At 57.8% G+C, this 100,964-nt stretch overlaps 2 protein-coding genes and 1 long non-coding RNA gene across 8 annotated transcripts; 1 reads left to right on the forward strand and 2 right to left on the reverse strand.

Moving 5' to 3' along the window:
• The first annotated feature begins 9,362 nt into the window (after positions 1-9,362).
• SLC29A4 (solute carrier family 29 member 4) lies at positions 9,363-18,642 on the forward strand. The gene is made up of 11 exons (XM_067306219.1): positions 9,363-9,410; positions 12,256-12,428; positions 13,604-13,741; positions 14,089-14,202; positions 14,286-14,414; positions 15,021-15,095; positions 15,478-15,743; positions 15,881-16,016; positions 16,358-16,545; positions 16,902-17,142; positions 17,276-18,642. Exons 2-11 carry the CDS (start codon positions 12,266-12,268, stop codon positions 17,416-17,418), a joined length of 1,593 nt encoding a protein of 530 aa, XP_067162320.1. The 5' UTR covers positions 9,363-9,410; positions 12,256-12,265; the 3' UTR covers positions 17,419-18,642.
• Positions 18,643-20,009: 1,367 nt separating this feature from the next.
• TNRC18 (trinucleotide repeat containing 18) lies at positions 20,010-81,117 on the reverse strand. Of its 6 annotated transcripts, none has more exons than XM_067306576.1 (29): positions 81,039-81,117; positions 79,647-80,029; positions 62,655-62,780; positions 60,288-62,087; positions 55,518-55,620; positions 54,865-55,070; positions 54,506-54,652; positions 53,462-53,646; positions 52,396-52,819; positions 50,929-51,876; positions 50,104-50,276; positions 49,020-49,156; positions 48,451-48,579; positions 46,359-46,533; positions 44,923-45,286; positions 41,560-41,850; positions 34,066-34,305; positions 31,105-31,547; positions 30,115-30,279; positions 29,119-29,260; positions 28,567-28,684; positions 28,220-28,295; positions 27,740-27,848; positions 26,625-26,741; positions 26,183-26,347; positions 24,334-25,628; positions 23,625-23,861; positions 23,079-23,153; positions 20,010-22,913 (listed from the first exon to the last, which is right to left on the reverse strand). In XM_067306576.1, the coding sequence occupies exons 2-29, from the start codon at positions 79,849-79,851 to the stop codon at positions 22,707-22,709; spliced, it is 8,802 nt and encodes a 2,933-aa protein (XP_067162677.1). In that variant the 5' UTR covers positions 79,852-80,029; positions 81,039-81,117; the 3' UTR covers positions 20,010-22,706. The 6 variants fall into 6 exon arrangements, with proteins under 6 accessions (XP_067162677.1, XP_067162676.1, XP_067162673.1 ...); XM_067306575.1 differs by having other exon boundaries at positions 30,115-30,276; positions 50,104-50,279; XM_067306572.1 differs by having other exon boundaries at positions 50,104-50,279.
• Positions 81,118-82,447: 1,330 nt separating this feature from the next.
• LOC136993515 (uncharacterized) lies at positions 82,448-83,730 on the reverse strand. The gene is made up of 2 exons (XR_010885850.1): positions 83,583-83,730; positions 82,448-82,915 (listed from the first exon to the last, which is right to left on the reverse strand). It is a non-coding gene; the product is annotated as an uncharacterized lncRNA (long non-coding RNA).
• Positions 83,731-100,964: the final 17,234 nt, after the last annotated feature.

Raw genomic sequence — 100,964 nt, forward strand, 5'->3', positions numbered from 1 at the left:
CAATAAATACTGGTCAAGAGCTTTCAGGTGAGTGTTGACTGTATTTAGGGTCCTTCGGCATGCACATGCAGTTCATCATTAGGTCTATCGTTCTCTGCCATTTTTCCCCTGTCTCCACCCATTCACAAGCTAAAGATCAAGAAGGGGGTAACTTTAAAGCAGTAGCTCCCATACTGGAGCTAGTCCCAGCTGTCATCAGCCACCGAGACTCGCAGACCCCTCTGCCCCTCAGGATACATCAGAGGCCTCCAAGGTAGTTCGTTGACAACAGTTAGCCTGCAGCTCTCCTCCTGGACTTGTGTGGTTTTGGTGTCTCGGTGGTGTTGTCAGTGAAGCATTTCCTCCTTCAGGCCGGTGGAGCAGGCTCGGAGAGCTTGGGGCTGGTGTGGTGCAGTGAGAAACGAGGCGGCGGTGTGCCAGCTCGCTGCCTGCGAGGTCTTTTGTGCCGAGATGCAGCTGGGAGATGGTTGCAAATTCGTAGCTGTGTTGCAGGCACCTGTTGTAAGCTACGGTCTGGGCAGGTTCCTTAAGGTACGTGATCTCTAGAGACTGGGTTCTCGCTCACCTGTTCTATCACTGCCTGTTTCTTCTCTGATTCCGAATCATGGCAAAGCACCAGAAAATGTGAATCTCTTGGCCAGAATATTCTCCAGTGAGCCCCCAAAAAATCCTAAATAATGGGTCCAAACGATGAGACAGGCAGCTGCCGTTCCACTGAAATAGGCAGCCTCGCGGCTGCCTGTGCTGTTTCTCAGTCTGGCCCCATTAAGCCTGAATTCCCAGGGAAGGGACTGAGAAATCTCATCTCCAATTATTTATCCGATTACAAGGGTAGGCATGCTCGCGTCTGCTTTCCTTGCCGGCGCGCTTTGTGTGCTGGCGCTGAGCGGGCTTTCGAGTCCAGCTGTGTCGTTCTGTTCCACTGAGCCACCAGGCACTGATGCTCTCGGCTACTTTTCCTTGCTTGCGACCCCGGACTCAAGTCCGAGATGAAATTATTCACGCAAGACCACAGCTCAGATGTAAACAGTCTGACTTCATGGACTGGTCTGCCAGAGACAAGCCCACTGCTGGGAAAAAAGGAGCGAAAGAGTAGAGGTCCCTGGTAAATAGAGGGCAGGGAAGAGCCGACCCCCTCGCTGTTAGTGGAGCATCACTTTTTGGAGAGCAAGAACCAAGAAGCTGGGGAGGTGCAGGGCAGTGGCAGGTGGAGGCAAGCGCTGTCGCTGCTCCGATGTCGCTGGTGTTTCACGCGTTCCTGGGCCTTTCCGCTTCGCTTGCTCCTTGCTGGATGCTGGTCTGTCTCGGAGCGCGCACCGACGGCGGCGTTTCTCCTTCGCGTCCTGCGTCTCGCCAGCCGCCGCCGGCCCCATGCAGCAGGGCTCGGCAGAGGCGGGCAGTGCTCCGGCTGGGTTTTGGGACGTGGCTCTGCCAGGCGCTTGGCAGAGGCTTCTTCAGCTGATTAACAGCGTGATATGAGCTAATGAGGGTTTTCTGCTCAGCCTGTCTGAGTTTAGGAGATCTCTTTTGCCTGCTGTTCCAGCACCTTATTACAGTGTGGTTTTGTTTTTAACCAGGGAGTTTTTATTAATGCAAAGTTGCACAGTGAGATTATAATAAGGGATTTGGAGATCTCTAAGTCCACAGACGATTACTGCAGCCGCAAAACGGGCTGGAGGACTTTGCCAGTATTTTGACGTTCTCAATACTGTTTCCCGGGGACAAGAAGGGCGGGGGGGAGCTCCAGCCTTGCGCTTGCCCGTCTCCGGGAAAGGCCTCGCTGACGGGCGAGCCGGCACCAGGCTGGGGCCACGGTGGGAAGCACATCGAGGGGAACGGATCCACCCTGGCCCGCGATGGGGGCAGAGATCCCACGTGCGCCCGCCAGCGAGGAGCGGGCAAGACGTGCGCAGTCCTGCTTCCCGATGCACCGTCCGGTCCCCTGGGCAGCTCCCGAAAAGGGTCGATAACTGATTTAGGCTGGCTAGAAGCGATGTCCCGGCAGGAGTGTGTGCGGTTTGCCGGCGAAGGTGCCGTTGCAGGGACCGGAGAGGGCTTCGCGGAGCCGAGCTCCTGCAGCCGTGCAGCCGCTAGATGGAGGTGCAAGGCTCCCTGGGCGCGGAGGCATCCCTGCTCCTCCGCCCGAGCATCCCGGCCTTGCCCTCGGCGCGTCCGCCCGCCCGGTTGTGCAGCGAACGGCTGCAGCGCATGTAGTGCGTGCTCGGGGCACCTCCGCACCGGGGCACGGTGAGGCGGAGCAGGACAAGATTGGGGGAAAAAATCCATTTTTGGTTCAGCTGAAGGAGGAGAGGGCCATCGCCCAGCCATGTCCGTCCGGCTGTGCAGGGATGCCGCCGGGTGCCGGAGCAGGAGCCCAGCTCCGGGGAGCCGCGGTGGGGTGCACCGTCTGAAATGAGTTTTTTGAGAAGTCTGCTTGCAAACGACCCCCAGGCTGCAGGGAAAGGCGGCCGCCCCGGGCACCGCTCGCCCGCTCCGCCAGTCCCTGAGCGGCTCCTGGCTGCTCCCTGCCGCTGCGGGACGCCCAAGCGCGAGGGGGTTTGGGACCCCGGAGCCGCTGCAGCCGTGCGCCAGGCCGGGCTTTGCAAAACCAGTGCTGCAGCGGGGGAAAAGTCAATAATCGTCTTGATTAAAAAACCTGCCTCCCTTATCGTTCCCGGCTTCCTCGCTCGCTGCAGCGTGAGCCCTCAGCCGGGCCCTGGCAATCAAATCGCGCCTGATAAAAAGCCTCTGGCAGCCTCGAGCGACCCGGGAGCCGGGCGCTGCCGGCGGCGTTGGCTCAGCTGCCGGCTTCGCTCCCGCCGCGCTGCTCCCGCCGTCCCCCCGCTCTTATTTATATCGGCGTGTGCATTAGCAGATGCACCACGGGATGTTCAATTACCTGCCGCGTGCGGTGGCAACGCAAGCCTTCTCAGGAGCCATCAAGGGTGGCTCTTTTTATGTTTTCTTTTTCTTTTTTAACATGCTTTTAAAAGGGACGCGCAGCCCGGGGATGGGCAAAGCGGTGGCACTGAGTAAAGCAAACCAAAGCAAAAAAAAAAAGGTGGCATAAAGAGAGGGATCAATAAATAAATAAGCCTGTTTATGAAATGAAACGGCCACGTAGAAAAATGATCTCTGGGAAGAAAGCGGCTCCCCGGGGCTATTTTTAGCTCTCCTGTTTCTTTTTTTTTCCCCCCCCTCCCTCGAACACCGAAGCAGCCTGCCCGTCCTGGTGCGCGTCAGCCTTGCTTTTGTCACGCGCCTCTTGAGAGCCAGGTGATGCTTTTTCTTATTTTTATTTTTTCCTTATTTATTTATAGCAAAGAGCCAGGGTGAAGAGGCCGGTGTCTGCCCTGGCTGGGAGAGAGCTCCGAGAGCTTCGCCCCAGAGCCGGGTCCGCTCCCATGTCGGCACGCCGTGAGCAGCCATCCGTGCGTGCTCCCATCTTTGCACCTATATGGAATAAATATGTAATTCTCTTATTATTCAATTAGGAATTTAATGCACAATCAGGTGATCGCTATAAGAGGATTTCCTCTAAGACGGGATTTGAATAACCGGGCTACGAGTAATATATTCCCTTAACGGGTTTATGCCTTTATCAGATTTTTTTTCCCCTAAGCGCTTTAGTGCATTTACTTCCCTATTGTCACCGCTTTTCTCCCTGCTCTTCCTCCCTCCCCGAGCTTATGCAAATCCCCCGTAAGGCGTTTAACGCGCCGCGTGTGCCGATTGCTCTCGGAGGTAGGCGGCTGCCGCTGTCTCCCGGCAGGCCGCTGCCGCCGCTGTTTGTCTGCCGCAAGGGCAGCCGGGTCCGCTCGCGCCCCCGCCGCTCGCCCTGCCTGCGGCAGCTCCCGTCTCGTTTTCCTGGGGGGGGGTTGAGCTGCCTTTGCTCAGCGGGTAGCTGGGACCCCCCCGAAGCCCTGGCTCTGGGGGATGCGATTGCCCTGCTCGCCTCAGTGGAGCGTTCACTCTGAAACCTACAGACACCCACTTGGAAATGTGAACAGGGGCAGGGGTGACGAGGGGGACGGAGCACGACAAGACTGGCAGTAATATAGTAATAACCAGAGGGGCTGTATTTCTTGTTAAACCTAAAATGGTGCTGCAAGGATGCCCCAGGGGGCAAAAGGCTCAACAGCGGTGTGTCCCAGCTGCCCTCCGGGACCGGGCTGAGGAGAGCTGACTGCTGCCAGTAATAATTACCCCTACGAGGGCTGGATTTCACCCAGATCCCAAAGGGAGCAGAGGATTTCCCGAGCCACCTCCGTTTCCCATCGCCAGCACCGCGCAGGCCCCCGGGAGCGCTGCAGCGTTGCTCGCAGCTGCTGGTGAGGTTTTTCGTGACCCCGATGGGGGGGGGGGGAACGTTCCCGGGGAGGTGTCACCGCTCTCTGCCTTCAGAGAAAATCTCTTTCTCACAACCTGGGTCTTTAAATAGCCCGGATCAGTGGGCGAGAGCTCCAGCTCGGCCCCCCCAGGCCCTTCCCTCCGCTGCGCCGCTGCTGATTGCCTCCTTTTTTTTTTTTTTTCCCATCTTGCGGCTGTGCCTGTGCGCAGCAATTATGCAAAGCTGCAATCAAGGAGCTGAATTAGCTGCTCGTCTTGGATTAATTAGGGATGGATGCAAATCTGTTCCAATGAGGAGGGGGAGAAAAAAAGGCCCCGGGTATCCTCTGTGGCTTTCTCCAGCTCTGCCGGGCTGGCTTAGCTGGTGCGGGGCGGGAGGGATGCCAGGAGCAATCCTTCGCCGGAGAGAGTCTCCAAATCACGGCGTCTGCGTGAAAAAAGTTTGTCGTCGTCCTTGGTGAGCAGCCGGGACCCCAAAGGTGATAAACTTGTCTCTAACTCAGCCCGCTCTTCCTCGGCAGGGAGGGGTTAAATCCGGGGCTCGGAGCGACCCCTTCGTTGGTCCAAGCCCTTTTGCAAGGCCCAGGGAAGAGCAGGGTTAATCCCGCCGCCTCCAGGGCCTAACTCCCCGCAGGAGACATCCCCGTACTCGGTGCGGAGGGGACAGGGCTTGGGGCAGAAGCCCCAAATACCTCTGGGACTGGCAAAAAGAGCCGGGCCCTTGCCAGGTGCGGGCGGGAGATGCTCCGGGCCCCGTTTTCACCACGCGCTGTCGTTTGGCCGCGGGCTGCCGGTGGGAGAGTCCCCGGCAGGGCGTCCAGAGCCCCTTCGGTGCCCGAGGACTGGGGTGTGCGGGGTGTCCCCACCGAGGGGGGGGGGGGGGGGACCGGGGCCGGCTTCGCCCTCGCGCGCGTGGAGCCGCGCATCTGGCGGGTTTTCCTGGCTTTTAAAGTGGGTCGAGCAGAAATCCAAGGAGCGTTCAAGCTCACAAGCCACGAGTGATCTGCATCGAAGCTAAATTATTCAGGTCCAGGTAAAAAATTTAAGAGCCCAGCAAAACTCAGAGGGAGAGACCGGATTAGGGGATCCCTGAATGAACCCCGTCCTCGCCCCCCCCCCCCAAAAAAAACCCCTCGCAGCTGCTAAAGGCACCTCGGGCGTGCTCAGCCCTCCGCCCCGCCGCCGCTCGCGGGAACCTGCCCCGTCCTGGCTCAGGGGTCCCTAAAATCCAGGTGCAAATGGGGTGCTCTCGTGCCCAGAAGGGTTTCTCATGCCGCTTGGCTGGGCTCCGGCTTCCTCGCCGTCACGCTCGGCAGCCGGGGAGCTTCTCCTGCGATAAATCATCCCTAGCCGAGCTCTCAGCTCCATTAAGCACCGTAAAAGCCCCTCGGCAGCGCCCGACGCATCCGAGCGGGCACCGGGCTCCCCAGGGAGCGCTCCGGCGAACAGCTCACGCGCCTCCATCAATATTTACAAGCCCCTGGAAACCGCCGCGGCGGCCGAGGCCTTAATGGAAAGCGCCTTCAGCCGGAGCGATGGACGCGAAAGTGGAGCCGTCCCGCCAGCGAACGAGACCCCAGCGGCAGCGGGAGGAAGAGGAAGGGCCCCCGCACTGGGCGGGCTGGGCCGCTGGAGGAGCAGGGCACGGTCGCGCCTGGTGCAGCCTGTTGGCCTGGATGTGGGGGAAAAAGGAGCCGTTTTGGAGCCGGTGTGTGGTCAGCCCTGGCGGGTACTGCCGGCTCCGGTGGCCATGCTCGGCCCCGCGTGACGGGCTGCACCGTGGGCGGCAGCTCTGGGCCTTCGTCGCCCTCCTCCTGCACCAGCGTCGCTTTGCAAAGCTCTCGCCGGGCGGCAGGGGCAAGGCTTGTAGCCAGCTTTGTAGCGTCTCCCAGCAGCTCCGAGCTGCGGATGCACCCGGAGGGCGCCAGGCTTGTGCTCACCGGCACTTGCCTTCGAAGGCTTCTCCCCCCGGAGCGAAGCCGCTGCTCCTCGCCCAGCTGAGAGGCTGGGGGGGCCGTGGGGCGATGGGCACCGTGTCCTGGCTGCTCGAAGCGCTGCCGAAACCTCCTTCCTGGAGATTTCCATTTCTGCCTCAGGGAGTGGCCGGCCGCGGGCAGCAGAGCTCGGAGGGAGCTGTTGTCTCTGGTCTGCGTTGGGGCAGGCGGTGCGGGATGGCGTTGGGGCAGCCCGTCACACAGGGGAGCATCCCACGGGATGGGGAGCAGTGTTTCCGTCCCTGCCCCAGCGGCGTCTCTGCAGCCTGGTGTAGCTGAGACCGACAGAGTTTAACTTAGCAAGCTGGGGCTAAAGGCGGTTTCGTCCCCGTGCGAGGCGGGTGATGTCGTTAAAGAGCGTGCCCCATTAGCGGCAGCCTCGTTTGCTCGTGCGCTGGGAAAGCCACGAGCTTTTGCACCACCATCCTGCGGCAAAACGCGTGTTTCCCACGGAAATGCAGGCGCGGGAACCTGCCAGGGCTTAAACCCTGGCATCAGCTGCGTGTCCGAGTCCTCCGAGGGCTGAGCCCCTCGCGGGCTCTTATAGCGAAACTGCGCATCCGCCCGAGCCCCCGGGTCAGCGTCTGGGGCTTCAGGAGGGGGAGAATTGGTTAAAAAGGCGAATTGCTGCAAGAAGCAGTGAGTAACACTGCGCAGAGAGCGATGCGACAGCGGGGCCGCGCCAGGGAGCCAGGAAAAGGCGAGCGCACATATGCTTTAACACGTCCTGCTCTTTTTTTAAAGTGTTTGCGTCTTCGCGATGCCAGGCTGAGGCATCCAAAGGCGCCAGGTGGCCCGGAGGAGCCAGGTTCCCGGCCCCGCGGCGGGGCGGCATGTGGCCTTGCTCCTGGTGGATTCTTTGGTCTCTAATAGGGTTGTGCTTAGCCCTCTTTGCCTCGGAGGTGGTGCCAAGACAGTCTCTCCAGGCCATCGTTGCAAGAGTGTCATGTCTTTGCAGTCTCTCGTCTGCTGTTGAACTGGATGGATGGGGAGGGGGAGCCCAAACACAGCAAAATCACCCCCTTTTCATAGGAACAAAAAAGAAAAAAAAAAAAAAAAAAAAGGTCATTTAAAAATACGCGTTCCTATTATTGTTATTATCCTCTCACTAGAGTAAACGCGGCCTTCATCCCAGGACCTGCCTCGTCGCTGGCCTGAAATCCTCTTCCTTGGTCAAGGGGAATTTCTGAAGCGGCTGAACGCTCATGGCACGAGCGGCAGCAGGGTTATGCCCCTGCGCTCCAGCCGGTTCCTCGCGCTGTGGGGCCGGCTCAGCCGCGGCACAGCTCCCAGGGGTGTCCGGAGGAGGATGCCACCGCGGTCTCTGGGCTCTGCCAATTCCCAGGAGACCCAAACCGCTCTTGCCTGGAGAGGCAAAATTCCTTGGTGTAAACCAGGTGCTATCAAGTTAGAGCTGAACAAATTAATCCAAAATGGATCTGTCCTTTGCAGCCTGAAAAAAAAAAAATCCCTTTTGCACTAGTGCATTGAGTCCTGCACATGCTCAGCCAAGAGGGGAGCAGAGAAACAAGGGCCTCACAGCTCTCTTGGCCTATAAAGGCTAAGTGAGGCAGTTTGGTTGCTCTGAGCCAAATTCTGGCTGTTTCAGCCAAGTAGAAAAGATGGAAATTTCCACCTGTCTCATTTTTTTTTCCCTTGGATGCATTTGCTGGAGACCCTTTGCTCATCTCTGCTCCCGGCAATAAGGCTACTGAGGAGTTGCAGCCTGTTTTGTCGCTCTAATTTCCTCTGGCGTGAGAGCCAGCAGCGCATCCCGCCGGGCCACGCGCTGATTTATACAAGGTGGCATTTATTGACTGCGAGAAGATTGTAATTCATAGCCTGGCTCCTTGCAGTTGCATGCGAGGAGGGAGCAGTAACTCTTCCCATTCCTGCTGGCTTTCGCCCCCCCTCCCCCTCACTCCAGGAAGGTCCTGGAGTAACCGGAAAGCACAGCAAATGCTGCTCCTGCATGTGGCTGGGGTTTGGTCGTCCCGCAGGGTCTCTCTTGGTCCTTCCTCTTGCAAGGAGCACTGGTCTGCAGCCCAGGAGAGGCTGCGTCGAGGGGAGGCATTGAGGGCAACAGGGGCTGGATGGGAAAAGCTCAAGGTATCTGCCCGGATGGAGGTGGCGCTGAGCCATGGTGCCGGTGCAGCTGCAGCGGTTCCTGGGGTGAAGGATGGCACCTCGTGCCGTTGGGAAAGGCTTGGCCGAGTTTTCTGGTGGCCAAAGAGCTGAACAGCCCCAGGTCTCTGGAAAGCGGGGGGGGACTTCTGCACGCCACCAGTCAGAGCTGCGTCGCACCCGTCCACCCATCCATCACTCTCTGGGACAGCTTGTGCTGGCCCATCGGCACCTCCTGTGCCAAAACTGTCTGCAGGGAGGGGGATGCTCCTGCTCCTATAGCCAGAGTAAAGCTAATGTAGTAAATGAAATTACCTGGGCATCCTCCCTAAATGAGATGTCACCGCAGTTAGCTCCAGGCCTCACTGAATGTCCTCTCAGAGCCCTCTTGGTACCTATGGATGGTACCTATATATGGTACCTATGGACGGTACCTATATGTGGTACCTATGGCTGGTACCTTTTCATGGTACCTATGGGTGGTACCTATGGGTGGTACCTATGGGCTGGTGAACGAACAGGAGAAACTGAGCAGCTCGCACCCCGCTTCCCGGCAGCGCTGAGGGCCGGGGGTGGCCGGGAGGGAGCCGCCGTGGGGGGCCGCGGGCGGGCAGGGCCCGGCTTTGGGGGCTGCGGGGAGAGGGAGCCGGACGGAGGCAGCGCCGGGCGAGGGAGGAGGAGGAGGAGGAGCGGGGAAGGGGAGGAGGCAGGAGGGATGAGCGGCGGGAGGCAGGCGGGGGGGGGGGGGTGTCTCTCCGCCTCCCCCCGGCTCTCGCACACGCTCGCAGCGTCCCCGGCTGCGGGTCCCGGCGGGGCCGAGGCTCGGGCATGGCGCGGCCGGCGGGGCGGCGGCGGCGGCGGCGCTGAGCGCGCAGCGGCGCGGGCGGGCGCGCAGCGGGCGCGCAGCGCAGGGGAGCGGCGGGGCCGCCGCGCCCGGCGGAGGTAAGAGCCGCCGCGAACCTGTTGGGCTCGGCCGGGCCGGGGCCGCTCGGTCGGGGCCCCCCCGGCTTTGTGCGGGGCCGCGGGCAAAGCGGAGCGGGGCGCCGCGCTGGGAGCCTTCGGCCTCGGCCGGCGGCGGGGGCTGGCGGCAATGCCAGCCCGGGGGGGGGGGGGGGGCTCAGCGCAGCGGGGCGCCCCCCTCCCAAATCTCCCCCCCCCTCCGAGCGTCCCCGGGCAGCCTGCCGCGGAGCATCTCCACCCCGGTACGTGCCCTCGGCGTGGGGCCGTCTGCTCCGCGAGGCACCGTCTGTCCCCCCCCCCCACCCTTCCCGTAAGTCGCTTCTCCTTTGATCACAGAGAGGGTTTTATTTGATTCCCTATTTTATTGCAACTTCAGTGCTCGCGAGATGCCCCTGAAGGGAGCGTTGCCGAAATGCGGGTACCTTCTTGCCGGGCAAAAACCTCTTATCTCCCCGGATGGGCACTGGGGGGTCCCGGGGGGGGGGGGGGTCTGTGCTACCCAGAGCCCTCCTGGAGCTGGGCTGAATCGGGGCAGAGTCCCCTGTTCTGCTCTGCCCTGCAGAGCTCCATATCCTTGGGGTTGCGGCTGCAGACCTTCAGCCCTGGCTGCGACGGAGGATCCCGCTCACCTCCCGGTGCTGCGGCCAGAGAGGCGCCAGGGCCTGAGTCGCCTGTTGGGTACGAGGGTGCAAGTCCAAAGGGGCAGCCGGCTCGCCGCGGTGCGAGGGAGCTGCAGAGGCGAAGCGGCTGAGCACTGGCGGGCTGGCTCCAGCACCGTGGCCGCGCGACGCAGCCTGCTTTGCTCCCGGCTCCCTTGGCCGCTGCTGCCGATAAGAAGTTTGGGCCACATTAAATGAGAAGCTTTTCGAATAGACTTATTCTCCAAGCAGATTTCCATTACAAAACCCTGCGACAGGCTTTCCAAGCGGCCTGCGAGATGGCTCCAGTGGGGTCCTGCCACCTGGGTTGCCTGTAGCATCAGGTGTGCGGGGGCCAGGCTGTTTTTTGTGTGCGGTCGTTAGCACCGGGCGGAAGGGAGTTCGCGTTGGGCTGATGAAGCGCGGCTCTCCCAAGGAGGGACGAGGCAGGGGTGTGCGGGCACCGGCTCCGTGCGGGGCTGGGCAGGCTCGCGGTGCAGAAGCGCCTGGTCCTTGCGGGAGGCCGATGGAGGATGCGCCTGGCTGTGCAGGGCACAGTAATGACACGCTGCTGGGGTGCAGGGAAGGCTCTTTAGAGGAATGAGCTGTTGCCTAGGCTCAGAGCTCCTGGCCCTGGTCCGATTCGGGGCCCTTCAGCACTGCGGGCTCTGGCATGGCCCTTCGTGCAGGGCTCCTGCTGCTCTGCGGGTGCAGCAAGTCCCTGCAATGAGCAAATATATTCTGGGGTTGAGGAAAGAAAGGGAAGAAAATATAAAAAGCAAAATCTCCAGTGCTATCCGGGGTCAGCTGCACTTGCAGGAGTCTGTGGGCAGCTGCGTTTGCAGCTCAAGCCCTGGCTTTCCCCGTCTGTTCATCCGATACGTGTCCTGGCAGCTTGGAGCCAGGGAGGCTCTGGAGAAACCTTTCCGCTCCTGCAAACGCCACGGCTCGCAGGGAGACAAGACAAACGACTTTAATTGATTTTTCCTCCCTTGCGGGCCTCGACCTGCTGGCTTGAAGGAGGTTTTATTCCCAGCCAGATGGGTGGTCCCTGGCCCAGCTGGCGACGGAGGCAGGCTGGCATCTAGCGACTGGCGCCGGTAATACAGAGCATCCCCTCCTGTACACCAGGGCTGCTCCCCGCGGGGGATTTGGGCTGGGATAGACCCAAAAGGAGGAACCGCATTTCGGTCCAGTGCTGGTAGGGTCTCTGAAGGTTGCCAGGTATTCGGGGAGCTTTTATCGAGAAGCAAGTTTGCCCCTTTGGTCCGTCCTGCCTCAGCCGGCATGGCTGTGCTCACAGGCTGGCCCATCTCGCAAGCAGAAGTGCGTCTCCCCATTTTGAGCCCATGCCAAAAGTTCAGTCTCCAGCCACGGTCAGCCAAGAAAAGAGCACAAAAAACAGAGTTAACATGGCATGACACATGCTCAGGATGTGGCAAGCAAGGACTTCCTGAGGCAGCAGACTCTTCCCCTTCAACCGCCCTCTGCGAGTGGTTTTCACCCATTAATTTATCTAATTGCTCTTGGAAATCGTGCCAGCATTTGGCATCAGCAGCATCCCACGACGAGGAGTTCAACAGGTTAACACCACTGCTGCTGGTTTGCACCTCTCCGGTTTGGCCTTGGACCCCAGCAGTTCTCCACAGCCCAAAATCTCCACTCTTGCTTTAAGCAGGACGCTCGGAGCAGGGGCCCCTGTCCTGTGTCGTGCCCATAAGCGGTGTTCTTCCTCCTCCTCCTCCTCCTCCGCTCTTGTGGCTCGCGGGCCACTTCGCCTCAGCACAAGGCACGAAGCCCAGCGTGCTGGGGCTCCACTCTGCTCGGCTTTGCTCCCCTGGAGGGGAGGATATTGGGGAAAGGAAATCCTGGTTTCTCCATACCCTGTGCGGGACGCTGGTGGGACGCGGGAGAAGGAAGGTGAGGAGCTGCTTTTACTCCAGGCCTGAAGAGCTGAAGGTCATCTTTTGCATCCCAAGGTCGCATGCAGCATGGGGACATCGCTGGGGTCACCAGGGTGTTAATGGAGGAGAGACATCCGGAGGGTGCCTCTAAATAACAATCCTGCAGGGAGGGCTGCAAAGAGACCACACCGCCTGTGCAGGGACATCCCAGGGCTGTCCCAAGCGGGGAACACCGGGGATCTCACCCGCCCGTGCCCCTGACGGGTGCCACTGCTCTCCCGACAGGTCAGCCACCATGGGCTCGGTGGGAGCCGACCGCTTCAAAGACACCAGCCCAGCGGGGACGCCGGAGGGCAACGTGGTGATGAGCTTCAGCTTCGACAGCTACCAGCTGGAGGAGGAAGAGCTGCAGGGAAAAGGGAGCCAGGCCAAGGGCGTCCTCACCTTCATGGAGCCAGGTAAGGACACAGCCATAGGGGTGATGGGCACTGTGAGGAACCTGCTGCCCACCCAGCCCTGGCACCCCACAGCGGATGGGAGAAACCCAGGGGAAGAGCCAGGAGGGTCCAAGGACAGGGCTGCCCTGCTGGGCACCTGCCACCAAGGGACATATCTGGGAGGACAACAGGCCATGAGCTACCTGCACTGCTGATTTTCCACTTCCCGGCAGTGTGGGAACTTCCTGGGCTGCGTTTAATAGCCACAAATGGACTGAAACACCATAAAATTGCCTAATGCCTTTTTTGGACCTATTCGTACCTATTTTAGCCTGCACAACATCCTGCAGCAGTGGGTCCTGACGTTTACCAGCAAATTGTGGGTTTGGTGGCCTCTTTCTCCAGCCGGGCTCTCTTGGCTCTCTGCTTGGCTTGTGCCCCCCGCACCCTCCGTCCCGCAATTTTGCCCTTTCCCAGCTGGGCAGAGGCTGGATATTGGGGACATCTCCCGGGAAGCCAGCAGATTTGCGCTGAGCCCTGCCCTGGCCTCCCGCTGCCCTGTTGCACGCCAGGCCATCGGTGTCTCTGCCTCTGCACGGTCTTCAGTGCCCCCTGCGTGCTGGGTTCGGTTGTCACGGACATTATCCGGCTGTGAGGTTATTCGGCTCTTACTTGAAGTTGTCAGCCAGCAAAGCCCTGCTGTTTTCCTGCATCGTGGGCTTCACGTTGAAACGCCTTTTTCTGCGGAAGGAATTTCTGCAGGCTGGTGCCGTTTATTAGCGCGAGCACTGCCAGCTGCCGCAGCTCGCCTTGCTGTCGAAGCGCTTGCTGCGCGTGGGACAATTTTAGCCAGCCACGATACCCTCGTTTCCCATAAAGGATCCTCGCGGGGGCTCTCCTCCGGCAGAGGAGGCCAGTGTGAGACCGGCCCTCGGCAGCCAGACGTGTTCCCCCAGGACCAGACCAGCAGCACCAGCCCCAGGAGAGGTGCTGCCCCCAGGGACAAGGGACGTTCCTCTGAGCTAGGAGATGTTAAAAAAACCTCCTTGAGCAATCCCACCCTTTCTGGGCTGGCTGCAGAGCTGCACCACCGCCAGGGGCTGGTTCCCCTGTGCAAGAGCAGAATTTTGTGTCTGCCAGCGGGGGTTTGGGTATGCAGCACGGCCGTCGCTTGCTCTCTCTCCTTCCCGTTTCAGGGACAGTTTCTGAGGACCCCGAGCCCCAAGACCGATACCATGGGATTTACTTTGCCATGCTGCTGGCCGGGGTGGGATTTCTCCTGCCGTACAACAGCTTTATCACTGATGTGGACTATCTGCATCATAAATATCCAGGTAGGTCTTCGGCTGCGGCACTCTTGGCTTGTCCCAGACCTGCGTCCTACATGCCGCGACGGCGAGTGGGGAGATGACACAGGGACAGGTTTAGGGGCCACCAGAAAAAGGCTGGCAGGACCCAAGTGGGAAGGTCTGCTCAAATGGGTCAGCGATTTGGGCTGATTCGTTCCTGTAGCTGAGCCATCCCAGCACTGGAAAGGCTGCTCTTGGCTGAGCTAACAGCCCTGAGTGGGCTTAGAAAAGCACAACGGCCCCCGGCCCTAAGCGTGGGGAGAGGTGGGGAATGCTTCCCGCGGGAGCCGGGCCGCCATGCAGCCGCCCCCAGCGCCCTGCCTCCTCCGCAGGGACCTCCATCGTCTTTGACATGAGCCTCACCTACATCCTGGTGGCCTTGGTGGCCGTCCTCCTCAACAACGCCCTCGTGGAGCTGCTGAGCTTGCACACCAGGATCTCCGTGGGTGAGTGCACGGCCCCACGCACCCACAGCCAGCGTTGGCCCCCCGCTCCCCGCCACCGCCCACCTCTGTGTCCCCCCCCGCAGGCTACCTCCTCGCCCTGGGGCCCCTGCTCTTCGTCAGCATCTGCGATGTCTGGCTGGAGCTCTTCACCCACCGGCAAGCGTACGCCATCAACCTCATCGCCGTGGGGGTGGTGGCCTTTGGCTGCACAGGTATGTCGGGGCGGCTGCCAGCACGGACACGGGACAAGGACAGCCCTTCCGATAAAGATGGGAAAACAGCCCCATCCCAAAGGTCCATGGTCTCTTGGGACAAACACTTGTTCACCCAGCCCACCTCCTGGTTCCCAAGCCCCCAAATCTGCATGAAGCACGCTGCCTGCCCTCGGCATCGCTGCTGGGGAGGCGAAGCAGGAGGAAGGAGTGCGAACAGCTGCAGCCAAGGGCTCCTTGGGATGGGACCGTCCTTGTAGGGCTTTTCCTCTTTTGGGGCTGTTTCCAGCCATTTCATGATGGTTGTGTGATGCTCTTCGCTCTTGTAGTGTGGGACGTGTTCACTCCTCCTCTTCCTCTGGCCACTGAGGATCAGGCTTGTGCCTGGCCCCGCTTGCGCCCCATGGCAAGGCAGGCCCTGCAAGGTGTCTGGGGCCTCACTATTCCCTGCCAGCATCGCTCAGGGTGGCTCTGCGCCCTCTGAGCTGCCCTGGCTTGATCCGGCACCGCTGAATCACACCGGGGCTCCAGTCCCTGGGGCAGGGACGATGCTGGCTGAAGCAATAACCCTCTTCCTCCTCCTCTTTGCACATCTCTCTCTTGAAGTGCAGCAATCCAGCTTCTACGGCTACACCGGGCTGCTGCCCAAGCGCTACACGCAGGGGGTGATGACAGGCGAGAGTAAGTACCCGCGTGCCACCCGCATCCCTGCACGTGCTCGGGGCAGCTGGGTGCTCGTGGCAGAGTCACAAGGGCTATGGGCACCTCTTCATTCCCCGAGGGATTTGGTTATGGGTTGCAAAGTGGCTGGAGGTGGACGAAAGGAGGCCCCGTCCCCGCAGCCTTCATGCTGTCCACGCAGAGGGTCCTCGGCTGAGGGATGGGTAGCAGCCAGGTCCAGCTCCTCAAAATTGTTGCTAGCAGCTGCTCCGTGTCCGGAGGCTGGCGCTGCTCAGCACGGCATCTCCACGCAGGGCTGGGCTCAATTGGGCTTTCCTGGGCAGCAGTTCCTTGGTGGTGGAGGGGGGCTCTCCCAACCATCCCATTCCGGTTGTCCCGCCAGGCACCGCCGGGGTCATCATCTCCCTCAGCCGTATCTTCACCAAGCTCCTGCTGTCAGATGAGAAGGAGAACACGGTCATCTTCTTCTTCATTTCCATCGGCATGGAGCTGACGTGCTTCATCCTCCACCTCCTGGTGAAGCGCACCCGCTTTGTTCGCTACTACACCACCGGCTCCCGCAAGGGCCTCCCGGAGCCCAAGGGGGCTGGGGACTGCGGGACGGGGTACCGGGTTCACCACGATGTCACTGCTGAGGACATCCGATTTGTAAGTGTCCTGCCGCAGAGGACAGTCTGGCATAGGGGCAATGTCCCCACTCACCACCGTGGTTCCCACCACGCTCCCCTGCCTTGAGCCTGCCTGCCCCAGGGATCACAGCTCAGGGCCCTTCTTCCTCCGTGCAGGAGAACAGGCCTCGAGGGCAGCCGGTATCCCCAACGGGCAGCCTGGGACATGAGGCAGAGCTGGCCGGCAGCGGGACCTACATGCGCTTCGACGTCCCTCGGCCCAAAATCAAGAGGAGCTGGCCGAGTTTCAGAGGTAGGTCCTGAGCTTGCAGGATAACCCAGTCTGGCATGCAGGTGGAGGGCATAGGGCATTTTTGCAGCATTTTATGGGGCAGAAGGAGCTATCCACTACCCAGGACTTTGGGGAATGGGTGTTCATTTCTCTCTGTGCCCAAGAATTTGGGGAAAAAAAAAAAAAAAATCTCTTCCTGAGAAGATAGATAGCCCCAAATGCGTCAATGCGTGGGAGCTGCTATCTCACTGGTGTAGTCATTTTGGCTCTGACTTTTGGACTGAGGCTGACAGGAGGCTCAAGGAAGGGAAAGAGCTCAGGTTTCTCCATTGCTGGCTGAGCTGCTCTGCCATCTCTCCCAGACATGCTGCTCCACCGCTACGTGGTCTCCAGGGTCATCTGGGCCTACATGCTTTCCATCGCTATGACCTACTTCATCACGCTGTGCCTCTTTCCCGGGCTGGAGTCAGAGATCCACAACTGCACGCTGGGGGAATGGCTCCCCATCCTCATCATGGCCATCTTCAACCTCTCGGACTTTGTTGGCAAGGTAGGCGAGCCCCACCGAGGTGATGCTGAGGAACGGGCCAAGAGGAGACCTCCCCACCTTTCCGTGGAGAGAGAGAGGCTGACTCCTTGCACCCTTTTTTTTTGTCCTTCTCCTTCCCTGCTCTTTGAAAAAACCTCTCGGCTTTATCAAGGGTCATCTCTGACCCTTGGGTCATCTAACCAGTGTGAGGTTGTTCATCAGGCTGGCCAGGGTCAGGATCCTCTTGTCTCCACCAGCTTGTCTCCTCTTGGTGGCCACTGATTTGGTCCCTGTGGTCCCCTCCCCAACTCCCCCTCATCCATCTAGTCTTCGCTTTGCTTTCCACCCCAGTGTGGTCTCTCCCTTCCTTGGTTCAGATACTGGCTGCCCTGCCTTACGACTGGCGAGGGACCCACCTCCTCATCTACTCCTGTCTCCGCGTGGTGTTCATCCCTCTCTTCATCATGTGTGTCTACCCCAACGGCAAACCTGCCTTCGGCCACCCTGCGTGGCCCTGCATCTTCTCCCTTCTCATGGGCATCACCAATGGGTACTTTGGCAGCGTCCCCATGATCCTGGCCGCCGGCAAAGTGAGCCCGGAGCAGCGGGAGCTGGCAGGTAGGGAGTGCATGGTGCTGGTGGGGACGGCTGGGTATGGCCAGCGTGAGCAGGGCCAGGAGCAGCGCGCTGGTGGGACTCCTCCATGCTCCCAGGCAGTCAGCCCTGATGTCCTGTGTCCCTTCCCCTGCAGGTAACACCATGACCGTGTCCTACATGACGGGGCTGACGCTGGGCTCCGCCGTGGCCTACTTTGCCTATAGCCTCACCAGTGCATCCCACAGTACCTGTTTCCACACCGAAATCCTCAACGGTTCCTTCACAGCGGGGTACTGAGCCCTGGCACAGGGCGATGGAGTGGGGCCGGCAGCAGGAGCCGGTGGCCAGGAGCAGGAGCTCACCGCCCCTGCTCCTGCCGTGTTCCTGCTGCCCTGCTCAGCCTTGATGCCCCTTCCCATCCCCAACCTGCCACATCCCTGCCTGGGGAGAGCGGCATCGCAGCACCAGATGGGAATGGGCACTGACTCCTGCAAATGCAGAGGGGTTGGGACCCGAGAAGGCAGGAACCGATGTCTGGTTGGGTCAAGGTTATGGCGTCTGGGGCAAGCGATGTGCAGCTCTCCGGGCGGTTTCTGCCCCTCTGGCTTGAGCTGAGCCATCGCCAGCAGGAAGAAAATATTGCAAGAGCTGCAAGGGAATAGGAAACCCCCCCAATGGGCAAAGGTGGGAATCCTTTTCCCTCCAACCCTGGCCGGTCCCTTTCCCACAGCAGCTGTGGGTGTGCTGGAGGCTGGTGCTGTGCTGCTGCCCCCGCATGGGGTGTCCTGGCTGCCCATGCTGGGGCTTGTCCGGAGCAGAGGGGTATGGAGCGAGCGGGGCAGGAGCAAGGTGGGGGCTGGCGAGGAAGAGGAGGAGCAAGAGGCGAAGGAAACGCTCCTTCAGCCCTTGGTGGGGCTGGGAAGGTGCATCTTGGCTTCTCTTGACAGTGCTGCAGGTTTCACTGAGAGCGGCTTGAAATCATGACCCTCCCCAAACACCCCTGAAGATATGTGTAAAAGACCCAATTCACTTCTGCTGGCTGGAAAAAATACTTTTCTTTTTGGTTCTGTCTGTTTTTCCCCCTTGAGTGTGAGCGACGCAGGGGCTCCGATCTCCACCGCGTGGCAGGTCTGCTCCTCTCCTCCCAGCCGCACTGTCCTACCTGGGAAGCCAAGGCAGAGCTGATGCTGCCTGTTGTGAGCAAATCCGGGGCAGAAAGGCTGTTCCCTTCCCTGAAGGGCTGGTCCAGCTGTGGCTGCACAGCCAGGTTTTTTGGGCCAGGAACATGGTCCCTTCCTGCCCTGGGGCATCCACGCAGGGACACCCGCCCGAGCGGCCCGTCTGTGCCCACCTTTCGTCGGGAGCCGGCTCCGCAGGCGCAGCAGTGCCTGCGTGCAGCTGGGCGAGCGAATGCCTTTTAGAGCCAGGCGTCAGCTAGGCTGGAGGATGAAGTCAGGGCCTTCCTCGTCCTCTCAGGAAGGTGCTGGACCCCCCCACTTAACCCTCCTCCTCCTCTGCAGATCCTTGCCACCAAATGGAGCCATGAAAAAAAAGAAAAGAAAAAAAAAAAAAAAAAAAGGAGCGGGGGTGGTGGTGGTTTGGGCTTCCCTGGGGAGCACTGAGCTGCTGTCATGTGGCCCCCCCCCCCCCCCCCAGCTCTTGCAAGCATTGGCAAGGGGGAAAAACAAAATCCCCCTCCCAAAAGCAAAAGAAAGGGAGCTGAGGGAGCAGGGTGCTGCAGGCTGGCCGCGGGCACAGGCAGGGACGGGTGCTGCCGAAATGTCTCTGTTTGCATCCACAGGGCGCTAGAGCCCTTGGCCCTGCTCTGTCCTAGCAGGCACTGCTGGGTCTGGGGTTTGCTGATGAATAAATGATGTTTGTTTCCTTTTTTTTCCCTTTTTTTTTAAATTTTTTTTTCTAAAAGGCACCAGCTTGCAGGTCCTGGCTCCTTTCCTGGCTGGGGGGAGAGAAGGGGGCTGTGGCTCCTTGGAGCGGTTGCCAGTACCCGTTTGCAGGCCAACCGCTGGCTCGGGCGCCCTGGCAGGAGGTTTATCTGGGAGGGCAGAGGAGGGTCACGCTGCCCCTGTGTCCCGGTGGCAAAGCCAGGTAGGACTCACCTTCCTTAGCATCCCACCGCCGTGTGCAGCCAGAAAGGGCGACACCAAAGTGTCCATGTGATGGGGACTTCAGAGTCACGACAGCCCCAACCTTTGGCCCCGTGGTTACTGCAAACACAGCTCTCGTCTGAGCTCTGGCGCACTCATTGCGCCTATCGCCCCCTTCTCACACACGTCTCTAGCGGGACCCTGCTCCTTGGCACGCCTTGGTTGCTTATCGACATGCTTTGGGCGGCCAGAGCCACGGTGGCACCTGCCAGGAGGCCGTGCGGTACCCGACCAGCGAGCGCAAGGCACGGCCACGGCGCCGCCACCGTTCGGCTGCCGGCGAGGGACAAGCAGCGGGTGACGCCTGGTGGCCTGTGCTGCGGGGCCACTGCGGCGTAACACACCCGGTCTTGGGTCCTCTTTGTCACCTGGGGATTTGCCGAGGCTCAGCCGGGAGAGCAGGTCCCCACCGAGCCCCCGGCAGCTCGCAGGGAGGTGTTAAGGTGCAGCACCCTGCCGGGCGGCAGGCAGGAGAGCCGAAACCATCTGGGAGGTGCTAATGCTGGGGGTGGCTCATTTTGGGGGCTGCCCGCACCTCTGTGCAGCCCGGGAGATGCCAGCGGCGCCGCTTCCCAGGGAAGCGAAGCCCGAGGCTTGGAGGTGCCGAGGGGGCCAGGGAGGCGGAGGGAGCAGGGAAGAAGAAAGACCAAAGGCAACGTTTCTTCCTCCCCAAATCGGCTCCCATTGCTGCAGGGCCCCAGGCAGGGCCGCAGGGGTCCGGGTCGGGCCCATCCAGGGCTCCCCTCGGATTTAGGGCACCTCTCCTCTTTTCCACGGCCCGCGTGCAGAGCCCTCCACCCCTCGCCGCCAGCCTCGGGGTCCGGTCCCGTCCGTCGGGCGACACCGCGAGGGCACCGGCCAGTACCCACAGGCCGGGCAGGGACAGACGGACGGACGCCCTGGGGCAGCAGGACGGACACGAGGGCGAGACTGCAGCCATGCGCGGTGTGGCCCCTGCCTGCGGCATAGAGCCGGCGCCATGGGCACCTCTCCCCGCGGGCAGGGCTTTTCCCCAGCACAGCACAGTCGAGGCACGGGGCCGAGCCAAAAAAAGACCGTTGCCAGCAAGGCTGGGGAAAAAAAAAAAAAAAAACACAGTCAGAAAAAGGGAGACAAAGAAAGATGCTTCGCTGGGTTTCTTTTTTTTTTTCAATTTTTTTTTTTTATGAAAAAAAGATCACACGGAGTTCTCCAACAAACAGAATGCCAAAAAAATTGTTTTAAACAAAACATAAACAAAACAAAAAAAAAGACAAAAAAACCTGGCTCTCCTTTCCTCTCGATTGTCTGAAATATCCTTGTGTTCCATAGAAGGCAGTGGGTTTTAAGTGCTTTCTATTTAACATTAGCATAAAATCTCTCTCGCGCGCTCTCTCTCGCTCTTTAAAATATGCTCACACAATTTGCTTCTAGAAGTACAGTACACTTTGAGCGTGGGGGGTGTGCCTGTTCCCAGATCATTTACAATCACAATCCAACAGGAAATAAAAAATAATATTCTAAACGTCAGACTGTGTTCATTTCTGTCGTTGTCTTTTTTTTCTTTTTATAATTTCATAATTTTTTTCACAGTTTTAAAAAGTTTATATTTATATATATATATTTATATTTATATTTATAATTAAAAAGTTGAATCCATTTAAAGACTTATAATACAGGAGGGCTAAAGAGTCTTTTGGTACATTAAAACTGTACAGTTTAGAACCGCTAATATCCGCCACGTCAGGAGGCGCCCGTGGCCTGGGGTAGAGATGGTATGAGTTCAGCACCATGTGGTTCTTTTAAAGTGTGAGGGGTTACTTTGCAGGGGCGTCCCTCTCCCCTGAGCCCGGGCCTCTAGTCTCCGGTACGCCGGCAGTACCAGGGCGGATAGCTTCGGATCTGTCCTCGTGAGCGTCTCCCCACTGGAGGCTGAGTCGCCGCTCGTGGCCGAGCTGGGCCCAGCTCCACGTCCTAGCGATCCATAGTGCGAGTCGGTAGTTGCAAAGATCAGTGCGTCTTTTGGAGTTTTCTTCCGTTTCGTTTAAGTGCAAGGATGTTGCGTCGTTGTGAGGTTCTCCTCCGGCGCCCCTCCGGCCCCGCTCCCCCAGCCGGACGCTGAGTTGCAGGCTGCAATCCTCCGTGGCTGCTGGTCCAGCGGCGGCAAAGCTGCGGGTCCGGCCCCTGCCCGGCGGGAGCGAGACGGAGGCTCAGTTCCGCAGGAGGAGGCGACGGGCTCGGCTCCCCGGGAGCCACAGGGAGGTTGGTCAGCTGCACGGAGGAAGCTGTAGAGCTCCCCTTCCCCATCCCGAGATGACAGCGCGGCTCCAGCTGCGGAAATGCAGCTTGCAGGCACGGCTGGGGCTTTGTGTGCTCTGTCCCCACACCCTTCGGATGAAGGCTGAGGGCTTCCCCGCAGCTCCAGCTCCACGGCTCTGCTCAGGCAAAGCTTAGGGGGGAAAGCCAGCCAGGGGGAGGTGAAATCTCTTCTGCCAAGAGAGGTAGCCCTGATGGCCTGTGGTCTCCTTTGCTCCAAGCCCCAGGAAGCAGTTTTTCCCAGTTGTTTCCTTCCCTGCTTTGCTGCACACTCCAAAACGAGTTCTTTGTTCGCCAAGCGTCACCCCCTCGCCACGTGCTTGCAGGGGGTCTCCCCCATAGCCCTTCTGGGGCCAGAGGGACACAGAGGGAAGGGGAAGGAGGATTCAGACCTTTTGTTCGAGGCAGTGGGAACGCAGCCTCCGAGACCCCGCTGGCTCCTCTTCTGCCTGGCTCCTCCCAGCCTGGAGAACCTCTCCTGCCATCTCCATGCTCCATCTCCATGCTCTGCTCCTTCGTGCTCCATACATGCTGGGCCAGGGGCTTCCAGGGAAAGAGGACTGCGAAAAGGCGCTGAGAGGATCAAGACGAGGCGCTGAGAGAGACTCATCTCCTTTCTTTTCCACCCTGTCCTTCCTAAAGGGTCATGCGAAACTAAGCAGGAAAGGGAATATAAGGACGGAGAAGGGCCTATGCAGAAGGCTAGCAGGTGTCCTTCCACAAGCAGGCAGCTTCTGGGATAACGATGGGGGTAAATGACACAAAAGGGATCCCTCCTGCTGGGGGGTCCCGCTGGTGAAATGATCATGAGACCCATGTGCTTTCCAGGACCAAAAGGAGGAAGGGAGAAGTTGGTCAAGTGTCACCTTAATTAAAGCCACTTTCAGAAGAGCCTTGGGGTTCAGGCAACACCACCACCCACGGCATCTTCCACAAGTCCTGTAACTGCTTCCCCAACCCCTTTCTCCAGCCCTCTCCCTCCTCCTCTCTGTCTCTCGTGCTCTCCTGTCTGTAGTGTGACACAGAAGTCATGAGCATTGAAAGAAACAATCATGTCGTCTGAACAGGCACGTCCTCAGGTTTGTCCCGTCCTTTCCCAGGGGGTGGCATGTGTCCCCTGGGCGGTCAGCAGATGACAGGGACCCCGTCAGTGTTGAAGATCATGCCCGTAGTGGGCTCGTAGGTCCCTGCAAGGTAGTAGAGGTCCTCACTGTCTTGATATTTCTTTGTCTTTAGCATCTGCTCATACTGATCCAGACCAACAACAAGACACTTGTGTGAGATGGTCTGGACATCATTTTCATCCACATGAGAGGACTGGTAGAGGGCTCGCTGCATGACAGGAGGGGAAAGAGGGAGACAGAGAGAAAAAGAACAGTTAGTAGATCACACAGCGTTTAAAGCATCATCTTCAATACGCAGGAAAAGCATCCATTGCAATCCCCCAGTTATGCAGTCCCCTGCAGCCCTTCCCAGAACACCCCCGGCCTCACCAACCTCCATAAAGTCCTTCCTCTGGTTGGATGCCTGCAAAGCTGTGGACAGACTCCTGCCAGATTTCTGATCCCAGCGCTGTGCCCAAGAGAAAAAGGGGGACAGAAATGAAAAGAAGGCGAATTAGTTGTTTTTCCATGTTATTATCTACTGCCCACCACATGTACGTTCACAGCCTCAATCCCCATCCACAACCACTGGTGATAAGCACAGGGAGCCTGCTGTAAACCACACTGCACATACGCGTGTGAAATTCAGTGTTTTTGAGTACTGGGCCACTAGTCTTTACCCTCAGTCTGGCTCTTGACAAACTTTTTGGATTCACACAAAAGTCTTTGTTTCCTAACAGGATAAAAACCCACCCTTACCTTGCTCAAAGGGTAAATGCCAGGCTTGTCCACACCACAGGAAGCCCTAGCAGCATGAAACGAGGGGCCCACCCCACCTTGGGTACCAGTAATGAATAGGGCCATAGGTATTTTCCTTGTCCTTTGAAAAAAATGGGGACAAGCAGCTTTGCAGCCTTCTCAGCAAAGCACACTAGCCTACCTTGCCTTCATTGAGTTTCTTCCCAGGGTTGGTTTCTTCTGGGTGATAAAACCATTTGACTCGGACCACCATGTTGTTCCCCCACGACTCCCACATGCTCTGGATCCGGCCAATGTAGGGCAGGTTGGGGCGGCCAGCTGAGAGGAAGACTGCACAGTCTCCAATGCGGATTATCTCCTTGCCCCGGACAATGGCCTTGTAGAAGAGTTTCCTGGCCTTCCCTTTCATTCCTCGTCTCTGTCAAGAGAGGGGTGCACAGGTGAGCTGCCAGTGATTGCTCAGGTCTCCCTAGCCACCACCGCTCATCCAGTTTCGCATCCTGCTCTTTGCTGTCAGCAGAGCCAGCCACAGCCTGGCAATGACCACAGCCACCCCCTTACTGGGACATGTTGCCATGGCCTTGGTGCTAGACACCATCTAACGGAGAATTGGGAGACGGGGCCAGGTGTTAGCCTTCAACCAGGACATCAACAGGACATTCCCATGGGAATAAGTGGGCAGAAAGACACACCACCAACAACCTCCTTTCAAACTACAGATATCCCCACAGCCAGGGCCAGGCTGGGAACACACCAAGCCAGCAGAATTTTGCCAGTCCAGGAGAAGGGAAAGACTCCCTTGGGCAGCCTCAGGAGCACGGGGTGAGAGGCACCTCTAGGCAAATACCAGTGCTGAAGCCCTACAGAGTGGTGGGAGAGGCGATATTTACCTGTGTGGGTTTCCCAAACCACTTCCACAGCTGCCGTGCAGGGAGGAAAGCAGCAATCTTGGGCCTGTTCTCCACTGAAGGCAGCCGCTGGCGCTTGGCCAGCTCCTTGGTGGTGGGCAGGTGAATGCCCTCACGCTTTTTAGGCCTGCTCTTGTTGCCGCTCTGCTGTGGTGCCGGCTGCTGTGCCGGCTGCTGCGCTGGCTGTTTCTGGCTCTGGGGGTGGGAGGATGCCCGGGATTTCCCTGCCTGCTTGGTTTGCTTGGGAGGGAGGGTTTGCTGGACGGAGGAGCTCGGCTGGGCCTCAGCTACTTCATCATCAGAGCTACAGGAGGAGTCTTCATCTGTGGTGGAGGAGGAAGAGGAGCTGGAGCTTGATGAAGAGGAAGTCGATGAGGCGGAAGAAGAGGAGGAAGAGGAGGAGGAAGAGGAGCTGCTGCTAGAAGAGGAAGAGGAGGAGGAGTTGGAGGAAGAGAGAGGGGTGGATGCTCTCGAGCTGGTCGAGCTGCTATCCTGGGCCTCCCCCTGGTTCTTCTCGGCCTCCTCTTCTCCCTCTGACTCTGAGCTGCTGTCACTGCTGTTGCTCTCAGACTCCTCCACGGCTGCTGGAGCTGCTGTCTTGTCCTCCTGGTCCTTTGAGGCGGTCAGGCTTTCACCTGAGCCATCAAACTTCCCTGCAAAGCTGGCAGGGCAAGGGTCTCCCTCGGCTCCCTTGCCTCGGGAAGACTTCTGCTTGCCCTCAGTGCCCATGGCAGGGGAATAGCCCAGCCCCAAGAGACTCTTGCTGTCCCTGCGACTCGCCAGGTTTGAGTCCTCCAGCATCCTCATTGCCTCCTTCATCTTCTTCGTTTTTGGAGACATCACGCCCTCGTGGTCTAGCTTGATCAGGATTTCGCTGTCATGCTTCCTCTGAGCCTTGGCCATGGTGCCGAACTCCTGCGTCTCTTCTGTGGCCCGCCCCTTTTTGGCCTTGGCTTTCGCCGCCGAAGTATCACCAGAGCCAAAGGCTGCCAGCGTCCCTGGGAGGTCGCTGTAAGGCTCTGTGCTGAGGATGCTGCCAAACACAGCAGGCTGGTAAGCGGGCTGCGGAGGGCTGTGCAGCTTCGTGGAGATCTTCATTTTGCTGGCTTTCGACCGCTTCTCCTCTGTGGGGGCAGGAGAGCCTCCAGCTGGCAGCGACTGGGATTTTCGCGACCCTTTCACACTTGGCTTGCCCAGGCAGGCAGGCTTCTCTGGGACTGAAGAGGCACCAGGCGAAGAATCAACCTGATCTTTCTCTTCTGGCAAGGCGGCCTCTTCTGCAAAGAGGAAGAAGCACACAGGCACGATGGTATCTACCCAAATGAGCACTGTTAGCTCAGACACAGCCTGACGCCAACACCGACTGGTCTCTGGCCAAGGGTGGCTTGCTCCTGACTGTTTAGGTCTCCCCAAAGAGGAACAGGTCCTCGCTGCTCACTGAACAGGCTTAATAAGGAGCCTGGGCCAGTCTGGTGTGATGCCAGCGCCCATGAGTGGCTGACTGGCAATGCCCAAGGGTACTGCTCTGACCGCAGAGGAACCAAACTGCAGATCTCCTGCATCTTTGGCCCTGCTAATGACCTCTGAGATGCCCAGCTAAAAAAATGACTGCTCTGCAGCCCTGACTGACAGAAGGAAGCTCTCCGAGCCAGCCTCCTGCAAACTGTAGCTACTGCAGAGGGGTCTCATGCTTGGGTGCCCTGCTGGGACCAAGCAGTGCATCCATTCCCCTCCAGACCTTGACCCAAGCAATTGTCCTAAGACAGGGAGAGCAATGGGGAACTGCACAAGGACTCTCTCAGTTTCAGGTCCAGCAGCAGTGACTACTTACCAGCTTTCGCCTTGACACTTGGCTTTCTCCCACGCCCTTTGCCTTTTGACACGGGCTCCTCTGACCCCAGCGTAGCTCCCTCTTTTCCTTCTCCAGCATCCTTGCTGGATTTACGGCTACGGCGCTTGGTGCTGGGCACCAAGAGGGCCGGGGAGGGCTCAGCACCTGCAACAGGTCAAAGAGATGGTCAAAGGCGATCAAACAACACATACAACAGACAGGAGACATGGGGAACATACCCCTGTCAATACTACAGTAGGGATCAGGCCTTTTTCCTGATGGGTTATGTCCCACTCCAGCTTTCCACACCCATAACTGATGGTGCAACTTTTGTGTATCGAAATCTGTGAATTAGCCCCAAAATCTCAGAGGCTGGTAGCCCCAAATTCCCTAGGTTTGGCAGTAGGAAACATCATGCAAAAAGCTGAGCAGCAGGACTCACACTGGATCTTGTAGTCAGGTGGTAGAAGCCGAATGTGAGACAGTGGGATGCGTCCTGTGTCCCCATCATCAAACTCTACTGTGATGAGATCTCCATCCTCCTCCAGATCCAGGGCTCCTGTGAGTTGGAGGAAAAAGAAAAGGGTTAGGAATAAATATGAGAGCACAAACCACTCAAAAAGGAAGTGGGGACACTGGGGGGGAGAGAGGCACATGCAAATGGCAGATCTATTTGTTGGAATCAGATCCAAATTAGATTATGCTGGTAAGCTGCAGTAGTTCCTGGGTGTGAAATCTATCCCACTGGGGCCAGGTTGAAGGGCCTGGAGCAGATATAACGTCACAGGGTCAGTGGAATGGGCAGAAGAGACCTGCTTCTGCTGCTGAATATCAATTTCCTGATATTATAAGCTCCTAAATCCCTCACACATACTGGAGCAAGTCCAGCGAAGGGCCACAAAGATGATTAGGGGACTGGAGCATCTCTCTTATGAGGAAAGGCTGAGAGAGCTTGGCCTGTTTAGCCTGGAGAAGAGAAGGCTGAGAGGAGATCTTATCAATGTGTACAAGTATCTGAAGGGAGGGTGTCGAGAGGATGGGGCCAGACTCTTTTCAGTGGTGCCGAGCGACAGGACGCGAGGCAATGGGCACAAACTGAAACACAGACACTTCCATCTTAACATGAGGAAAAACTTTTTCACTGTGAGGGTGACAGAGCACTGGAACAGGTTGCCCCGAGAGGTGGTGGAGTCTCCTTCTCTGGAGATATTCAAAACGCGCCTGGATGCAATCCTGTGCAACGTGCTCTAGGTGACCCTGCTTGAGCAGGGGGGTTGGACTAGATGATCTCCAGAGGTCCCTTCCAACCTCAGTGATTCTGTGATTCTGTGATTCTGTGATTCTGTGATTCCAAGAGCGCAGCTCCTGAACCACCGGATGTTACTATACCAGCATCCTCACAGAGTTGAGCGCGGCCAGAGAGGAATGGGACAGGCTGTGATCTCTGTGACACTCGTAGCAGACCTCACAGCTGCCCCAGACAAGCCTTGTGTCCCTCAGGACACACAGGGTTGAGACATCCTTGTTTCACAGCGCAGGGCAGCCAGGGGGACTTACCTCGGACAACTGTCCCTGGGTAGAGGCAGCGGTACTGCTGGCTCCAGTAGGCTGCAATCCTCGTGCCCTCGGGCAGGAATCGCACAGAAGGTGGCTTCACATCAATGATCTGCTTGGGGCAAGAGGGAGGCAATTACTGACATTCTCAGCACCAGCACAGACCATCCCACACCTGGCATGCAGCAGTGCCACTCTGGAGAAGGCAAAGGACAATCCTCCCACAGGGAAACAGCCTCCTGTCTCCTCACAGGGCAGCATGAAGGACTATTCCCACTGGCACACAGGGCTGGTGCTCGCTTCCAGTGGGGAAGCTGAGCCCACGGGGCAGTCACCCGCACCAAAGGGAGCTCTGCCCAGACCGGGCACGGAGGCAGGACTGGGACTCCCCTGCTGTCCCAGCCAGGGGGACTTCCCATTAGCCTCCTCCACCCCGAAACAGGGCCCAGGCACCAGGGACAGGCACTCCCTGGCCTCACGTACCGCTTCCTGCAAGAGCTGCTCCAGGCAGTAGATGTGGGGACGGTTTCCCCTCTCACCCTCCACCACTACGCGGTATCTGAAATACAAAGGCTCAGTCAGACACAGCATGCAGAGGAGGTCACCCCGGTCAGCTAACATCTCCCTCTGAGCCCTGCCACCAGTTTAGTTGAGAACATGTAATGAGGGATAATTGGATTTTCCTCAGCACTGACAAACTAGAACAAACTCTTTTTCCCTTCCTGCCAGACTCTGTCCGTCTCTTTCCATAGCCCCAAAGTCTATCTCTGCATCAGCTACGTCCCGTTCACCAGACAAGCCCAGGCAGATACAGGAGCCCTTTAACTTACATGTCAGGTGAATGCACCGTCTTGACGTGACCAGCGTAGAGCAGCTTGTCATCCATGGGGATGAGGACACGCAGGCCATCTTTCAGCTCATCCTTGTCAATTATGCAAGAGCGGGGAGCTGTGAGGTGTTGGAGCAAGATGGAGATTAGAGAGCATCATACGTGAAAAGGCAATAGCAAGGACAGAGGGGAATCTGATGGACCCAGCATCACCTGCCCCTACGAAAGGGCCAGCAAGCCCTTTGCAATAAGGGCTGTCTCTCTTTGGCTAGCTCCTGGAAGGAAAAAAGGCCTCCTTTTTGGTGATAATAATATACTGGTTAACGAAAACAGGGCAGCACAGAGACTGGGCTTCATCTAGACATCAAACACAGTCATTCTGGTGAGGCTTATGCTAGGCAAGCCAAACTGACTGAAAAGGTGGGACCTTCACCCCGAGGACTCACGCTCTTAATAGCACAGGAGAGCCAGACAGCCTTCCTCTAAGCAAGTCTGGGAAACTCGCCCAGCTCTTCCACCCGCACAGTTAGCCCCCAGCCCCTCCTTCCCTCACCTGGTGTGGGTGGCCGCTCAACCAGCATGCTCAGTGGGATGTTCTCATCCTCTGAGAAGCTGCTGTCTTGGTTGGGTTCAAAATCCTCCTCAGCCGCCATGCTCTCCATGAGCTTGCTGACTGCTCCTCCTTTCCCTCGGTTCTGCAGGAGAGCAAGCAGCATGTCAGAGGGATGCCAAGAGGCAACAGTTTGACCCCATCTCACCTTCCTCCAGCAACAAATAACTTGAGGATGTTGAGACAAACTCATTTTCACCCCCAGCCATGTTAATCACTGCAGAGAGTTAAGTGGGCGTACCCAAAACTGCCTTTTGGCTGCAAAAAGACCTTTGGTTTTCTGGGTTTCTTCCCAAGCATTACTGACAGCTGAGCAACAGCCCTTTCACACATCCTAGCTGCATCTGACTCCTGGACATTACAAGAGATGCTGAGAAGACAGCCGTAGCACTGCTCTGCACTTGCCACCTCTTTGTCTTTACAAAACAGGTAGCAAACACTGTTCATATTTCTTCTAAAGGTCCTGCAATCTGTTTCTTGCTGTTATGCATGGACAATAACCACTACACTCAGAAATCATGCAAAAGATTTGCAATAATGTGTTTTATGAGACAAGACAGGACACAGTAATGGAGAACAAACCAGTGGTGACCTGGCATGGATCAGATTACTCAGTGGTGAACAGAGCAACTCCATCACCATCTCCTGACTCTTTGCTGTCCTTGAAGGCTTCCCTCTGCCCCTGTGATGGCCTTAAAGAAAATCCTGTCTGCGCATTAATTTGGGGGATGAAGTCGAGCTAACACCAGATGGTGGAGGTATGTACCTGCTGTTAGCCTTCCTTGGAGTTCAGGCTTCTCAAACCAGCATTTTGCCTCTAAAGCACATAGCGAGGCCTGTGTATACATATTTTTCCCCCTCACATTGCAACAGGCCAGGAAAAGAGCAGGGCTCTACTGGCCAGCTCCAGCTGGCCCCAGTCTAGAACCAGCCCCTCACCTCTTTCTTCACCTCCTTGGCTTTCACCTTGGCTTTACTCTTCTTGGTGGAGCCCAGGGCATTTGCCAGGCTGACTCGGACATCAGACGGGGAGCTAGGGATGCCAGGAGGTGACATGGATGAGGAGGAAGAGCAGCAGGGTGCTTCTTTACCCTTCTTCCGCTGCTAAGAGAAAAAAGAAAATACCTCCCATCAGTAAAGAGACAGGATTAGTAAAGATCACGGTTCTGGGAGAGGTGAAAGGTGGAACAAGGTAGGCTGCATGCAGGTAGGATGACATTCAGCCAGCTATCAGTTCACTGACTGCACCACACCCTACCTCTCCCAACTCTGCACACGTTCCAGCAAGACCTCTTCAATACCCCAGAGAGCAACTCCTGTCCATCAAACTTTCCCTCAAGGAGCTCCAAGAAGATCCCAGCTGGCCTCATGTCACAACTTGTCTAACTCTCCCCACAACCAGCGCTCCCCAGTAACTCCGTCAGGAGCCAAACAGGAGCTAAAGGGAGCCAAACTTTCAGCCAAGCTGAAGAACCAGCAATCGGGGTGGAGACCACTGCCACTACCAGCCAGGCACGGCCCTCGGAAGACACCATATATAAAAGATGAACAGCCTTAAAGGCTGGCGTACAGGGCCATAGCTCAGCAAGCCAACAAGGCTGTGCTTGGAGAGCGGGAAAGAGTTTTCACAGAGGTTTTAAGGCAGGATTTCCACTCTGGGCAACCTAGGAAGGGTGGATTTGGGACACAGGGTGCCACGACAACCTGCCTTACTCAAACACAACAGGCTTTTAATCCCTGTGAGTCAGACCGGAGCCTGAGAGCTCCTCTGGGCATACATGAGGCTGGTGGGGGGGAACAAGGGACACTCAAAAAGGATTGAGAAGGGCTCAACTCTCCTCTTCCCTAGAAGAGTTAATTGCCCTCCCTTCACCCTTAACTTCCAAGAGCCCCACTGCTCCATGCCATCCCTGCCAACACGGTCCTCACCTTGCTTAGCTCCTTCCTCTCCTTCCCCTTGCTGCCCTCCTTTTTGGGGCTCATGGGTGCCCCCTTCCCACAGCGGCCAGGCTTGGAGACAGGAGTGGAGCTGGTGGGCGCAGCAGGGGTCAGTATGGTTGAAGACATGGTGGCATCGTGGAGGAAGATTCGCTCACTCCGGCGCCGGTTCCACAGGTCGTCATCGCTGGCCTCCAACCCAAACTCAAAGCTCAAGTCCTTGGGGGACTTGAATTTCTTCAGCTTGCGGCCTTTCTCAGCCCCAAGTTTGGCCTTGTCGGCACTCCCAGATCCGGAGTCGAGGCTGCTCGGGGCCTGGCTCGGTGGGATGCTGCTTGAGTCCAGTGGTCCCTTCTTCCCCCGCAGCAGCCCTGAGGGCGATTTCTTCCTGATCTTGATCTCACTCTCTGAGTCAGTGTACTCAAACTCCGTCCCTAAACACAAAGGATTTAACCATCAGCCAAGGCCCTGGCTGGGACACGTCCAGCTGGAGGCTTTTGAGCTTTGTGGGAGATAACGTGCCTGTTCCAAGGTACTATTGGTGTGTCCCCCCCACACACACACACAGTCCCCACATCCCTCTGATCTGTGTTTCCACCCCCCCAAAAAAACATTGATTTCCCCAAAGATGAGGCTCTCCTGCCCCAAACCAGAGCCCATTCATTCAGGCATTGTAGTTCAGGGTGTTCCCTGCCTCCATTTTCTCCCTTCTGCCACACCAAAACCCTGCAGGGAAGCTCATAAGATAAAGATTATCTAACATCTCCCCCTCCACAAAAAGGAGTTGCTCAGCTGAAGCAAAATACAAACCCCACACACTGAACCTTCCTCCCCTCCTGTGTGGGGGTCCTCTCCTGCCCTACCTTTGTTTCAGGAAAATGATCTCTTTAATGAATTAAGTAAACCCAGACTTCAGGCATATTTTTTCCCATTGGCCAATAGACACCAAAGAGCTTTTTATTGGCTCAAGTAATTGCCTTAAAGTCAAGAGAGGTAAATGATCTTTTGTCTGTGGCAGATGGAAATCCCCTCGTGTTGGCCTCTGCTCGGCATCACTGGCACAGCAGTACCCAGCAGCCTGAAATATTGTGGTAATGCCAAGGTGTTCACCACCTTCAGTGTGTTTCCCCTCCCCAGAACCCGATGAAAGAGAGCAAGATCACATGTTTCCAGGGACAGTAGGGAAACTGAGGCACAGAGGCCATACCCAATGCCCCCACCCCCAGCTATTGAGCAGCAACATGAGCAGGAGGCAAAGGTGCCTTCAGCTGTGGCTCAAGGTGCACGGGAACTGTGCTTTCAGACAGATACAAACATAGCCAGAAATAAACTTGTCCAAGGTCATGCAATAAGCATGGGTCAGAGCAAGGAACTGAGCCCAGATTTTCTAAATGTTTACTTCCCAGGGTATTGGACTTCATGGCATGGCAGAGCACCTCTGAGGAGCTGTGGAAACATCAGAACCTGGTTCTGCCTCTCCAAAAAAGAGCATCAGCCAAAGGTCTCCCATGTGCCCTCCTCCAACCTGCGACAGACCTGCTCTCTCTGCACACGTGTGTGCGACTTCATATTCAGACTAACCAGGTCTGAAATCAAACCTTGCTTCATGCTGGGGAGGTGACAGAAGGAGTCCAGAGCTGCAAGAGCATACAGGCTTGGCTTATTTGTCAAAACAAGCAACAGCTACAGGCACAGGCTGGCAGAAACCTTTCTCAAGCCCAACACTGAACAGGCCCTGCTGTGATAACCACTGCTTGCAGGAGACCTCGAGAGAGGCAATACAGGACCGAACAGCATTCATATGGGTGAATAAAAATGTACAAGGCACAGACATGGAGAGAAAGCATCTTCTCTGTCTTTTTCTCTGAAACACAGTCTGCAGGAACCTGCACTCATTTTCCACCCAAATCTCTTCCCCTGAGATAGCCCCAGCATGAACAGGAAAAGAGCAGGCCTGTAGAAATCGAAGCTGGCAACATTCAAGATGAAAAACCCATTGAAAATTACAACACTATTTCTCCTTTCTCGCTCTGCTGCATGAGATAATTTCTAGATGCTTCCAGTTTCAAGGAGGGCAGGTTATGAGATGGAGCCATGATAAATTCTTAACAGAGGCTGTTGGAACAAGCTGGCAAAAGCCTAATATAGCAAGGAAACAGTGCTAAAACAAGCCTGGCTTCCTAGGAACACATCATTTTCCATTCTGAAGCATGCTATAAATTCCATTATCATTTAATAAATATTAATAGAGAATTTATAAATGGAAGCCATACAGATCTGTCTGACTTGGAACCATGTCACCCAGGGGCACTTGTGCAGCAGGGCATGGGGAGGGAAAGAAGTGAAACTCCCATTACTTGTAACACAGTGAAACTGAGAGAGGGGTGAAGACGCACAGTCTGGCACGGCAAGCACATGAGCCAAGGAAGGAACTCTTGGTTTGAGTATCCCTTGCTGGACTTGGTGGGGAAGCCAAAGGGACGGGCAGATTGAAGGGGGTTTTCCTCCTGCTTGGGTGTCTCTGCTTGTCTTGGGTGTCTAAGATCAGCTGTGTTTAGCATGTGCTTCCTTCCCCAAAACTCAGCAGCACTTCATTGCCTGCAGCACTCTGTCCCAGGGGATATCGTATCCCTTCACTTGCCTTTGCAGTGCATGCAGGGCATATTAATGGTTTGCCAGCTAGGAAAAGAGGAAGCTTTGAGGAAGCCACCGGCAGTTGCCCCTAGGGAAGCCATGGCTGCAGCTGCTAAACATGCCCTAGCTGTGGCAGGACTGGTTCTTGCTTTCTTGCTAGCAATTCCCTCCTTCACCATCAGGACCAAGTGGCCAAAAAGGAAAGAATGGAAAAGACAGTGTCTGGGCAACAACCTGTTTTCTTGCAGCACATCTGGGACCTCGCTGAGCCTTCCACCTTGCCCCCCTACTGGTGCCAATGCTAACCATGCAACTCACCCATCAGGCTCTGCCGCTCCTCCTTCTTCTTTGCCTTCTGCTTGGCCTCCAGCTGGACGATGGAAAGCGGAGGGGGAACGATGGGGCTGGGCATCGCGCTGGCGGCAAACCTCGCTAGCAGGCCCAGGCCACTCTCATCAAGGGCAGGCGACGAAAGCCTGTCAGTGCCATCCGTCCCATAGTCCTCGGCTTCCTCCTCTTCCTCTTCGTCCTCCTCTTCTTCCTCCTCTGAGCTAGAATCTAGCATGCAGAAAAGAGGGAGCCCATTACAAATCTCACAGGGCTGCACACCGGCCACATTTCCACCCTGAACTGCTTGCTCTCCTGCTGCTCTGTGCTCACCCAAGTAGCACCGAGCCACTCATGAGCCAAGTTACAAGACGTTGGCCATGGACACCCACAAATCTTTGCAGCCATATAGCTGGTATTATCCTGCCTACCACCACCCTTGAAGGGCACAGCAACACCGGGTACAGCAACGAGGACCCATCCAAGGTAAGGGAGGGAAGAGCAGGGTGTTGGCAGAGCTTTGAAAAGGAAGCCAGACGCCCCTTCCCCGTGGTTTTCAGGAGGAATTAAAAGCTTAACTCCTTTGAAAATCCCAACCTTGGAGCTGTGGGATTCCCCTCCCACCCGCCACCTCTTCCTGCGTAATGAAATCCAATAGTGTAATCTGAATCGGAGATCAGCATGGAAGGGGAATACCAGAGATCGGCCTGTGCCATGGTGGGAGGCAAGGAGGACACAGAGAGGAGAAGGGACAGGAGGCAAAAATGCAAGGAGCAGGGAGAAAAAATAACTGAAAGCAATGGATTTGGAATGCGTAAGGGGGAAAATCATATCTGCAGATGAAGGGACACAAAGGGAGAAGAATGACATTTGCTAGAGGCAGGCTTCAGCAGGTAGTTTCGGAGCTGGCAGCGAGGAGGAGCATCTCAACACCCTGCCTCAAAACTCTCCAGGCCTTTCAGCTCCCTCTCTACAGCTCAGCCTAGGAAAGCCCAGCTCAGGAAAGGCACGACGAGCAGCCCAAAGTTTAATTCTGGCAAGGAAATCAGCCTTGCAGCTTGCCTGGGCTGGTGCCTGCAGAAAGCAGTGGGCCGGGATTTTCCCTTACAGTGTGCAGGGGGCGGGATGCTCCAAAAGGGGTCTCTCCCTTCCCAAGAGTCTGTCATCAGCCCAGAGGCAATTAGTTTTAACAACATCTCATCCAGTTAGTGCTGGTGAGTGAGAATCATTATACAAATGTGTATAGACCACACACATACATATACACACACATATATGAGCACATATACATATATATACACACATATATACATACGTATATATATAACTATTTAACTGCAAAAAGGTGGGCCTGGAGAACATACTTCATTTCTCTTGAAATTGAGGGCTTAAATAGGATCATGAAGGATACCGGAAAATTTCCACCGCTAGCAGGAGCACTGCTCTCCCCGCCTGAGCCTACTCGTCAGCTCCCCGCCAGCCGCTATCCTTGAGTCTGAAAGCCGGCCAAATGAGAAATCAGATCCCTTCAAAATGAGCTGGAATGAACATGAAAATCCTTTTCTTTTCACTTGTGCCCTCTGGGATAGATAAAAATGTTCTCAACAGTTGGTTGTTCAAAAGAACCACAATAACACAAGTGTTATTTTTCCTCTTTGGATTATTTTTCCATGACATTAGAAATAACAGGAATATCAAAAAATGGTGTTATCATCCTTGGATTTTACCAACTGAAGTAATGGCCAGCTAGGTTTTTTTTTGTTTTTTTTACAAGGAGAGCTTTTCTCCATAGCACACATCAGATAACAACAACAAAATATTGATTTTTTTTTTACTGCATAAATATCCCTTCCCCATTTCAGTTGCTCTGACTGGTTCCTCATGATATAAAAGTGCTACTAAACCTACAGTCCTTCAGTAAACACCAAGAAATCCAACCCTCTTCACTCCTTGCATAAAAAATACAAGTCAAAAAAAACCCAACCAGGATCATAGTAGGATCAGACTCCTTCCTCCAATGGACAGCAGAGAAAAGGGGACACAACTGCTACTTCTCTACCACATTTTGCCAAAACTAAAACATACCCAGATGAACTTCTCTATCCTGAGACGCAGAAACCACCTGCCTGAAAAGGAGCAAAACCATGCGAGTTCGGTGCTAACAGGGCAGCGCCACAGCCATCAAACCAGACGGTGGCCCAGCTAAACCGGCTCTTTTTCACTCAAATGCGGGATGTCCCAATTTTGCCCGTATTTCTGCAGGTCACAGCACAACAGCAAAGCTGCCCGTCGTCACTGCAGCTACAGCCGCCCCCTCATCCAGCGATTTGGCCAACACCCAAGGGGCACTGAGGCCTCTGCCGCCTCTTTGCTGCCAAATATCTTCTAAGGCCGAGCTCCGGGGAGATTTCTGCAAGCCCAGAACTTCCCCTCGCCCGCCACCTCCGGGACGCGAGAGGCGGACGGGGCTCTGCGCTGTGCCGTGCCTTCCCCCCGCGCACGCTCAGCCCCGGCACCGGGACGCTCTGCCGAGCCCGGGCAGCGTCTTTCCTCCCGCGCCTCGACGCTGCTCTGCCAACACGGGTTTTGCACACACTAGGGCACAAGCGTGGCGAACAGCTCCAGTATTTCAAATGCACCAAGGTAAAGCAGCTTTAAAAACCACGGTGAAAGCAGCTATTACTCACGCTATGGAAAATATACGATACAATAATGTGCCTGGCAGTTATTCTAACCTCTTTCAAATATACGGTGTCACATTATGGAAAGACGACTGAAGATTGTCTCTTGTCAGCATTTTTACCAAAACACTTATAATTTTATCTGCATGAGATTCAATTTGCAGCCTGAAAAACACATTTTAACGCGCTCGCAGCCTTCCCCCACGTATCTAGCTTCCTCCGCCTCTCGCCGAGAGGGCGGCTCTTGCTACTGCTGCTCTACACACACGGTGTGTCCCTGCTCCTCGTCCTCCTGATTTTCCATGGGACAAAATCTACCAAATTAAACGATAAGAACACGCCTGGGGCTCATCTCAGAGCCCACATGCTTCTCAACTAAATCCCCAAATTTAAGTTTATGGTGGAAAATAAGCTGTTATGCTGATCTACAGCCACTTGCACGGCTTCTTGGAGAGACCCGTGATACCTGTATTTAATCTGAAGCAGGAGATTTACTCCTACTGCACTCAGACTATGCCTGGGCTTAAAATGAAGCATGCACAGATGCTTCATTTTGAAGCCTCAATTTTTTCTCCTGCAAAGGTGATTTTTGGTTAACAATGGACTGAAAAAACACTGAAAAAAGGATTTTTCTTCACCGTAGTTATATAAACGCTGAGCACAGGTAAAAAGAAAAACATTTAAAGTCAAAAATCTCTAACTGACATTTTTAAGAGCACGTATATGTGTGTATATACCCACACATGCAATCACACATGTACATACAACTCCATAGCAAAAAAAAAATAAAAATCATGCTTAAATACTACTGATGCCAGATAAACTGGAGCCAACGAAGATTTTATTAATAAAATATTTACCTGCATTAAATTCAGAACAAAAAAGAATTACAAACACTAAACTTTCTCTTTGTTTTTAACAGCTAAGCTGCCACAGGATTTTACTGTAGGAGAGCAGTAAATGAAGAAGATTTGTTAATGATGAACAGAAACTGGTTAAGCAATTTGGTTTTTAGACACTGATGTAACACGATGGATTGAGGAGGGTGTGGAGAGGAAAGGTTTGGGGAGGGGGGGAGTAAAGACACACACTTAAAAGATTCATTTCACATTATAAAAAAAATAGCATGATTTTCTCATAACGCCAAGCAGGCCTACAGCATACAAAGCAGGCTAAGTACAGGCAGACTTTAGACAGCTATTGGGTCCTTGACATCTGATTTGTTTGATCTGTCCAAATCCTGGAGGTTCTTTCTTTTCAAATTTGCAAATTTAAGATTGTACCTTTTTTGTCAAACACACCCAATTCTCATCATTTGAAGATTTTTTTCCCCCATATGTGCTGTGCTGCTGACTCCAGAAGTACTTTTTGTTATTAAAAACATTAAAAATTTTGCAAGAATTATAGAGGATCAACTGTGTAGGGAAACAGTGAGTTTTCACTGGTTTTACTTGGGGATAAATCATCCTCCAAGTCAGCGAAAAGCGGTGTTATTTTTTTAAGAAAAACAAGAGCACAGAGGAGAAGGAAGTCTTTGGTCTCAGAAAATTCGTGGTAGCCGTATCTTGATGGCTTTCAAAGCTCCTATGAGTTTCTGGCCCACAAAAGCAGCTTTCTCTCCAAGCTCACTGGGGTGAAACACCACGAGCTTTGCTCATTATCAGAATGGCAGCATGCTCCTACCTCTTCTATCTCAAACTAGATGAAAACAGGCCTTCCTGCAACTACTGCTACATCTGACATAAAGATCAGTATGGCCACGACCCAGCTAATTACCCTGATACCAGAGCAGTCTGCATCGAGGCCCAGCAACCTCTAAGGAACGTGGCAGCACCTTTGCAGGCAACGCCACGGCTTCCCATCTCGGCTCTACCTGTAAACCCTTCCCTCGGTTGGGATAAGGGGTTCTCCAAAAGAAGGTGTGCAAGCAGTAAAGCATTTCTGGAGTCCTCAAGCACACACACTCAAGCATATCCTCCATGCGAGATTCTTTATGGACAGAGGAAAATCAAAAGTGGACAGCAATCATCTTCAAAATTAATATAACCGAGAGAATGCAAAGAGCTACGTGTCATTATTCATGGAGGTAACATCGAAACATCTGAGGCTGACAGATGACATAAAGAAAAGTGATTTTGCCTACCTACATAACAATGGTCAAGGTTCGGGTTCATGGCTAGTGACCCTCGCTGAGAAGTGTCTGCCCTACAACCAGCCAACCACTTTGCTTCTTTAGTGCAGCGTGAGAGCAAATGCAAGAGACCGACACAGACATTCAAAGCATCATGGATAGGGGCAGGGGTGAAAGGGTTGGTCAAGCAGCTGCAAGGAGAAAGCGAGCACTTCTAGAAAAGCTGAGGTTATTAATCGGTTTAGTATCAGGGAAAGCCATTAGAAACCCTATTACCCAAATATCCCTTCAAGTAATGCTTCTGAGAGAGAACAAAAAAAAAAAAAATCATTTGCAGAAAAAACAAAACTGTAATCAATAATCCCTCCCGGCCTCCCCCTCCATGCCCACCTCCCACCCCAGGAGGTTTTGCGTCTTTGGTTTCCCCACCGCTAAATGATCCCCCAGAGGAATTTACAAAGCATTGCCCCATTTGTTCCAGATTTCCCGTCCTCCTCCCGTCTCCCCTCCCCTCCCAAGACCTTACTCCATAAAATTGAGATTTTCATTTTTTTTTAAGCAGACAGATTACTTGAAAAATAGACAGGGCCAATTAGGGACAAGTTACCTATCTGCTTACCTGGAGCAAAACCAAAAAACAACCCCCCCAAAACCCTCAAGAACTTGGAAACTAAAAGGGATTGATATCCTCAAAATTTCCAACAGCAGCAAAAAAAAAAAAAAGGCAAAAACAAAGAAAAGATGCAGAAAGGAGCAGGGAAGGGAAGAGATGTCAAGTCGAATGGAAGTTAACACAGACTCTTCATGGAAATGTGGAAATCTCACCCTTAGAGGAAATCCACTATCCCCAGAACATTTTGGGTTCTCTAAGAAATAAATTTCATTTTTTGAAACATGTATTTCTCTCTTTTGGATTTCCTTTTAAATGCATTGATGGGTCCAGCCCAGAAACACATCAAACCAAATCAGTGTTCTGTATCTTTCTGCTGCGCTTGCTAATTTTGCTTAGCTTAAATTATCTTTCTTGGGAAGCTGGGTTTGGAGGGAGGAAAAACCAAACAGGTGCATGGAAGAGATTAAGATAAAAAACTAAAAAAAAAGAAAAAAACAAAACCAGAGAAAAACTATCCTGCCCTGTCTTGTATTAACAGCTGTCTGAGCAGTGTGAATCGCTACAAGGCTTTCGCCGCGCTACATCCCGATCTGCCGTGTAACTTAAATGATAACAACCGGGGATGTTTGCGCTTAGCATTCAGCCCAGACGAGCCACCTTCTTTTGGGAGCCGAGGGCTCATTAAAATGACCTTTCCCCACAATTATTATTTAATGAGTGCACTCTAAAACAGAAACCCCTTGTGCCTCTGGAGGAAAAAGTCTCAAGTAATCTCTTTTCCCACTGAAGTACTAATGACAGGCTGACAAAAAAAAAAAAAAGCCATAAGAAAAAAAACTGGGGTGAGGGTGGGGGAAGGAAAGTGCTGAGTTAAATTTAAAGCAGTAATTGCCACATCCTTGGACACTGTGGGTTACGCCTGGGCATGTGAAAAAAAAATTAAATAAAATCACCACCCAAAAAAGAGACTTTAAATATGCACTTTAGAGAAAGAAGAAAGAAAATCTCCGGCTTTCAAAGAGCGGAGCCCTTGCGCTCAGCACCCGCTCGGAGCCACGGGAAGGACCAAGCCCCCTCCTGGGTTAACTGCCTGCCTCCAGAGAGCCTACCAACACGGGAACAAATCGGGGGGGGGGGGGGGGGGAAGAGAGAAAAAAACCTGGGATGAACAGAACAAAAAACCCCCAAAATTAAGAGAGTGAGGGGGCGGGGGAGAGAGAGGCCTAGGCTTTAATCTTGACAAAGGCAGCGAAGGACAGTTGCTAGCAGGGATATTTGAATAATAGAGAATACCCAAGACTAGGTTAATTCCAGTTCTACTCGTGGGGAGTGGGAGCAGGAAGGGGATGCAGAGCAGGATGGAGTGAAGCGGCAACCTACTCGCCTAATAAGAGACACAGCAAGAGAGACAAGGTACACAGGTTTAGTTAAAAATGCACTCGGTATGTTTAATAAAGCTTGGTATACCAAATCGCAGTACAAACATCAAGTCACACGGCCACACGACAGTATCCCGGTATTTAAAAAAAAAAAAAAAAAGGAGGCAAATAAACAACAAAATAAAAAGCTCCTTCCAAACCTCTACAAAGGCCCACGCCAAAATAAAATAATAAAAATAATAAAAATAATAAAATAATAAAAATAGTAAGAATAATAAAAATAATTAATAAAAAAATAAGTATAATAAAATAATAATGTGGTGGTGGTGGCAGCAAGGAAGAAAGTGAGGGGAAAAACTGAAGGGAGGAAGGGAAACAGGAAAGCAGGGGGAGAGGTGGACACTAAAACCCAGTCGATATAAAAGCTCTCAAAGAGCCAGCCGGTAATAATATCACAATGATACAGGTACAAAAAGGATAAAAAATAAAAGCCGGGCTGATAAAGCAGGCTACGCTGCCAAGAACAAAGATGGCCGCCCTCGCTCCGACCATCAAAATGGCTGACCCGGCCCGCCAGGCCCCTGGCTCGCCCTGGCCGCCCCGGGCCCGCCCGCTCGCGCGCGCCGCCCCCAACACGGGAGAGGGGCGCGCCGGGGGTCGCGTTTGCTATAAGCTAGTAACCTTGATCGAACGAGTCCTCCGAGGAGTCGCTGAAGGAAGATCCCGCCTCGGCCTCCCGCAGCAGCAAGCAAAAGGGCTGCTTCCGGCCCGCAGCCGGCTTCGTCTTGAGAGTCCGCCCGGCCGAGAGCCCGCGGGCGGCCGCCTTGAGGCTGCCGGCCGCCTTGCCGCCCTTCCTGGCCGCCGCGCTGTAGAGACCGGGCGGCCTGGGCTTGGAGCCGGACGGGGACTGCGCCGGCCACTCGTCCCTCAGCGATCCCTCCTCCTCCTCCTCCTCCTCCTCCGAGTCCGTATCTGCGGTCAGAGCGGGGGGAAGAGCGTTAAAGCAGCCAATGGGGGCGGTTTTTTGGGGGATACTGCAGTGCGTTTGGTGGCAGAGCCGCTTTCAACCGGGATGGGGAGGCGGCCAAGGGGGGCTGCACGCCACAGGCGTCCCCCCCTCTGGCACGGCAGGAGCCAAAAAATACAGAAATAGGTGTTTTCCAGGGCTCTGCCAACATTCTTCTCTCGGTTAGAAATAAGCACTCTCCACCTAGGCCAGGCGACTGCCGTCCTCCCTCATTTTAAGGTAGGATTCAAGGGGTGTTTTAGGCTTAAGAATGGAGAACTGAGGTAGGAGCTGCCATGAGGAAGATGCCCATCGAAAGCGTAGCGACGCCAACGGCTGGGCCATTGATTTGCGTTACTCTTAACTATGGTTACACTAAAATACTCTGACCTAACCCCCCTTTTATACATGAATCGCTCTCCCGAAGGGTTTTTGCCGCGGGCAGCCAGACAAGCGCAAGGATAGCATGAGTGACATCTGCTAAGCAGGCAACGCATCTAACTCCGAACAAACGGCCCTGGACGTTGTCGGGAGCGAGGCCTTTGATGGGTGCAATAAAGAAAGGTTCACCAAGAAGTAGCGGAGACCAAGTCGATCCTCGGTCCGTGAGCTGAGGATTTCCTAAGCTGACAATCCCTGCAGGTGCTGAGAAGTTATCCAGTGGTTCCCTCCCGAGTCAGAGGAGTGGAACAAAAAGTATATGGTACCCACAGATCCAGTAAAAGTGAGTATGAACGGTTACACCCCAGCTCATGAATGCACCGTTAACACCACAGTGCTACAGGCATTACAGTGGGGACCGCAGCGGCTCGTGAGCAGCAGCAGATGCTCTCCAATGTCGGTCCAGGTCAGGCACTGCCCTCCACTTCTCTCGCATTGGTTTTGGAAAGGGAGGAACGAGTGGCGGCAGTTTAGGAGGCCCAAAGCCCAAATCCACAAATGACCTGGGGCACTTAATTTCTGTTAAAATCAGCAGGAATCATTCAGCCCGCTCTGTGGATCTATGCCAAAGATTTTCAAGGACTCCAGCTAAAAAGTCACAAGGTTAGGATGAGGCGTAAGGATTTGGCACTAGTCCCACTTCTTCTCCTCCACAGGAAGAAGCCTACCAGTCATGGAGATGCTGCCATATGCTCAACCTGCCCTCCCAAATCCATCATGCTTGGATGATCAAACGACTGGCTAAAGCCCTTCCTTCGCTTGAAGTTGTACACAGTTGAAAAGCCTGGTACCAATGCTGAGCCATTTCACAGAGTAAGTTCTTCAGTAAGGATTATCTTCCTGCACTGAGGGGCACATTCCTACACTGCTCAAGGTAGACTTGTTGGAGGGATGGTGGGGTTCAGACAACAGCTCCTTTAGATCTGGGAGGCAGTTTTTGGTCTTGAAACCACAGCACCAAGAGCGTGTGCACTGCAAAAACTTTCTGTGCCAAGAGCCAAGGCTTTCAGCTGCAACGCTGGCTTGTGCCTCCTCTCTACCCACAGCCCTGCTCCCCTCCCCAGAAGCTACAGAGCTCCCAGTTTAGGGGCCATAGGGCTGTTCCTGGATGAGAAACACATTCAAGAGCAGAACAGATGGATGGTTTGTACATCACCGCCAGCCAAAGGTTGAATGATGTGTTCAAGTCCAGTAGACACAATGGCTCTTATTTTGCCAAGTAAATGGCTAATTTCACGCCAAACATTTGTTCAGTTGGAAAATCACTAGCTCATCATCCTCCCCATTAGTGAAGTTTCTAAACTGGTGTCGCATGGGGACATACATTTGTTATACTCGCAAATACCCCGCAAGTTTTTCAACACGGGACTTATGTAGCTGCAAGCAAAGGAAAAGATACGGATTTAAGTGAGGTAAGACAATTAAACAACGAAGCCTCAGATCATAAACTCCAAGTCCCTAACACATTCTATGCCCCATCATCTGCCTGAACCATTAAAGGCTAAGTCATCTGTTTTTCCTAGCATCCTCTTTGCTCTCCCAGGGATGAAGGGCAGCACACACAGCACATTTATGTGCTATTGTTTGAGCAGACGCTCCTCTCCACTGTCCCAATAACAGCATCTCATCATCACCCCAAGTCATGAGCTCTGGAAACAGGTCACCCATGGCAGGGCTACACCAGGCACACTCAGACTGTCAGCCAATGAAGGCCGCATTGGCACAGCCGGCACCAAAGGACATTCACTACATGCTTTCTTAAATACATTTAGCACCCGATACCCAGAAGGCTTCTACCACAGATGGAGATCACAATGTAATGGCCTCCTTCTCATATCACAAGTTGACTGCTTAGTCCTACCACCTGCCCAACATTATCTGCAATTCAGATTTTTCCTTCCTTAATAGGGGTCGCTAACTCTGCTTGGTTCCCAAATCCAGGATCCTCCACCTTGGGTGCACTTGGAGTTCAGAAGGGAGGACTATGGCAATTAGTACACAGGATGCTGGCGTGGAGATGAACCCCAATGAGACAGATGGGAAGGCTGAGCATAGCGAACTAGGAACCAAACCGTAAGAAACCAAAGCCAGATACTGAAGAAGGCCAGGAGGATGCTTGTAAATGTCAGTGCCTCCTGGCAGGCTTTGTCTTCTCTAGCTGTCTCCATGGCATGATCCTACGGCTAATCCTACCCAAGTCACCAAGGGCCTCGAAAATCAACTACAAAACACCTCTGGAGCAGAGGCTCCGAGTTCTCTTCTGGCAGGTAGATGGAGAGTGTTTACTCTCACTGAAAGCAAGGACGTGGGTCAACTTCATTTTTAAAACATTTTTCCTCACTGACCATCAGTACAACACAGGCCAGGAAGAGACACGCTAATGTCAGCTGTCTCTCAGACAGCGATTTGGGTGGACCCTGGGCAACATGCACTCACCCCAAAGACACTCCAGCATTGATTAGTTGGGGAGGAGATCCTTTTGTCACAGAGCAAAACCAGACCCATCTCCAAGACCCCTTCCAAGGGGCCAGAAACCCCTGCCACAAGCCCCCATGACAGATCGCGCCATAAGAAGAGATAAATGAGAGGTTACTTACTATAGGAGTAGCTGCTAACTTCAGATATTGCTGGTGAATGGGAAACCTTGAGCTGATTTTTGACTTTTAACCCCACCTCCATCTTCTTCATTTTGGCAGCCACTTTGTTTTTACCTTCCTTGGAGGTTTTAAGCGACAGGCCCAGGTTCTTGGCCAGATTCTTCTTCTCCTCCTTGCTCGGCAGAACCTCATGGGGTGGGAGGTACCTGCTGCCACCTCCGCTCGTTTTTGGCTTCCCCCCAGAGCTGTCGGCAAACTTGAAGGGGGATTTGAGCTTGTCTTGTTTGGTGAGCGACAAGGCCTTGTCGAGCTTGCTGGCCAGCTGCTCCTGATCTGAGGGCACCTTCTTCTTCTTGAGCTTTAACTGCCGAGGGGAAAGGAAGGGACAGTGGTGAATACAGAGCAGATATTGTGGCAGACCCTATGGATTTGACAAGCTCTGATTTCAGTCTCTCGTGCATGCCAATTAGTAAGGTCTTGAAAGGAAGGACTTAACCCCCAAGGCTGCCATAACCAGCCAAGGCACTGGGGAGGAAAAGGAGGGAGAAGCCAGCGAGCCAGCACAGCTTCACCCCTGTCGAGCATTACAAGATTAACTTAGAAAAATTTTCTTCCAAAAGAAATATATCCACAGAACAACACGTTCTTGAGGGATTTTTTTTCTCATCACCTTCTGGATTTTAGGATATGTTTGGGCCAGTTTCGCAAGCTTTTCTCTAAATCACAAGGATTAAAAGTCTTCTTTACCCCAAAACCCCAACCAAATAAATAAAGATTTCCACATAATCAACCAGCTCCAGGGGCTGGATGCCAAAAAGAGCCAAATATGTCTCAGCAAGAGCATCAGGACGACTGTGTTATACACTGGGCTGTTACACTCTTCCGTATTTTCTTGATCCTTCAATAAGGCAAATATACTTTACATGTGCTACAACTAGATAACAGCAGCTCTAACACAGTACTTTGCCTGCATGAATCCAGGATTTCATCATTAGCTTAAAGGTCTAGTAAATATCTCATTGCTTTGACAGGAGCAGAAGAAAACCCTGCATTTAAAATAGCAAGGTTGCACTCCCTTTCCTCCCTCACCTCGGAAAGTCAGTCCCACTCTGTTCTCTCAACAGTCAAAGGAGTAAGGCAAGCACTGAGCTGGATTCAGAGCTAGCACATCACTGCGATGCTCTGGCTGGCTTGAAGGTATTTGCCTCTCTCTGTTGCCTACCAAAGTGGTCCAACCTCTGTAAGCCAATGCTAGCCTTTGCACGCACCCCTCCACAGCACAGCGAGCCCTCCCGTGAGGAGCTTCTAGACACACGAGGACTGACAGCAAAGGCTCTGAGGTCTGGAGGAGTTATCCAATGCAATCCAACACCAGCAAAGCAGGGAAGAGATCTGCTTTCTGCCCGCAGCTCTGCATCCCCCATGAGGGCACTGACCTCGTTTGAGAAGCTGGGAGTCACATCGTGCTCTTCCCAGCTCTGGTTTCTCCCTTTCATCTTGCCACTGCTGCTCTCCACATCGTCATCCTCCTCCGGGAGGGCCCCTTTGTGCCTCTTCTTCATGCCCTCACCAGTCTCAGAGTCTTCGGAAAGCAACAAGGACTTGCTCAGTCTGCAAGCCAAGCACAGGATGAGTCAAGGTGGGGGGCTTTCCTCCCTGTGATCCCCACCAAGCTCAAAAGGGAGGTTAAATGCCTCCTAGGGTAGCAGGGATCCTCAATGGAAGCCAAGTCCATTTTGGAGTGACAGCCGTTTGGACAAGCTGAGGGTCTGACCCTTGTTTTCCACTGAATGGGAGAGCCAACAAGCCCTTCTTTTGCACACTCTCAGCTATCAGCATAGACGAGGTTAGCTGAAACCAGAGACCTGCAAGGTGGCCTCCGAAAGGAAGTAGTTGGTGTCTTGAGAAAAAGCCACCGAAAAGTGCCCAATTTGTTACAGAGCAGTAAGGGGAAGAACGGACAGCTGAGCTGATCCTGTAGGTCTTTTTCTGCCTCTGCTTTCATGGACTCTTTAGGTGCTAAGGGAGATTCCCAGGCCCCAGGGAGGTGCTGCACCACCTGGACTCTTGCTCTGGTCGCTTGGGTATGAGCAAGGAGGTGGTGACCCAGCAGAGCTGAAAGGAACCAGCACGCAGGGTGGCTGGGAGGGGACAAGGGCACTGGGGGGACTGGTTCACACAAAGGACAGCAATCTGCCTTACGAGCCTGGCCCTTCTGTAAGAGATGTTTGCAGTCTGCATCTTTGGTCTCTCTCCAGGATTTAGGGGGAAAGGAGAGGGTAAATAAATAAATAAAAATAAATAAATAAAGTAGGTGAGACTAGAAGCACATTTTTCGCTGCTCCCCAGCAGTGTCCAGCAACTAGCTGATGGATCAACACCTCAAGACCTCTACCAAGCCTCCATTAAATGTTTTCATATGCCATCTCCTTCATGCTAAGCCTGCTGGCCCAGATCAGACTACCACTATGAAGCTGCTGACACAGGGCAGCCTCCTCAGTTTCCAAGTGCTTTCCCTCCCCTCCATCCTCTCTGCTGACCTCAGCAGACAGCTGAACCAACACCTCAGGTCCTTCACGCTGGCTGAGGGTGCATCTCCGTCTCCCACGCCAGGTTGCTCTAGCATTCCCATGACACGGGGATGTGCACATACAACACATGCACGCACACATGCACAATTACAGCCGCCTCTCAATGCCTCCAGCCTTTCCAGGCATCCAAATCAGAGAAGCAAAATACAGAGCCACCGAGAGGACAGATTTTTAGAAGCATGTGGTCAGTGGGAGCTGGGGACCTGAATCTAATTTGTGGTCTTGAAAGGACATTTACAAAAACACGTAACACATAGGAAGGCAGCTTAGAGGTGCCTTCCCTTTGGAGAGACTTGGCCATCTATGGATGGTTATATGGCCAACTGTGTTGTGATCCAGGCATCCAAACAAGAGCAGCTGGACTTGCAAAAAAGAAAAAAGCAGAAGAGAGAATGATCCAGACCCTTGATAAAGAGAGATCAGGCCAAGCCAACTCCCACTGATTAAGAGAACAGGAGAAGACAGCAGAAACACAGCAGAAAGGCCCTAAAAAAGTAGTTAACCTGAAACAGCTCTGTCCTTCCAATTTGTGACATCGGCTTCCTTGCAATTAGCTTTACAGTGCCCACTTGCGCTACCTGCTCTCCCGAACGCACACCAAGAGACGCTCCCTGACACCGAGAGCTCGCCTGTAGGTCTCTGCCCAGCCAGCTGCTCTGTAAAACCTCACCAGTGCTCAACTCAGCCTGCCCTTCCTGCGCCCAACACCACAGACATGTGCTCTACCAGTGGGGAGGGAGGAGGCTGGCACCGTATTCCCACTGCAAGGACACACTCATGTTAAATACACACGCTTCCACAACACCACGGCTGCCAGAGACCGGCCTGCCAACACAACGCCACGGCGGGCCCCCGCTGCATCCAAGTTGCTCTCCCCAAGCAGGACCCTGTGCAGCGACCCTGCCATTTTCCCATCTTCCCCAAATTCCAGCCTTACTTTCCACTCTTGCTGTCACTCTTCCCTCTCTCCTTAATGGGCGACAGAGCGCTTGATCCAAGTTTCCTCTTCCTGGGCCTTCCAGGGCCTCTTCTCGCCAAGCTTCTACTTTTCTCGTCATGCTTTTCCCTTTAAAAAAACCACACGCTTCACTGTTAACCAAGGCAACAAAAAAAGCAAAGAAAAAAAAAACAAAATCAAATTTTGCAACCAAAAAGCAAAACAAACAGGAAAAAAAATAAGGCAAATAAATCCAAAAGGAAGAAAAAGGGGAAAAATTAAAAGAAAGCAAGCAAGAATGGGAGCCAACCCAGAACCTTCGCCTGTCACCAAACTGCTAAACTGAGCTGCTGAAGCCAAGGCTGTCTCTAATATGGTCTCCCAGCTGCATTCACCAGTCATCAGGTTGTCGTGTCACATAGCCTAGGAGTGTGTTGTGCAAAGCTCTGGTGGGCCATATTGGGAGGAGAAGAGAGGAGACAGGGAGGGATGGTGTCTCTCCTGGACCAAGAGGCAGTGGAAGAGCCTGGCTGGAAAGAAAAAGACCAAGCAAACGGCCTGCGACTTACTCAGAGTCCCTGCGTCGTTGAAGCTTCACTAGCTCCCGCTGCTTCTCCTTGTACCGCCGCTGCAGCTCTGCCAGCCTCATCCTGTAGTCCAGCTCCATCGCATCCATGTTCTCAATGGCTGATTTGATGGAGTACAGCTGGGGTGGGGAGGCAAGACAAGCACAGAGGGTCAGAGCATGTCCAGGCCTCTGCCTAGATTAGGATGGTGCACGCAGGGGTGCTCCTGTCCTTGCAAAGGCCTGGTGAATGGGCTCCAACTCTGCAGGCAGATAGGGAGGACACAGGCCTGCTCCCGGACAGCTACAATCAGCAAATCTGGGGGGTGGCTGGGTCAGGGACTGCAGCACGGAGCAGTGGGGAGTAAAGATGGGAGTTAGCAATGGGTGGATGTAGCAGTACCTATAGCTTGACTCTCATCCTGCAGCTCAGATGCAAACTAGGCAGTGAAATCCCTCCACACTTGCAGTTGGGACAGAGCACCCTCACCCACATCGAGCACAGCCCTATGGCAGTACCCGAGCAAAACCAGCCAAGCAAAGATGTTCTGTGGTTTAGGGATAGGATGGTATGAGGTTTGAGAGTGAACAACCCTGGGAAATGACCTGCAGAATAAAATTAACCCACAAAGTCTCTTCTCCCTTACTTAAAAACTCAGATCAAAATATTCCCAGTCTTGAAACCTCTCCTTGCTGGGTACAAAAGAATTTGCCAGTCTCTCCCCATAGAGAAGAACTGAGAACTAAAAACAAGCAAAAAAAACCCTCCCGCCACTATCTTTATTTATCCCCTCTGCCAAAGCAGTAACATATGAGTTCCTGCTGGCTTTGTATTACAAACACCACTTCTAGGGCTGCGGCGGATCCTGCTGAGATCAGTGGTGCTGACTCGCAAACAAAGGAAGAAGCAAAATCACACCACATTGACTCCTCCTGCTCAGCTACAAACGCAGAGAGAAGCAATGTCTCACTTTGCCGAATGCAAAAGGGCAACACAAGCCGGGTGGTAAACTGTGGCTGGAAGAGTGAGCTGTGGTGAGCAGAGGCACCACGGCTTTTCAAGCTCAGCCACACGAAGAGCTACTTACAGGTTCATCTTTCTTCTGCATCCAGCTGTACTTTTTGTTAGGATTCAGCTCTCGAGGCAGCCGGATGGTTTTCAGACTTTCCATAAAGGGGGTGGAAAGTACTTCCATGAGCATGTGGGTGCTGGCAGCCAGCAAACTCTCCAGCGTTGGCCGGACAGGGAAACTCTCTGGACCTGCTGGAAAGGACAGAAAAAAGGCTATAGAGGTTCACCCTCCAAGACTGCCTCTCCAAGGGGCACAAGGAGAGGCTGACAACCTGTTCTGGGCCATGGCAGCTGAGCTAGCCTCCCTGCTGCCTTTGAGGCCCACCTGAGATTTCCCCTTGTATCCTGCCATGGTGCAACTGGCAGATCCCCCAACGTCCTGCGTTGGGAAGTTACTGGAAGGTGAGATCTTTTCAAGATCTGCCAAGCTCTTATTGGAAAGCATCATCTGGAGCTACTGGGGCCTCTTGTGCCAAACCCTGACAGACTCTGGACTCAGTGCCTGCCAGAGGGGTGTTAACTTGGCAGAACTAGACAAGTGGGCCTTCGTTTCCGCTCTGCATACCACAGACTGTCTAGACATGGAGAGAACCTTTGGAAGGGGAAAGCAGTCCAGAAGCCACACACATCTCAACCTACTGCAGCAAAAATCCTGCTCCAATGCTATCCGAAGTCTAGCGGCTCTTGCAGTTCAGGGCATTGCTCCTTGCTGCCCAGCTGAGGCTGCGAGACACCCCAGCTGGGCCTCTGTTCCTCTGCCCACTTAGAGAGGGCGAGGGTGCTGTACACAGGGAGACCCAACTTAGCCCAAGGCTGACCAGACTGTGCACTCGCAACTTACTTTGCATTTCTTGCTTCCGCTTCTCCAGCTCCATCTCTGCAATTTCACTCAGCAAAGTGATCCCTTGCAGGAAGGAGTGCTCCAAAGCCTGGTCAGGTAACACCTCCATCTTCACCTGGGACGGAGTGACACTGGCAGCAGTCAGCAAGGAACAAGCCTGAGGCATCTCTGTGGCAGCCACCAAAGCGTTCATCCCAGCCAGCGGGTCGCCTGGTTTGATGTCCAGAGCTGGGATTTGGCAAGAGATCGCCTCGTCTGTGTAGGAAGGGATCTCTGGCCCCCGCTCCCCCTCCTCGGGGGGCAGGCTGGGAAACTCCCTCCCCCGGGGCACATCACCACTCTGCAGATCCATGGATACAGAGGCCTCCTCCTGCTGGGCCGTCAAGTCCATTTCAGGTGGCTCGCTCTCTGCGTGCACGAGCGAGCCATCGTAGTCCATGTGCATGGAGCAGGTTTCTGCTCCACTTCCAGCCTCTGCCTGGGCCTCTGCTTCTGCTGGGCAGGTCACAACCTGGTAAGGGGGTGGGCAGCTCTGGAGGTCTTCCTGGTCCTGCTCCATAGCACCCAGGGCTTCACCTTGATGCAACAGGAGATTGCAATTGTCCACATTCTGCACTGGGACGGCTGTGGAGGCGGTGATATTCAGAGTCCCCATGTCCTGCTCGCACATGCCTTCTTGACTTTCCTCCATCTGCACCTCTGATTTCACCCTCTCTTCCAAGGACTCCTCTTCTGCTGCTGCTTGGATGGGCTCTAGCATTTTGGACGGAGAAAGGTGGATGGGCTTGACCTCTGGAGAAAGCTCCATGTGCTCAGAGCCTTCAGCAGGCAGTGGGACATCAGGAGCCAGGCCGTCCGCATCGGATGCTGCGGTGGGCTGGAGGAGGTAGGGATAGTGTCTTCCAAAGGAGGGAGGCAGGGACTGGAATGGGTATCCCGGGGGAATCTCTGCAAGACATAGAAGGGACAGGCCGTATAATGGCTGGGTCTCCAAGGCACCTTCTCTCTCACTAAGGCATAGGAATGGCTTCCCTTTGTTTCCATCATCCCTCAACTCTTCCCCTCCTCAAGTAGCAGCTGCTTTGAGCACCTTTCTCCTGGTTAAGATGCCACCCTCTTCCTCAGGCAGCAGCACCCAAGAGGTCCCTTCTGCACGTTTCCAACACTCTCCTGTCACAAGAGGGGGATTTGCTTCCTGCATCCTTCTCCCACCAAGACTTCAGCCCTGGAGGAACTGACCCAGGCTCAACCCATGGGAAGAAGAGAGCCCACAGCCCCAGGTGCCCCTGTGACCCAGACATTGACCCCAGCCCACCACATCTCCTCCTGGTCCTTGCCTCTCCCCTGCCTTTTAGAGGAGCTACATGGTTTTCTCTAGGGGAAGGGTTGAAAGCAGGAAAGAGCTGAGGAGAAGAAGGGAGCCAGGCACAAACACAACGGGACTCTGCCAAAGCAGGGCTCTCTTACCTGGGAACAAGGCCTGAAACGGACCGGCAGCCTCTTTTTCCAGCTCCAGGTCTTTCTTCTCCACAGTCTCGGGCGCCTCTTCCTTTGGAGGGATGGCAGGGGCAGGGGGTGGAGAGGCGGGGGGTGGGCTGGAAGGATGGGAGCTGGGGGTGGCGGGGTAGGAGTAGGCTGGCTGCGAAGGTGGCTCCTCCATCTTTTGGATCACCTCAGCTTTGAGCACAGACACGGGTGAGGCCCTGGGAGAGAGGGGAGGTGGACTCACAGCCTTGCTGTAGGACGTGGAGGCGCTGGGAGACAGCACAGGTGGCTTTCGGTGCACCAGTCCCGGGGCAGAGGAGGAAAGGCCTGATTTGGCACTGTCCAGGCTCCGTTTCGTCACCTTCTCTTCCATGTCTGCGCGCTGCTCGTTTGCCTTCAACCTCTCCTGCAGCAAGAACAGAGCAAAACTCAGCACAATGACTCTGCCCGCTCCTGGAAAGCAACGTGGGCCCACCACCAAATGAAACCAAAATACAGTCTTATCAGATACAGGCTGGAATAAAACACGTGCCTCCCAGTGCAACACCGTTTTAAGGTCTATCTGATGGAGAGGCACACTGGCCTTGAACTAACACTTCCTACGCAAGGAGCATGCCAGGACAGAGGAGGGTTAAAGCATTCACAGCTAGAAAAGGCTCCAGGCCTGGGGCTCCAGAACCCAGGGCCATTGCTGCCAGCATCTCAGATGTTTCTCGGAGACACTACGAGAGGTTTGTTTGGAGGTGACCAGGGACAAAACCACTCAACTAAACAGAGATGTTCCTATGGAAGGAATCAAGGCCACACTGCTGCTGGGCAGCTCCTCTGACTGCACTGCTCAGTGGCGCCACACCAAACCTTTCCAAAACCTACCCCCAGCCCAGAAGGACACACCAAACACCCCAGACTGCAGGGACCAGGGCTGGACTGCCCAGTGCGTCCCTACCCTTGAGACACACTTGCAACACCATCAGGGCTGCTTTTCCCCATCAGACGCCCCAACTTCAGGTTCATTTCACCTCCAAGCCAGGAGCTCCTGAGAACATACCACGAGCTGGGCGCTCCTCTGGAGCTCCATGGCGTGGGCCGCTTGCTGCTGCAGGATGTACAGCTCATGCTGCCGCAGCAGCTGCTGATGGGAGAGGAGCTGGAGCTGGTGAGCGTGCTGCAGGGAGCTCCTGGTCGGGGGGTACATTGCAGGCCACAGTGGGGGTGCCCGGTCCATCAGCTCCGCTGGGGAATGAGCAGAGGCACAGTCAGGGAGGCACAAGGTCAGGGGTGGCTGGAGGATTCAGGATCCCTTACTGCGAGTGTCCCTACCAGGGTGGGGGGGATGCCATACATCTCACTATGAAGAAATGCAACCAGAAATGCAGAGGGGGAAGCGCAATCTCTGCCCCCTAGCAGCCTCACTCCCACCCTCACGTGGGCCCTGAGGCCACCTGACTTGCTTTGCTCTCTAGGCACCCTTGCCTTGACTGTCCCAGGCTGATCACAAGAGCAGATCCTCCTAACCAGGAACCCAAACCCTACAGAGTCCTTCAGGGGATGAAAAGCCGCTGCTGAGGGCTACACATTTCCATCTCCAAAATGCACCTAACAAGAGCCCAGTTCACTCCCACCCTAAAGCTGTGGCTTCTGGTCCCCAGAGGTATTTAAGTTCTTAACTAGCCACCTCCAAAGTCTTTTTTCCCCACAGCTGTCAGAGCAGTCCTCAGGCAAGCAATAGCCTGCAAAACCCTCCCCTGCTTTGGCAGCAGCATCTTCAGAAGCAATGGGGTACAGTCCATGGAGACAGTACGACGTGGCTCCAAGCAGCTGGAAAACAACCCCCACACTTCCCCACTGTGTGTCCCAACACACAACCCATCTACCATTCTCATTCTTCATTAGGTCCACGAGCACTTTGTTTCAAGGTGAAGCAGAAGGGAATTGTCCCTCTGGGACACCAGTGCTGCCTGCTGTGAAGGCTTCAGGCTCATGCGTTGTTCGAGGTCCCATGCGTACCCGGCCTGCTCAGACAGAGCCCACCTCGCTCCCTCCCACCAGCATGGCACACCACAAAGGACCTGCGACATGCTCATGTCCTTACCGAAGTGCGGCAAGTGCTCGCTGGGGATCACGACAAGCTGCCCCGACTGTGGGTCTCTCGCAAACTGGTAGGCGGAAGGGAGAGCTCCCCCCATGGCAGGGGGGAAGCCTGGAGTCATGCCCTGGTGCAGGGAAGGGTGGCCAAGTCCTGGAAGAAGAAACACCACGATCACAACTCAGGGGATGCAGCACAGCTCCCGCCAGTGCAGAGGTCATGCACAGTACGACTGCTCCAAAATACCGCCTTCCCTTTCCCCTGCGATCAGACACCAGCCTCACTGGGTGCTTAGGGATGCTTCTCCCTGGACTACATCAGCACGGATGCCCCGCAGGCTCATCGCTCCCTCCCAGCGCACTCACCGTAGGGGTGGCCAGCCAGCCACATGGAGGGGCTCCCCGTCCTGGGGAGCCAGGGGTGGGCCGCCAAGTGCGAAGCTGGGTCTGCAGACCAGCGCCCGGAGCCTGTCAAGGTCGGGCCTCCCGTCACCATGAGGTTGGAGTTCAAACCGTTCGCGGCACAGCCTGAGGGGTGTATCCGAGCAAAATCTGCCAGCTCCTTGCTCTCTCTGGACATGGGGGAGGCAAGAGAGAGAGTGAGAGATGATCTAAGGTACCGCGCGGCCGGAGGAGCCCGGGGGTACGGACCAGCCTGCAGAATGAGAACGTTTGCAAATCGGGGTCAGCCACTCAAGGAGAGCAGTGGCAGAGGGTGGTTAACATCATGGCCAGAATAAAACATCCCATTTCTCCATCTCTTCAGAGGAGGCACGGATTTGCAGTAGCACGTTAGCATCGCTCTGTTGCAGATCTGGGACTGTCTGTAACCCCGTGACACCCCACTGAGAGCCCCGGCCCACCGCAGCGCTCCTCTCCACAGCAGCAAGGCTGGTGCCAGCAGCTATACCAGCACAGGCACAACCCCAGCCCCTCTCCGGACAGGCTGTCCCCAAACGTGCCTTTCAGCAGTGGGCTGCACCCTGCAGCTGGAGACCCCGTCCCCCACCGAGTCTCACCTGAGCAGCTTCTCCTGATCCCGCTCCAGCCGCCCTGCCAGGAGGTGGCTGTCCCGGTGGCGGCTCCTCTCATCTCCACAGTCATCCTCTGAGCGTCCGTGCCCTAAGAGGTAACCCAGAGCCATCAGACACGAGAACCAGCTTGGGAAATGCTGTCCCCTCAGGGCTCTGAGCACAGAGACAGGGTACCCTGGGACCCAGCACACCCAAACGCCACCATCCCCAAGACTGTATTTCCAAGCGTAAATCATTTCCAAGGCTCTACCCTTGGCTACATGATCAAGATACTCTCCCTAAGGGGGGCTCCTGGAAGTGCCCAGCTGTGCGTCATTTTGAGGTCTCTCTACTCCCCAGGTCAGGTCAGTCCCCCAGGACGGGAGAGCCCGGCCTGTGAGTAACGGGACCAACTGGACCAATTTGCCTAAGGACAGTGGTGGATTTCCCATCTCTCTCCGAAGGAGATTAGGCCCAGCTTAATCCCTGCATCAAGCCTCACAGTCCTGCTCAGCACATCTTGCAGGGGGGAGATTTTAGCTGTGTTACTAAAGAGGTTCCTTCTGGTCTTAAAAACCAGTCCACGAGCACTGGGTACGCCCCGAAGCCCTGCTCTTCGGCAACAGGCCATGGCACCTCCACAGACCCCTCACCAACACAGCACCCTCGGCCCTGCAGTTCACCCGTTTGCAGGAACCTGCGTGCCCCCAAGCCACGCGACAGAAAGGGGCTATGGGAGGCAGGGGCACCTGGTGCAGGCGAGGGCAAGAGTCCGAAAAGGGGACTCGGTGTTTGTCTGGAGAAATGGCTGACCCAGAGTCCAAACAGCTCGTGCGAATACAGCCTGGTGCGGCAGCGGCTGTGCTTGTGAGAGATTAGGAAGCAACCTTCACGGGAGCAAAAGATGCAACATTTGCTCACCAGCACCTTGCTGGTCTTACAAGGACACTGCTGTGGCCAGTCTTTCCTTTCTTTACCCAAAGTGCCACCTTCACCCCAGCTGTCTGATTTTAGATTTGCTTTTCCCTAGTTTCTTTCTTGTACATGCAATTTTCCATAGTTCCCAGTAGCCCCCATCCATTTTACAGTTCAGTGACACAATCCACCTCTAAATCTCAGCTCTGCTTGCAGCAAGTTGCTGGACAGTCTAACAGGGCACGAGTGGGTCCAGGAGGAAGGCGTCCTGCTCCCCACCGCGGCTCTTGGGGGTCCCTGCCAGACCACATCCCCTGCCCGGTCCCTGCAGCAGGGCTCAGTGGCACTGCGCAGCCTCGCGTAACTGCGCCCTGGCTCTCCAGCAGCCCTTCCCAGGGTCCTTGCTCTCTCGTGCGGATAAAGTTTGGCACACGGTAAATGTCTCGTAACATCAAGTCTACTCTGCTGACAGGCAGTCTTCTAAAGGAGGGCTCCGCTGTGTATTTCCACAAACCTGGACAGCCTGTGGTTTTTGCTGTCAAGTCTCCAATTCCCTCAGCTTTTACTGTCAGAAAGAATCTGGGAAGAAGACAACATCTCTCCCATCTTCTCTCCCCATGCTCCTTCCACGGGCTTCAGGCAGAAAGTAGGGATGCTTGAAAACCTGGCACACACCTCTCCCTCTCAAAGGACTTCCTGGGGTCACCACGCTTCACCTGGACCCTCCAGCACACTGCATGCAGTGGCTGTCCCCAAGCAGCTCACTCAACGATGCCACGGGCCATCTCCATCGCTCAGGTCCGCGGTGGGAGGCACAGCAGCTCCCAGCACACCCTACACCCTGCCTGGGCCGGGGGACGAACACCCCCCTGCCCCTTGCCCCGACTGCGGTGGTGCATATTTGAAATCCCCATCCACCCCCTGGCCCAGGTTTCCCATTCGGAGCCCCTTTTCGTACTTATTTTCCCATTCGGAGCCCCTTTTGGTATTTATTTTCCCAATAAATGCCTGGTCGTCTCTTTGGCGTCTGCAATTTGGAGCGATCCCTTGGTTAACTTGCAACCTCCCTCCCCTCCTCGGCTCAGGGCGAGAGGCCCTCCACCCGCACATACCCCCTCCCCACCAGCCTTTTATTAGAAACATGTTATTTTATCTCAGCTCCTCCCTCGCCCACCTACATTATTTGCAATCTGCTATTTATAGACGGGTTTATTATCTTTTTTCATCCCCCATCCACACACACACTTTCTTATTCATATGATTTCTCCCGAGCCCTGACCCCGCTAACAGGACGGTCCCTCTTCTGTACAGACCGATGATTGTCCGGACGGTGAATGATCATTTTGTCTATATATATGAACATGACGCACGGACCGCATAGAAAAATTCAATCAGTTATGCACAGAGGAAAGGCTTAGACCCGTTTCCTTGACAACCAATGCCCGGCACTAAATACTCGCATTTTACTTGCCAAATACTACAGATTAGCCAACTAAAGCCTGCTTTCTCGTTCTTAAAAGGTCTAAACATTCAAGCACCGTCCACTCAGCGCAAGCAAGCTAATGTTATTAGACGAATATCTCCTGGCGCACAAAGGGGGGGGGGCAGCATTCGGGGGGCGAAAGGAGGAGAAAAGCAGGCTTGTTTTCTGTCTGAAAGCCAACGGCATCACTTAGCAACAGGCCCGGGGGCCTGCCAGAATCCAACCCTTGTTTGCAGCCTTTTAGTTCGGCTCAGTAAATTACATTTAACGCAAGCCGGGAGGGTCTGGGCGATTGAATGGCTGAACAAACAGCTCCCTGTGCTGCCCACGAGGTCCTCGGGCGGCTCCTGCCCGGCCGCGGGGAGGGGGATGGGAGACGATGGGAACGGGGGCAAAAGGGGACGGGGAGAGGGTCCGGGCAAGGGGGGCGGCCGACGGGAACGCAGCCTCCGGGCCGCGCTGGAGGCCCATGGCTGGAAACGGCAATGAGACAACGGTTTGGCTTGGCCCTGCCCTCGCCACGCTGACGATCGCCCCGCCGTCGGCGTGGAGGAGGGTGCTGGGAGGGGGACGCGGGTTTCCCAGGCGCCGTGATGGGGAGCGCCAAGCTCTCCAGCCGCTGGCTTTGGCGTCACTCCTCGGCACGCCGGAGCCGAGCTCGTCCCCGCTGCGGATAGCCCCCTACGCGTATCTCACCGCAAGCCGAGCGGAGCACCGAAACACACGCCGGAGCAATGCAACCCCCTCGTGCCGGCATCCTCCTGCGCCGGCAGCCCCAGGTGGTCTGCAGCCCTCGTCACCTTCGCGGCCTCAGGTTCACTGTCTCGGAGCTGGGGAGCAACTTGGGAAACGGCCAAGATGCGGACGGACACAACCTCTGCTCCTGCACTGTCTCCATGTATTTGCAGGTACCGTTGCCCCGCAAGGACGGGTGGGAGCTGCACTCGGACCCTCCGGGGTTGGATGCTCGGGAGGGGACCACCGAGGCATCAGCAGGCACCGACAGCAGGGAAGAGAGCTCCTTCACGGAGAATGTATTTTCTCCCACCGCAGCAGGCTCAGCAAGCCACGGGAGACGAGTCAGCCCTGCCCTGACTTCACTGAAATTGGTTTCTAAATGGATTTGGTTCAACTAGCGCAAAGCTGTCCATGTATCCCCAGCAGATGCTGCTACCGCCGCCTCAGAGCTTACTCTGGCTGAGCCTTTTAAACCCAAACCGTTAGATTAAAACGACAGCACAAAGGCAGACTGGACTTTCTCTGTCACCCCCTTTGCTAACGGGGGTCGGGTCAGCCACGGCGATGGGGTGTCCTCGGAGGCCTGCGCTCCTTTTGCCTGCACACCTTCCCTCGGAGACGCGCAGCAGAGCGAGCAGGGGCGAGAGGGGGAAGCTAATTTTCTGCTTAAAACAAGCTGCTAGAGAAACAGGGATTATTTAGTGGGGGCAAATGCTTGTAAAAGAAAAAATTTATCTGAGGCTTGTCAGAACTGATCCATCAAGTTTTGGTAGATGTTGTCCAGAGCAAGAGGACCACCCTGGGCCCCCACTTGGCACTTCGGTTTTGGCCACCGGTCCCCTTGGGTCTTTCATGGCACCAACAAGGTGCCAACCATTTGCCTGCACCCAGAGACCTGGTCACATCAGAGGGACCCCTGTATCCTCCCTGATGGAGAGAGCTGCACATGGACAATGCCAAGGAGCAGGCAAGGAGCAGGTTTGCAATTCCCATGCTTGAAGAGCAAGGCGGGTCCATGCCCTCAAGGACCTTGTGGGAGCCACCAACCTTATAAAACCAGGGCAGCCAAGAGCCCAGCGAGACTGCATTTGGCTCCCAGGCTCTGCATGACCTATTCTGTCTTTCACAGGGCTCTCAGACAGGGGGACATGAACCAGAGGAGAAATACGAGATGTGGGCAGAGGGGACAGGGTCATGGGGAAAACGGGGTGCTGGAAATGAATTTCCCTTCCTTCTTCCCGCCTACCACGGGTGGCTGAGGGTCTCGGCCCAGCCAACAAGCTCCAGCAGGACCCAGTTTGGCTTGACTGTAGCCTTGCAACGTCTTGGGGTTTGGTTCAGTGCAGTTTTAACCAATGGTACATGACAGAGGCAAACTGCACGAGCAAGACTCACACCACTGCCTCTGCACTGGGGATGGTACAGCCACAATCGCAGTCCGAGGATGCGCGGACCAACCCTACCTCCTGCATCAGGAGTCCAGCTTCACCCTGTGGTTTGTCACATGCCTTTGGGCACAGGAGACAATGGGAGCTGAGGACGCCCAACTCAGCTCATGCCACACAGCCAGCTCAGAGCGGCCGCTCTACCTGGTGAACAGATCCATGCAGAAAAGCCCAAAGACAGACCCAGGAACCTACCTTTGATGCTGCTGAGAGACAGTGAGCGATCTCGATCTGCCAGGCTAGGCCCCAGCTTGCTGCTGCTGCTGCTGTTGTCCTTCTGCCGGGCCACGGCCACGGCAATGCCGACGGGCAAGTGCCTCACCTCCACCTCGCCCTGGGAGCCGATGCTCTCACGGCCGAAGGATTTGGCACTCTCGGGTCTCTCGGGGTCCCTCTTCAGCTGCTTCGCTGGCTGCTGCGACAACAGCTGCTGGACTTTGGAGGCACCCAGCTGTGAAGAGTCCAACTTCATGTTGCCCAGGCCACCGAAGGGGCTCTTCTTGCCGCAGCTCTGCCGGGATGCGGTCTCCTTGGCGAAGCTGCCGCTGTACTTGATGAGGCTCTGCATGGCCGACCCTTCGCTGTGGGAGGTGGGGTGCAGGACGTCCGCAGCACCCCGGGAGCCCACCACCGAGGACCGCGGCAAGCCGCTGGGGTCAAGGTAGACCTTCTTGGCTTCCTCCTCCGCCCGGCTGACGTGGTTGTGCTGCGCGGCCAGCACCGCCATCTGCGTGGTGGCAAAGTTGCCCATCTCAAAGGGCTTCCACTTCTGCTCGGGCGGCTTCAACTGGCCGTGGTCCAGGTGCTGCCGGGAGGAGTCCAAAGTGCTGTAGACCTTCGCTGCTTCTTTGGAGCTGGACCGTTGGAAGCGGTCCCGGTCGCAGGGGCGATGCTCTGCCTCTGGACTCGGCTTCAGTAAGTCCTTGGAGGCCAGGAACTCCCTGCTCTCCGGAGAGCCCAGCCCCGGCCGGTTGAGGAACGGCTCCGAAGCGACCTGCCTCTTCAGCGCCATGGAGTTCGCCCTGATCACCGAACCCTTCTCCCTCAGAGCCTCCATCCTTTTGGCATCGCTGTGGCAAGAAAAGTCCTGGGACAAGAGCGTGCGGGGGGCATCCGCAAAGCACCGCTCCGTGGGCGACTGCAGCACCCCCACCTTGCCGAGGTCCTTGTCCTTCGCCTTGGCGTCGCGAGCCTGCGAGGCGATTTGGATGGGCCCGGTCCTCTCGTCGTAGGCTTCGACCGAAGGCACGAAGGTGGGGGCGATGACTTTGTGCTCCCTCCCCAGCTCCTTGGCCGGCGGGAAGATGGTGTACATGCTGGAATGGACGGGCTGTGGAGGGAATGTCGTGGCGGGCGTCATCTTCCCCGGCTGCGAGGGGTGCGGGGACGGGCAGCTGCAGGAGACGTGCAAAGCGCCCACGGAGGGCAGGAGGGGCTCGCCCCGCTTCAGCCGCTCGGCGTGGGCGTGCGCGGAAGGCCTCATGTTCTCGTCGTGCCGAGCGGGGTCCTTGGCACAGCGGTCCTGCTCGGCACCCAGGACCTTCAGCATGGGGTCCCCGCCGCCGTTGCAGTTGCTGAGGGAAGAGCTCTGCAGCGGGTTCTTGGACTTCGGTTCCCCGCTGCCCCCACCCCGATTTGGCATGTGCTCGGCCAGGAAGGGCGAGAGGCGCTCGCCGACCTTCACCGCCTTCTCCACCACGCTCGTCTTCCGCTCGCCGTCAGGCTTGGTGTCCTGCGTGAGGTCGACCACGCTGCGGGGCCGAGGCTCCTCCTTCGGCTTGCCCTCCTTCTTGGCGAAGGGCAGGGAGAGATCGCTCCGGCATGCCCGCTCCTTCCCACCGAGGTCCTTCAGGCCTTCCTTCGAGCTCTTGTGCAGCTGCCCAAGGTCCTTCTCCCGCAGCAGAGTGCTCGGCGTGTGGTTGCCCGCAGTCCTCGAGAGGGGAGGCTGCGGGTGCAAAGCGGACTGGCCCGCATGGCCGGACAGGTAGAACCCATCTGTGAAGCAAAAGCAAACAAGATTACCATGGGCCTCCACCCCCTCTGCAGAAACTATGCGGAGATGGGCAAGAGGTGGCAAACACGGAGGGAATGGGTTTTTGGATGTCGGAGCATGTCCAGGGCAGAGGAGAACCAGGCAGGCACGTCCAGGTGGGACGCAGGACAGCCCCATCTCTGATGCACACCAAGCCCTTTGCTGCAGCAGCAAGCGGGGGCATCAAGGGGGGACCTGGCTGGTTCCCTAAAACACATCCTGAACGGCACAGGAAGAAATTGGAAGGAGAAGGGTACTGTTGAGACCTTCTCCACAGCCCCAGGTGCCCCCACCCCTCTTCAGGGCTGCCCTAGGAGCGGGGACAGGCACTCCTTTGTCCTAGCAGCGTCCGCAGCCCTCCCAGAAAACGTCCCGGGGCACCCACCCCAGGGGGTTCCCGCTTTTCCCCTCGATGCCGCAGCACCCGGCAGCTCCAAGCAGCCACGCGGTCTCCGGGAGGCCTGGACGAGCAGCCCGGGGCGGACGAGGGCCGGGGGCCCGGCGGCGGCGCGGGGGCCCGCAGCACTGACCTTTCTGCGACTCGAAGAGGCTGTGCTGCCCCAGCTGGGCCAGGAGAGGACTGCCGGCGCTGGGGGGCTCCAGGTGGCTCAGGGGAATGTAGGAGGGGTACAGCCCGTTAGGCAGATGGGAAAAGCCTGCGGGAACAGAAGAGGGAAACAGGTTTCAGCCCCGCGCGGCACGCCGCGCTGGAACGAGCCCCGCGGGAGCACAGGCTGTTGCGGCTGTCGGTCCCCCGCGCGCCAGGAGCGGCGGCGAGACGCAGCCGGCGGTGGGGAGCGCCGCTCGGGCCCCCGCTCGCCGCCCGTCGCTCCGGCTGCGGGTCCAGCTCGCCGCTTTCGGAGCGGAGCCGTGAATCTGCGGGCAAGAAGACTAAACAGCGGGGCTGATAAGCTGTTTTATCGCAGGCGCCGCGATCCGTAGGCGAGGGCGCTGCCCAGCACGTTTCCCCAGCAGCGATAAGAGCCGCTTCCCGGCGCAGCGTGGCCAGCGCGGCCCGTCCCAGCCGCAGCCGCCCAGCACCGCGGAGCAACTTTGGGGAAAGCGCAAAAGCGTCGTCCGCGACAGCGTGCACGAAGCAAGTTTTACACGCCCCAAAACAGCATCTTATCCAGCGTCTTATCCAAAACAGAGCAGAAAACCTGCTGCCCACCCGTGAGCTGATACGAAAGCAGCGTGTCCCCAAGGCCCTGCTGCCGGCGGTCTGGCTTACGTCCAGGACACTGGGGCCTCGTCTGCGAGCGGCCCCCCAGCAACGTCCTCGTGCAAATAATCAGCAGCAGCATTTGGTCAGCGAATATAATCATAATAATAGTGGTAATAAAACCAGCTCTTGGCCGCGGACAGCAATTCCTCTGCAACACTGCCACCAAATGGCATCGGGCAATATTACAAACCCAAACACCGCGCTCGGCTCTACAACATGCCGAACGCGAATCCGCTTCCCAGTTTGTGTCATCGCTTAAAAATGGAGTAAAAGCCAGCAGGAGAGTCTGGAGGAACCAGGCAAACCCTCTGCACCCCCTCTCCCTTCCCCCTTGCGCTCAGACCCCAATAACAACAAAAATTCCCCAAATTCAACCACCCTGCTGAAAGCAACCAGGCAACAGTGAGTTTGCCAAGAGTCCGGCATCCCACTGGATCAAAAAAAAATCACACCAAAACCCAGCAGGAGACAGAGAAGTTCAGTCCCCGACGCCGCACGTGGAGCACCATCTGCAAGAGCTAGTCAATATTTCACATTATTTAGACAGCCGGGATCTCTTCCGCGTACATATTTGCATCCCAGCACATGTGCTTCACCGACTCGGTGCTCCGCACAGCTCCTGGCACAATTCCACCGCCCGTCTGGCTCGGGGAGGGCTTCGCTTCCCGCGCTCGCCGCGCGCCGGCGGCAGCCGCCTTCGCGCCAGCCCTCTTTGCGGCAGGACCGCGGGAGCCGCCAGCTCCGCAAAGTTCAAAGCGGAGCTCGTTCCCAGCAGGTGAAACTTGCTGTCTAATGTCACGCGCGGCGCTGCAAAGACGCTGTGCACGCACACACGTTCGCACCTCGCCCCTGTAACCGCAAAACCTTCGCCCAGGAGCGTTTGCTCCGCGGACGGCAAATGCATTTTCTCACTGCAGGGCTGGAGCGAGCCGGGCGGCATCCAGGGATGGATTTACCCCGGGTTAGCCGTGAGCGGCTCCCCTCCGAAGCGCGTTCGCCTTGGCCACGCCGCCTCCGCCGCGCTGCTCTGCCGCGGCTGCTCTGGCGACGAGCCAGCGCCTGGAAACCAGGAGCAACACATTTCCCCGGGAATGGGAGTCCCCGCTTGTGCACGGTGGCAGCGGTGGCCCCAGCGGGACATGAAGCCACATGTTGAGCCCTGCAAACAGGAGATGACCCAGCCCTGCCATCCAGTACCAGGATGCCTGCACACAGCTTAAGCTTCCAGTACCCAAAAAGGGTTTTGGGGTACCAGTTACATTCCCGGTCCTACTGGGGCAGATCCCTGTCTTCTGCACCTTATCCTACGCAAGGATAACCCACTCTGGAGAGGACAGAGCTGGGGGATGCACCGCGCTGGCAAAGTCCACTGCTCCATCCCCCTCTGTGCCCAGGACGCACCTGATGGAGCATGGGGCAGGTTTCCATCCACCCCGCTCCAATGCCACCAAACGAGCCCCGAAGCCACCCAGGACGGGGCTGTGGGCAGCCCTGCCCGGTGCCTCCAGTCACCGAGGGGAAGGCGACCCATGGGAGCAGCGCTACTCCGGGGGGGGGGGCATAAACCCAGCACGGGGTCTCAAAGCACATCCCAGAGGAGCAGCTGGGGAAACCGAGGCACAGGACAGTGCAAGGACTTGTCCCTGTCACCCAGCTGACCAGCAGCAAAAGCTGAATGAGCCCAGATGACCTGAACTCCAGCCTTGGGGTTACCCACGACACCTTTTTTCCCTGCTAAGCGCCCAGAGGGAGAAGCTGCCTGGGCAGCATTTCCCAGGACCGTGTCCTGCCAGGAGCCAGTGCTGGGGCAGGGAAGAGGGAAAGAAGGGCAGAGCCTTCCCAGGGATGAACCCCGTGCAAATCCAGCCCAAAGGCAACGCGAGAGCATCCCTTCCTCCATACAGCCCCTGAGCTCCCGGGGTGGCGTAAGCGGCCCCGGGGGCGGAACTGCTCCTTTACGCACTAAGGAGCTCCGTTTGCAGGAGGTGGCCGCAGGCAAGTCGCTTCCTCCTTGGATCTGTGAGCCAGAAAGCGATGCCAAGGGGAGAAACTCTACCGCAGTGAGCAACGTACAGCTCACCCCAACCGTGGGCTCCTGCCAGGGGAAAGGGAGGGGAAAGGGGGAAACCGCAACCGCCTCCATCTGCCTGGGGTCAGAGCACTTGCTGAACCAGCACAAGATCCTTTTTGCCCAGGGACACGCCGACAGGTCCCGGCAGGCTGAGCCGTGCTCCTGGAGCCAGCTGCTCGCCCGGAGGCGGGTTGGCACCGCCGGGACAAGCAGCGGCGCGGGCACGGAGGCGCGAGCGCCAGCAGCCCGAGGCCGGCTGCGCCCCTCCTTTCCCGACCGTGCCACGCTAAAGGCATGCGTCCGCCTGCCGAAAAGCATCGCCGACGCAAGCTTTGGGCACGCTCTGCGCCTTCGCGGGTGCGGGTGGTCCAAAGCAGCCCAGCTTCAGGGGATGCAGAGACGGTCGCTCGCCCACCAGCCCGTCCTGGAGAGCCTCACCCGAACGGGGAGGAAAGTCAGGGGGAAGCGACGGGTAGAAAAAGGGTCTTTCCAGCACCCGCTGCCTCCCTATGTCCCCCTGAGCCTGCCGGGAGCCTCACGTCCCCGCTCGGTCTCCTGCCGTATAACATACCTGCTTCCCACGGGAGCGGGTGACCGGGACCCAAAACACGAAGGGCTTTTACTAGAGGAACTTAGCGGGCGCAGATGTGTCAGCCCCGCTGAAAACATCTTCATCTCGGCTCAGCTCTCCGAAACGGCAGGGGGGAGAGGTACGGCTGGGTGACTCACCGCCGAGAGGGGACGTGACCGCCGGGCAGACGAGATAGCAGCAACCGCACAAACCACACGCCAAACGTCTGGAGGCTGCTCCGGGGGAAGGGGAAGGGAAACGGGCCACACGTGCTCAGCCCAGCCGGGGCTTGCCCCAAGCTCCAGGGAGGAGAGAGCTGCCAGCAAACACGACCCCGCACGCAGGGAGCGGAGGCGGCCGGCGCCTGCCTGCGCACCGCTTTCCAAACCACCCAGCAGCCTCAGCATCCCGGGAGCAGCGGCCGGCGCAACGCCTCTGCTCGCATCCGGCGACGGCTCTCCGGTCCCTGCTGTCACCTTGCAAGGAGCCACGCAGCGGGATGCGGCGTCCCGGGCGGGCAGGCGGCCACGCGCAAAGCCGGCCGCAAGGCGCACCCCAAAGCGCAGCCCCGTGCACCGGTCTCTGCGCCGCAGCCCCGTCACCGGAAAGCCTGCGGCCTCCGGAGCTGTGGAAGAGGTTAAGTAACTCTCCCCTGTTGGGCCCGTTACGGGTTCCTGCCGCTTATGAAATATTACTAACCGCCGGCGCGCTGCCTGTCTCCGCCTGGCTTGTAACGGCCGGGCGCGCCGAGCAGGAGCGCGCGGAGCACCTCCGCGCCTGGCAAAATCCACGATCTCGAGGCGGTTGCAGGGAAAACGAAGGCGGGGGCTCAGGTTTACTTCTGCTGCATGTTTTCAGCGTGGGGCGTCGGGGGGGATTTGCAGCTTGGGCTGCAGCCGGGGTCTCTCCCGGCCGCCGGGCTCCGGCGTGCAGCAGGCAGCCGCAGCCTGCCCTTGGCCCGGAGCACCGTCACCTCTTCCCCAGTCCGGCCCGGAGCGCCGCGCGCGCTGCCAAGTGGGACACCGGGTCAGGACACAAACAGCTGGATAAACGCTTATGTCTGCTAAAGTCCCCTTTTGCTCGTGGGGGGAATCCAAGCACAGCGAGTACCTGGACGGCCCCCCAGTGCAGCGGGCACCAGCATCCCGCAAGCATCAGCGGCAGCTACTGCTCCTGCACCCATTTACGTATTGCTCCTGCACCCATTTATGGCTCCAAACAGCTGGGAGCCGGGGTGTGCTGACAGCGTAAATCTTTGCCACCTCCCCCCCTGTCTGCCAGGGCGGCTCCAGTGACACCCGAGGCACCGGAGCCGCTTTGACTCGGTGCCATACACGAGACGACAGCAACGCGAGCCCCCGAACACGGCGGGCTGAAACCCGAGCCCCCGGATCAGGTGCGCCTGGGCCGTAGCGGTGACCGGTTCCCGGCCCCCGAGCTGCTCTCGCGGCGGCCGCAATTGCAACCCGCCACCGGCCCCCCACCCCGAAACCTCACCCTGCCGTGTTCACACCCCGCGCACGGGGCTGGCGGTTGCTTTTAGGCTTAATTTACAGCCTCGACGCTGCGTGTCCCCTGAAGGCCTTCAATCTCGTCCCCCAGCTGCAGCAGCCATATCAATTTAAGTCCCCGTTTAATCTCCTGCGGGCCCCGGAGCGCTCTGAGATAGTCCCAGCAGCCATAACCTGCATTTTTTGGAGGGGGGGTCCACAGTCACAGACTTGCCGTCTCAAACGCCCTTGCACTGTTTTCCCGTTGCTGCAAAACCACCACCTTAAAAGCCAAGGCGAGTCCTCAGCTCAGCACAGACCTCTGTTGTTCCTTTTAATTTCATTTTATTACACGTGGGAATATGTGTCCAGGCTGTTTTATTTTTAAGTGGCTCTTGCTCAATGTTTACTATCGCTCGCAGCTGCGTCAGCGCAGGAACACCAGGCACGCCGGCCGGGGCAGCGGGCCGCCGCGTTTCCGTGTGCCCTCCTGCAGCCACTGCCCCGGGCCGAAGGCCATGCTGTGATTTTGCTGCCGTCCTACCCCTGCGGTGAATCACCGCTCGCCCGACAGCCAAAACACACAGAAGGGCAAGGTGCGTGCAGGAGAAGGGGGGAATCCCGGGATTGATGGAAAAAAATCATCCCTCTGCATCCTGATGCCCGCTTTCTCCTCACCCGGGAGTGCGACCACGGTTGGGGGAACGGGAACAACCCAACGCCCCAGAGACACCAGGGAGAAGGGCAGAAGCGGCCGCCAGCGCTCAGGGTCCTGCGTTTGCCTCCCAGCTCTGCCCTCGGCTTCCTGCAGACTCAACGTGTGCCTCAGTTCCCCAGCTGCAAAACCCAACGGACCAAACGCAAGCCAAGGTCCACCAGCACTTCAGGACTTGGGGCCACAGGAGAAGGCCACGGCCGGGATGCCCCGATGATTCCCTGCAAAGTCCCATCAGCTCCCAGCCGACTCCGGGGAGCGGCTGGGCACCGTGAGAAAGCCACCCCATGGGGACACGAATCCCCCTAGCAGAGCAAAGGTGGCTTCTCCACCCAGAGGTCAGGCAAGGCTCTGGAGGGGACAGGATGGAAACCACCCCCTGGGACCTCCCTGCTCATCGCGGCTTCCTCGGCAGGTCTCCATCCTCCCCCCAACCGGGGCCTTTTGGACCCCGGCATGCCAGGCATCGCCGCAGCGGGTTTGCGCAGCCTGAGACAAGAGCCGATCAGGTCCCACGCGTCCCGTGTTAAGCTCAAACCCTGAAAACAGGCAAATCAGTATCAATGCCCCCGTTTCCCAGCTCACTGTTAGAGCAGAAGCATCTCCGCTGTGCCCCCAGCCCCAAATCCCCAAACCCAGCTGGTGACTCTCCTTGCGCACTGGCATAATAAACCTGACACCCCAATGGGTTTCTATCAAGACTTTGATGCTCTCTTTGCATAACTGCAAAGTTTTCCTCAAACAGCAAGGAGAAAACTCATTGCACCCTTCAGTTCCAGATTCAGTAAGATACTGTATGGAAATTAAAAAAATCCGATTGTCAGACTGTTCATCAAAATCCCCAGGAACTCGGGACCTGGCTGCTAGATTTTAGGGCAGTCTTGGTCTTCTGATTTTCCAGGACAACGCCACCACGTCTTTGCACTGGTCCATCCTTCAGCATGACTTTCCACACTCAAGAAACCCACTCCAGCCCATTCATTCCCTCTGCACAGGCGGCCAGGCTCAGGCTAACAGGCATTTCCAGGGGAACCATAAAAAATAATCATAGCCATCTCCACCTGCTCTGTTCCCTGGCTCCCACTGCTCCCAGGAAATGCCCTGGGAGAGTGAATCAGTTCAATTCTTTTCCTCCCCAACCCAAGCCAATTCCCAAAGTTTCAGGAGGACTTTGAGGGCACTGCCAAGCTACCAGCCCAACTCACACCGGAGAGAAGTTCTGCCCCATTTTGATTCACCTGGATCCTTTAAGGATGGACCCTGCTGTGCACACCATGAAGGCAAGGCTTCAAAGGGAGAGTAGGACTTTGCAGATGCTCAAAGGGGCTACTTGAGGCATAATTACAGAATTTAACCTTTAGCAATGTGGTATTTTGGCTTCTTCTCCAGGCAACACCGTTCTGCTGCTCAGCAGGAGCGTGTGCGTTGCAATTTGCCCTTCAGCTGGAAGAGGAGTGACAGGGCGTTGAAGCACACTAGACTTGCAGCTCGCTCTATGCTTTACGTGCCTGAAAGCAGCCCAGTAAGCAAAGAGTAGTGGTCCAACAGCTTGAAACCCCCTGGTCATCACAGATGGACCCTAGGTCCTGCTAGTGATCACACCGCTTGCATGCCGAGAGGCCAAAGTTTATCTCCCAAAGACAGAGCACTTGCTCGTGCAAGAAAAGCGTAAGGGCGCCGTCCGCCACGACAACCTGTACGTCGTCAGCCAGCAGCAGCTGAGCTCTCACGTTCCCGATTTCTTCTCCAGTGCTTCCCACCCAAAGCAATGCCTGCCGTGCCCACTCTGGTGGCATCCCGGCTCCATGGACTGGGGCTGGGCAGGTGCCAGGCGGACACGTTCCTTCCCGGTGCTCCCCCCTCCTTCCTCGGCATGGAAATTTAATCCACCTTGTTTTTTTTGTTTTTAAATCGCTCAAAACCAGCACAAAGACCTAACGCAAACACATGAGCCCCCGTTCCCTCCAGGACGCCTGGGCTCCCCCAGCCCTGCCTGCGCAATTAACCCAGCGACACCCGCACGCCGGCCCTGCGCTACCGTCCCGCTCGTTCCTTATAAAGGAGCTCGTTACCCTCGGCTGCCAGGGCCAGAAAGCTGCAGGCGCTCGGCGGGGGAGGTTAGGGGGGGACGGCGCGGGTGCCGGTCCCCGCATCACCTGCACCAAGCGCCTGCCAGCAGCAATTAAGCGCGTCTTCAAAGCGAGATCCCAGCTTTCCCGGAGCCATTAGCCATGCCCCGGAGCCAACACCGTCTATTTGCAGCCACGATGACTTAAGACCAGGTCACCAGCAGGTTAAATGGGACTCGGCGGCATCATCTCCCTTCCCTCCCATTGAGAAATTAAATGCTGCTGCTGCTGCTGCTGCTGCGCCGTGGGCAGGAGCCAGCGCCGCAGCCGCGGGAACGCCGCTCCGAAAGGCGAACGCCACCTGCCCTCTCCTCCCGCCGGCTTTCCATCCCCGGCCACGGTGCCCGGCGTGGGAAACCGCCGTGGGATGGTTCCCGGGGTCCCCCCTGCCCCTGCTCCTGTGCAGGGAGGAGGATTTGGGCCGGGAGATCTGCGCGCAGCCCGTCCCGCGCACCTAACCCCAGGCGCCGTCTCCCTGCTCCTCTCCGCTGGGAGCCGCCGCCGCGCACCCGGCCGCCCCGGCGTCAACATCTGGCTGGGAGGCGGCAGCTGCGCGCGGGTTTGTTTTGCCTCCCGGGCCCCCGGCGGGCGAGCGCGGCGCGGCCGGAGCCAGCGCGAGCCGAGGTGACTCAAAGCCCTCGGAGGCGGCTTGCTTTAACCTTCTCCCCCTTCGAAAAGCGGCCGCCGCGCGGCTGTCGCTCAGCGCATCCCAAGGCGCCTTATAAAGGGGGTTGGCGCTGCCGGGGGGAACCGAGGCACGGAGCGGCCTGGCGGCTCCAGCACCCGGAGCCCCGGCCAGGCCTGAACGTCGCGACGCCGCTACGCGCACGCTCGGCACGCGGCCGGCAACCGCTGCGCGATCCGGGTGGCGCGGACCCCGCAGCGGGCACGGACGCAAGGGAGAGGGGAACGGCTCCCAGAAACCCCCCAGCGCGGGAGCGAGGGCAGCGCTTCCCCCTGCGAGCGCAGGGGCGCGGAAAAGCTTTTGGTGCAAAACCAAGAGTTGGACGGAGACGCAGATCCGCCCTGCTCCGCCACTGATGTCCCAGGGAGCCTCGGGCACGTCACCTCCACCCGTAAACCCTGCCTGCACCCTGGGGACAACGGGACATCCCACCTCTGCCACTCACGACCCTGAAGGAAAGGGAACGTTGGTCCGACACCACTGGATCCAGCGTGTAGGTGACCCGTTTTCCAGGCACGGCACTTCCCTGCCCTGCTCCGTGCCACGAGCTGGAGCTTCTCGTGGTGCCCGGGCAAGCGCAGCAGGGAGGAGAGATTTGCACGGGGACGAGGCACCCCCCGAGCTCCGGGGGCTTGCGCCCACTCCACTCCTGCCGTCGGCATTCCCTCTGCTCCGCTCACCCTGCGCCCACCCCACCGCCGGGCCCCCTCGCCTTGCCGTCGCGCCAGCCTGTCCCTGCCTCCCGTCCAGCTGCCAATGCCCCGTTTACTCCAGTTTCCCGACTCGTGCTTGGATGCGCCCGGCTAAGACGGCGCGCGTGCCCGTACCGCTCCGTCTCCCCCGGACCCTACGGCATTTGTGGGCACCCGCCGCCGCTGAAACCACCCTGGGAGAGATCCAGCACGGGGCTGGGGCTGGGGAGGGGGAAGGATGAGACCCCCCAGACACGCAGATGGACCGCGATCCCGTAAACCTCTTTTCCTTAGGAAACCAGGCTCAAAAGCTCAGCCTGCTCCCAGCCCCTCTCAACACCCCCCTGCTCAGCCTGTCGCCCCCCCCCCCCCCCGGAGGCTCCTGCCCTCCTGGACCTCAGCCCCCGCCACCCTTCCCCTGCCGAAAAAGCGCAGGGCTGCAAAGCGAGGGGGTCTGGGCCGCTGGCGAACGCCCGGCACCGCGCGCTTCCCCAGCGCCGACCGAGGGAGATAAACACAGAGGCAAATATTATGGCGGGGAGGTTTAATTCCTGATAAATTATGCAAATCTGTATTCAAATTTAAGCACAGCCCTTGGGCTCTTGACAAATTGCCAGCCGGGCCCCGATGGCCCAAGGCAGGGACGGGCAGCCCCTGCCGAGACGAGGCACTGCAGGGATTTCCCATATGCACACGCACACATATATATATATGTATATATTCGTACATCAGCTAGGAAAACCACGGAGCATCTGCAGGAACGATCCACCAGCAAGTTCTGCACTTCTCCTTCCTCTCACCCGTGTTTCGCTTGGCCAGGGCAGGACACCGAGCCCTTGTGTCCCAGACAAGATGGAAGCAGCTCGGAGCAAAGGTGAGATCCGAAGAAAGAAAGAAGATAAAACTGACAGCGGTCCAGGCCGCGGAAAAGGGGAGGCAGGCGAGGAAAGGCGAAAACGCTCGTGCCACCACCAACGTCACCGCTGAGGCCGAGGAGAGGAAGATCCGTCCACGGAACGGTTACAGCAAGGGCTCATCCGACCGAAGTCGGAATTTCCAATCCCCCGCAAACCCCGCACGTACGTTAAAAGCAGCGGAAGAATCGCTGCTTTGTGCCACTAATCTCATTAGGGGGAAAGCGCCGCCGGGGCGGCAGGCAGCCCGCGGAGGGAGCGGGATGGGGGCAAGGTGCGCCCCGTTCCCAGAGCCGCGCGCCAGTCTCGGATCTCGGCACGGCGCGATCCCGCTCGCCCACGGCCCGCGGCATCGCCTGCGGACTGCGAGCGGCGAAGAGCGAGAGCCGAATCCCTTCAAAAACCGCTCCTTCCGAGCACGTTCGCCATTTAAATCCTTTTCTTTTTTTTTTTTGGTAATTAAAAGCAATTAAAGCAAATGTATTAAAAGCATATTCGAGCCACGGGGAATTCTGCTTAAAACGAGCGGCACGCTGCAACGGAGCGGGGGCAGAAAGGAAAACACAGGCGATCTATCTAACCACGAAAAATAAAGAGAGGCTCTTTGCGCTCGGTACGCGGCGGGCTAAGATGGATGGCAGCACAGGCAGGAGCTGCCTTCTCAGGAGTTGCTGGGGATACGGAGCTGGAGAAGGGCCCGAGCGCCTTAAAACCTCCCCTCTCATTCCTCTAAAAAAGCACGTTATCTCTCCCGAACACGCCACGCTGCTCCTTTCGTTGCTGCAGCCCCGCCGGGTTCAGCTTGCCGGCCCGCATCCAGCCCCCTCAAAACGGCGCTTTGGACACCGCTACGCCGGTCGTAAAATTTATTCCCAAGGTCACTTCAATCCTCCGCCAATATTGCAAAGCCCGGCTGGATTTAAACAAAATGCAGCCTGGGCTCTGCCGCGCGGGCGCCTCCCCGCTCCGGAGCGATCCCGAACGCGAAAGCACCTTTCCCTTCCCACAACCATCAGCTGCAACAGCTGGAGAGGAAAAGCGGAGCATATTGCGCAGCCGGCAGCAGATCCCGGCGGCGCGGGGAGAGAGCCCGAGCGTCGCCGCCGCCCTCCGCGGAGCCGGCACGCAGCGGGGTTCCCGCGCCCCGGCCTCCCGCCCTGTCGCCGGGCCGTTTCGGATGGGAACGGGCTCGCGCGGTCGCCGTGCCCTCGGCTTTTAAGGGCTGGGGAAGGAGGAAAAGATAAGCAAAAGCCAACAAACGGCCAAGAGGGACCGGGCTTTTCCCGAGCTGGTGGGTGCAGGCGCTGCGATGCACATCCAGCACGGACATCCAGCTGGGCGATGCCAGAAATGCACGGATAGTGGGAAATAAGGGGAAAAAAGGGAACCCAGAAATGCTCCGCTGCCCTGCCAGGGATAAAGGGAGATACGGCGGGGATGAGCCGAGCCGGAGCTCCCCTCCCAAACTTGCTTCATATTTAAAGGGGGAGATGGCAAAGGCGGCCACCAAGGGACCAAGTGCTGCCCCTCGCCCCAGCCCCGAGGCTTTTCACCCCGGCAAAGCAAGGGCTGGAAAATCCCCTGGGAGAAATGCCAGCACAGAGCCGCAGACCTGGTTCCAGCGGCATCCCGCGCGCGCTGCCCCCCCAGGCCTCGTTTTCGGGTCCGGGCAGCGGGACGCAGCCACGGGGCCGGCAGGACAGCGGGCGCCCCGGTCCTCGGCACCGGAGCCGGCGCTGCTCGGCTGCGTTACCCAGCCCGGGCTCCCGCCTCGCCGTCCGGGCACGGCGGCGGTCGTGCTAGCACACGCCGGGCTGGCCCGGGTTCCCGGCGCCGCCTCCTGCCCGCGGCTTTAACTGGGACCAGTCGAGCACACGCCGAAAAGTCCCGGCACCTTGTTTCGACTAGCCGGGCGCTCGCCCGAGCTGAAGGACGTGCTCCGACATCCTCCCTTGCCGTCGCGGCCCGGACCAAGCCGCGGCGCGCTCACCTGCGAGGCGCCGGCACACACTTAATCGTCAAAACGTTCATTTCCATATTCATCAGAAGCTGGTGAAAAGACAAGATTGGGGTTGTTTACTATATAATTATAAACGAGGGTTTATCCGTGGGCTATCCTCGGAAGGAGATCTAGAATTTCCCTTACGAAAGCCCTGGCGCTGCGAAACGCGTCTGAAGCGAGATTAATTCCCAGAGATTTCCATTTCTCCGACAGCTGCTGTGCTGGGAAAGAGCAGGAGCCTGCTCCCAGCAGGAGCGACGTGGGGGGCCTTCCCGGCACCCCGTGCTGTCCCAGGCCAGGGTTTCCCAGCGTGGGCACCGCGTCCAGCTCCAGTTCTCGCCGGCACACCATGGATCAGGGCCGGGAGCGGGGCTGCAAGGAGCCTCGGGCCGAGGGGCTCAGCTCGCCCAGGCAAGGGAGGAGAGCTGCTCTAAGCAACGCTCATAAAAGCCTGGTTTTGCCAGTGCCGTAGAGCAGAGGTAGCTCCGGGCTCCTCCGTGCTTGGCTCCAGGAGGTACCAGGAGCCCGATCGCAGGCAAGGATCCTGCAGGACCTCGCTCCGAGCAAGCTCGTGCCACCGTGCTCCCGGCTGGGGTTTTAGCGGGATGCCCCCGCTGCCGGCACCCAAAGGCCTCCAGCACATCCCTGGGGCGGACGGACAGGTCTTCCCACCGCTCCCGACGGACCGAGGATGGGAAACACCACCCTGCAGCCAGGACACTCTCCACGGCACGAGGACACCCCTGCCCTGCCCTGCCCTCCCAAAAACGCAGGAGAAACCCTTCCCCCCCCCCCCATTTCATTCCCATGAGTGTAAAAACGAAGGGACGGGACGGTTCCTGCTCCCAGGCTACAAGTTGGCCCCAGGCTTGAGCGCGCTGCAGGGGCCTCGTTTAATGGCCAATATTTCCTCAGCCCCGTGGGGACACCGGTGCAAAGGGGCAAGCAGGAGGGGTCTAAGCGCAACATCCCCTGCTCCGGCCCAGCAAAGCGCCCGGATCTCCCCCAGCCCCACCGCATCAGCGGAAAAACCCGGATCAGAAAGGGTCCGATTTCACCGGGGCCCCGAGGGAGGGGAAACACCTCCCCAGGCAGGTCTCCAAGCCGTCCACATTCCTCCCGGTTTTACACGGCCAGCCCCTGCCCCGGAGAGCCCCTGGCGCACAGCCCCTCGCACCACCCCCTGGGCGGGTGGGGGGGGTGGAAGGAAAAAAATACGATTTCAAGGGCCATTAAACACAACGATATTTTCCTTGCAACGTATTGTAATTGCAAAAAAAAAAAAAAGGCAAAAAAAAAAAAGCTATGCCGAAACTCAAGGCCGACCCGCCAAATTCACACGGCTGGTCCGCGAGTCCCCTGCTCCCCGGCCCGGCCCGACCCGCGGGGCACGGCGCGGTCCAGCACTGGATCAGCGCGACAGAGAAAACGCACCGTGCTGCCCCGGATCTAGCGCTTTCAGCGCGGCTGCAGTTTGGGTGAGCAAACGGGGCTTTGCTGGCAGCGCCGATTTCTCCCGTGCAAAATACGCAGCCTCAGCAGAAGCATGATTTTGCCATTAAAAGTATGTCCATGCTGGGATTTTGCTGGCACAGCTAAGTTACCCTGGGGGGAGGATTTTTCCCCCCTCCCCTTACATTCCCACCTGGCCCAAATGCCCTGGAAAACTTCTCCCTGGGCATGTCAGGCCTGGAGCTGGAGCCCAGAAGTGGAAGCACGGATGGTTTCCGATGTGCTTTAAATCCCTACGTTCGGATGCACAAGCTAGTGCGCAAATATGCAAACAAGCACGCAAAAATCTCTTCCCTCAGCCCAACCGCTTTTCCTGCAGCCGCTGCCCTTGAGTAGGATTTAAGGCAAAATCAGCACAGCTTGCCCAGCTTTGGCACTTTTTCCTAGGTGCTGGGCAGCGTTTCCAAAGCACCTTTCAGCGGCAGAGGCTGGCGGGGCTGTGCACCCCGGCACCCGAACACAGAGCCGCCCGGGGGGCCCACCCGCGAGCATTCCGGACATCCCCCAAGAAAGAATAACTCAGTACGGGGGGAAAAGCAGCTCTGTTTTTATTATTATTTTAGACTTCGGGCGCCTTTCTGCACGGGGACGGCGTTTGCTCGCACACAGACCCCTCCGTGATTCGGTCCGAGGGAGCCTTTTTCGCCCCCCCCCCTCCCCCTTTCCGAAAGGCAAAAGCTGCCAAGGACAACACGCCCATCGCCAGATTAAGCCGAGACCAGGACATTCATTTCACTTTTGCCCGAAGGAGGTGGGGTCGGGACGAAAACAAAACTACCCCTCGGATTTTGCCGCGCGGGTCCGCAGAGAAGAAAGAGCCGCTGCCTTAACGCGCCGCGCCGCCCGGCCGCATCCGTCGCGGCCTCGTTCGCGCCGAGCACCCGCGGTCTCCCGGCAAGCTCGGCCGCTGCCGGGGCGAAATTCCATTGCAAACGGCCGCTTTCCTCCCGCGAAGCCCGCGGGGAAGCGCCCCACGGCCCCCCTAGCCCCCCGGCCCCAAAGCGGGACGCGGGGTCCGCTCCCGCTCCGCACCCCTCCGGCAAAGGGCCTCCGTCCCCATCCCCGCGCTGCCCAAACGCCGGGGCGGAGGGGAAATCCCGGGAGAGGGGGCACCGGCGCAGCCCCCCGCGCACGGCCCCCAGCCCGCTCCGGCCCGCAAAGGCTACGGGAAAAACAAGCAGCCCGGGCCGGCGATAACTGGATCCTCAAATATGGCAAATGGCGCTATTTTTACAGGGGCGTATTTATTTTAAGAGGAGGCTGGGACGGGTTCAACAGTCCCTTCCTTCAGCCTGGCGGTATTTAAAGGTTGGAACGGGCTCTATTTAAAGGCTTCGCCTCCTGCCCATTTTTCTTAACCCCTTGCACAAGCCTTTGCTTTCCACCCCTCGGAAAAAAAAAAAAAGAAAAAGAAAAAAAAACACACCAAGAAACAAAAAACCACCACAACCAAACAACAAATGCAAACCTACAAAAGGCCCGTCCGTAGCAGGAAGCAATCATCATTTCAAACGATATTGTTAAAGCCGTAAAAAAAAAAAAAAAAAAAAATCCCTGCCCACCAACTGCCGCGGTATAATGGCAGTTTAAATTGCTAATTGTCCCCATCTCTTTTCCTGCAGTTTCGCCCGGCCGCAAATTACGGCGCCGCAGCGCAGCCGACCTCGCGGGGCGAACTCTGCTAGCGACCGTGCCGGGGAGCGCGGGGGGGCTTTGAGCAGGCTGCAGAAACGAGGAAGGGGGGGGGGGGAAGAAAAAAAAAAAGCCAATAAACATTTAAAAGTTTGGAGGGAGGGCAAGACGCGCACCCTCAGCGAGGGGCCGCATCCGAGGCTCGCTGCCAGCCGCGAGGCTGCGGCGCGGCAGGGAGAGCTCGGGAACGGCAGCGGGGAGCAGCGGCCGCTCGGCGGCCGGAGAGCGCGGCGGCGTCCGGCGCTCGCCGCCTCCCTCCCGGGCTGCCGGCCTTCAGGGAAACGGCACAAAAAAAAAAAGACTTAGAAAAAAAGAAAAAAAATACAAATAAATAAATAAACAAAGCAAGGAAAACACAACAGACAACCCCCAACAACCCCCACTAGGTCTGACTTGAGATTGTCCAGGCAAATTTTGGAGAGATTGCGTTCTGCTTTTAGCAGGAGGTGGGGGAGGAGGAAAAAAAAATAAGGGGGGGGGGGAAAGGAAAAAGACAAAAGGGAAGAAAGAAAGGTGTTTGCCCATGTGCTTGGCTTCATGGCTTTTCGCTTTACACCTCTCCTTTTAGCACCTGGGAAATTGGCACTGCCACCTAGTCTAAAACTAATAAATCTTTTCCCTCGATTCGAGCTGCTTCCTTCTTTGCAGATGTTGGCAATCAGGTTTGCAAATTTCAAAGTCATTCATTACGGGCAGCTGGGAGAAAAGCAGGTTTATTATTGCAAAACCTGTCACCCTCCCAACGCCTAAAGTAAACTCCGAGTCACCTCTCCACGCCCAGGGGAAAGAAAGGGGGAGAGGGAAAGAAGAAAAAAAAAAAGAAAAAAAAAGAGAGGGAGAGCAAAAAAAAAAAAAGGAAAAAATCAAACGGGCAGGAATCCGTGGCGGTCCCGCAGCTCGGGGCCAAGGCAGCCGCACCGGAGCGCAGCGTTTTTCATTTTGCAACTGCAGGGACCGGGTTGCGCTGACGCCTTTCGCGGAGCCAGTCCCAATCGCCTCTGCTCAGCCCAGCTCCCCAAGCCAGAGGATTTTTCCGAACCAGAGAAAAAAGAAAAAAAAAGAAAAACACTCAAAAAAAGTAGTTTAAGCAAACAAACAAAAAGCTGACTAGGGAAATTTTTTTTCAAACCACACATTTCCAAGCCTGTTTTTTTTTTCCATGCACCGGCAGCGAGGCAGCCATGGGGCTGCTCAAGGTTGGAGCGCCTCGACAACGCGAAAACACAAGGAGGGAGCAGTCTAAACATAGAAGTTTTGTCTGCAGATTTAAAAATAATAATTGCCAAGAGAAGGGGAAGGAAAAAAAAAAAAACAACTCACCCGCTCCCAGCACTTCTGCCTTCGAGACGGCAGGAAAGGCGGCGAGGGCTCAGGCGCTCGGGCAGGGACCCGAGCGCGCTCCGCAGCGCCCAAACTTTCCCGTTTTGCCCTGGGAAGTGGCCCCGCGCACCCAGCAGGGGCAGCCCCTTCCCCTCCGCGCGCCCATTCGCCCCCCCGCTCGGCTATCCCGGGGGGAAAAAATAAAAATATATAAAAAAAAATAAAATCGCGATTTATTCCTCTTCTCCTCGAGAGAAAAAAGAAAACACACGGAGCGGGCGGCGGGGCCGCTCCGCCGGGGATTTTCCGCGGGGCCGCAGCCGGCGCGCAGCGAGCGGCGCTTTTTTCCCACCGCCCCTATTTTTTCCCCCTTCCTCCCTCCGGCGAAAGCCAAGCGAAGCGCGGAAGCCAATTTTTTTGGGGGGGGAAACGCGCAGAAAAGAGCGAGGATTTTTTTTTTTTTTTAGGGGGGGCCCGAAGCGTTGCCGGTCCGCGGAGCCTTACCCGGGTGCGAGTGGAGGCTGATGCCCGAGGCGAGGAACTTGCCCGGCGGCAGGGCGGCGGGCAGCCCCGCGGCCAGCGGCCCGGCGGCGGGGGCCAGGCGCCCGGCGGCGGGGGCCAGGCGGTGGCTCTCCATGGCCAGCGCGGAGAGCAGCGGAGGGGGGCCGTGCACCGAGCGGGGGGGCCCGAAATCTCGGCCATCCATCATCCACTCGCCGGCTTCGAGGAGTCCTCCCGGATCGCTGTCGGTGACCCCCCTCCCCAAACCTCCTTCCCCCCTCCGGTTTAAAAAAAAAAAAAATCAGATGGTTTTCAAAAATAAGGCGTCCAGGCGTCCCATGGCGCGGGGCAGGGAGCCGGCCCCGGCGCGGCGGTCTCGGCGCTGCCTGCAAGAGAGACGGGGCGGGCGTGAGCCGCGCTGCCGCGGTGCCCCGCCGCCCCCCCGCCCTCGCCTCCCCGGCCGCCGCGGGGGGAAAGCAGGGAAATACTTGGGACAGCGCGATATATTAAAAAATAATAATAATAATAATAAAAGGGGTATTAAATCGGCAAGGTGGGGCCGGCAGTCCGCAAAGCGCGGCGGCGGTGGGGAGCGACGCTCGGCGCCGGCCGCCCCGACGGCAGCGGGGGTATTTCTAACCCAGCTGCGGAGGAAAAAGAAAAGAACACAGAGAAAAATTTTTTTTTTTTTTCTCTCCAGAGGGGTGCTTTAGTCCCACTTAAAATGGCTTTCGCCTGGCAGCGGGCTGCTGGCACAAGCGTCCCGTCGGGGGAAAGGGCTCGGCGGCAGCTCTGCCTTCGCCCGAGCGGCGCTTTCGCCCGGTCTCGGCTCCGCTGCCGCTTTGCCCGGCGCGATTCCCACCCGAAAACAAAATATTTCACGGCTTTTTTTTTTCTTCCCTCCTCCACCCCGCTAGGAAAAAAAAATATATATATATATGTTTATATATATATATGTAATTCCAGCCTGGAACGGTTCTATCTGCCGGGCTGTGTCCCCGGAGCGAGCAGCGCTGCGGGGAACGGAGCGCTTTTTCCCAGGCGCCGCGCAGCTCCAGGAGGGCGCGGAGCGCAGCGCGGCCCCGCCGCCCTGCCCGCTCCCATTGCCGCCGAAAAGTAATAGTAAATAATGGGGGAGAGAAAAGGAGGAAAAAAAGGAAAAAAAAAAAAAGAAAAGAGAAAGGCACCCCACCGCCTCGGCTTTTTTAATCCCGGAGCAGGAGCGCCGGAGCGGCGCGGACCGCACCGGGGGGCGCAGGCAGAGGGGGGAAGTTTCGGCGGGCTCGGCCGTCGGAAAGCGCGCGGACCGCCGCTTTTGGGGAAAAAAATCCAGGCTTTGGGTGTGCGTGTGTGCTGGGGAAGAGGGGGGGGAGCGCGCCCGCCCCGCCGTCCTACCTGGGTGCGCTCAGGCCGCCGTGTCGCGGGGCCGGGCGGCGGCGGGGGCCAGGCGGGGGGTGCCGGCTCGCCGCCCGCCCGCCGCCGGCTCAGGGGCAGCGCGGAGGCGGCGCGGCGGCCGCGCCATAGACCGCGGGGGCCCCGCGGAGCTGCGCGACGCCAACCCCCTCGGCAGCGCCCCGCGCGCGCCGGCGCTTAAAAAAAAAAGGAAAAAAAAAAAAAAGAGGGAGCGAGAGAAAGGAGGAGGAGGGGGGAGAGAGGGAGCGAGCGAGCGCGGGAGGAGGGGGGAAAAAAGCGGAAAAAAAAATAATTAAAAAAAAAAAAAAAAGCAGCCGCGCTCCGGCCATGAAACGCGCATTGTTCTCCCGCGCGCCCCTCCCCCCCCGCGCGGGGCGGGGCCGCCGCCCCCCGCGCGCCGCCCATTGGCCGCCCGCGCTGCCACTCGGCGGCGGGTAAACAGGAGCCCGCGCGGCCCGCCCCGCCCCGCCCCGCCGCGGCCACGCGGGCCCGCGCGCCGCGGCCGTTTCCAGGCTCCCCGCCTCCCCCCCCCCCCGCCCCCGCCGCGGCGCTTGAATGGGCCGCGCCGGCGGTGAGAATTTCTCGCGGCCGTTTCCAGGCTCCCCCCACCCCGCCGCCCCCCCCCCTCCGCGCGCGCGCGCGCGCCCTGCCCCCCCCTCCCCGCCGCCGCCCCTCCCCCCGGCCGGGGCCGAGTGATCAAAATAGAAGATGGTTGTAGCTGCGATTCACTTCTTTTCATTTCGCTCTATTTAGTGAAAATGCTGTCAAGTTCCCCATTTTCTGGGAAGCTGCCCGTGGAAAGGCGGCGGGGAGGGAGCAGAGCGCCGCAATCAACCCCCACCTCCATTATTTTTTTTTCCATTTTTTAATCCTTTTCCCCTTCTTTGCCAAATCCCCCCCCCCCGCCCCTTCTTCTCCAGCCCTTTGCAAAACACTTCCCAAGTCGGGGCGGGGAGGAGGAGGGGGCGGAAAGCGCAGGCGGCTCCTCTCCCACGGCCCGGCCGCGGACAAAGCGGCCATTCAGGGCCGGGCCCCCCCGCCCCGGGGCTCGGGGGTCTCCCCCCGCCGCCCCCGAATAGCGGGGCACCCCTCGATAACCCCCACCCGCCCCCAAAACAGCCCGCTGCCGCCGCTTCCCACCGCGGCTCCGCCACACACACACACCCCCCAAAAAAAAATCCACCCCCGACGGGGGCCGGGGCCGCGCGTGCAGCGCCGAGCACCGCCGGGGCCGCCCGGCTCCGCACTGGCCCCCGCAGCGCCTCCTCTGACCCCCCCCCCCGTTAATTTTACCCCCTCCAATCCTCCCCCAAAGAGCCTCCAAACTCACCGCCCCGTCCCTTCCCTTTTTTTTTAATTAAAAAAAAAATCCGGTTTTATAAAGGCGGGGGGGAGGGGAAATCTAATTTAATCCCAGTCTAAATTAAAAAAATAATAATAATCAAGTCGATTCTCCCCAGCACCGCCCGCAGGAGAGTTTCAAGCCGCCCGCGGGCGCCCAGGGCGGTTTCCAGGCTGCCCCCGGCGGGGACGGGGGAAACACCCCGAGGTGCCGCGGGCTCCACGCGTGGGCGGGCGGGCGCGCAGCGCAGCGCCGCGCACCCCCTTCGCTGCTTCCCATCGGCGAGACCGGCGCTGCTTTCCTCGAAAAACTCGCGCGCTTCCCGAGGCGCTTTATTTAACCCAAATGCAACGTATATATTTTGCACCTCAGACGTATGTTTGGGGTCTATACGTGTATATTTATCCGCGCCTCGGAGCGCAATCCCGGCTGCGGCGGAGCCCGGCGCTGGACGGCTCAAGCCCCGATGCCGACTGCTTTCCAGGGGTTTTGTTTTGTTTTCTTTCCTTTCTGCCTTCTTTAGTAGACCAAAAGGGGGGGGGGGGGGAGGGAGGAGAGTGGAAAAAAATATATTAATGGCTTAATCGCTTTTATGTGGCTTTAAAAGCATATTTTATAAATGTTTAATGTTTTCACACCCGGCTCCTACACGCCGCTGTAATTGCGACGGTGGGGTATGCGTGCCATAAATCACCCAGGTCGCTAATAAAAACCCTGCCTGCTCGTCCCGGCCGTGCCCACGGGGCGCGGGGGGCCCTGTGTCCCCCCCCCGGGGCGGGCAGCGCCAGCGGGGCGCGCGCGGGGCTCCGGCCCTTCCTCCTCTTCCTCCTCTTCCTCCTCCTCGCTGCAGGCGCAGCCCGGCTGGGAGCCATCTTGTAGCAGGGCTAGGGAAGCGCTGCTGCAAAGGACGGGGCTGCCCTTCCTCGGCAACTACCCCCCTCCCGCATAGATATATATTTTGGGGAAAAAAATATATATATATATTTAATAGATTTTTATTTTTCTCTCCCGACGGCCAGGCCGCCGCGGCTGCTGGCCGCGCAGCGCGGTCCCTCCGCGCACTGCCCGCTCCCAGCGCATTATTTCCCCCCTATTGTTTCCCGGGCGGGGACCCCCCCGCGCCCCCCCCCGGGCAGCGCCCGGCTCCTCGGGAAGCTCCCGGGCAAGTGGGGGATCGGGCTCACGTTTTCCCTGCAAAGCGTTCACCGCGGAGCCGGCAGTCCCTTGCCGTCGCCGCCCTCTCCAAAGGCAGCAGCTCCTATTATTTTTGGGGAGGGGGGTGCAGAAAGCAGCGACCCCCCCCCCTTCCCCGGGGGCGCTGCCCCGGGCACGGCGGCCGGTTCCCACGGTGCCGCCCGCTGCCGGGCCGCCCCCCCCCCCCCGCCGGCCCGGGGGGGCCCCCAAACCTGCCGCCCTCCCCTCTCCTGCCTGCGCCCCCTTTTCCCTCCCTTTTTATTCCCCTTTTCCCCTTTTTTCTTTTTTTTCTTTTTTTTCCCCGTTTTGTTTTTCCTTTTTTCTTCTTTTTTTTTTCCCCCCCTTTTCTTTCCCCCTGTTTGGACACGAAAGTCTCTCCCGGGCTCGCCCCTCCTCCCCCCCGCCCCCGGCGCCGCGGAAGGGGGGTGCGGGAGCCGCCGGGCGCGGAGCGGTGCGGAGCGCGGTGCGGAGCGGTGCGGAGCGCGCTGCGCCGGCCCCGCGGCTGCTGCGCCCGGGGGCTGCAGGTAGGACGGGGCGGGGGGGGGCAAAGCAGAAACGGTGCATTCCCCCCCCCCCGTGCCTCTGCCTCCCCCCTCGGGGGGCTCCCGGAGCAGGTTGGGGGCACCCCCCAGGCCCCCCCCCAAGTGCAAACGCTGCTGGCGACTTTGCATCCCGCTCGCTGCCTGGGGAAGGTGTCCTGGAGTTGGGGCTGTGCGGGGGGGGGGTCACGCACGTGTGCGCACACACACACACACACACACACCCCTTGCTTGCAGCACCCCAATGCACAGTCTCACCGAGCCCCCCCCGCCCCCCTCCGCCTGCTGCAGCCGTCTCCCCCTTGCCCGCGCTCCGAGGGGTGCAAAGTGTGTGTGTGTGTGTGTGTGTGTGTGTGTGTGTGTGTGTGCGCACACTGGGAACGGGCCGTACTGTAATCACAGCCCCGTCCATCTGCCAGGGGAGCCCCCCCCCCAATGGCCCCTTCTGCTACCCCCCTGTGCACGTATATAAAAAGGCTCTGCAGTCACAGCTCCGGGAGTGGAGGATGCTGCGCATGCATTTCGCCGTGCATTTTTAACGTGCTTACTACACGTTTTCAGGGTGTTTTGGAACAGGCGAGCTATATTTAAAGCGTGCAGTCAGTGCCTTGATTTAGAAAAGCAGGCATAAATCACATTAAAATACTAATAGTGAGGAGCCCAAAGCATGGGGAAGGTTTGCCCTGGTTGGGCTGCCTTCGTTTCCAGAGCAGAGCTGAGTCCAGTCCCCAGTCCGTTCCCCCCCCCCCCCAAATAAAACCCTGATGGGGCAGGTGAGGAGAGAGGGACAGTCGGCAGAGGGGTCACCCGGCAGGAGTTATTTTGCTTCGTTCTGATGATGATCAGACAAATTAGGGGGGGGAGGTTAATTCGGGGTCTCTCCCCCACCCCGTCCATCCAAGATCGGCAGCTCTCCCCAGCCTGCAAGGAAAAACTTGGCACCCAGACCTGTGCCCGTGGAGCGGGGGGCTCCGGGCTGGGGGGTCCCGGTAAGGAGATCCCCGGGAAACAGCTTGGGAACAGGGCGAAGAATTCCTGATTAATGACCAGAACAGCTTGGGATTTCGTTTTTCTCCATAAATCCTGGCTGATTATAAACCCAGCGCTGAGCCTGGCTGCTGGCTTTGCACGCGGAGGGGGGGAAGGCGGCACACGGGGAGCCGGAGAAAGAACCGCCGGAGCTGTGCCGGACCCACACCGGGGCCGGAGGCCGTGGCAGCCCCCGGGCCGCCTGGCTCCGCCAACGCTTCCCGCGGCGCCGTGGGGCTGGGGGCCGGGGGGCCGAGCGCGGCGAGGGGAGCGGGTTCCTCCCCGTTCGTGGGAGTTACGGCCCCCCTCCAAGGCTTTCGGCAGCTCCGGGGTTTGCAAAGCCAAATGCTTCCTCAACGGCAGTACGGTTCTCATGTAAAAATTAAAGTGTGATTTTTTTTTCCTTGCACTGTCAGCCAGCTGTGCACGCGGAGGGCTGATGTTTATGCACAAAAACGCCCCGCTTTCCCCCTCTGCCCTCCGTGCGCTCGCTGCCCCCCCCGGCACCGGGACCGTCCCCTGCACCCTGGGCCCCTGTGGCACCCCCAGTGCACCCGCCACGGCATCATCCTCTTAAATAATAAACACGTTTGGGGACATAGGATTTGGGGCTGTGTTATTTTCCCAAGCCTTGACTCCGGATCCATGGGGTGTGCGTTTAAAGCCCTGCTCCAGCATTCAGACCCGCCTCTCTCTTTTTTTTTTCCCCCTTTTTTTTTTATAATTTTCCTCTCCCCCAACCGCAGAGAGGGGAAAGTCAACCCCAGCCTGCTACAGAAGTTGTCCCTGCATCGCGCCGGCTCAAGTCCAATATCACCTTCCCAGGCAAGAGCGGGACTGCTCGCATCCGCCGAGAAGCCCGTGGTAAAGGGCTTTGGTCACAGCCAGACAGTGCGCTTGATAGATGAGCGTTGTTTTGTTTTTTCCTTTTACCCCATAATAAGCTTTTTTCATCCAAGATCAGGGGGGGAAAAAAAAAAAGCAAAACCACACTCAGGAAGGAGAGATGAACGGCGCAACCCATAGATAGCTACGAGAGGAGCACGAATCCCAAAGCTATAATTACCGCTTGCATTTTTGGGCTATGGACCGGCTTCTAAATCGGGTGTAATGTGAGGAAAAGGCAGTTACACCTTTCTGAGAAAGAAAGATGTGGTTTAGCGGAGAACTGTGGGGGGGGAAACCTCTCCAAATTTGCAGCCCCTGTATAAGTCGCCAGTGTTACAGGTTTGCATGTGTGACTTTAAAACGATCATGCGTCCGGTCGAATGGGAATGCTGAGCTCTGAATGACAAGATTTCCTACATCAACAGAGTGAATTGGGTATTTTTCCCTTGAACTGTCAGTTAAGTCAAAAATACACTCCTGGATGCATATATGAGAGAGAGGGAGTAGCGTGCGCTATTTTGAGATCTGATATAAAATAGATACCCTTGGTTTAAACATTCCTCCCTATCCTGGCCCACAAGAGCTGCAGGTACTTTCATATGCATACAAGACATTTTAAAATGGAAAATATTCACGGCTGCTCTTGCCGTTTTGACAGGGGGAAGGAATCGCTGGGCATGTTAAGGAGATATTAAAAGCGGCGGTTTGAAGCTCCTAAAGCATTTGCTCAGCGGGAGATCCGGGGAGAGAAGTTTAGAAGTTAACCGCATAGTTGTGTGCCTTTGCTCTGTCCTTCTTAAAATTCACCTCTCCTATCTGCTTCTAATTTAAACAAGCAGAGCCCTCCAGGAACTGGAAAATCCAGATTTGCAATATCTCTTGGAGAAAGAAGACTTGCTAGGAGGGGAGGCCGGGCACACACACACCCCCCCCGGCGCCGAGGTCCTGCTGAAGGTTACCCTGCAGCAGCGCTCCTGGGCTTGCACCAAATCAGAGCTAGTCTTCCTCAAAATGCAAGCCCGGGAGAAGGCCAGGACGTGCTGGCAAGGCCGAGCCGGAGGACGCACGGCTAAGCGGCACCCGCGTCGCCGGACCCTCCCTTGCTCCGCACATCCCACCCGTTCGGGCGCCCTTTGGGCTGGGGGGGGGGGGGGAAATGCGGATTCCCCCCTTGGCAGGGGCCCAGGAGCTGCCCTGCAGCCGGGGCGCGCTCGCCTCTCCTCGGCCAGCGCCAAGCACCGCTTTCGACACCGCTCCCGGTAATAAATGTTCCTCCGCGCGCCGTGCGTCGGCCTGCTTGGATTTCCCCATCCGAAAACACGGTAAACCCGGCTACCTCCCCAGGGTGCGTTAGCGTGGCTTAAAATTAGCGCTCGCAAATGTATTTTCAAATCCCTTCATGAAAGGCCCCGGCAGCTCTAGGTATTATTATAATAGATCTTTCGCCTTTTTAACAGCTGTTAATTGCCATTACAACAAAACATCCCCGGCTTTATCGGAGCAGGATCTGAATTTCCCCGTCGCCCTCGGTGCATTGCAGAGCCTGCGCGTGCTCTGCCTCGCTTCCTTAGGCTCCTGCTCCCAAATCCCCGCGTAAGCCGGAGGGAGGGAAGCAAGATCCGTCGCCCGACCCCCCCCCCCCGAGGAGCAAACAAGAACTCGGCCCACCAGGAACCAGGTCCCGGAGGTTGGATCGAGGCCGCCGAGCTGCTGTGCAAAGCGCACGTGGGATGCTTCTCCCCAGGCTGCTCCCCCATTTGTGCCACTAACCGGGGGACAATTTGGGTAGTTTTCCATGGAAATGCCTTTCAGCTCAGCTTTTAAAAGCAGGGGGGAAAGGTAGCCGGGGGGGGGACGGCGCAGCAGGAGTTTTCCCACGGCCGGGGAGGCGCCGGCGCCGCTGGCCCCTCGCGGTCAGCAGTGTGCCTGCGGGATTCGGCAGGGAAGGGGAAAAACCAGGCAAGGTGGCAAATCCTTGGCACGGGCTCCCGAAAGGCCGCGGGGCTGCAGGGAAAGGCATCCCGGCCTTTTCAACCAACTCCAAGGATTTCCTCTGCCCCGGCTCCAGACCAACAGAACCCGAACGAAGGAGCCCGAGCGCCGCGGCTCTCTCCCGGGGACCGTCCCCTCGCTTTTTTCCGCCTCCCCAGTCCTCTTGTGCATGGCAAAATGCAAAACCGAGGCAGGCCAGTGGCTTTCCCACCTTCCCACCCCGGCGGGTGCATTTCATCCCGCCCGGTCTCGGGAAAGCAAACGGGCGTCGAGGACCCCGGCGCTGCCGGCGGCACCCGCCCGTGCGTGTTTGCATCCAGCTGGGCAAGGGGGGGGTTAAAACCCACCGTTGCAGCGAGGGGAGCCCGAACCAGCGCCAAGAGCCCCCGCGTCCCGCTGCCGGGGCGAAACCCGGCGTTTTGGGCCGGCACCTCCGGCTCGGCCGGCGGAGCCCTTCTGCTCAGCGAGGCTCTGCAGCCAGCAGCGCCGGGCCCGCAGTTATTATTTCCTTAAAGACGAGCCGAGCGGCCTGAGACAAAAAAGTGCCCTCTTGTCGGAGCTGGAATTTGATGTCCTAACGACTGTTTTTGTGCCCTGCCTGTTGGAGGAAAGCGCTCGGCAGGAGGGGGAAAGCGAGATTTAATTATAGAGCCGCATTGTGATTTTGCACACATAGCTGGCTGTTGTAATCAGGTTACAAGTGTATCTGATTTTCTTCCCTCCCCTCCCTCTTCCTCCTCTTTTTCTTTCTTTTCTTTTCTTGGCTGGTTTTTTTTTCCCCCCTTTTTTATTTTTTTTGTTCGGTGATCCGAACGAGTTGCTTGTGTTTGGGTGTCTCCGAGCCAAGCTGTTGTTTGCCTTCCCTGAAGGAGATCTCCATCGAGCGAACGACGTTCCCGAAGACGCGGCAGCTCTTTGCCCGATGCCCGGCTCCCACAGAAACCCGACTGCGCTGCTCACCCGATGGGCCGCGAGGCACCGAAATCCCGAGAAAATGGGGGATTTCCTCTGCACAGCTGCACCCAGATACGGGAGGAAAAGATGTGCGGTCCTCCCCCCCCTGCTCCCCGCCCCAAGGGGCCAAATTCCAGCGGATTGATTCCGATTCCCTCAATAAATTGAGGCTTTTGAGGAAGAGGAAGAGTCCTTTCTATCCCTGCCGGGCTGGGAGGCGGAAAAGAGGAGACAGCGCGTTGGAAAACGCGGCTCCCCGTTTCCCCATGCGAGGAGGCGCGCGGTGCCGCCTTGGAGCCGGGACGTGTCGTTAGGTTCCTTTAGGAATCCATTGTTGTCCGTGTGAATTCTTTTTTACATTTCAAATAGCAGGATTATTTCCCCAGGGGGTAATATCCTGTAATTTGAACACAATAATGGGAATAAATTACTTACTTAGAACTAATAACGACAGCCTGATTCCAATATATATAGGAACTGTAACAGCTTTGGTTAGTTAAAGTGTAATTGTGCCGACGGATGACATTTTCTTTCAAAGGAATCGGAGTGACTTTTAATTAAATTTGCTGGGGGAGGAGGGAGGGACGCGGGCGGCGGCGGTGGCCCGGCGCAGACCCTCTCCCCGCCGCGCAGCCTTGCCCCGGTGCGGCGGAAGCCTCCCCGTGCCTCCCGGTCTGGCCGGGCACCCGCACCGGGAGCCGGCGCCGCGGGGGGACGCGGGGACGCTGCGTGCGGGTGGCAGGAGCCCCCCGGGTGCCCAGGGCTCTCGGTCGGCCCCACGTCACACCTCGGCTGCGCCCCGCCAGGGCCCCGAAGAGGCGGGAGGGGGAGAGGGACGGAGGGGAGCGAGGGGATGGAGGAGATGGAGGAATGGAGGAGATGGAGGAGATGGAGGAGACTGGGGGATGGAGGGATGGAGGGAAAGGAGGGGGAGAAGGATGGAGGGGAATGAGGGGATGGAGGAGATGGAGAAGATGGAGGAATGGAGGAATGGAGGAGATGGAGGGGAGTGAGGGGATGGAGGGATGGAGGAGATGGAGGGGACTGGGGGATGGAGGGATGGAGGGAAAGGAGGGGGAGAAGGATGGAGGGGAGTGAGGAGATGAAGGAGATGGATGGAAGGGATGGAGAAGATGGAGGGGATGGAGGGGACAGAGGGATGGAGGGGATGGAGAGGATGGAAGGGACTGAGGGACGGAGGGGATGGACAGATGGAGGGGATGGAGGGGACTGATGGATGGAGGAGATGGAGGGATGGAGGAGACTGAGGGGGTGGAGGGGACTGAGGGATGCAGGGGATGGAGGAGATGGAGGGGATGGAGGGGATAGAGGGATGGAGGGTTGGAGGGGATGGAGGGATGGAGGATTGGAGGGATGGAGGGGATATAAGGGGAGAGGGGATGGAGGAGATGGAGGGGATGGAGGGATAGAGGGGATGGAGGGTTGGAGGAGATGGAGGCTGGAGGGCTGGAGCAGCCAGGCCCCTTCCCAGGTCCCCAGCGCAGGCCGTGCCGTGCCGTGCCGTGCCGTGCCCACGCGCTGCCCCGCGGCGCTGCCTCCCCCCGCGGGGGGGGAACCGCACCAGCCGGCGAAGGGCCGAGGCGCCGCAGAAAGGCAGGAGGGCTCCCGCCGCCCCCTGCCCCAAAACGCCCCCAAAACGCCCCGGCCGCGCAGGCCCCCCCCCCCCCCCCCCGCGGCGCTTTGTCGCCCGCCGCTCGTGGGAGCGTTTGCGGGTCCCAGCGGAGGCAAAAGCCCCCCCCCCCCCGTTACGTGCACCGAGAGCCTCGGGCCTCAGCGGGGGCTCGAGGAGCTGCCGCCCGCCGGGGTTTCGGGTTCCTCGCGGCTTGGAGAGCTGCGGCCGGCAGCACCGGCGAGGGCGGGCGAGGCGGCCCCACGGCTTGGGGGGGGGGGTAAAGCGCCTCGTCCGTGCAGCCGGGGGGATTTGCTGAACTGCCGCCAATAAAACTTGGGGCCGACTTCGGAAGGACCCACGGTCTCGCGGGTGAAGCGGGTTTCTCGTCCGTTCCTGCTTCTCCGGGTGTTTCCGGAGCACCTCACCCAGCCCCGGGGCTCCGGGAGCAGGAAAGCGTCGCCCCTTCCAGCTCGGTGCGGGGAAAAGAAGGGAAAAACACCCGGCTGCCCCTCGGCTGACTCGCGCCTCCGGGCCGAGCCGTTCCCTCCTCCGAAATCCCGGCTCCGAGATGCACCCGGCCCCCGTGGACACGAGTCCCTGCGATGCTGGACGCTCATGCCGGCCCCCAAAACCGGTGGCCCGCGGGGAGAGGGGCCGCACGGGAGCGCTCCGGCGGGGCGGCTGCTCGCCCTTGCCGGTTTTTCCGATGGATTTTTCATCCAGGGCAGTTTTCGCCCAGCGCCACCCGAACGCGGATGCAGCCGCTCGGGGTCTCTCCTCTCGGGGTGGCCGCGGCCCGGCGAAGCCCCTTGGGGCTCACGCTTGGGATTCGGGGCGAAACGTCCCGGTGGCCAGCACCGCCCGCCATTCCCACCCTCGCTTCCTGGTATTTCGGTAGGAAATTCCCCCCGGGGGCGATTCCCACGCTGGAGCCGGGGCAGCCGCCAGCCTCCCCACGCCGCCTCTGTGGAGCCTTTGCCCCCCGCCGGCCTGAGCCTTTTCCCTCTTCCCAAAACAACACCGGGCAGAAAGACGCGCGTTCGGGAGGGATCCGGGCAAAGCTGGCCCCGTTCCGCCGTTTCCTGCTGCCCCGCGCGGCCGGAGGAGGCAGGCGGAGGGCTCGGGGCGCCGCCGGCGGAGCGGGCGGGATGAAAGCCCTGGCGCGTGTGCCGGGGCCGCGCGGGGCAGCTCGCGGGCGGCTTGCGTTTCTCCGGCCCCCTCCCGCTTCGCTCCCGGCTCTCGCCCTTCCTGACGCCCTTTCCAAGCATCCAAACCCCAAAGCGCTCGGTGGCGGTGCGGCGGCGCGGGAACAGAGCCCCCGTGCCGCCCGGTGACACCGGAGCGGGGCAGAAACCCCCTTTTCCAGCCCCCGGAGCAGAGAAAATCCTCCCTTTTCCTTAAACATCGAAACATTCATAACCTGCCCTGGCCGATGGGATTAAATTTCCTGCCGCTGGAGGAATAAAGGAGGCATTCGGGGGGGGGGGGGGGGTTAGCTTTTTCCCCCCGCCGAGGCCAGACGCCACGGTTACGGTCGCGCACGGAGGCCGGGAAAAGCACCTTCTGCAGGCAAAGAGGGGCCCCGCGCAGCCGCCCTCCGCCCCCGGCGGGACCCCGCTCCGCGCCCCCCGGCCCCCGGAGCACCCCTTATCTTGCAATAAAACCTTCAGGAGCAGAAGTCAGGCCCTGCCGGCACAAAGGCGGCCACATCTCCTCCCGCGACATTAATCATTTTCTCTGACACGTTTTGCTAATTAGCCAAAGCGTTCGCGTTGAAAGGGGAGAAATAGGAGCCTGGGAAGGGGAAAAAAAAAAAAAAAGGGGGGGGAAAGAGAGGAAGAATCGGGCGCAGAAGGGGCCGGGGTGCAACGTCACATCCTCCCGCGGGTCTCCCAGCCCCGGCCCGCCGGCGGCCCGCAGCTCCGGGGCATCGGAAAAGCCCCAGCGCCGCCACCGCGGGCCCGTCTGCACCCTCCCCGCATTAGCGAAATGATCCAAAATCCCCATTTTGCCTTCCCCGGTCGGCTCAGACACACACCCCCCCCCCCCCCCCCCCCCTGGTTATTGCACGCTGCAGCGGCGGTGGATTATTTGAAACATGCTGCTCGGAGGTTTAACTCGCTGCTTTATCTTTTACACGGCTGTTAATCCTCAGGACACATGTTTCCTATAAACTGTTGCTATTTAACATACAATAAGTGTCTTATTAAATCGCAGCGCCTGGCTCCGCGCAGACCCACAAAAAGCGCTCGGGGGGGGGGGGCTGCCCCGGGGCCTGCGGAGGGGCACCCCGAAACCCTCCGGAGATACCGGGATGAACAGAGCCGCTGCAGCACCCAAGCACGGGGCGGCCACTGCCGGGGTGCTGCAGACCCCCCCCCCCCCCGAGCCCCTGCCGCGGCTGGTTTTGGGGTGGGCGATGCATTAGACCCAGCGGGGAGAAAGTAGGGCAGGGGCTGAGCTCCTTCGTGCTGGCTGCTAGCCGGGTGACCTGGGCTGGCCCGGCCATGCGCAGGCTCCCGGGTTTGTCCCGTCTGTCCCCACCACCCTGACGTGGTGCACGTGCAGGCACGCACATGCATGCGCTCGTACAAACACGTATATGCACACACACGCATGCACACACACAAACACATATATGCACGTGCATATGCATGCACACACACATGCACATGCATGCAAGCACACAAACACGTATATGCACACACACACACACATATGCATGCACACACACGTATATGCATATATACACACGCACACACACACGTATGGGTGCTGTCTGCGACGGGCCCTGGCTGGTTCCTCGGGCCCAGGGGCAGCCTCGGCGCCGCGGTGTGATGGGACCCCCCTGCCGTCCCCGCTCACCTTGCCGGGAAGGGGCCGGGGCGAGCGCCTGCACGCACCGGCCTGCCCCGCTCCCCCGTCCCACCTGCAGGTCCTGCCCTGCTGTGCCGGGGTGCAACTAAAGCAGGCAACCAGCGCGGGGCAAATCCGGCTTTGCAAACTGTGTCGGCTCCGAGAGCCCCGAGGAGCCATCGCTAACATCAGCCTGGAGGCTCCGCTGCAAAAACCGAGCCGCATGGAAGAGGGGTCCCGAAACGCGAGGGGTAGGGTCAGGGCACCCGCGGGCGCCGGGTCGTGGGCACCCCCGGGCGGTGGGTGCCCTCGGAGCTGAAGCAGCGTCCCGGGGCCAAGACCGTCCTTTGGGCAGCGGGAAGAAAGCAGCTCGCGGCTCCCTTTGCTGCCCTTCGGCACGAGCTTCTCATTGCTGCGGGATGACACACGCCGCCCCCTCCAAAACAAGGCGCTTTATTATTATTCTGTTTCTAATTTGGGGTTTGGAAATAATTTTCCATCCCTGCTTCCAAGCTAAACCATCCCCAAAGAAACCCAGAAATCTGCTTTGCAGAGAGCCACGGAGGGGTCGGCGGCAGACGGAGGCGAGAGGAGGGGGTGGAAGAAGGAAAAGCCACGCGGGAAAGCTGGCGGCCAACACCGTGGTGCCCAAAGCCGGGCGCGCGCAGCCGCCCCCGCGAAAAACCGGCGCGGTTAGACGTCCCCGCGACACAGGCGCTCGCAGGCGTGCCGAGACCGGCGCCTTCCCGGGCAGCCGGAGCCGGGAGGCGGAAACCCCCCAGGCTCCCGCCACCCTTGTGCGAGAGCCGCGCGGAGGGGATAAACCCCCAAAAACACGGCCCCGGGAGCGCGGCCGGGCTGCTTCCCGCCCGCCTGGCACGGGAAGGCGCCGGGGGGGACCCGTGCCTCCAGGGGAGGGAAGGTGCTGAGGGACCGTCAGGCTCCCAGATGTTTTCATACCGAAGTCCTTTAAAAAAAAAAAAAAAAAAAAGGGAGAGAGCGGCACGACGGCAGAAACACCCGGCATGCCGAGCGGCCGCTGCAAAACAAGTATTTTTTCCGTGAGTCACCAGTGGAAAGACCAGCTCAGGCGCCCTGTGCGCGGCTCAGCATCCCGCGCCGGAGCCCGGCGGACGCCCCGGCTCCAGCAGCCCCGGGCGGGCGGCACGTGCAGCGCCGTGCACCGCGGCCGCCCGCTCCCGGCTCCCCCCAGGAGGGTTTTGCTGAGACTGCGATGAGGCGAGGCAGGAAAATCGGGCTCAGGTGGAGCGGGGCAGGATTAAAGGGAAACTCCGCGAGGGCCGGGGCCTCCCGGCCGTGTTTAGACGTTGGGAGCGGTGTTTAGTCTGCAGCAGCTCGGCGCAGGATTTTCCCGCTTCCCGGGGCTCCCGGCGGCGGGTGCCCCAAGCGCCAGCCCCGCTCGAAACCCGGCCCCGCGGAGCTCGCTTTTCCTCCCTTTCTTTTTCCATCCCCCCAAAACGCGCAGAAGGAGCCAGCTCCGGCCAGGCCGTCCCCAGCCGCGCGGTCCCGGCGGAGGGAGGCAGTGGCAGGGGAAGAAATTAGGGGAAAAAAAAAAAAAGAAACTCAGAACAAACAGTTTTGATTTATCGTTCGCAAGAAGAAATAGAGCATGTTGAAAGAAAGCACAGGAAGTCCCGGGGATAATAAATCCTGCTCGGGAGCAGATAAAGCCAATGTGCTTCCACGCGCTGGGAAAGCAGCGGGGTTACGGGGAGGGCGGGCGGTTAAAGTTTAGGGAATCTGGGTGGTGGTTTTTGTTTTTTTTTTTTTTGGTTTAAAAACAGCAGCGATCGCTGCCGAGCAGCGTGATCCTGACTCGGCTGTTTCCAGCGGAGACCGACGCCGCGGGCTGGCGGAAAGGGAGCAAACGGCACCAAAAAAAAAAAAAAGAGAAGAAAAGTGGTGAAGGAGGAGGAGGAGGGGGAGGAGGAGGAGGAGGAGGAGGAGGAGGAGGAGCGCCTCGCATGCCGGGCGGCCCCGGGCGCCCTCGGCACCTTCCCCCGTCGAGGGGGGCAAAACCCGAGCAGAAGGGGCCGGGGGCGCAGCAAAGCCGTCCCGGGGGCGCAGCGGGGCCGGCGCCCCAATCACTGCAGCTCCCTCCCCGGCAAAGCCGCCGGCGCGGCCGAGCCAGGCCCGGCGGAGCCGCTTCCCAAACTTTCGGCGCTCCGCGGCGGGGCGGGTTTGGGGAGCAGGGAGCGCGCGGGGCAGCCCCGGACGGCAGCGCGGCGGCAGCCTGCGCCCGGCGGCACCGAGCCCCCCGGGCCGGAGAGGACGCGGTCGCTGCCGGGGGGGTTTGGGGCAGCTGAGCGCTCCTGCCCCTCACCGTCACCCACCCAATAACAAGAATACCGGATCTGTTGTGGGGACAGAAACAGCACGTACTTGTTTCTGGCTGTGTTTCCTGGCAGCTCCAGCAAGGATTTGGCTGCACAGGGATTTGGAAGCTGCCTTAAATCCAGAAGGAATGAGAAAAGGCTGAGGGTGACTTTCCGAGCAGAGTTCAGCCCAAATCTCTGCTCCGCAGCGGCTCGCGGAGCGGCGAAGCGGCCGCGGCCGCCCTCTCGCGCTCCCGCCGACAGATGCGCTGGGACGGTGCCCAGCTTTTCCCGAGGCCTCGTCCAGGCCGTGCCGAGCAAAGCGCCCGGGATGCCCCATTGCCCCCCGGCTCCGCCACCCCTGCCCCGAAGCGCAGCGCCGGGGCTCCTTGCAGCGACCCCCCCCCCCCCCACTGGTGCCAGCCCCCCGCGATCGATAGCGCAAATATTAAACGCCGTAAATCTAGGCAACCCTCGGCACGGGGCTGCCGGGAGCCGCTCGCGCCCCGCGGATGCGCCGGCAGCCTCAGGATTAAAGGGCAGGTTAGAGGATGGCTGGGAAGCCCCCGCTCGGCAACCCACCCCCCCCTGGCGCCCCCGATCCCACCTTGGCATTCGGGTGCTGGCAACCAACCTGGGCATACTGAGGATGAGGGAGGAGGGGGAAAAAGAAAAAATAAAGAAAAAAAAAAAAGAGGCAGAAGTATTTTTGGCAGAGCCCCAGCGCTCGGGTGACGGCGGCGGGGAAGACGTCATGCACAAGGAATACGGGACCAGGACCGGGCGCAGCGGCCCCCCGCCGCCGCCGGCACCCAGCGCCGGCCCGGGAGCGAGAGCGGCCGCGGCAGCTCGCCGAAAAGCGGCGCCGGGTTCGTTAGCGGGAGCTGGCGAGAAGCGAGGTCTGGGAGCAACGCGGCGTTTTCCTGCCCTGCTGCCCCAGTGCCTCTCCGCGAGCCTCAGTTCGGGACGCTAAATAAATAAAAGTGGCTAAAAGCGGTTTTCGTGCCGCCGCTGACACGGGAACATGCGGCGGGAACGTAAGCTGGCGCCGGCCCCGAGCGATCGCGTCCAGCGACTCCTGGAGGCAGCAGAAAGATTTCCAAGTAGGCGTTTGAACCGGGTCCCAAACGGGGATTTTTAACTCGCTTAGAAACTGCTTTTAATAACTCCTTGGCCTGGCGGCTGATCCGTATCTTTGGGACAAATTTGCATGTTCGCACTCTCCCTGTTCCCGACGAAAGGCGGCTCCTGCTCCGACGCTTCTCCCCGCGGGAGGCACCGGTTGCTGTAAAAAAACAGCGGTAAAAAAAACACAAACACATTAAAAAGCAGCCCAGAGCCTCCTTCCGCCGGTGCCGGGCCGGGGGAAGCGGGGGAACGTGCTTCCCTGCCCCGTCGCCGCCTCCGGGTCGGGGCTGTGCCGGCGTCTCCTCCGCCCCCTAAAACCCGGCGGTTGAGCCCAGGCCTTGCTCTGCCCCCGGTCGGGTTTATTCTTGGCAAACGGCTGGGAAAACCTGCCCGGGGCGGTCGGTGGCGGGATGCAGGTGCCGGCGGAGGTCCCGGCGCGCCCGGGGAGCCCGCAGCGGCGGCGAGCGCTTTCCGCCGCGGGGATTTTTAGGAGAAGGATTTTAATCCATATCCCCGTTGCCCCCTCGACCACCAGCCCCCCTCCCTGGCTTCACCCTTTTTCTAGAGAAATCCCGAAAACCGAGCGTCCCCCTCTCCGGGGCCAGCACCCCTCACTGGCCACCGGGGCAGGATTTCGGCACCCTCCTAGGTTTTCCGTTTGGGGCCGGGCTTCCCTTTGCCTCCCTTCCGCTGAGGGAGCCGCTCGAAACGATGGAAACGGCTTGGTTTTGCTTTTGCCGAAAGCTGCGTTCTCATCAAATTTCCCTCCCACGCGCTCCGAGCCGGGACCGCCAGGAGCTGCAAAGGCTGCGGCGAGCCCGGGGCTTCAAACCAGAGAAGAATTGCAAACAGGACACCCCCCCCCCCAAAAAAAAAAAAGAAAGCACCCAAGATTTCTATAGGAACAGAAACATTTTCACTGCTCGGAGCTTTTGCAAAAAGCAAAACAGCTCACGAAACCCTGCTGCGAGCAAGAACAGACAGACAAGCCGGGATCGCGCCAGGTATACATCTTTCTTAAATTAAACCTGCCCCGGCCCCGGAGGGGGGGGCACGTTTCAAACCGCGCTTACGCTACCCAGCGGAAAACGAGGGATGCTTGGGAACGGCCGGGGGACGCTCCTCGGGGATGCGGGGCTGCCTTCGGCCCCCCCTCGCTCCCGACGACGGCGGGTTTTGCTAATCGTTAATAACCCGCTACAAAGCGAGGGGGAAAAAAAAAATCCCTTCGCGCCCTAACTTATGTACAGACAGGAAAATGCCGCTAAACTAAAACAAACAAACAACCGGATCGGAAAGCAAAGGGAAAAATCGCATTAACCCAGCTGTGAATCATAAATACCAGAGAGGGGTATTTACGGGCTGAATTGCGAAGCGCATGTAAACTGCAGAGAAGCAGAAAAGCAGATAGCCATAAATGCAGACAATGTTCATGAAAAAATGCTTTGATTAGGATCTGGGCCGCATTCAGCCCAGATGTTCATTTGTCAATGAAAGAGGGATGGGGGGGAGGTGAGAAAGGCTTTAAATTAATCTTTACAACTAGAAAGGAGCTTGTAATACACACCATATGGGTAGAACCGTCCTTCTAATCCCCTCCCCTTCCCCCAGAGCCGCTTGTTTGGAGTCAGCCCGGGGTTAGGATCTTTCCCGGGCTTTAACCCGGCCCGAATTTCGCCGCTCCCTGGTAGATGCCCTGCCTCCCGTCAGCAGTTCATCCCTGGATTTTATAAAGGAGACGAGCGGAATACGAACCCGAGCGGCTCGGCCCAGCCCTGCTCCGCATGGGCGTTTCTCCCCCCCCGTGAACAAAACAAACTGCAATTCCTCTTACAACACCATCTCTATTTTATTATTTCTTCCCGGACTGAGATAGCTGCTCCCTCCCCTCCCTCCAGCAGCCACATGTGGTTTCTTTTTAACCCTTCTGAGCTGGCAGCGGGAGCGGGAAGGGGGAGAGGAGGCACGAGGCTGTTTATTAAATGCCATCCATTCAAATTAATTCCCCTAATGGACTCGCCGGCAGCACGGTGCGCATTTAAATGAGCGCTTTGTCATCCGTCAGAGCCGACCCGCAGCTCGCCGCAGAGCCAACCTGCTGCAAAACCGGGCGGCGAGCGGCGGCCGCGACGGGCGCAAACCTGCAAAGAAGCAAACGAGAATTAAACCCGAATGCCAAACGGGACGGGACGGAGACGAGGGAGCCCGGGAAGCCCTGCAGGGTTTGCAGGCAGGGTGCACGATCCCGGGCGAGCTGAGCCGAGCCACTGCAACCAGAGTTTATCCTCTGCGAGGGACGAGCAAAACCGTCGCGCTGCTGGGGAGGGATCGGTGCAAAAGACCCGGGGAGGGAGCAGAAATCCCATGCCGGGGCCAGCTCGCCGCCACCGCTTCCCAGCTGGCGTCTGGGCTGCGTTTCGCTCCGCCGAAGCCCTGGGGAGCCCGGCCACGGGCCAGAGCGGGGCATCGACCAGCCTGGCGGGGGGCTGAGCGATGCCTCCCTCTACCGCCCCTGATCTGGGGGGGTGGCAGAGCCCCCGGCGGCTTGGCGCGCTCCCCGCCGCCACCGAAACCCAATCCCTCGCTGCCCGGCTGCTCCGGCCGCGCGCCCCGGCTCCTGGCGCAGCATCCCTGCCGCTCTTGAGCAAACAGGCCGGCGCCTCCGGGACGGCCACGGGTTACGTCCGCACCTTGGCTCCGGCTTCGAGACATCCCAGCCCCTTCGTCAGCCCCACTGAAAGCCAGCAGCACACGTGCACGTGCGCGCACATATGCACACATGCACAGTTGCACACGCACATGCACACACATATGCACACATGCACACACACGTGCGTGTGCACACACACGCATGCACACACACACATGCACGTGCTCTCCACAAGCACCAGCTACCTCCTGGCTGCAGGTGACGGTGCTCTCAACTTCTCCTCCCATCTTGTTCCCTCTCTTCCTCCCTTAACACTTGCTGGGGATTTCTTTCCGCCTTCGAGGGTCCTCCTCCTCCTCCTTCTCCTTTTCGCCATCCTTCCTGCCCCGCTCCTCTGCCCCCGGGGATGGAGGAGGAGGAGGAGGGGCGGGGGGAGCTGGGGGAAGGGGAGGAAGAGCCACGGGGCTCTGCCCTTCCCCTCCATTCTGGCACAGCCACCAAGAAGTCACCAGCCGTGGCAGGTTTTGGGCTCCCTGCGGCCCTTGGGGACATGGGGAGCAGCCGCCTGCCTGCTTCGGGCAGAGCTGGCGCTCGGAAAGGGAAGGAGACGGGGCAGGAGTGTTTGGGGGCTCTGCTGGCTTGCGGGAGCGGCGGCCCCGCAGCGCGGGGCACCAAGGCAGCCAGCACAGGGCCACGCGTGAACACGCATGAACACGCGTGAACCCATCCCAGCACGAGCTGGAGGGAAAGGGGCCGCGGCGGCGGAGCGGGCTGCAGCGTGCCTGGGAGGAGCCGAGCGCCGGCCCTGGCGGCCGCGCGATGGGGAGCGAGGAGCTCGCCTCCCTGGCCCGTATTTCTTCCTTTAGCTGGTTTTTAGCAGGGAGCCCGACGAGAAGCGTTTGGGGGCCCGGCTGGGTTTTCCCGCGGGCCGGCTCCGTGCCAGCGTGCGCCCTTCCCCTTCCTAGCGCAAGGCGCTTTCCACCCGCACCTCGAAGCGGCAGGTAGCGGCATACGGGCATCCCGGTGGAGACGCCGGCGACAGGCTCAGGGCAACACGTGGGAGGATGGTGTCCAAAGTGGGATCTGGATCTCCTCCACGGATCCGTCCCGCGGACCGATCCGCCCCCGGCGCCCCGTAACCCCGGCAGCGCCGCTGCGGGACAAGCTGCGGAGACGCGGCACAGAAACCGGAGCAGCATCAGGAGCTAAGACTCAGCCTCCCGGACAGGTATCCACGACAGCCATCTTCCAGCCTAAAAAGGCGGCTACGAAGGGCCGGAGGTGGTTCAGCGAGCGCCTCGGCTGCGGTCCTGCCGGCAGGACAGGACAGCGCCCGCTGCAACGAGGGGCTACAGAAATTGCTACTA

Source organism: Apteryx mantelli, chromosome 16 (genome assembly GCF_036417845.1).
Source record: "Apteryx mantelli isolate bAptMan1 chromosome 16, bAptMan1.hap1, whole genome shotgun sequence".
NCBI lineage: Eukaryota > Metazoa > Chordata > Aves > Apterygiformes > Apterygidae > Apteryx > Apteryx mantelli.

Bases quoted from the DNA above. Each gene is read 5' to 3' on its own strand.
- SLC29A4 (XM_067306219.1), top strand. From the start codon at position 12,266: ATGGGCTCGGTGGGAGCCGACCGCTTCAAAGACACCAGCCCAGCGGGG. The intron at 14,203-14,285 runs GTGAGTGCACGG...CCCCCCCCGCAG, and splicing joins GCACACCAGGATCTCCGTGG to GCTACCTCCTCGCCCTGGGG. The intron at 16,017-16,357 runs GTAGGTCCTGAG...CATCTCTCCCAG, and splicing joins GAGCTGGCCGAGTTTCAGAG to ACATGCTGCTCCACCGCTAC.
- TNRC18 (XM_067306572.1), bottom strand. From the start codon at position 79,851: ATGATGGATGGCCGAGATTTCGGGCCCCCCCGCTCGGTGCACGGCCCC. The intron at 31,548-34,065 runs GTGAGTTGCATG...CTTTGTGTTTAG, and splicing joins GGAGCGGCAGAGCCTGATGG to GGACGGAGTTTGAGTACACT. The intron at 23,154-23,624 runs GTAGGCTAGTGT...TCTTGGGCACAG, and splicing joins AGAAACTCAATGAAGGCAAG to CGCTGGGATCAGAAATCTGG.